This window comes from Crotalus tigris, unplaced genomic scaffold (assembly GCF_016545835.1).
Source record: "Crotalus tigris isolate CLP2741 ecotype Arizona unplaced genomic scaffold, ASM1654583v1 scf7180000018553.2237530, whole genome shotgun sequence".
Classification (NCBI taxonomy): Eukaryota; Metazoa; Chordata; class Lepidosauria; order Squamata; family Viperidae; genus Crotalus; species Crotalus tigris.
The window spans coordinates 1,767,912-1,897,345 of NW_024097074.1; the positions used below are offsets into that span (position 1 = coordinate 1,767,912).

The following is a 129,434-nucleotide window of genomic DNA, read 5'->3' on the forward strand; positions in this document are numbered from 1 at the left end:
CAGGTAAAAAGATTCCATACAGCAGATTTAGTAAAATATAGGAGTTTTCATATCAGATCATATTTCAAAACTTCTGCTTATGTTAAAAAAAAATTGGAATTAGTGTAAGGAACTTTCTTCTCCTGACCATTTAATGTAATATTTAGTAACTGTTATGAGATGTGGACATGTATGTGTGTTACAAACATACACATGCAGGAAGGTTCCAATTGTTATTTATATGAATGTATTTTATGTTGTTTATGATCATGATTTATTACTATTACTTGTATGTATATTGAGACTTTGGCACTGGAGACAAATTCCTTGTGTGACCAGCCACACCTGGCCAATAAAGAATTCTATTCTATATTCCAATATCTATTCTATTCTATTCTATTCTATTCTATTCTATTCTATTCTATTCTATTCTATTCTATTCTATTCCATATTCCAATATCTGTTCTATTCTATTCTTCATTCTTCACTTCCATTCCATTCCACATCTTCTATTCTATTCTATTCTATTCTATTCTATTCTATTCTATTCTATTCTATTCTATTCTATTCTATTCTATTCTATATTCCAATATCTATTCTATTCTATTCTATTCTACATTCCAATATCTATTCTATTCTATTCTATTCTATTCTATTCTATTCTATTCTATTCTATTCTATTCTATTCTATTCTATATTCCAATATCTATTCTATTCTATTCTATTCTATTCTATTCTATTCTATTCTATTCTATTCTATTCTATTCTATTCCATTCCACAAAAGCTTCTCAATCACAAAAAGGGAAGAACTGGCACGCAAGGCCCACCCACCAGCTTCACCAGCGCTCACCACGCATGCCCAGCCGCATGCTCCATAGAGAGACGAAAAACGAAGGGTTTTTCTTATTATTCCACCCCTAATACGATCCTTTATTATTCGCCGCCCTTCTCACCGGCTCAGCCCGCCTTCTCACCGGTCGAGAAAGAATGAAACCCACACTACCACAGCAACAACAGGCAACGCGGCAAGAAACAAAAACGCAGCCCGAGTACAACTGATCAGCTATCGAATTTTTTTTTTTCCCCCTTCCCAAACTGGCGGGGCAAAAGGGGGAGGAGACAAAAACCCCTCCCGATGTCGCCTCCCCCCCTCCGACTCCGCCTCCGTCCCTTCCGACCAATCACCATTGACGGCGTCTCTTTTTTTTTTTTTTCCCCCTCCTGCTCCACCCCGCGGGGCGTGAGAGGGCGGCGCCCGCGGCGGTGAACAGACGTGGGGACCGCGCCGCTCCTCGCCTCAGTCCGAGCGTGGCCGGAGCATGAGAGGTACCTCCGGTGCGTTGCAGGCAACCCACGCCGGAGGACAAGGAGGCCAGCCCGGCCGGAGGGCAGCAGCAGCAGCCGCCGCCGCTGCAGCGGCGGCCCCATGTCCCGCAAGGCCAATGTGGAATACACGCTGCGGAGCCTGAGCAACCTGATGGGGGAGAAGCGGCGCCGGCCGCCGCCGCCTCCTCCTGCTCCGCCGCCGCCCTCCAGGCGCAAAGGCTCGGCCAGCCTGGGCGAACGGAGCCTGATCGCCGCCGCCGAGTCTTGCTCCAGCCTGAACAGCCAGTCCTCGGCCGGCGGTGGCGGCGGAGGACGCGGCGGCGGCTGCGCTGAGCTGGAGCGGGCCGCCCGTCGGCAGTTCCAGCAGGACGAGACGGCCGGCTTCGTCTACGTGGTGTCGGCCTTCTCGGCGCTGGGCGGCTTCCTCTTCGGCTACGACACCGGCGTGGTGTCCGGGGCGCTGCTGCTGCTCAAGAAGGAGCTGCGCCTCGACGCCTTCTGGCAAGAGCTGCTGGTCTCCGGCACGGTGGGCGCCGCCGCCCTCTCGGCCCTGCTGGGCGGCTCGCTGAACGGCTGGGCCGGCCGCCGCGCCTGCATCCTGCTGGCCAGCTTGCTCTTCGCCGCCGGCGCCGTCCTGCTGGCCGCCGCGCCGGATAAAGAGACGCTGCTCGGCGGGCGCCTGGTGGTCGGGCTGGGCATAGGTAGGTGAGCGCTGGGAGCCCCTCCCTCGGGGAGGGGGGGGAGAGAGGGCGAGGCTCCGGGGAGGGGGTCTTGCCACACCCCGATCCCCCCCCGTGCCAGCTGCAGGGTGGAAAAGGGAGGGGGGGGGGTCCTTGGTGCTTTGCGAGTTTGGGGGGTGGGTTTCTTGCGGACGTTGCATTGCCCGGCTAGGGAACGTCATCAGGGTTAGGAGGGAGTGGGGTTTGTAGGGAGGAGGAGGACCAAGGGGTCTTTGGTGCTCTCTGAGCTGGGTTGCCTTTTTTTCCCCCAGACCTTTCCTTACCCAGCTAGGCAACATGATCAGTGCTAGGAGAGAGTGGGATTTGTGAAGAGGATCATCAAGGTGTTGTCTGAACTGGGTTGCTTTTTTTTTTTTTTGCAGAAGGTTCATTATCCAGTTAGGTAACATCAGTGCCGGGAGGATTTGTGGAGAGGAGGAGGAGGAGGAGGAGGAGGAGGACGACGACAGTGGGGTCCTTGGTGCTTTCTCAGCTTGGGGATGTTGCCTTACCCGGCTAGGGAACGTCATTAGGAGGGAAGGGGATTTGTAGGGAGGACCAAGTAGTCTTAGGTGCTCTCTGAGTTCCCCCCCCCAGACGTTTCATTACCTATCTAGGTAACATGATCAGTGCTGGGAGGGAGAGGGGTTTGTGAGGAGGAGGAGAAAGAGGAGGACGACGACCCAGGAGTCTTAGGTGCTCTCTGAGTTTTTTTCCCCCAGACGTTTCATTACCCATCTAGGTAACATGATCAGTGCTGGGAGGGAGAGGGGTTTGTGAAGAAGAAGAGGAGGAGGAGGAGGAGGACGACGACGACCAAGGAGTCTTAGGTGCTCTCTGAGTTTTTTTCCCCCAGACGTTTCATTTACCCATCTAGTTAACATGATCAGTGCTTAGAGGGAGAGGGGTTTGTGAAGAGGAGGAGGAGGGGGAGAACGATGTCTGGGTTGGTGATGTCTGGGGTGCTTTTTTGCAGACATTTCATTACCCAATTAGGTAACATCATCAGTGCTAGAAAAGAATGGGATTTCTGGAGAGGAGAAGGAGGAAGACAGTGGGGTCCTTGGTGCTCTCTGAGCTTGGTGGCTTTCTTGCAGACGTTTCATTACTCCGCTAAGTAGGGTTTGTGAAGTGGAAGAGAAGGGGAAGGAGGACTGTGGGGGTCCTTGGTGCTCTCTGAGCTTGGTGGTTTTCTGGAAGATTTCATTACTCAGCTAGGTAACATGGTGAGGAGGAGAGTTGTGGGGTCCTTGGTGCTCTCTGAACTTGGGAGATTTCCTGCAGACTTTTCATGACCCAACTAGGGAACATCGTCAGTGCTAGGAGGGAGAGGGGTTTGTGCAATGGAGGAGGAGGACTGTGGGGCCCATGGTGCTTTCTGAGCTCAGTGGCTTCCTTGCAGATGTTTCCTTACTCAACTGGGTAACATCGTCAGTGTTTGAAGGAGTTATATTGAATAGTAACCAAGAGCAAACCCCTCTCCCTTCTGTAATAATAATAATAAAGTTGGAAGGGACCTTGGAGGTCATCTAGTCCAACCCCCTGCTCAGGCAGGAAACCCTATATACCATTTCAGACATTTCTATCGCTGGTGACAGTACATAGTTTGAGTAATGAAACGTCTGCAAGAAAGCCACCCCCCTCCATCCCATCATCCTGCTTCACGCAGGAGGGCCACAATTCAGAGCAGCTTTGGTTTAACGCCGGGGTTCCGCAAACTCTTCACCTCCCTCCCCAAATTATTATTTGGAAATAATACAATAAGCACTACTTTTAACTCGTAGCATGACGGATATTAATGACAATTTGAGCACATTCTCACTGATGGATCAGCACTGCCATGCTGCTGGCCAGCTCTCCTTCAGGACTATGGGCTGCCCTAGAGCTTTTCAGAGACCCCCCCCCCGACATGAATTGGGTCCCATCGACCTTCCACCTGCCACCTGTTGAGCCCCAGACATTTACTAAACCCCCTTTTTAGCCCCAGACATTTCTTGATTCACGGGATAGTCCTAAGAACCCTTACAGCAGTGGTTCTCAACCTGTGGGTCGGGACCCCATTTGGGGTCAAACGACCATTTCACGCGGGTCGCCAAACAATGCAGTCTGCCATTTTTTCCCCCCTTTTCCTTAGCTGTGCTCCTCCCTTTTATTCTATTGGCTTTTGAAAGCCAATAGAATAGACTTTCTTGAATAGACTCTAATCCTATTGGCTTTCAAAAGCCAATAGGAATCATCCAGGCTGTCTCTGCCCTGCTGAGCCCGCCAAAAGTCCCATTCTGCAAACGGTGCTGCACCAGTTGAATAGTCCTCGACTTACGACCGGTGGAGTAGTCCTCGACTTACGACCGGTTGGGGGTCGCGGCATTAAAAAGGTTGAGAACCACTGCCTTACAGGGTCAGTATTGACCAATATGGAAGACCCCCTCAGTATGCAGTTGTGGGTTTTTTTTTCAGCTTTTCACGCACATAAAATTCCAATTTATTTTCTAGTCCCTTGGAGACATAGACAAAGAGGGCTGGAAGGGCTTCTAGTCCAGCCCCCTGTCCGAGGCAGAAGATTTTATTGCATCCCAAACAAACAGCTGTCTAATACTTTTGTGACTAGGGAAATCCAAATAAACTTCTCCTGAGATGGGTGGTGGAAGGGAAGACAGCCATCATCTCCGTTGTGAATATGTGGAATTAAAACAGGAGTCGGGTGTTATTTCCCAGGAACTGCTCAGATTTCCCATCCTTTTAATTGAGCTTCTAAAGCTAACCTGTTTTTCTTTTGGCTGTCTCTCGCATTTTCATCTGGTACAAGGACCAGAATGTAGTCTGAAATAAATCCCTTGGATTTGACCATCATTTTCAGTTCATTTGGAAGATTGTCTTATTCGTTTGGGTTATTCACGGTTTTTTTTATTTAGAATTTAAGCCTCTCGTGCTCTGTATAACATATCTAGTGCATATTTGAATGTGACTATACCTGTTTGGAAGGTTTTCTCATGAACTAATCCAGGGCACCACTTAAAATCCAGATCCTTCATTTGATAACTTGGGAAAATTTTTTAACCTCATCTAAACGGTTGGTTAACTTGTGATTTAATCTTCACAATCAACGTCGTAGGTAAAGAATATGTTTTATCATTGTTGAAACTTAAATAATCACAAAGAAGCATATTTCCACTGATCACAATATAATATATCACAGCATATCCAGCAGTAAGTACTGCTGAGGCATTGTGATTTCGTACTAAGTCAGAATTTAAATGGTATCTGAAAACGGATCTTTCATTTATTATGTAAAATATTCCTTAAATGCTGTTTCTGTTCAGTTAATATTTACTCCCTAAATACCTTTAAGAAGTTGGTCTCATCAGGTTAATTTATCAAGAGAGAATTGTTATGTGCCATTTTGGGGGGGGGGGACTTTTATTTGATCTTTGGGTGTTTGCTGTTTGTTGGTATATATACAGTATACAACAAATCTTTTGTTGTATACTGTATATATACTAAGATGGTAATAAATACCATTACATTCAGCAAGACCTAAATTATGCTATCGGAGACTGTAACTGTTCCTTCTGCTTTAGAGTCATTTAAAGAAGCTTAAATCGTTTTCTCTCTCTCTTTTATTCTCATAACAATTCAGTAAAATAGATTGGAATAAAAAAAAACAGACTGGATGAATGTATAATTTAATTTTTTTAAAAGAAAAATATTGGAACATAGTCTGCTGATAAATGGTAGACGAATATTCCTGTAGAGGTGGAATTGTCTACTGCAAAGCTTGTGCAGATAGTCCTCAACTTACAAACACAACTGAGCCGAAAATTTCGAGATATTTGTTAAGTGAATTTTGTCCCACTTTAAGGCCTGTCTTGCCACGGGTTTAAGTGAATCCCTTTAGCTGTTAAGTGACTGACATGATTGTTAAGTGAATCTGATTTTCCCATCGACTTCGCTTGTCAGAAGGTGGCAAAAAGAGGATCACGTGACCCAGAGGACACAGCAGCCGTCATAAGCACGAACCAGTTGCCAAGCATCCAAATTTTCATCCCCTGACGATGGGAATGCTGCAATGGTCATAAATCCTTTTTTTTCCCAGTGCCGTTGTAACTCTGAATGGTCACTAAATGAACCGTTGTAAAGGTGAGGACTTACCTGTATGCCTTTTCAGCTTGTTTCAAATCTTTGGGGAATTTGTTTTAATACAGGGGTCGTCAAACTTGGCCCATGGGTGACTTGCGGACTTCAACTCCCAGAATTCCTCAGCCAGGCACGCTGGCTGAGGAATTCTGGGAGTTGAAGTCCGCAAGTCATCCAAGGGCCAAGTTTGAAGACCCCTGTTTTAATAAGACTGGCCCCTTGCTTTAAACCGGGGGGTCTCCACACTTGGCCACTTTAAGACTTGTGGACTTCAGCTCCCAGAATTCCTCAGCCAGCCACGCTGGCTGAGGAATTCTGGGAGTTGAAGTCCACAAGTCTTAAAGTGGCCCAGTTTGAAGACCCCTGTTTAAACCCATGTTTTTCCAACTTGGTCATTCATAATACCTTCTCGTTGGTCTCCCTTGTGGCCGATGCTTCTTGTCGGTGTGTTTCTACTGTGTTGTCATCTGTCTCTTGTCTTTTTAATATATTTCTTTTGGCTGCTTCCTCTGAGAGAATTTCATTACCAATTCAGTTGGCTCCTTCATGGACTGTGCAGGACTAGACACTTCTTTCCAATTTCAGTGATTTGATTCCAGTCTCGATTTGTCGCCATCAGCTCCACTCATTTGTATTAGAATGGGAAGCTGAGGGAACTTTTAAGGGCCATTTTTACGTGATGCTTTCACTTCGAGTGACTGTCCACGATTAATGAGTACCTCAGTTGGTTCTACTCAGAAATTTAAATTTTGAAAAGCATTTGAACCATTTTTTTTTTTGCATTCATGATAAGCACTCTGGCAAGGTTTGCACAAAATGTCTTGGAAAGTGAAGGAATCAGTATGAGTAGTCCTCTCATTACAGCCAACTGTTTAGTGACGGTTTGAAGTTACAACGGCACTGGAAAAAAGGGACTTAACGACCATTTTTCCCACGACCGTTGCAGCATCCCCATGGTCATGTGATCAGAATTCAGATGCTGGGCGATTGGTTCATATTTACGACGGTTTTAATGTCCCGGAGGGTCATGTGATCCCCTTTTGTGACTTTCTGACATTCAAGGTCAATGGGAAAACAAGATTAACAACCACGTTACTGACTTAATAGTTGTTACTGACTTAACTATAGCAAGATAGCAGTGTTCCAATATCTCAGGGGCTGCCCCAAAGAAGAGGGAGTCAAGCTATTTTCCAAAGCGCCTGAAGGCAGGACAAGAAGCAGCGGGTGGAAACTAATCAAGGAGAGAAGCAGCCTAGAACTAAGGAGAAACTTCCTGACAGTGAAAACAATTAACTAGTGGAACAACCTGCCTCCAGAAGCGGTGAATGCTCCAACACTGGAAGTTTTTAAGAAGAGACTGGACAGCCATTTGTCCGAAATGGTATAGGGTTTCCTGCCTGAGCAGGGGGTTGGACTAGATGACCTCCAAGGTCCCTTTCAACTTTACTACTACTACTATTTTTTTTTAATTGAAAGTTTTTTAAATTTTACAAAACAAATGCCCTCCCCAAACCCCCCCCTCCCATACCCTCCCCCACCTCCCCAAACCTCCCAAACCCTCCCCCAACCTTCCCAGAGCTGAGTACAGGCTTAATTAAAATTTTTCAGAAAAAGAAAAGAAAAACTTAAAATACATATAAATCCTAAACAAATCTAAATACATTAAATTAAATAGGTTATCTTCTCTAAAAAATAATAATTGCAATCATTAAACACATTATAATATACTCTAAACATTTTCTAGTATCATACTTATATTATTATCCATCATTCTGTATAAACTCCCTCCAAAACACAAATTTAAACATTACTTTCTTTTAATATCTATACCTACAATATAAAATCTAATCTCTCCCTCTTTCTTTATCCTAGAACACAAAAATAAACATATAAACCTTCATTATACCATTAAAACTAAATACTCTTTGAATACTTAAACTAAATACTTAAACTTAAACTTCTTATCTAAGATTTTCATTCATATTATTATTATTATTATTATTAAGAAAGGCTGTAGAAAGGGACAAAACTCACTTAACAGCTGCCTTAGCAACGGAAATTTTGGGCTCCATTGTTGCAAGTCAAGGACTATATTGTCTCATAGCTACATTAATGTTAAGGACTCTTATTAAATTAGATAACTTTTGTTGTCATTTTTTCCTGTGGGCGCAATGGCACACATTAAAAATGAAATGGAGTTGCTTCCTCTCAAAGGGCACACATACACAACCCACATTTAAAACATACTGTATACAACATATGTATAGACCTACACCCTTACATATAAGTAACATATAAATATTAATCACTGTCCATCTTGAATACAGAACGGAAGGAGGAAGTGTTAGAGTTCACAAGATTAATACTGTACGGAACAAAGCAAAACAAAACAAAATGCTAAGTAAATTTCAAGTTGCCCATGAAGGCAGATATGTCTTTATTCAACAATTTCAGGAGCTTGTGGCTTGGTGAATATTCTTTCTGAATATTTATTTCTGAAAAATGTTAATTAAGTTGGCATAGGGCTAGGATGAATCATGGACAAGCTAGAAGAATTGGGAAACTGTAATTTAGTGCATCATTGGCAGTTTATTAATTAAAAATAGCAGTTTGTTTGCTCTAAGAATTAGCATTGAGATTTGATCTCCCCAAACTGTGTATGCAGCATCTGTCTACAATGAGCTGAAAGCACCCATACTTTTTAAAAAAAATTAAGGGAGAGAGTGATAGGAACATACTGTATATCTAAAATAGTATAGGGTTTCCTGCCTGAGCAAGGGTTGGACTACATGACCTCCAAAGTCCCTTCCAACTTTATTATTATTATTAAGAAGAAACCTCACATATACTCATTCCATACAGGTACTTCTCAACTTACGACCACAATTAAGCCCAAAATTTCTCTTACTAAGCAAGACGATTGTTAAGTGAGTTTTGTCCCGTTTTATGACCTTTTTTTTAACCACTGTTGCTTAAGTGAATCACTGCAGTTATGTTACATGCCAAGATTAGATAAAATAAATGAAACAAATCATGGAATGGAATGGAATGGAATGGAATGGAATAGAATAGAATAGAATAGAATAGAATAGAATAGAATAGAATAGAATAGAATAGAATAGAATAGAATAGGGGAATGAAGAACAGAACAGAATAGAATAGAATAGAATAGAGGAATGAAGAATAGAATACTGTAGAAAAGAATAGAATAGAATAGAGGAATGAATAGAATAGAATAGAGAAATGAAGAATAGAATAGAGGAATGAAGAATAGAATAGAATAGAATAGAATAGAATAGAATAGAATAGAGGAATGAAGAATAGAATAGAATAGAATAGAATAGAATAACAGTTGGAAGGGACCTTGGAGATCATCTAGTCTAACCCCCTGCTCTGGCAGGAAACCCTATACCTTTTCAGACAAATGGTTGTCCAGTCTCTTCTTGAAAACTTCCAGTGTTGGAGCATTCACAACTTCTGGAGAACCAAATTATGAGAAAGGATGGCTTCCGCCTAAGAACAAGTTCTTGAACAAAAGATATTGAGACCAAAAAAAACTGAATAAGCCGTCCTAATACTCATGAGGTTTAGACCCAGATGTTTGTTTGATGAACCAACCCTGATAGAAACAGTTCTGATTTGATTTGATCTTGTTTATATGATAATATAGAAGCTCAAGAAGGCTGGGTCGGGGGGGGAGGGGGGGGGTTGGGTAGGGGTGGGGGAAGGGGGGTTTTGTTGGGTAATGTTTGTTTTTTATTTTTATATGTTGTTTTTTGTTTTTGTATTGTCTTTTATTTTCTGTAAAATTTATAAAACTTTTTAATAAAAAAAAAAAAAAGAAGAAGGCTGGGTTAAATAGATTGCAATTATTAATAGGTCGGGTCTGTTCAATTGCTTAGTTCCCAAGTAGCCAAAGGGTAATTAATGTTATCCTTCAGTGGCAGTCAGAATATAAGTGCAGAAACAATATAAAACATTAATATATTTTTTTTGTCTTTTGGATTCTGAAAGACTGGTATTGCCTTATGGAATATTTTTTTTGCCGGTGAAAAAAATAGCCATACTAGTTAATCTTTTTAAAAGTTCAATATTAAATAGACATATTTAAGGTCCTCCATCAGAGGGAGCTAAGGAGCTTAGCTAGCAGTTATTAAGGCTTTCCTTGATAGTAATACTAAATTTTATATATAGTCTTTTTTTTCCAAAGGAAGATTAATATACTATATAATAAAACAAGTATATAAATATAAGCTATCTAATGTCTAGCAGAATAGCCTTGCAATTAAATTCATTAAGCTTCCTTGTCCATACAGTGGATTAAAAAAAAAAAAGGCAAAAAGAGAGAAAGGAATATTTCATTCACAAATAAAATGTTATCAGGCCTTGCCAGACCAAAGACAACCTCAATTAACATTTCGGGTCGGAGGTTTGCATAAATGGCTATCAATTTTAGACTCTGTTCTGAATGGAACAGACATCCGGTGATAGACAGGGGGTTATGTGAAAATAGTTCATAATCTACTTATCTATTCTAGGGACTTTAAAATAATCTCCTGACGGTGGACTGTTTACCTCAGGGGGTCTTCCAACTTGGCCCTTTTATGACTTGTGGACTTCAACTCCCAGAATTCCTCAGCCAGGCACCCTGGTTGAGGGATTCTGGGAGTTGAAGTCCACAAGTCACAGAAGGGCCAAGTTTGAAGACCCCCTGATTTAGAGTCTAACACAAATATTTATTCTAAAGCAGGGGTGCCCAATCTTATCAACTTTAAGACCTGTGGACTTCAACTCCCAGAATTCCTCAGCCACCTGCTCTAAAGAATGGTAATTTTTGTAACTCCTCCGATATTGTTATCATCCTGTAATTTGGGCAGATAAATCAATAGTCCACATTTTTGTTTACCTTTTTTTTATTAAAAAAAGTATAGGCTGAATTAAGAGATTTAATTATATAAATCTGGTTATTACAATCTACATTAATATGTTACCGGTAGCTTCAAGACATTATATACATTGCTCTTATTTTTTTAGTTAAATATACTCATGGAAATGTAATATTTTAGAGGCTTGAAGAGAATTGTACAAATTTTGACCTTGGAATACTTCCAGAAACTTAATGACTAATAATTGTAGCTGCTGCTCAAACCAGGTTTTTGAAAAATGCAATTGGTTATAGATGAAAATACTTTTAACGATATAGATTTTTGGCTTTGGCTAAACAACAGCCGGTAGATGTTTATGATCCATTCCAATTCAGATGTAGCTTCTTCTTAGCATACTGAATCTCCAGAAAATGTATTTTATGTGCAAACAATTCAGGGAGCAGGAGAAAAATAGAAAACTTTATGTAACTATTTTAAAAAGGGACGTTCTTCTACACTACAGGTTGTAACTTAGTGGTAGTCCTTTGATATCTCTGCTTCATAATGTTGTGCAATATAAATATATTGTCAATCTTCTTGGCAACTGAGTACAAAGTGACACCTGTCGTTCACGGGCTGTCTTGTAAAGTTGCATGTCATGATTGGTTACCATGACAACGGATAGTATGTCTGCTGTCCTCCTGAACGCATTTATGTTGATATGTGTGTTACATTTGTGCTTGTGTGTTTGTCCAAAGGTTGCAGCTAGGGCAGGTAATACAGCTATTTTGTTTTTTCACTATAGTCACTTATATTGCAAATAAGCTTTGAACATTGTTGTTTTGATTGCCGGTTCTTAGATCTTCTGCAGTGATAGGAACAAACATGGGTATTCTAGGGATTAAAGTTTATTTTCAGTGATGTGACTTACCTAGTGTGATAAAGTATATATGCAGATTTACACCAATAAAATATTTTATTGTTGGCAGCCTAGCAATAAAAATGTCAAAAGATTACGGAAATCTACTTTTTAAAACAAGATTAATATTAGTTTCAGTTTCACCTGGAAATCGTTTATTTATATCTAAGATTTGGGCACTCTTAAAAACAAGGGTTCTAAGCTCCTTAATTACTACGGCTTGTTTTTATTTGATGGACATCTTAGCTAAGCTAAAATTGATTTTCATAACATTAAATCTGACAGATTTGAAAGGGCTGAAGTGTGAAGGTCTCGTGACAATATTTCCACTCTCGTTCTAATTTAAGTTCATTTATTTGCCCAGTTGGTACAGCTGCCCTTCTTTTAGGTGTCTCTGGGCAGCTTGCAATAAATAAAAATGTAAAAAGCAAAATAAGAATAAAAACACATAGCAACTGGGCACAATCTAATCTATTTATTTCTTTTCATGGTGATCGTGTCCATGATCAGGTTGGGCTGAGAAAGAAGGACTAGCCCAGTGGTTCTCAACCTGTGGGTCGGGACCCCATTTGGGGTCGAATGACCATTTCACGGGGGTCGCCAAACAACGCAGTCCGCCATTTCCCCCCCCCCTAGCTGTGCTACTCCCTTTTATTCTATTGGCTTTTGAAAGCCAATAGAATCGACTCTCTTGAATAGAGTCTAATTCTATTGGCTTTCAAAAGCCAATAGCAATTGTCCAGGCTGTCTCTGCCCTGCTGAGCCCGCCAAAAGTCCCATTCTGCAAATGGTGCTGCACCAGTTGAGTAGTCCTCGAGTTACGACCGGTTGAGTAGTCCTCAACTTACGACCGGTTGGGGGTCGCGGCATTAAAAAGGTTGAGAACACTGGACTAGCCCAAAGTCATCCAACTGACTTTCATGGCTAAGGCGGGAGTAGAACTCTCTGCCTCCTGGTGATTGGCTCAGAGTCACCCAGCTGGCTTTGATGGCTTAGGCGGGAGTAGAACTCTCTGCCTCCTGGTGATTGGCTCAGAGTCACCCAGCTGGCTTTGATGGCTAAGGCAGGATTTGAACTCACAGTCTCCTGCTTTCTAGCCTGGTGCCTTAACTGCTAGACCAGACTGGCTCTGTTATAAATATTATAACACGTTTATCTACCTATTCTGGTGTTAGATGCATCCTGTGTACTTAATATAGCCTGACTAGCTAATTAGTCTAACCAGCTAATTAATTGAGGATGCTTGGACAGGTGTCAGTCACACATTTTTAGTTCTGTCCATTTAATTCAGAGCTGGCAGAGGAACTAAGAGCTGCTTCTCCTCCTCCTCCTCCTCCTCCTCCTCCTCCTCCTCCTCCTCCTCCTCCTCCTCCTTCATGGGTTTTTCATGATCAAAAAGAAGATTAAAATTGTATATGATTTAAAAACATGAAATGTTTGCCTTCTCAGGCAGAAATGAATATTTAGAGCCGTGCTCGCTAGGTTGAAAATAACACGAATTGATTTTTTTTAATGCTTTCCTAAAAATGAGGCATCATTTCAACATGCCTTCCTAACTTCCTAACGCCAAGGTTTTAGCCGACTTTACGTGCCTGTGATTTTAATTTTTTTAAACAGCTTCTCTCTAATGATTACTCTGTTTATCTCTTGTAGGTATTGCTTCTATGACAGTTCCTGTCTACATTGCAGAAGTGGCCCCACCTCATCTGAGAGGCAGATTAGTGACTATAAATACACTTTTCATCACAGGCGGGCAGTTCTTTGCCAGTGTTATAGATGGAGCCTTCAGCTACCTTCCCAGGGGTGGATGGAGGTGGGTATGGTTTTTTTTAAAACTTTAAAATGAAATCACACACCCCAGTTCTTTCATTTTATATAGAAGCAAGTCACAGACCCGAAATAAATTTTGTTTACATCCCCTGGGTGTTCAAAACAATGAGTATTTTCTGTCTTGTCTATTTATTTGGGGTTGAATTCCTTTGCTATGAATGAATCCCTAAACAAGAGTTCTCAGCTTACGACCGCAATGGAGCTCAAAATATCTGTTGCTAAGCGAGGCCTTTGTTAAGTGAGTTTTGTCCCCGTTTTACGAGCTTGCTTGCTACAGTTGTTAAGTGAAACACTGGAGTTTCAATTAACAGGGTTAAGTCACTTAGTAACACGGTTGTTAAGTGAATCTGGCTTCCCCCCCATTGACTTTGCTTGCCGGAAGGTCACAGAAGGGATTCACATGACAAACCCTCTCCCCCGGGACACTGAGACCGTCATAAATATTGCCAAGTTGCCAAGCGTCTGAAGTTTGATCACGTGACTGTGGGGATGGTGTGTGTGGAAAACGGTTGTAAGTCATATTTTTCCGTGCCATTGTAACTTCAAATGGTCACTGAATGAACTGTTGTAAGTTGAGGGCTCCCTGGATGACAAGGTGAGAGATGGATCATCAACCATAGGAAAGATCTGGTTGCAGTGATTGTAGAGGAAGGCACCGCCACCAATTAATGTCTCTTAAGGGGCTAATTTTTCACGACGTCCTGCCTCCATTTACCCATGTAACATCTTTGCTTTGCAAACTGGTTGTCAGTTTGCTTCCCGCTGCAACTGAGCTGAGCTGGAAGGGTGGAGTTAAATATGTCATCAGTTTGGAGTCATTGCGTAGCCACAAGAGACCCACGTCCAGAATTCCCCTGTGAATTCTGTTCACCCTTATCTAGAGCCTATTTAATTTTGAAAGTTGGTTGGCCAGATTCTTGGGCATAGGTAACAATAATAAACTCCGCTATGCTTTGAACTCAATGAATGCTCCTGGTTATTTGAGCCTGACAATGAGATAGATGGAGTATTAAGTGACCTCAAGTGAGTGTAATCTTTTTTTACCACTATTTTTAGGAAGAGTTTAATATTCCAGAGGATGTTTATATAGAAGAAAACAAATTTTCTTTCTTTCTTTCCTTCCTTTCTTTCTTTTCTTTTATTTCTTCCTTCCTTCCTTCCTCTCCCACCCTCCCTCCCTTCTTTTTTCTTCTTTCTTCTTTCCTTTTTATTCTGTCTTTCTTTCTCCTTCCTTGTTTCCTTTCTTTCTTTCTTTCTTTCTTTCTTTCTTTCTTTCTTTTTCCTTCCTTTCTTCCTTCCTTCCTTCCTTTTCTTTTTCCTCCCTTCTTTTCTTTCTTGCTTTCATTCTTTCATTCTTTCTTTCTCCTTCTTTCTCCTTTCTCCTTCCTTCCTTCCTTCCTCTCCCTCCTTCCTTCCTTCTCCCTCCTCCCTCCCTCCCTCCCTTCCTTCCTTCCTTCCTTCCTTCCTTCCTTCCTTCCTTCCTTCCTTCCTTCCTTCCTTCCTTCCTTCCTTCCGTCCTTCCTTCCTCTTTCCTGTTGACTCCAATATCTGGTACATGTGAAATGCTTTTATAGAAGAAGCTAATGGAATGTTTTCATACAACATGGATTTATTCTAGTGTAATGAAAACTTTAAAGCTTTTTAACAATGCAACAGGGAAACTGTGTTGATATCTTGGATACTGTCAAGGTTCCGATCAACAGAGACGAATAAAGCAGAACTCCCAGGCTTGCAAATTCCTCAGACAACATGTTTATTGATAACAGAGTATCGGCACTTCAGATGTGAAACCAAGTCTGAAGACATGCATAACAATTCCCCAATACCAAGGGAATATTCACTTAGTCTGTGTGAGTTATATCTTGTAAGAAAGTGCTAACAAGCACTTAAATTTTAGGAGAGCCAAGGAGCTTAGCTTAGTTCCAGTATTTTTATACGGTTGTAGTAAAACCACGCATGATTGGGTTAAAATTCAGAGAACAATAAACAGTACTTTTCATTAAACTTTCCCTCTTGCGTCTTTCCCATCATAATTCAGACTTTGTGTGTTGATGCTGAGGAAGCCGCTGCACGATATGTCTGAAATGTAGGATTTATCGGAATAGGCTGATGTGAAATATAGAATATAGACTGCTCTTTTACGGTCTTCTGCGTGCTTCGAATAATAGAGGTAGCCCCTTGACTTAAAACAGTTCAGTCAGTGTCCATTCAAAGTTACAACGGCGTTGAAAAAAGTGACTTGCGACTATTTCCCACACTTAATGTGGAAGCCAGATTCCCTTACTAACTTTACAACCACTATGATTTCCTTAATAACTGGGTCAAGAAAGGTGAATTGGGGCAAAAACCTCATTTAACAACTGCCTCACTTAACAACGAAAGTGTTGAGCCCAGCTGTGGTGGTCAGTCAAGATCTATCTGCAGGGAGTCCCCGAAGAAAATATCCAAAGCTTTAAACTCCTGTTCTTTTTCTAGGAAGAGAATGTTAACAAACCGAATATTAAAAAAAAAATTATTTCTTTCCCTGTAGGTATATGCTGGGTCTTTCCGCGATTCCAGCTGTCGTACAATTCGTTGGTTTCCTTTTTCTTCCGGAAAGCCCCCGCTGGCTGATTCAGAAAGGACAGATTCAAAAAGCACGAAGAATTCTTTCGCGGATGCGGGGAAATCAGACAATAGACGACGAATTCGAGAGCATCAAGAACAGCATTGAGGAGGAAGACAAGGAAGTGGGCACAGGTAGGCGGGAATTTTTCTTCTTCTTGGCATATGGTTTAATCCAGGGCTTTTTAACCAGTGGTACGGGTACCACCTGTGGTACATTGGCACCTGGCAGGTGGTACGTGACCATCCTAGAAAAGTGGTAGCAGGGGAGGGGAATGAGCTGAACCGGTGGCAGCACCGCACAAGCCGGAGCAAGAGACGGCTGGAGCTGCAGGGCTGTCAGGGCTCAGCGGAAGTGCCAGGATCAGCGCCAGGCTCCAGCTGGAGCTCGGCACTGATCCTGATGCTTCTGCTGAGCTCTGAAGAAGCACCAATCAGCTGGAAAGCAGCACTGATCCTGGTACTTCTGCTGAGCCCAGAAGAAGCGCTGATCAGCTGGAATGCTGCAGCATCTCCAGGATCTTGTGATTTACATTCAGACGCTTGGCCACTGATTCGTATTTATGACGGTCACAGTGTCCCAGGGTCATGTGAAGTGACCAAAACCTGCTGCAACCACCCAGCAAACGGGGGGAAAAAAAACCAATCACCCCCCCCCCTACTCCACCCCTGCTGCCAATCCTCAAGACAACAGTGAAAACCTTGGACAGGAGGAAGAACGGTGTAGGGCGGGCAGGCAGGTATCTTGCTCGTCTGTGGCTTGGGAGGCATTTTTTTCAGTGCCATTGTAACTTCGAACAGTCACTAAGCGAATTGTTGTAAGTCAAGGACTACCTGTACTTTATCCCTTTCTTTCTTTTCTTTTCTTTTCTTTTTGTTCATCAAGTTTTTGACACCATGCTAGGCGACTGGTGGTGCTCAGATGCTGCCATATCCTAAAAGTGGTACAAGGGGTGAAAAGGTTGAAAAGCCCTGGTTTAATCAACCGGCTGCAATTGTGTAGCGGCATTTTAATAAGTTTCTATGGAGATGCTCCGTCATCCAGGTCAAGGTTTGTCCCAAAGGTGCTTCTTCACGAGGCAACGTGACTTCCTTGTTTTTCCTTTGAAGGCCTTTCGCTTCTCATCCCAGAAGCTTCTTCCGCTCTGACTGGATGGTGGGGAAGGGAAGGATTTATACACCTTGCAGACAGCTGGTCATTTGCCTTCTTGTAGAGCAGTGGTTCTCAACCTTTTTAATGCCGCGACCCCCAACCGGTCGTAAGTCGAACTACTCAACCGGTCGTAAGTCAAGGACTACTCAACTGGTGCAGCACCGTTTGCAGAATGGGACTTTTGGCGGGCTCAGCAGGGCAGAGACAGCCTGGACAATTCCTATTGGCTTTTGAAAGCCAAAGAATTAGACTCTATTCAAGAGAGTCTATTCTATTGGCTTTCAAAAGCCAATAGAATAAAAAGGAGTAGCACAGCTAAGGACAAGGGGGAAAAAATGGCAGACTGCGTTGTTTGGCGACCCCCGTGAAATGGTCGTTCGACCCCAAATGGGGTCCCGACCCACAGGTTGAGAACCACTGTTGTAGAGAGTCGTTGAGGCCACTTGGAGGCTTACCTGTGTCCTGAAGGTCACCCGAGTGGTGCAGATGGGTGTGGAGCCTTCTTGGAACTGCTGAAAGGACCGTGTTGAAGACTGGAGATAGAGGGTGTCCTATCCCCCCCCCCTCTGTGGAGGGAGGGCTGTTCTGCTTTGACCTAGATGACCTCTTGGACCCCTCTTTCAAACCAGCGGTCCTCTCTGTCCAAAAAGTAGACTTTTTTGTCTTCAAAAGGGTGGCCTTTGTCTTTTAAATGTAGATGGACTGCTGAATCTTGTCCTGGGACCTTTCAGCCGTCATAACTATGAGTCAGTTGCCAAGCCTCTGAGTTTTGATCACATGACCGTGCTGCAGTGGTAGGTATTAAGGGTGAAAAAGGATCATAAGTCACTTTTCTCGGCGCTGCTGTACCTTCAAACTGTCATTAAGTGACCTACCTGTAGTAGATTTGAAACTGTTTCAGCTAGCAGAAGTTGTGGGTGCTCCAACACTGGAGGTTTTTAAGAAGAGACCGGACAACCATTTGTCTGAAATGATATAGGGTTTCCTGTTTGAGCAGGGGGTTGGACTAGATGACCCCCAAGGTCCCTTCCAACTCTCTTATTCTATGTTCTAAAGCTGGCACTCTCTACCAGCAAACCAATGGATATTTGACCATCAAATACTTTCCTTTTGTTTCTTTCCTGTCCTTCCCACAATACACAAATATGCACATTTGGAACCTCTTTCAATATGTTTTACATTGACATGGGCTGTCATAAAGAAGAAGGGAGTCAAGCTATTCTCCAAAGCGCCTGAAGGCAGGACAAGAAGCAACAGATGGAAACTAACCAAGGAGAGAAGCAACCTAGAACTAAGGAGAGATTTCCTGACAGTTAGAGCAATTAACCAGTGGAACAACCTGCCTCCAGAAGCGGTGAATGCTCCAACACTGGAAGTCTTTAAGAAGAGACTGGACAGCCATTTGTCTGAAATGGTATAGGGCAGGGGTAGGCAACCTTGGCTCTTTTATGACTCGTGGACTTCCAACTCCCAGAATTCCTGAGCCAGCCATGCTGAGGGGAAGGGGAGAGGTTTCCAAGCTGAGCCATGCTGGCTCAGGAATTCTGGGAATTGAAGTCCACGAGTCATGAAGGGCCTTAGTTTCCCTTATGCTGGCTCAGGAATTCTGGGAGTTGAAGTCCACGAGTCATAAAAGAGCCAAGGTTTCCTACCCTGCCCTATATCAGGGGTCCTCAACCTTGGCAACTTTAAGACTCGTGGACTTCAACTCCCAGAATTCCTGAGCCAGCCAGCTTGGAAACCTCTCCCTTTCCCCTCAGCGTGGCTGGCTCAGGAATTCTGGGAGTTGAAGTCCACGAGTCATAAAAGAGCCAAGGTTGCCTACCCCTGATATACGGTTCCCTGCTTGAGCCAGGGGGGTTGGACTAGAAGACCTCAAAGGTCCCTTCCAGCTCTATTCTGTTGTTTTGATTTGTAAGCTACGGCCAAGATTTTTTCCTTTTTTCAGGCACATGTTTAACCACCATAAGAATATGGCCGGATGTATATTAGCAAACCGGTTTAATAACTCTCTGAAACGTGCTTTTGAATTTTTACAGGGTTTGTTTTTAGCTATGGGGAATGTGGAGGATAATTCTCAGCACCCTGAGCTCATCACGGTCCACACTTTCGCAAAATCCCTTTCCAGTGTAGCTTAGCAACAAGAACAGCAATGTGCGCAAGGGCATTGGGGAGTTTAATATATATTATTTTTTTGAAAGCAATGAACTTAAAATCACGCAGTTCACGATAATTGAAAAGTCCAAAAAGCAAGGTTGTTTAAGGACGTCAAACGTTTCCAGTTTATTTTTTCAGAAAGAAACACCCCAGCCTGCAATAGCTAACCAACTGCGGGCCTTAATAGGTTATGCTTTGCTTTTGTTTTTTTATATAATTTGGGAGAGATACCATTTTCACACTAACATCTGGTAAATGGGTTGAGGTTGAATCCTCCGATGAATTAATCAACTCTGGAAGTGACAACAATTGCTCCGCTGATGAGGCTTCGAGATTTTTTTTTCCTCCGTTAGTTAATGATCATGTCTCTTATGCTTATCACTTAATTAACACCAGGAAAGTAACAGAATAACAGAGTTGGAAGGGACCTTGGAGGTCATCTAGTCCAACCCCTTCTCAAGCAGGAGATTAGTCTATACCATTTCGGATAAGTGGTTGTCCAATCTCTTCTTAAAAACCTCCAGTGTTGGAGCTCCCACAACTTCTGACGGCAAGCCATTCCACTGGTTAATTCTTCTGATTATTAGGAAGTTTCTCCTTAGTTCTAGGTTGCTTCTCTCCTTGATTAGTTTCCATCCATTGTTTCTTTTCTTGCTTTCTGGTGCTTTGGAGAATAGCTTGACCCCCCTCTTCTTTGTGGCAACCCGTCAACTACTGGCACTCTGCTGTCATGTCACCCTTAATCCTTCTTTTCTCTAGATTAGACATACCAATTCCTGCAACCATTCTTCATCTGTTTTAGCCTCCAGCCCCTAAAAATTCATGGTTCACCAGCTTCTGCTAGATCAGTGATTCTCAACCTTTCTAATGCCATGACCCCATAATACAGTTCCCCATGTTGTGGTGACCCCCAAGTGGGTGTGGCCACCAATAAGAGGGAGTAGGACAGCTAGGGAAAAGGGAAAAAAATGGTGGACAGCATGATTTGGCGACCCCCGTGAAATGGTCATTCGACCCCAAATGGGGTCCCGACCCACAGGTGGAGAACCACTGTGCTAGATAGTTCTGAATCATTCATAAGAGAGACAGTACAAGAATATGGGAACTCTTTACCATTCTCTTCCTCCAGTGTCTAAGCCGGCCGATCTACATAATGGAATGCATTAGAATCGTAAAAATGGACGGTACCTCATTGCTGGCTGTGGAATTCTGGGAGTTGAAGTCCACATGCCTTAAAATTGTCAAGGTTGAGAAACACTGCCTTAAACCATCTTGGTCAAATGGTGGTCCAGACTATTTTTGAAAACCTCCCATGACAAAGTGCCCATAGCCCGCCCTGCAAGGCAAGCTATTCCATTGATTGGTTGTTCTCACTGTCAGAAGATAAGACAAGATAAGATAAGATAAAATAAGATAAGATAACCTTTATTGGTATTTTTTTTTACCGTGGGCACAACGGCACACATCAAAAATGAAATTTAGTTGCCCACTCTCAAAGTGAAACACAAACATGACACACACCTAAACATATTATATGCAGCATATGTATAGACCCACACCCCTACGTATACGTAGCAAATAAATATTAAATACTGTCCATCTTGAATATATATTGGAAAGAGGAAGCTTGAGAGTTCACAAGGTTAATGCTGTATGGAATGAAACTATGGCTGAATCTGGATGTTCTGCTACGGATACCACGAAGCCCCCCCCCCCAGAAGGTAACAAGGAAAATAGGTCGTGGAGAGGGTGTGTAGTGTCCCAGATAATCTTGCGGACCCTGCTCAAGCAGCGCTTCTGTGCTATGTCCTGGACGGGAGGGAGGGAACTGCCAATAATCTTTTCAGCTGTCCTCACCACTCTCTGCACTGCCTTCCTGTCTGAAGCAGGGATGCCTCCAAGCCAGACTGTGATGCTGCACGACAGGATGCTCTCGATCGTCCCCCTGTAGAAAGTGGTCAGGACAGGGGAAGGAAGATGTGCTTTTCTCATGTGACGCAGAAAATGCAGGCGATGCTGTGCCCGCTTCACCAGTGTCTCGCTGTTGAGCGAACAAGTCAGCCTCCTCGTTAGCTGCACACCCAAGAATTTGATGCTGGTAACCATCTCCACAGGTGAATCATTAATGCAAGGCAGAAGGGAGAACAAGGCAGAACAAGAAGCAATGAATGGAAACTAATCAGTAAGAAAGCCAACCTAGAACTAAGGAGAAATTTCCTGACAGCGAGAACAATAAATGTGGAGAAAAGCAAGGAGAAACCAAAGGAACAAATACAGATTGGGCGAGATCTGGCTTGGAGGCAGTAACTGTGAGAGGGACCTTGGAGTCCTAGTGGACAATCACTTGGCCATGAGCCAGCTGTGTGCAGCAGCAACCAAAAAAGCTAACACAATCCTGGGTTGTATAAACAGAGGCATAGAATCAAGATCACACGAAGTGCTAGTACCACTTTATAAAGCCCTAGTAAGACCACACCTGGAATTTTGGTCACCGTATCACAAAAAAAGATGTTGAGAGTCTGGAAAAAATTCAGAGAAGAACAACTAAGAGGATCCAAGGCCTGAAGACCAAAACATACGAAGAACGGCTACGGGACTTGGGTTTGGCCAGTCTAAAGAAAAGAAGAAATAGGGGAGACATACACAGCTGCCTCAAAGTATTCTTAAATAAAATATTTTTTAAAAAATAAACATTTCATGTATGAAAGAATTGAAAAACAATTATATAACCCTTGTTTTAATTTGAGCATGGAACCTATCTTTTTTTAAAAAGTATTTTGTGAAATATCTGTTCCTTTGATTATGTTTAAATTGTAATTTTGTTTTTAATAAAGGCTTGTATCTGCTCACCGCTTACATAATGACCCACAGTGATTATTGTATACATATTCTAAATTTAAAACCATTGTTAGATTAGTAGTACAATAAACTGAAAATGCGTGGGGGGTAGTTGGAGATGTTTTGCCAGGAAGTAACATAAGGAGAACAGACAATAATTAACATTGAGTGACAGAACTGATCTCCTCCTTAGCAAAATTGAAATAAAAGCTGTTGTGCATTGCTAAATATTTGTAATAAAGTGAGCAATGTAGAGTATCACTGTACTTCTCTGAGCCCAAAATTTATGTAAGCGAGACTTTTACAAGCAATAAAGTATTATCCTAACACTGTAACTTGAAGAAAAAAAGAATAAAAATGAGTAAAAAGGGGCAAGGGGAAAAATGAGAAAAGAAAAAAGAGAGTTAGAATATAATAAAAGAAAAAGGGAAAAAACATGTAAATTCCAACCTTCATCAGAACAAATATATACCGTAATTTCCGGCGTATAAGACAACTTGGCGTATAAGATGACCCCCGACTTTGGTGCCGATTTCCATGCCTAGAAAGTCATCTTATACGCCAGAAACTACTGTAATTTCCAGCGTATAAGACGACTCGGCGTATAAGAGCCGAGGTGGCGCAGCAGTTAGAGTGCAGTACTGCAGGCCACTTTAGCTGACTTGTGTTCAGCAGGTCAGCGGTTCAAATCTCACCGGCTCAAGGTTGACTCAGCCTTCCATCCTTCTGAGGTAGGTAAAATGAGGATCCAGATTGTTGGGGGCAATGTAAATATATATATACATTGCTTACTGGTGTACACCGCTTAGAGAGTGCTTGCACTTAAAGTGGTATATAAGTCTCATAAATAAATAAATAAGTCTCATAAATAAGACGACCCCTGACTTTGGCGCCAATTTCCATGCTTTAGAAAGTCATCTTATACGCCGGAAAATACAGTATAACAAAATAGTGGCTCTTCACACACACACCTCCTTTAAGGTTATTAGCATTTATCTCTTTATTCATGAAACATATCTTTTCAGTCCTGGCGTCAACAAAAAGAAATTACATAAAAGGAAACCAAAAGTAACATCTTATTTTAACCTTAATCAGTTGCTCTATGAGGGAGATTGGTGGTTTTGAATAGGATATATAAATAAATACAGAAAATCAAGCACACCAACTTTACATTCCTTTTCTAACTCTGCTAATCTGTAGTTCATTCTAATTAGTGTGGTAGAATTTGTTTTCTTTCTTTCCTTGCCCTATCACCCCGCCTTAACCAGGTTTAAGAAGACTTTTTTGTACATCCAAAAAGAAGAAAGAAAAAAATTCTCTCAGTTGTACGGTCACTTGCATTTTTAAATTTTTAAATTCTCAGCTAGTTTCTTTTGTAGAGCCAGTGAAGCCTCTTTTTCTAAAACATCGTCTTCATCTCTCAGCTTTGTATCCACTTTTGATACCATCTCTGTCTTGTCAAATAGGATTTGTTTGCCCGCTCAGACTTCCCCAACATTTCCGGGGAAACATGTCAGAACGGGAAGGGACGGTTCTGCGCGAGCAGCGTGCGCTCGCCGGCCTCTTCCGCAGCCCGATTGCAAACCCCTCACGGCCCACTAGTGGGCCACGGACCACAGGTTGGGGACCTCTGTTCTAGCTCAGAGGTCCCCAACTTTTGGGGCACCAGGGACCGGTTCCGTGGAGAGAGGTTTTTCCGCGGACCGGAGGGGGTGTGGTTTTGTGTGCTGCCTGCATCCTGCGGATGGGGCTTTGCTTGTTTGTGCGGCCCGGTTGCTGGTATGCTGTGGCCCGGTACCGGTCCACGGACTGGAGGTTGAGGACCTCTGCTCTAGCTGACATTTTTTCAATAACATCTTTTGGACCTAGTAATCCATCAATAAAGGCAAACTTCATTATGGAGACGGATATGACAGAAGTGGTTATTATCCTGGCTACTATCTCCCGTCAGTGAAATTTCTACTCTTAGGACTTTTGGGGTCCTCTTTGTAGGGTCATCTAAATTCCCTTTCCACTTTCATTAAATCGCTTTCTTTATATGCGATCGAGGCTCTTGCATTATTTTTTTTTTAAACCCTCTGTTTTATTCCCGCAAACGGGGATAGATTAAGACCCTTAAAAACGGTAGCTTGCTTCACAAATCACCTGCGTGCCCAGCTTGCCGCAAGAGTTTTGTAATTTACCAGCCAGCCTTTTTAGCCACTTTGTTTATAACATTTCATTGGTCAGGGTTGAAACTTCTAATTAAACCAGTTTGTTAGGCTTTTTAGACACTTAACAGATAGATAGATAGATAGATAGATAGATAGATAGATAGATAGATAGATAGATAGATAGATAGATAGATAGATAACCTTTATTGGGGACTTTGTCGGGAACAAACGTTAAATCTTGGGAAAGTTGTGTATTGTTGCTCTTGTTTTATGCCCGAATGCCTTGATGACCAGACCGGCTGATCAGGTGGATTTGCTGAATGATGACCTTAGACTGCATTTTGACTTTTCTCTTTGCAAACGGTGCAGGCAGGCAAGCCGAGATTCAAGCGGGACTCATTAACTTGATGTTTGGTTTGGTTTGTTACCTTTATGGCCTTGAGGACATTCGTCTACTAATCAGGCTGTATTGAAACTGCTTTCAGCCAGAGTCGGCTGGAAGGTGTGTGTGTGGGTATTTGGGCTGGAGGCTTGCCAGCAAATGTGGGAGCATTTGGAGGAAATTTGCAACCATTAAAGAACTCTTTACCTTGCCAGCTGTCTGCATTGCCTTTGTGCTGTGCCTTGGGTCATCACAGTTCATTTTGCACCCTTCTGACAAGCAAAGTCAACTGGGAAGTCAGATTAATTTAACCAATAGGTTATTAACTGAACAGCTGCAATGATTCACTTAACAACTCTGGAAAGAGGTCATAAAATGGGGCAAAACTCACTTAACAACTATCTCACTGAACAATGGAAACTTTGAGCTCAGTTATGACCATAAGTCAAAGACTATCTATGCCAGGGCTAGGCAACCTTGGCTCTTTTATGACTCGTGGACTTCAACTCCCAGAATTCCTGAGCCAGCCATGCTGAGGGAAAAGGGAGAGGTTTCCAAGCTGAGCCAAGCTGGCTTAGGAATTCTGGGAGTTGAACTCCACGAGTCAGAAAGCGGCCTAGGCCTAGGCCAGAGGTAGGCAACCCTGGCTCTTTTATGACTTGTGGACTTCAACTCCCAGAATTCCTGAGCCAGCCATGCTGAGGGGAAAGGGAGAGGTTTCCAAGCTGAGCCAGGCTGGCTGAGGAATTCTGGGAGTTGAAGTCCACTAGTCATGAAGGGGGCCATAGTTCCCCCATGCTGGCTCAGGAATTCTGGGAGTTGAAGTCCACGAGTCATAAAAGAGCCAAGGTTGCCTACCCCTGACCTATACTAAGGATGTATGCTATAAAAAGAATTATATGCAGAAAATCCAGGGCGAAAACCCTAAATGAATTAAAACTTTTTTTCTTTTTTTCTTTCTTTCTTTTGAAGCTGGACCGGTGATCTACCGAATGCTGAGCTATGCACCCACTCGAAGACAATTGATCGTGGGTTGTAGTTTACAAATGTTCCAACAGCTGGCAGGTATTAATACAGTCATGTATGTATCATTCCACTTTTTAAAAAATTTATTGTCAGTTTGAGAGACGAGAAACATCGTTAAAACGGTTTAACAATGCAAAATAGCAAAACATAAAATTAGCCTTTCAGTATAATGCGTATATGACTCTTTGCATTTGCTCTGGGAACATTTCGGCTTCAACCTTTTCAATATTTGTTCCAAATCGGTTTTCAATATTTGTTCCAAATCATAGCAAGCAGGGAAGGAAGCTGTCTGAATGTGAATGAGTACTAATGTTTCTAAAATAATGCAGCATAATATAAAGCCCAAGGCCAGATGTGGCTTTTATTTTAACAAAAATGTTCTTTCCAGCTTTCTGCGGCAACATCTGTACCTCTTGCAAATGAGAATAACGGAATAACAGTTGGAAGGGACCTTGGAGGTCTTCTAGTCCAACCCCCTCCTCATGCAGGAAACTCTACACCATTCCCAGATGAATGGCTGTCCAGCTGGTGAATTGAATGCCAGTGTCGTGGTCTTTTTTTCCCCCTCTCCAGATTTAGGGAAATCTGTTCATAATTTCACCATTTCTTTAGTATGTTAATTTCTGTAATATTCCATACCCTTGAAGAAAACTATAAAGGTTCAGGGGAAATGGAAGAAGTGGAAGTAAAGTTAGGAGAAACAATTGGGTTTCTGAGAAGGGCCAGAATAAGAAAAAAAAAAAAAAAAAAGGCAAGGGATGCAGAACATCACTTAAAAAAGTGACTTTTGACTGTTTTTCCCACTTAACGACTGTTGCAGCATCCCCATGGTCACGTGACCTAAATTTGGATGCTTGGCAACTGGTTCACCTTCATGATGGTTGCAGTGTCCCTATTCTGTCCCAGCCTACGAGAGTCCTTGTTATGCTCACAAGGAGAAACCCGTCTTTCAACAAGCAAGCTGGAGCCGCAGGAAAAAACCAATCCCCTTTTATTATTCACAGACCTGAGTCAGTGTCCAAGGCAAACAAACGCAGTCCACAAAAACTAGATCCTCAACACGAATGGCTCCAGCACCTCCCACACCTTCCCTTTTATAATTCAGCCAAGGCGTGGCTTCCTAATGCCTTCTCCTTTGCCTTTGGAGCCGCCCCATTGCATTCCTCTGTCCTACTCGCTTCTCTTGCCTGCGCATTTGTGCATCCGGGATTTGTCCCAGCTGTTCTTCATCACTGTCCAACTCAGGCTCCCAGCACAGCTGGGTCCCAGCCTGAGCGCGAGTAGAGGGGCCAGGTTCCTCGTCCGACTGTAAGTCTCGGAGCTCCTCAGAGCCTTCCTCTAACTCTGATGTCACTCCAGGCCCCTCCTCCTCCTCCTCCTCTGATTCCTCAGACTCAGCTGCCGGGTCCACTGGCTGGCGAGGATTCACAACAGTCCCGAAATCACGTGATTCACTTAAGAACAGTGGCAAAAAAAAAAGGTGGTACAATTTACATCCTGCTCAGAAATTTGGGGCTCAGTTGTGGCCGTAAATCAAGGGCTACCTGTACAGGTGAGTCGTGTACAGATGTATCACCATCTAGCCATCAGGAATTTGGACATTTCTTACCTGACCACTGCTTTTGGGATCGTTTATTTTACCGTGTGAAATTTCTTTATACATCGACATCCTCAGCCTTCACCCAAAAGGATTCTTAGAAACAAAAAGTTGCAACAACGTCCACTCTTGAGCCCAGAATTTATGTTGCTAAGCGAGACAGTTGTTAAGTGAGTTTTGTCCCATGTTATGACTTTCCTTGCTGGAAGGGACCTTGGAGGTCTTCTAGTCCAGCCCCTTGCTCAAGCAGGAGAACCTATACCATCTCAGACAAGTGACTGTCCTGTCTCTTGTTAAAAACCTCCGGTGGTGGAGCGCCCACGACTTCCGAAGGCAAACGCTGTTCCACTGGTTAAAATTCACAGGATAAAATAACAGCCAGGTGATTCAACATCGATCTGAGATAGTCCTTTCCATTAAGGCTGTCTCTTTTTATCTTGGCTGGTGATTGATTCGTGTTGTGCTCTAATGGAGTTTGTCTCTCCAGATCTGCCGCTTTCTCACCCGTAAAAAAACCTGTTTTCACATTCTCAAAATAAAAGGCGAAGAAACCCACTAAGCAGGAGACCTGGTGGCCTTTGCTGAGAGAGACTCAGCAACTCATTAACGCACAAGGCTTGTGTTCCGTTCCGCAGGACAACTTCATTGGCTCTTTGATCGCCTACGACAAGCTTCCGACTTAACTTTTTTTAAAAAAAACGTAAACTACCCTCTCTGTCTTATCCTATCTGATCCTTCCCAAAGCTGCTTACAAGAATGAAGTAGTTCTCTCCCCCACGTAGCTTTTTCTCTCCCTTCTTACAGGAGTGGCCAAAATTGTGGAAACCTTTTGGGAAAAAGTGTATTTTTGACGTTTGATGGCTAATAACACCACTTTTTTGGGGGGGAGCACTACTATAAAATTATATATTAATGGAAAGATAATTTAATCAAGAATGTAATGCAACGTAGTTTGTTCAATTATCTGTACTGTATTCTATGAAAAGTTATAGCCCAATAACCAGAAAAAGGAAGCACAACTTGCTTAGGTTGATCTCAGGTAGCTTTCCTTCATCCGATTGTAGCCAATAATAATAATAAAGTTGGAAGGGACCGTGGAGGTCATCAAGTCCAACCCCCCTGCTCAGGCAGGTAACCCTATACCATTTTGGACAAATGGCTGTCCAGTCTCTTCTTAATAACTTCCAGTGTTGGAGCATTCATCACTTCTGGAGGCAGTGAACATGAGTGTTTAGAGAGCCAATCAGGTGTCATCTTGTTTTGGCAATGAGCCAATCGGATCACAGTAGGATTCAGTGATTGATGTCATGTATTGAAGCCGAGAGGAGGACATTTGTCACTGTGTTACGTGATGGCCATCACGTTGGTTGGGGGGTTTTTTGTGTTCTTTCATTTAGTGAGATTGTAAAACGTAATAAAATTAAAGTCATGGTGCGAAGAGTTGACTGGTCACCCAGAAAGCGATGTAAAATAGTATTATTAAGTGGACAAGGCTACAGTTATAAAGAAATTAGAAGAAAAATGGGTGGAAACTTAACCAAAGATGGCACTTCTACTGTACACTTTTCCCAAAAGGTTTCCACAATTTTGGCCACTACTGTATGGATTTTAAACTGGGCAGAGAAACTACCGTATTTTTCCGTCTATAAGACGTGCCTTGTATAAGACACTCTGGCGTGTGAGTTTCACCGCCCCAATCGCCTGCAAATCCGGAGGTTCGGCCGTCCGACGATCTTGCCCCCTCCCCTCTCCGGTTAGGGACAAACCCACAGGGGCTTGACACCCGCAGCAGGGGGCAAGGCAACCCACATAGGCGTGCCCTGGGCTGCAGAGGTTACCCTTATTTTTCCATGTATAAGACACTGCGCTTGTATAAGACGCACCTGATTTTTGAACAGGGGTGTTTGCAGGGAAAAAAACAGCGTCTTATACATGGAGAAATACGGTAATACTGGATTCATAATGTTAGTTATTACCAAGGCAACCGGATAAAATCAAAGGCTATCACCAGTTCCTGACAGATAGCAGGAGAAGAAGCTGAAATAACTGCATCCCCAGATATTTAACCTTTTTAACTATCTGCAATAAACAATTCTGTCTTTTCTGATATTTGTTCCTCTTTTTTTCTTGCTTATCTGTAAGGTTTTTAAACTATTACTTTGTTTTTTTTTCTCTATTTATTTTCAGTCCTGCCATTTCTCCATGCTGTTCTATCTTTCCCAATAGTTTAGGAATCCTCTCCAAAGGTTCTTTTAAAATAAAGCACCAAATCATCAGCAAATGCTTGTAATTTACCGTACTTTCTGGCATATAAGACGACTTTCGAAAGCGTTGAAATCGGTGCCGAAGTCGGGGGTCGTCTTATACACCGAGTCGTCTTATACGCCGGAAATAACGGTAGTTTCTGGCGTATAAGACGACTTTCTAGGCATGTGACTCGGCGCCGAAGTCGGGGGTCGTCTTATACGCCGGGTTGCCTTATATGCCGGAAAATACGGTATATATTTCACCTTTTATTTCTAGTCCTTTGATTTCTAGATCTTGCCTAATATTTCTGTTCAAAACTTCCAAAGTGAAAATGAATCGCAGCAGAGGGAGCAGACATCCTTGCCTTGTGCCTTTCCTTATGGCAAAGTTCTCCGTATAGTCCCCGTTCACAATCACTCTCGCTGGTTTGTTTATTGCGTATCGTTTTTATCGTATTGATAAAATTCTGTCCAGAGTTCACTATTTGTAATTGTTGAATCATAAATTGCCGGGAAACATCAAACCAGATGAACCAGGTGAAACGCTATTGTCTGTTCCTGACAGATAGCAGGAGAAGAAGCTGCAATTTGAATATATATATATATATATATATATATATATATATATATATATATATATATATATATGTTCTGAGGTTTTCGAGGGTGTTTGTGTAGTCTTGTTGTTGGGTTTTCGCCCACGTTAAAATTGGAAGTGTCTTGGCGACGTTGTTTCGACGAAGTCCCATTCGTCATCTTCAGGCAGCTGCTCAAAGCACGAAGCTGAAAACACCAGCCTGAAGATGACGAATGGGACTTCGTCGAAACGTCGCCAAGACACTTCCAATTTTACGTGGGAGAAAACCCGAACAACCAAAGACCTACATACATACATACATACATACATACATACATACATATATATATATATAAATGGGCTCTCACTGACATAATGCCGAATAATACAAAACCGGCCCTAGTTTCTCTTTGCCTTGTCTGGTATTAAAACAAGAGCAATACAGGTAGTCCTCGACTTATGACCACAACTGAGCTCAGAATTTCTGTTGCTAAGCGAGATATTTCTTAAGCGAATTTTGCCACATTTTACAACCTTTTTTGCCACTGTCGTTAAGCGGATCCTTGCAGTTAAGTTAATAACACAGTTGTTGAGTGATTCTGGCTTCCCCCGTTGACTTTGCTTGACGGAAGGTCGCAAAAGGGACCACGTGACCCCCCAGGACACCGTCATAAATATGAGTCTGTTGCCAAGCGTCTGACCTTTGATCGTGGGAATGGTGTGTGTGAAAAACGGTTGTAAGTTATATTGATGCTGCAACAGTCGCAAAGGTGAAAAGTGGTCATAAGTCACCTTTTTCAATGCTGTCGTCTAAACCGTCACTAAACAAATGGTTGTAAGTCAAGGAGTACCTGTACAGGGGTTTACAACAAATTGTCGTACGTCGAGGACTATCTGTGTAAACATCTAGCCATCTGGAATTTGTGCATTTCTTTCCTCATGACTCCTTTAGAATCGATTGTTTTCTTAACTGTTTTTGTGTGTTTGTCCTTAATTGTTTAATTTTTTTTTCTTTCAAGATTTTTTAGCAGGTTTCTCGCTTAATTTTTTTAAAAAGTACACATATGGAAGGAAGAATGCAATTTCAGTTATATGAGTAAGATACCTAGAAATAGATTGTGGTATACAATACAGTAGGGTGGGTTTTTTTTGTTCATTTGGCTGAGGAATTCTGGGAGTTGAAGTCCACAAGTCTTAAAAGTTGTCAAGGTTACAGACCTCTGGTTTAGATAATAGATTTCTGATAGTTTACTACTACTACTACTACTACTACTACTATTATTATTATTATAATTTCTCATCTGAGGTTAGCAAAGTCGTATCAAACACCGTTTGTTCTTTATAAAATCCATACAATTTAACATCTTTATCACATCTAGTTTACATTTGTAAATATGCCCACCAGGATAGATTGATGCCCTGATTTTAAATTTCTTGTTTAGATTTTAAATTCGCTTCAGAGTTTAGAATCTATATGTCCAGATTTTTTCGAAGTCTACCAAATTTGGGTGTACAAATTATTATTATTATTCTCAATCATCGCACAGTCAGCCAGATGTTCAGACTGGATTTGGCATTTTGTCTACCTATCGAGTCCTTACCCAGGACCTGGGATAGGCAGATGTGGATGTTTGATGGTATTACAGATATCGTCGCAGGATGGAAGCAGTTTCTAATAAGGCCGCCTTTTGCAATTGACTAATAGCGAATTTGTCAATGCCAATGGTGTTCAAGTGGTGATCCAGTTGTTTTGGGATTGCACCCAAGGAGCCTATGACTATTGGTACTACCCTTGCTTGCTTTTGCCACAGTCTTTCTATTTCTATTTGTAGGTCTTTGCATTTTGTTATCTTCTCCAGTTCTTTGTCATCTATTCTGCTGTCTCCAGGCACTGCCACGTCTACTATCCAGACTTTTTTGTCTTTCTTATCGACAATTGTTAAGTCTGGGGTGTTATGTTGCAGGTGCTTGTCTGTTTGAATTCTGAAGTCCCAGAGCAGTTTAATTTTATCATTTTCTATGACTTTCTCTATTTTATGATCCCACCAGTTTTTGTTTACAGGCAAATGATAATTTTTGCAGATCTTCCAATGCCCATTGTTGCTACTTTGTCATGCCGCTGCTTGTAATCAGTCTGTGCAATCTTCTTGCAACAGCTTACCAAGTGGTCCACTGTTTCTTCAGCTTATTTGCATAGGCGGCACTTACTGTCTTTTGCTGTCTTCTCAATTTTGACTTTGTATGCATTTGTCCTTAAGGCTTGGTCTTGTGCAGCCAGAATTATCCCTCGGTCTCTTTCTTCAATTTTCCTGCTCTTAGCCATGCCCAGGTTTTATTATTATCTGCTTTCCACTATTTTTTTAATGGATTGGCCTGTAGTGCTTTGTCCTTCCCATGCCTCTATTCTGTTCTTCATTTGGTCTTTCCTGTAGGCCAGTTTGGTCTCTCCAGTAGTTAGTAAGCCTTCCTGATATACTAATTTCAGTGCATCTTCATCATTGTTCTTCAGATATTCTTCCAAATCCATTTTTTCTTCTTCAACCATCTGATGTACTTGTAGCATTCCACGCCCACCTATTTGCCTGGGTAGATAAAGTCTATCAATGTCACTGCGTGGATGAAGGGCGTGATTCATTGTCATTATTTTTCTGTTCTGCCTATCCATTGCTTTTAGTTCTGCTTGAGTCCAGTCCACTATTCCAGCTGTGTACCTAATGACTGGGATTGCCCAGGTGTTGATTGCCCTTATGGTATTCCTCCATTGAGTTTGGACTTTAAGATCTTCTTCACTCTCTTGATGTATTCACCTCTAATCTTTTTCTTGACTTCAGTGTGCTTGATGTTGTCAGCTTGAAGGATACCCAGTATTTGTAGTAATCTTCCTCATCCAGACTCATAATGTTATTTTCGTGGGGCATCTTGATTCCTTCAGTTTTCACTACTTTTCCTTGTTTGATAGTAAGTGTGGCACATTTGTCCAAGCCAAACTCCATAACAATATTTTGGCTATATATACGGACAGTGTTGAGCAGCGATTCTATTTCAATGATGTTTTTCATACAGGGCTTCATCAGATCATCCATGTAAGGAGGTGGGATAGTCTAGCAGATTGTTTTTGATGTTTGAGAAACCATGTCCCTGAGTTATTCAGTATTTGTTGCAGAGGAAACAGTGCAATAACAAATAGTATGGTGATATTAATCTCCTTGAATATTCCTCTCTTGAATTAACCTCTCCCAGCTTTTCACCATTGATCTGCAACTGTGTCTTCCATTGTGCCATCGATTTTTTGCACAAATTTTCTCTGATGTTTCTACTTACTCCTTTATTTCTAGGCCCTTGATTATCCAGTCATGTGGCAGAAGAGTCAAATGCCTTTTTGGGGTAGTCAAAATCATTGTTGCTCACATTCAGATTGGTCTTCCTGTCCTTGCAGTTTTCCAAGATCATTTTGTCTATTTAGGAGTTGATCTTTTGTTCCTCTGCTATTGGGGCAGTTTCCTTTCTGCTCAGGTGGAGAGAGATTGTTTTCAACTAGATGCTGTTGTACTGCATCAGCTACCACACCAGTTAGTAATTGAAAGTTGTTGGTAAGCAGGTAATTGGCCTGTAGTTACCTGATGTTGCCCCTTTTGCTGGATTTTTCATTATTAGGTAGGTTTTCCCAGTTGTTAGCAACTTTTCAATTTCTCCTCCTTGTAGTATATTGTTGAACTGTTTGGCAATGAGTGGGTGGATAACAGTTAGATGTTTCAACCAAAACCCATGCAGTTCATCTTCACCTGGTGCTGACCAATTTTTGATTTTCTTTGCTCTTTTTTCTACCATTTTTGTTGTTATTACTAGTTCTTTCATTTCAACTTCTGTTTTATTTGCATCCACCTCTTTTAACCAAGCCGCATCCTTGTTGTATTTCTTTGGGTTATCCCATATCTGCTTCCAGAACTGCACTGTTTCTTCCTTGTCAGGTACTGACTGATTCCTTGCAGTTTCTCCATTGATGGATTGGTAGAAACGTTTCTGATTGGATTGAAATTGGAGGTTCTGCCTATAGTTTGCAATTCGAGCTTCATATCTACTGATTTTCCTGGCTATAGCTGTTATTTGTTGCTTTATTATTTCCAGTGCTTCCTTGATCTTCCTTGTTTCTAAGTGGTATTTCTTGATTAGGTATTCTTTGGTCTTCTTGTTCTTCAGCTTCTTTTCTTTCATCTGTTCTAGCTTGCTTGCATGTGATCTTAACTTGCTGATCTTATTTTCTAGTCTAACCTTCCATTTTTGTGGTGCACTGTTTGTTTGTTTTCTTTTTTGTTGATTTTACATCCCAGGTATTCTGTTATAACTGCAGCTGTGCTGTACATTAGTTGGTTTGTTTCTTGCAGTGAATTGGTGCTTATACTTGCTATTGCAGTATTTGCATCTTTTAATGCTTGTGCTAGCTGTTTCTTTGAAACAAGCTTCAATGCAGGCAGCCTTATTCTGTTGTTTTTGTGCTGTTCTAGATGCTCAGTTATTCTTTGTTTCAATTCTTTTATTTCTTTAGTTAGAGGGTTTTGTTCTTCCTGAGGAAGAGGTGCCTGGTTTCCAAATGAGAACAGTTGTATATCTCTGCTGGATTCCTTCACTGCCAACTCCCCCTGGTTTGCCTCTACATTCTGAATTACTTCTGGTAAGGCTTTGATTTCTTTGCCCTGGGTAAACCTTTGCAGTTCGTCCAATTCTGTTTCTGTGAATACTTTATTTCGTGTTATAAATCGGCGTTGATCTGCTAGTCTCTGTTCTGTTATTTCTGATTCTGGATGTTGTTCTTTCCAGAACTGGTGCATTCGTTTTAGATATCCTCTTCTTGTTGGACTTGATCTGTAGTAACAGATCATTATTTCTTTGTTTTCCATCACTGTGTATCTGCGACGGGTAAACACCTTTTCTTCCAGTAGTTCTGCAGCTGCTGGCCCTGGTTGCTCAGCCAACAGTCCTGAGTCCTGTAACCCATTTTTCACCAGATATCCAGGAACTCCAATATCTAGCGCGGACCTTGTTAACCCGGGCGACGTCCGAGCCGGTATGGCATTCTGAAATTTACGTCTCACCATATTTTTTATGGGAGAGACACTCTTTGTCTGACTCCTCTGATGAGACCTGTCCAGTATGGTTGAACCTCTGGCATAGCTCTCATCTTCCTCAGAGTACACAAGCCCCACAACCACGTCAAGGTAGTGCCTCACTGGGGGTCAAGGTAGTGCCTCACTGGGGGTTGTTGTTGTTGTTGTTGTTGTTGTTGTTATTATTATTATTATTATTATTATTATTATTATTATTATTATTGCTGTTGCACTCTTTTCCCGAAAGCAGTATGGGATTGGGGAGCTGCTGCTGTGTCATCTGGTTGTTGGGAAAACGTTTTGGAATCAGTGCCTGAACTCTGTTGCTTTTTTATCTCTTAATCTTACGAGTCTGCAGACAAGATAAGTCTTTTTTTTTCTTTTTCTTTTTTTGTAAATCTCTGTGGAACAACTTGGAAAACAAACCATGCTTTATAAAAGCAAGGAAGAAAAGAGTAATCAGAATCACCAACTAAGACATCGTATGTTCGGGTTATAAATCTCATTCCCCAAGCTGATTATGTCATTAAGCATTAATCAAAGGAGGCACTATGAAAAATGCATCTCTATGGTGCTTCCAACTGTTTATTCTATTCAGTCTCTCAACAGTTTGTTCGGTCTCTCCAGCACTCATCTTCTGCCTTCATTTAGCTGGGGTTTTTTTTCTCCTCCTGTGAGGATGAATCTAATTGTGTTCAATCCTGGCTGTTATTATTATGGATCTTTGTCATTGATTTTTTTTTTCTTCAGGCTTACTTAAAAACAAAGTTTTCTCGTACTCTTATCTATGAACCAGGAGAACATGACCTGTTTAGATAATGCATTTTCCATCTTGTTTGTCTTGAATTTTGTTTTCTAATTCTTCTTTATATTTAGTCACATTAAGTTGTCACAAGGTAACTTGCATTTATCCGTGAAATCTCTCCGTCCGTCCATCCATCCGTCCATCCATCCGTCCATCCATCTATCTACCATCTATCTACCCATCTGTCTATCCATCCATCATTTATCATCTATGTTAGAGAATTTTAATTTCTGTATTGGTGAAAAAATAAATCAGAAGCTCTCACCGTTGACTGCATTTAGCTGATTCAAAATAACTTTATATTTATATAAAAATATTTACAATACCGTTCTTCTTTACAGCAACATAGCTTAACGAAGACTTCTTGCAGAGACAGACCAGAGACAAAACCTTGAGACTGGAAATCCAGCTCCTAACTCAATACTCTTTTTGCACAGACTCAGTAGCACTTTCTTCCCATTGGCTGACTGAGTTATCACATGACTCTTCCTGTTCATGAATATTCCAACAATCTACCTATATTTATTATCTATCTATCTGTCTACCTACCTACCTTGTCTGTCTGTCTGTCTACCTACCTATATCTATCTATCTATCTATCTATCTATCTATCTATCTATCTATCTATCTATCTATCTATCCTTTCTATGTATTATCTACCTAGCCATCCATTATCATTTATTATTTAATTTATCTATATTATCTATTATCTCTATCATTTATTATCTGTCTATATTTATTATCATCTCTATGTATTTATCCTGTCCGTCCGTCCTTCCATCCATCCATCCATCATCTATCGTTTATCTGTATTTTTTATCTATCATTTCTATCTATCATGCTGACTGAGGAATTCTGGGAGTTGAAGTCCACAAATCTTGAAGTTGCCAAGGTTGGACACCCCCTGACCTGGGATACTTTTAAATGCAAGATGGGTTTTTTTTCTCGTGCTGGACCACTCTTCAAATGCCATGAGCATTGTCTTGATCACTTGGCTGACGTCATTCTGCATGCTGCTTGCTATTTTCAACCCCTATTTTTAAACTCTTCCTTCAGTTTACTGTAGTCCATTATTAAGGCGTGCCAACCAATCAACATGGTACGTAAACAGGGGAAAGAATTTGAAGTATCATCATAGGTTGATAATATCTGTTATTTTTAGTTTTGCATCCCAAAAGAGAAAACATCTTTAGTAGATAGGTTAACTGTTCAGGGACTGATAGTGGCTAATAATAACTCAAAACATATTATTAGGTTGGATAGAATTAGAGACAATGAAAGGTAGTGACTGTGTTTCCATATATAGAGACATTTATTTGTGTTTTGCATTTTGGAAATGCTATTGGCTGAAAGTTGGTTGCATGTTGGACTGTGCTGGGTAATTGGATAGCCAACAAACAAGCTATCTAATCAACTAGAAATACTAAATCTGTGAACGATAATCCCCCAGGCTCAATAATTTCTATTTTTCAGGGTAACTACTACAGTAGGCTTAAACCAGTCTTGTGAAAAAGGATATATTTGAGCAAATGGATGAAAAAACTGGATGGGTGGATATATTCAGGACTTCAGGAGAACTTTCATGGGTGATGCAAAATAATGAGAATTATTGGCAGGAGGATGGATGGGTGGGTGGATGGATGGAAACATGGATGGATGGATGGATGGTTGGATGGAAACATGGATGGATGGTTGGATGGAAACATGGAATGGCTGGATGGATGGTTGGAAACATGGATGGATGGATGGATGGATGGATGGATGGATGGATGGATGGATGGATGGATGGATGGATGGATGGATGGATGGAAACATGGATGGATGGTTGGATGGAAACATGGATGGATGGATGGATGGTTGGAAACATGGATGGATGGATGGATGGATGGAAACATGGATGGATGGAAAGATAGATCGCCATAAATTTGAAACAAACAAAAATTATAAATAAACAAATCAATCAACCAATCAATCTGCTACTTCAGTGGTTATTGCCACCTAAGTAAGAACTCATTCCATCGATCTATTAATATTTCAGGGCAGTTAATTTGGATGCTGGGTTTCAGAAATGTCTTTAAGTGTAGGGAAGGAAAGAAATCACATTTTGCACAACTACACTATGCCTTTTTCTCATGTTTCTCTGAAGATCTCTTTCCAGTGTTATGCTCACTAATTTCTTGAAATAATACAATACAACGGATGCCGAGAGATACACTTGAAGCATTCGGCCAGAATCTTCCAAGGAGCAAATTTATTGTGTCTTTCCAATCAAGGTATCTGATAGAGCGTAACATTCGGGTCACCGAAAAGAAAAGTTGCCGGAAAGGAACCGTTTTGTCTACCGCTCTCCATAACCAAAGACCAATCTGTCACCTCGCCCTTGTCCAAATCAGTGAATGTACTACACATTTAAGGTTCTTTGTCTTTCAGGTACTACAGTGCAACCATTATTCAGATGTCCGGAGTCCGAGACGACCGGCTCGCCATCTGGCTTGCTGCCGTGACAGCCTTCACTAACTTCATTTTCACCTCTGTGGGAGTCTGGCTGGTAGAAAAAGTGGGCCGGCGCAAACTTACCCTGGGAAGTTTAGCAGGTACGTCCGCGTCAACTAAAAATGGAAGGGAACAAACGGAAGCGCATTTGAAAATAGACCTGTAGCGATTTGGTCTAGTGGTTAAGGCCTCAGGTTAGAAAGCTTGGGCCAGTCACCGGGAGACGGGGAGTTCTAGTTCTGCCTGAGACATGAAAGCCAGCTGGGTGACCTTGGGCCAGTCACCAGGAGATGGAGAGTCCTAGTCCAGCCTTAGCTATGAAAACTGGGTGACTTTGGGCCAATCACCAGGAGACGGGGAGTTCTAGTTCTGCCTTAGCCATGAAAGCCAGCTGGGTGACTTTGGGCCAGTCACCGGGAGACGGGGAGTTCTAGTTATGTCTTAGCCATGAAAGCCAGCTGGGTGACTTTGGGCCAATCACCGGGAGACGGGGAGTTCTAGTTCTGTCTTAGCCATGAAAGCCAGCTGGGTGACTTTGGGCCAATCACCGGGAGACGGGGAGTTCTAGTTCTGTCTTAGCCATGAAAGCCAGCTGGGTGACTTTGGGCCAATCACCGGGAGACGGGGAGTTCTAGTTCTGCCTTAGCCATGAAAGCCAGCTGGGTGACTTTGGGCCAATCACCGGGAGACGGGGAGTTCTAGTTCTGCTTAGCCATGAAAGCCAGCTGGGTGACTTTGGGCCAGTCACCGGGAGACGGGGAGTTCTAGTTATGTCTTAGCCATGAAAGCCAGCTGGGTGACTTTGGGCCAGTCACCGGGAGACGGGGAGTTCTAGTTCTGCCTTAGCCATGAAAGCCAGCTGGGTGACTTTGGGCCAATCACCGGGAGACGGGGAGTTCTATTTCTGTCTTAGCCATGAAAGCCAGCTGGGTGACTTTGGGCCAATCACCGGAAGACGGGGAGTTCTATTTCTGTCTTAGCCATGAAAGCCAGCTGGGTGACTTTGGGCCAATCACCGGGAGACGGGGAGTTCTAGTTCCGCCTTAGCCATGAAAGCCAGCTGGGTGATCTTGGGCCAGCCACCAGGAGATGGAGAGTTCTAGTCCTGCCTTAGCCAGAGAAAGACAGCTGGGTGATGCGCTTAACAGCTGTGGCTAGGAAAGTCATAAAATGGGACAAAACTCACTTAACCCATGTTTCACTTAGCAACAAAAACGGCCTCAATCGTGGCCGTCAAGTCAAGGACTACCTGTATACCTCTTTGTGTGAATTCTGTATTCTGGAACGAAGCTGTTTATTTGCCTTTTTTAAATATAGGTACCACTGTGGCCCTGCTTGTGTTAGCTTTGGGTTTTCTGCTGTCAGCTCAAGCTTCACCACAAGTTACTCTTGGCCCTGAGAGCCCACTGGGCCAAAACTCCACTTGCACAAAATACAGGTAAGAAGTTTTGATTTGTTCATTAAACCTTCGGGGCTCGTGCAGCTGTTCTCAAATGAACCACAGTATAATGCGTGTTCGCATTAGTTAAGAATGTACAATTAGTCAAGTATTTCAGGCTTGCAATTCACGAAGGATGAATTGTTCTCTGGAAGTGAGTGCAGGAACACAGTACTGATATCTCTTTGAATATTAATTGGTGCTATTTAAATATTAGAAAAATAGGTCCTAATTATTTTCCTACAGTAAAGGTAACAACAACAGATGAACGTAAAACAAAGACTCCTTTTAACCTAATACTCAAAACTGGAATTTTTCAATTCAATCATTGACAAGGCTGTTTAACAGAGCTTTTTTTTGGGGGGGGGGGGGTAGGAGATTGCTAAATAGTTCCAGATTAATTTTTTTTAACCGTGTACATGTTTGCCTTAGTTTTGATTTCTCTTCTCATGTTATTGCTCTTCCATGAAGCTTAGTGTAATTCTCATTTTGTGCTTCTTGTATCCTGGTACATGATTGCTTCCATATTACTAAATTAAGCTTGAAAGCAGAATCAGCAGCCAGGTGATGTTGGTTGCACAATTTAGGAAAGCAGTTTAATGCATGTATTTTGTTCAGATGTAGGCTATTTTTAAGGGCAAATTGCAGGAATCTATTAGATGTGAACTCTTTAGTTATAAACACAGTCCCTGGATGATTAAATGTTATTTTAACTCCAGTTATGGAGTAAATCAACAGAGAAATTAAACTTGAAATCTTAATGGATCAGCAAGAATTGTAGATAGATAGATAGATAGATAGATAGATAGATAGATAGATAGATAGATAGATAGATAGAGAGAGAGAGAGACAGACAGACAGATAGATAGATAGATACAGACAGAGACAGATAGATAGACAGATAGATAGATGATAGATAGATAGATAGATAGATAGATAGATAGATAGATAGATAGATAGAGACAGAGAGAGAGAGAGACACACAGACAGACAGACAGAGTAATTACTCAAATATGCTAAAATTAGTTCCAGATAAGTAATTTTTTTTAATTGTCCATTTTTTTTCTGCTGGGTTGCTTTCTGCTGCTGTTTGACTGTTGCATTGTGAGATGGTCTTCGATTTGATATAATATCTCCGTGATACAAAATTTAATATTGCATGTTACCCTCCCAAAATGTCTTCCCACGTTTATCTCCGGCTGCTGCTGGGCATCTGATTTTGTTGTCAAAAGTGTGGTCCTAGTGTGATCTTGTCATTCAAATTATCTGAAGCTCAGTCCGTTAAGAACAATCACACGGATAACGCTTAAAAACATTGGCACTGATAGACTCTCTTCCCTAGCACGATAAGGAACTTGAGGATTTGTGTGTGATCGTGTTAGTTTACACCAATCTGTATGTTCCTCAACCCCAAACTGCAGCTTTCTGGACCAAAATGGTTGCCTATCTCATCTTAAATGATAACTTTTGTTAAATGTTTTGTAAGTTATCTTTTCCTTGGAGGTGCTTCCCTTAAGATAACTTTTATTCTAATATAAAATGACATGAGGGCAGTCTTCCAATATTTGAGGGGTTGCCACAAAGAAGAAGGGTTCAACCTGATCTCCAAAGCACCCGAAGGCAGGACAAGAAGCAACGGATGGAAATTCATCAAGGAGAGAAGCAACCTGGAATTAAGGAGAAATTTCCTGACAGTGAGAACAATTAATCAGTGGGACGGCTAAGAAGTTGTGGGTGCTCCATCACTGGAGGTTTTTAAGAAGAGATTGGACAACCCTTTGTCTGAAATGGTGTAGGGTCTCCTGCCTGACCAGGGGGTTGGACTAGAAGACCTCCAAGGTCCCTTCCAACTCTTCTCTTCCCTTCTCTTCCCTTCCCTTCCCTTCCATTCTACTCTTATTCTATTCCCTTCCATTCCGTTCCATTCCATTCTATTCTATTCTATTCTATTTCATTCCACTCCACTCCACTCTTATTCTATTCCCTTCCATTCTATTCCATTCCATTCCATTCTATTCTAGATCTGACCTAGAACTAAGGAGAAATTTCCTGACAGTGAGAGCAATTAACCAGTGGAACAACCTGGTTGTGAATGCTCCAACATTGGAAGTTTTTTAGAAGAGATTGGACAACCATTTGTCTGAAATGGTATAGAGTTTCCTGCCTGACCAGGGGGTTGGACTAGAAGACCTCTAAGGTCCCTTCCAACTCTGTTATTCTGAGTTCTAAAAATATAACAGTATTTTATAATGAATTTAAAAAAAAATGAAGGAATTGATCCAGAGATGATCAGAAGAGACCTTAAAATGCACGCTCAAGCTATTTTGCTTTGCCTTGCTCTAATCAACATGTAATTAAAATTTGATTGGGAAGTTCATGCTGTTGAGCTGAAGGACGACTTGTGAATAAATCCTGAAATTAGCTGAGCAGTAAAAGCAGTTTTGGGGTTGTAGCACTTAACCTAGCTTTTAGCATGTTTCTCTTTATTAAATCTCTAGTTTAATTTAAAATGCTGGAGGTTAGCAGGCTTTCAACGCAGAAGAGCGTTTATGCATCTGATGTTTTAGAAATAAATACGACACACCATTTTTAGGATTAAAAAGATGGCATTTTTTTTGGAATATCCTTCCGTTCAAAGAAATTCAGATCAGATAATCACAGCATGGATAAAATTCGTGTGCTTTAGACCAGTTCAGAAACCCTGCAAATGCTGCGTCATCCAGAAGGTCCCAAAAGATTTGAAATACCAACTGCACAAAGACAAAGACCGAAAGCTTTTTAAATTAAAGAAAGCTAAGAGACTGGATGGATTCCCATAACTTCCCATCCCATTCCCATATTACTGCCTTCTTGGTTTTCTCTGCTTCTGTTAAGCCCAGGGACGATAGCAGAAATATTTGCTAAAGCTGGATTTGTTATTAATGAAAGCAAGAAGTTTTTACCATCCAGAACTCCCACACCTCATTATATATACATATCGCTTGGAAGATTCATCTGGTGCAGACTTTCTGCTTGAAATACTAAATATTTTTTTACAAGTACTTACATTTGCAGGAGGCCAAAGGCTGGTGTCTTTTGATATTTGTTAAAAAACTTGGGAGTAAATCCTGATCAGGCACCATTGCTTCAATTAATTTTAATTGCATTCCACAGGACCAGTTCCTTCTTTCATTAATATTTATTTAGTACAAGTATCAGTTTCATAATTGAAATACTATTTTTCTTGTTTCTCCGCCCCCCATTTTTCCACAGCATGCTTTCTGAAAACTTTTTAAAATCTGTGTCTGTCATGGAAGGAGTTTCTCTCTGTAACTCAGTTGTAACTTCAAACGGTTACTAAACAGATGCTTGTAAAGGACTACTGCATACCGCATACCTGTTATAGATAGATAGATAGATAGATAGATAGATAGATAGATAGATAGATAGATAGATAGATAATAGAGATAAATGGACTAGAGAGATAGATAGATAGATGAGAGAGAAAGGTGATAGATAGATAGATAGATAGATAGATAGATAGATAGATAGATAGATAGATAGATAGATTATAGAGATAAATGGACTAGAGCAGCGGTTCTCAACGTTTGTGTGACGGCGACCCCCGTCACACAAACGTTATGCGCATGCGCGGCGCGGCGCACATGGGGGTGGGGCCCCCGCGCACGGCGCACATGCGCGGTGCCCCCCCGCGCGCGGCGGGCATGGGGGCGGCCCCCTGCACACGGCGCGCACGCGCGGCGCCGCCTGCACGCGCGGCGCCGCCCCCCGGAGGCACGGCGCCGCCCCCATGCGCGGCACGCATGCGCGGCGCCACCCCCCGGAGGCGCACCGCCACCTCCATGCGCGGCGCGCGTGCGCGGCACCGCCCCCCCCGGAGGCGCAGCGCGCCCCCGGAGGCAACAAAATGGCGGATCGCCGCGTTTGGCGACCCCACAAAAGAGGTCGATCGACCCCAAATGGGGTCGCGACCCATAGGTTGAGAACCGCTGGACTAGAGAGATAGATAGATGGATGAGAGAGAAAGGTGATAGATAGATAGATAGATAGATAGATAGATAGATAGATAGATAGATAGATAGATAGATAGATAGATAGATAGATAGATAGATAGATAGATAGATGGATGGATGGATGGATGGATGGATGGATAGATAGATAGATAGATAAGCTATAATAGACCCTTTTATGACTTATGGACTTCAACTCCCAGGATTCCACAAGTCAAAAAAGGGCCAAGTTTGAAGACCCCTGTTATAGGACATTTAGCAGGCAATGAAATAACAAGCTGTGTTACAATTAAAAAAAAAAAGTATGCAAATGGTTTCTGAATACTGTTTTTAAAATGTGCATGTGAATTGCCAGTGAAAAGAAAGATGATTGGAAAACCTTTAGAAACAACACACGTGTTTTTGTCATTTAAACGTTGACATTCACCCATTTCCCATCTATATTGTTGTGGGAATATAGTTACTTGCCCATCATATTTTTTTTAAGTAACGCTGAATAATTTCCAATTTCTACTACCGATCTCTCCCGCTGCAAGCATTCTTAATTGTCCCACTAATTCTGTGCAATTCGGAAACTATTATCTTTAATTGGATCTATGTCCGTTTTAATTTCAGTCTCATTGTTTTGTTTTGTTTTTCTTTTACTTTTCATAAATCACGGAAATATTCTCCCTCTGACTGAGTTAACAACTTTTGCCCAAGTTACATAAAGCTATTGATGAATCTAAGGTTTATTTATTTATTTATTTATGAGACTTATATACCGCTTTAAGTGCAAGCACTCTCTAAGCGGTGTACACCAGTAAGCAACGTATATATATATATATATATATTTACATTGCCCCCAACAATCTGGGTCCTCATTTTACCTACCCCGGAAGGATGGAAGACTGAGTCAACTTTGAGCCGGTGAGATTTGAACCGCTGACCTGCTGAACACAAGTCAGCTAAAGTGGCCTGCAGTACTGCACTCTAACTGCTACGCCACCTCGGCTCTGGTTTGTCCTTTGAGAAGCCAGCTAACTCCCATTCTTACTTAATTTGACCCTTCTCTCTTAAAAGGCTGGCTTATTCCCATGACTTTTCATTCTTTATTTCAGCAATTGTAACGGGTGCATGCTGGATCCAACGTGTGGGTTTTGCTACAAACTGAACAAGTCAAGCGTTGCCGCGTCTTCTTGTGCTCCGGTTAGTAAGAAATCAACAATGGAAGCCGCGTGGGGCAGGTACGTTCCTTTTGGGGTGGCTTAATTGTGTAAGAAATGCTTCTGGGTACTTTATAAAGAAATGCAGCTGTTCCACTAGTTTTCAGGATGGTCTTTTTTCATTATACGAACCGTGTTGCACTGTGGTTTCACCTTTGTCGTTAAAAAAAAAAAAGAATTCTCATAAAAGCACTGTAGGATACAATCAGTTGTGAGTGCCGATTTAAAGGTCACACATCACGCTTCCTTTTTTTTTTTTTTTTTTTTTTGAACATCGGCGACAAAATCTACTTGGAGGAAAGTACCAAACCTTTTTCAGTTGTGTTACGCCAAGATTTTACTTGTGATCTGAAAAAAAGCGGGCAAATAGCATTCAAGTAAGAGTAACATAAGACAGGTAGTCCACAAACCTACGAGCACAGTTGAGCCCAAATTTTCCATTGCTAAGCGAGACAGTTATTCAAGTGGCTTTTTTGCCCCATTTTACAACCATGCCTGCCACAGCTCTAAAGCAAATCTCGCAGGTTTTCAGGTTTTCAGTAACACGATTGGACTTTTTCAGAAGGTCACAAAAGGGGGTCGCATGACACACACCCAGACACACACACCCCAGGACACTGTAGCCGTCATAAATATGAGTCAGTTGCCAGGTGTTTGAATTTTGATCACGTGACCCTGGAGATGCTGCAGTGGTCGTAAAAACGTTCATAAGCCACTTTTTTCAGTCATTAAACAAACGGTCTTTAAATGAACTGTTAAAAATTGAGGACTACCTGTACGATTGGTGAGCTGTTGTTCGTCCATCGAATTCGATGAGGACCTTGACATCTTGTGGATTATGGGCCACCAACGATGTGTCTAATAAGGCCGATGTTAGCACGGAACGTTCTGCCACATACTGAACAAAGAAATGTAGACGCTGTTATTTCAGCATTTACAGCTCTGGCTTTGCAGAGTGCTCGCTTTTCTTGTGCCAAGATTGTCCTTCTGTGTTCATGTGTCTGGCAACCCTGGTACACCAAGGTGCGCCATGTCGGTCGATCATGCGCCAGAAGTTCCCAAGAGATGGTGTTAATATCCAGGGACTTAAGAGAGGCTTTCAACGTGTCTTTGTATCGGTTCTTTTGTCCCCCGTGCGATCGCTTTCCTTGAGACAGCTCACCATAGAAGAGCTGTTTAGGGATGCGATGATCTGGCATCCTTACGACATGGCCCGCCCAGCGCATCTGGGCTTTCATCAACAGAGTGTAAACTGATGATAGGTCTGCTCTGGAGAGGACATCTGTGTCTGGTATCTTATCCTGCCACCGGATCCTCAGAATTCTACGAAGGCAAGTCATGTGGAAGTAGTTCCGTTGCCTAACGTGCCTCCTGTACACTGTCCAGGTCTCACTAGCATACATCAGGGATGTATGGTGAGTATCAGGCTAATGGATAGCTTATATGTAGGGGTCACTTAAGGCTCCTAAATGTTCAGTTTGGTTGTGTAGGATGGTTGTGTGAGTGGCAGTTTGGTTCTGTAACTGTTTTGAGGTTTAATTTTTTTTAAATATTTATACGAATTAATCATATAGCTAAAGGGCTGGCATATGATTAATGCAGACAGGCTATACAGTACATGTTGCTGAAAGCAGCATTTGCACATGGCAATCTTGTGACTTGGCCATCTTGTTTGATGTCATGACTTTAATATATATTTTTTTCGTTACTGCTAATTACCCATCTTGGGGATATAGATGGACAGATAAATTTTTATATTACTTTGAAGCTGAAGCCAAATTCTCAGAGCAACTTCGTTTTCAATGGAAGATATATTTTATAAAGTTTAGTGCTGCTATTTAAAGATCATTTAACCAATTCAAAGTCTGATCGTTGCAGGTATAGGAAAACCCCGGCATTTTTATTCTATTAAAACCCCATTAATTGTTTTCATTATATTACTGAATTAATGTCTCTGGTGAATAAGATTCTGTATCAACTACAGAAAAAAATATATATTGACATTTCTTTTTTGTAAGACTGCAGCTTGACCTATCCTCCATGGTACTCTTAGTTTAAATTTTAAGCCAAGCTTTATTCAGATATCTTCTAAACCAGTGGTTCTCAACCTGTGGGTCGGGACCCCATTTGGGGTCGAATGACCATTTCACGGGGGTCGCCAAACAAGGCTGTCCGCCATTTTTTCCTCCTTTTCTTTGGCCACGCCCCTGGCACCCGGTGATGTATAAGTGGTTGGGGGTCACCACAACATGGGGAACTGTATTATGGGGTCGCGGCATTAGAAAGGTTGAGAACCACTGTTCTAAACTATTATTGGTTTGTCTCTTAACTTTCTATGCTGCCCATCTCAAAACCTTAAAACAACAAATAGAGACTAAATTTGAATTTAAATGGTCCTGTTAATTAGGGAACTTTCCTACTCCAAAATGTGTGACTTCTTCATCTTCTAATTCTATTCTCTTATAACAGTTCATTTAGTGACCGTTCAAACTTATGACCATTTTTTCACCCTTACGACCGTTGCGGCGTCCCCAGGGTCACGTGATCAAAATTGAGACGCTTGGCAACGGACTCACATTTATGACAGTTTTAATGTCCCGGGGTCACGTCATCCCCTTTTGCGACCTTCTGACAAGCAAAGTCAATGGGGAAGCCAGATTCAGTGTGACTAATTTAACAGCTGCAGTGATTCACTTAACAACTGTGGCAAGAAAGGTCGTAAAACGAGACAAAACTCACTTAGCCACAGAAAGTTTGGGTTCAGTTGAGGTCGTAAGTTGAGGACTTTCCTATACTCCTTTCTATTGCAGGAAGCTTTAATCGTTGGCTTTATTTCTTATTTTAATTGTTGTTTTTTTTCAATGAAAGTTTTTTATTTTTTCCGTATAAACATTATAAAAAAAAACAGTATACAATACAATTTTAAGATAAAATAAACATTATGACGACCTGCGCACTCCCCCCAGGCCGCGTCCACCCTCTCTTAAAACATTCCCTACTTCCCTCCTCTTTCTCACCTCCCATCCTACTCTCTTCCCCTCCCCCTCTCCTCTCCCTACCCTACTTCCTCTCTACACTTGCCCACCTCTCATCCCTATCAAACCCATGAACGCAGCATAAGGGGAGTGCCCAGGCCGCACCCCTATAAGCAACCATTATCTATATTACACTTACCCCCCCCCCCCACATTTCCTCCCTCCCATCCCCAACCCCCCTCCCTTCACTTCCCAGAGCAGAATACAGGGTTAATAATTAAAAGAATTTATAATAATAAGAAAAAAGAAAAGGAAAAAAAAAAGAAAAAAAGAAAAAATAATAAAAAAGGGGAAAAAAATTATCATACTTGACCTTTAACTCCAATAGCCTATAAGACAATTCTCTGTAATATTTACTATAATATTCATTCATAAAATAAGTGAAACTTTTTAGTTCCATACTTTTTCTGAATATAATCTATCCATCTTCTCCATACAGTTAATATATCTTTCTTGTGTATGATCCTTTAAATAGGCAGAAATTTTTGCCATCTCTGCAAACTTATTTTAATTGTTAAATAACCTTTGTGGTGAATTTTACCTCAGTCAGTCATTGTTAGGGCCACAACGAACAGGAATTACTATGGTAAGTCTGGTGTTGCCGTGCAGAAGCTTTAATTAGATGCACAGGAAACTTTTGCTGAATGCAGTATAATTTTGATTATATGTTATAGAAGACATTGCAATTTGTGATTGGGTTTTTTCACACAGTGCTTTTGAATTTCCATAACGTTTCCAGATGATTCTGACAGAAAAAACAAAACAAAACAGGGCCTTAGCACTGCCAAGGAGCTACAGTGGAAGCAATTAAAATTTCCCGTTTTTTAAAAAAGAGGGTATAATAAGAATTCACACCCGAAACCTTGTCATCAGTCCAACCACACGAAAATATTTTTTTTTTGATGGGCTAAGGATAGTATTTCATGTTTTTTTATGTAATACTAAGATCTTCATTTCTTAGTGTTGTGTCGGAAGGTGGTGAATAATTCATTTTGGAATTTAATAGCATTTTTCAAATTCCCGATGTCGGTTCTGGTAGAAAGAAATTTCATTCTGTAATAGCTAATGGATGAATGCTTCTTTGTAACCAAGAAAATACTAAAGCTCAAGCATAGAAGAAAATGGCGATAATATAGAATATCATTTAATTTTCCTTCTCTGGGCTGCATACAGTTTAATTTAAAAAAAAAAAAACAAAAACATCAGAGAAAATGTTTCCGGAGATTTTTAATCATCTAGGTCCGGGGTCCCCAACTTGTGGGCCGTGGCCCGGTAGTGGGCCTGGCCTGCTGGCCACCAGGGTGCGGGACAGGCCCACCCACTCGCGCTAGCGCCTGCAACCGCGGGGTGCAAAAACAGGACATCGCACCATGTGGTGCAAAGAGGGGCCACTGCTGTGCCTTGGGGCACAAAAACTGTCATGCATACATGCCAGTTGCCAAATGTTCTAAATTTTGACCACGGGGATGCCGTAGCAGGTGTGAGTGTGAAAAATGGTCGTAAGCCACCTTTTCCAGTACAGTAACTCTGAACAGACACTGAACGAATCGTTGTTAAGTCCAGGACTCTCTAGTTAACGTTATTGACTTGAGATTAAATTTACTCTCTTGGCTTCTTCGACAAAATGCTTCCCGGAGTCTGAATTAGTATTCTGAAAAATTTCACGCAAACATGACCTTTAAAAAAGAAATACTGTCGTTATCTTTTCCCAACTCTTGTTTTACCCATGAATGTGAACTGCTACTCCGTGCTTCATTAAAACCTCTGGCAATTGGAAGCAGCTCGCCTCCTTCCCTTCCTTAATAAACCACCGTGCTGTGTTATAATTTTCCTTATAGCGCGGAGTCGTTTTCTTTAAAGCTAATAGCAAGGAGGTGTGCGGAGAGAAAAGCTGCAAACCGCAACACAAAAGAGTTGTGTTCTCTAAGCCTGTGATTATGTGGCCTCCTCTTGCCGATCTCTTGCAAGGAAATGGACCCAGGAGAAAGTGAAGAAGCAAGGCCATCCTTAAAGTCCTTTGGCAATGTTTTGAAGCTCTGGGACCCACGGCCAGCACTTGTTTCTGGATCTCTGACCTAATGATCTACCTGATCAGCTTATTTCTATTTCTTCTAAGACAGCAATCCCCAACTTTTGCAGTTTGGCGGACCGGCGGGGTGGGGGGGAGAGAGAGGGGAACCGGGCCGCGCAAGTGGCGGACCGGCACGCACAGCTCGACTTGGGTAAGTTGACCTGCGCACGTTTGCACACGCATTGGCCTGCCACTCACACAAATTGAGTGTGTCCATGTGTGGACGCTGGCCCGCAACTTGCGCGGCCCGGTTCTCAATGGGCTGCAGTCCGGCAGTGGGGCCACATCCTGGGGATTGGGGACCCCTGTTCTAAGGAACTGCAATACTTTATATAGATATCCATATTCTTAATTTTAAGTCTCCGGCATTTAGTATTTTTGTACAAGTAGGAAACTACTGTAAACTAAAAGCTCTCAGAATAGCTAACTTAATTCCTCTCTTCCCCAAACATAGCTGATCACTACAAGTCAGATAAATTTGGTCACGGTTATCAAAAATAATAGGCTGCTGCTTAAGGAATGCCATTTTTTTTCCCCAGACACTTTCGCATAAATTAGTCACTTCCCTTCAACATACCCTCATCAATCCTTATTGAAGCAACGGTTGTGTAGTTCACAAAAATAGAATACACCTGTTTCATGTCTTTCCAAAGAGAACAAAAAAACTCAAAGGCTTTTCTGATAACTTCTAAATTCGGGGGGGGGGGAGAGGGAGAATCAACCTGGCTGTCTCAATTAGTAAAAATGAGAGAGTATTAAAGAAAAGACAGATTAGATTCATCAAAGGTGCTGAAAATGCTTCAGCTACGCAAAATACAGGTGGTCCTTGACTTAGGACACACAACCGAGTCCAAATTTTTTGTTGTTAAGCAAGACAGTGGTTAAGTGAGTTTTGTCCCATTTTACAACCTATCCTGCCATAGTTCTTAAGAGAATCACTGCAGTTGTTAGTAACCCGGTTATTAAGCGAATCTGATTAGGTAACCTTTATTGTCATTTTTTTTTCCTGTGGGCGCAATGGCACACATTAAAAAATAAAATTTACCATAGATGCCGGCGTATAAGGCGACTTCCGGAAGCGCTAAAATCGGCGCCAAAGACGGGGGTCGTCTTATACGCCGAGTTGTCTTGTATGCCGGAAATACTGGTAGTTGCCGGCGTATAAGACGACGTTCTAGGAAGGCAACTCGGCGACAAAGACGGGGGTCGTCTTATACGCCGGGTCGCCTTGTACGCCGGCATATACGGTAGTTGCTTCCTCTCAAAGTGTACACATACATAACACACATTTGACACATACGATTTACAACATATGTATAGACTCACACCCCTACATATACGTAACAAATAAATATTAAATACTGTCCATCTTGAATATATAACGGAAGGAGGAAGCTTGAGAGTTCACAAGGTGAATGCTGTATGGAATGAAACTAGGGCTGAATCTGGATGTTCTGCTTTGGATACCACGGAGCCCCCCCCCCAGAGGGTAACAAGGAAAACAGATTGTGAAGAGCACGTGTCGTGTCCCAGACAATCTTACAGACCCTGCTCAAGCAATGCTTTTGTGCTGTATCCTGGATGGAAGGGAGGGAACTGCCAATGATCTTTTCTGCCGTCCTCACCACTCTCTGCACCGCCTTCCTGTCTGAAGCAGGGATGCCTCCAAACCAGACTGTGATGCAATATGACAGGATGCTCTCAATCATCCCTCTGTAAAAAGTGGTCAGGACAGGGGAAGGAAGATGTGCTTTTCTCATGCGACGCAGAAAATGTAGGCGCTGCTGTGCCCGCTTCACCATTGGCTTTGCTGGCCAGAAGATCGCCAAAGGGGACCACGTGAAACCCCCCCCTCCCGAGGACAATGGCGCCGTCATACATATGAGTCAGTCGCCAAGCGTCTGAATTTTTTTTATCAATTTTTATTATTTTATTTTCATTACAACCATAAGAAAAAAAATTCGGATACATAAGAAATTAAAATGCAACACACAAATTCCGACATTGCTCACCCATTTCCCCCCAGACCGCATCCCCCTCTCATCTCTTCACTTCCCCCTTCCTTCTACCTCCTCCTCTCCTCCCCTCCCTCTCTCCTCCATCTTTCTACTTACTTATCCCTCTCCGGCTGAATTTTGATCATGTGACCCTGGCGATGCTGCAACGGTCATTAGTGCGAAAAAGGTCATAAGTCACTTGGGTTTTTTTTAGCGCCGTTGTAACTTCAACGGGTGCTAAATGGACTGTTGTAAGTCAAGGACTAAATGCCTGTTATGCCTTTTATACCACCGCACCAATGAACTGCTGTTTCTTTTTTAAAGAAAGAAAGAAAAAAAGACCATTCCATTGTGCTGATATTTCATTCCTGTGGGGATAAAACTTTATTCTATCATCTGGGAACCTCGTGTTCACCTTCCGAACACTTGAAATAATTCAAGGCAAAAAAAAACAAAACACGACAACAAAACCCACTCTATGCCATCATCAAGGATGATTAATATAAATCATTGTCCTTTTGACAAACATCTCTTTTCTATTTCGGTGGAGTTGATTGCAGCTATTATAATTGTGTTTAAAGATAGCGAAGGACGGAAATAACTTTTACAATAATGGAATGTTTAAAACAAGGAGATGTGCAATTTCCTTCAAGAGCGTTCCTGATGGCCCTTGAATAGAAGACCTACAGAATAAATCTTGCCTTTTTAAATTCAAAAGCAGAGCCGGAAGAAAAACAGTCAGGGGGTGGAAAGATTTGAAATAATGGAATACAATCCAGGAAAATCGAATTATAAACGGAACGAAATCCAGGATAAATAGAGGTAGTCCTTGCCTTACGACTACAATGTAGCTCCAGATTTCCGTTGCTAAGAAAGACAGTTAAGTGAGTTTTTGCCCGTTTTATGACCTTCCTTGCCACAGTTGTTAAGAGGATCACTGTGGGAACGATTCCTGTTGGCAGAAACAGCCAACACTCCAGAAGACAGGCTTAGGATACAGGAGGACCTGGACAGACTTCAACACTGGGCGCTATCTAACAAAATGAAATTCAAGGGTGAAAAAAGCAAGGTTCTGCATTTAGGCAAGAAAAACCAAATGTACAGGTATAGTATAGGGGCGTACCTTGCTCAATAGTAGTAACTGTGAGAGGGACCTCGGAGTCCTAGTGGACAATCCCTTAAATAGGAGCCAGCCGTGTGCTGCAGCTGCCCAAAAAGCCAACACAGTGCTAGGCTGCATTAACAGAGAGATGGAATCAAGGTCACGTAAAGTATTAATACCGCTTTAAAAGGCCTTGATAAGGCCACACTTGGAATATGGCATCCAGTTTTGGTTACCATGGTGTAAAAAAGATGTTGAGACTCTAGAAAGAGTGCAGAGAAGAGCAACAAAGATGATCAGGGGACTGGTGGCTAAAACATATAAGGAAAGGTTGCTGGAATTGGGTATGTCTAGTTTAACGAAGAGAAGGACGAGGGGGGACAGGATAGCAGTGTTCCAATATCTCAGGGGCTGCCCCAAAGAAGAGGGAGTCAAGCTATTTTCCAAAGCACGTGAAGGCAGGATTATATTACTATTATTATTTATTATTATTATTTATTACTGCAGTTCTTAAGTCAGTAACACGGTTCTTAAATGAATCTGGCTTCCCCATTGACTTTGCTTGTCAAAAGGTTGCAAAAGAAATAATAACAGAATAACAGGGTTGGGAGGGACCTTGGAGGTCATCTAGTCCAACCCCTTTCTCAAGCAAGAGACCCTAGACCAGGGGTCCCCCACCTTGGCCACTTTAAGACTGTGGACTTCAACTCCCAGAATTCCCTAGCCTGCCGGGCAAATTTCGGACGCATGGCAACTGGTTCATATTTATGACCATCACAGTGTTCCCTGGGGTCACGTGACCCCCCCCTTTTGCAACCATCCGACAGGCAAAGTCAACAGGGGAAGCCAGATTCACCTAAACAGCCGTGTCACTAACCGAACAATGGCAGTGATTCATTTAACAGCTGTGGCAAGAAGGGTCGTAAAGTGGGCCAAAACTCAGCTTAACAAATGTCTCACTTAGCAGTGTAAATTTTGGGCTCGGTTTCCTGCCTGAGCAGGGGGGTTGGACTAGATGACCTCCAAGATCCCTTCCAGCTTTATTATTATTATGACTTGTGGTTGTAAGAAGGGCTTCCTGTAATATCCTCTCCTAAGTGTCCACCCAACTTCTTGCGCCTCTGGTTGTGAGATGCTATTTTTGTTTTGTGTGTGTGTGTGTGTGTGTGTGTGTGTGTCTATCGACCCCTTCTGCATTGCTGTCAGATCAGTTTGAGACAAACAGTTGTGTGGTGTGTTAGCCCTGAGCAAACTTCCCAGCATGGATAACGGCGGCAATCATATGGATAAAGCAAAGCTAATGAAAACGACACCGTTGTGACCCCAGTCACACTCCAATTGCCTAGCCAGTTGCTTAGTGTCACAATAAATTGCACGCAAGCTGGAGACAAACTCTTTTTTTTTATTCCCCGCTGACTTTCTGTTCCTCTGGGTCGTGTCCATACAGGGAGTCCTCGACTTACAGCCACAATTTTATGTTGCTAAGTGGGAAATGTGTTAAGTGACTTTTGCCCTGTTCTACGACTTGTCTTGGCCCACTTGTTAAGTGAATCACTGCAGTTGTTTAATTAGTAACCCGGATGTGAGTCAGTTGTCAAGCGTCCAAAGGGAAATCTATATGCCGCAATGGTCGTAAGTGTGAAAAACGGTCATAGGTCACCTTTTTCGGTGCCGTTGCAATTTCGGTCACTAAGCGAACTGTTGTAAGTTGAGGACTTCCTCAACCTTGAGAAAAACCTAATAAAACCCCGTTGTATCAATGAAATCCCAGAAGGAACCCTTTCTGTGCAACATGAATAAAATTAAACACCAGAGACTCCTTATGCAGTTGGAAGAGGTGGCAGCCCGCTGAACCGCATCCTCCAAATACAATTTGAAGCGCACTACAAAATACACAAACGGGTTGCCTCGTGTAATGAATGTGTCATGTCTTGTTAAAGGACAAATGAAGCGTGCAGCATGCTGGATGAGTGCTTACACAATCTGGTAACCAATATTTATTCACCCAAAAAGCACGTCCTCGTTCACACAGCCGCCGGGAAAATACTGCTCTGCTTACATGATCGGGCTTTTCATCCATTGGTAATATTTTGGCCGGAGCAGCTGTTAACGTGTTTTCCCGAAATTAAGACCCAGTCTTATATTTATTTATTTATTTTGCTTCCAAAAGAGGCACTAGGTCTTAATTTCGGAGAATGTCTTACCTTAGGACCACCACAGCCAGGCCGCCCACACCCTGGCACCTGTTGCGCCGCTGTTTGACTTCTGCGGCCACTTGCTGCCACACGCCATGTGGAGTATTCCCCACGTCTGCTGCGTGGAGTTGCAGCAGGTTTTGGTCACTTCACATGACCCTGGGACACTGTGACCGTCATAAATATGAATCAGTGGCAAGCATCTGAATGTAAATCAAAAGACCCTGGAGATGCTGCAACATTCCAGCTGATTGGCGCTTCTTCTGGGCTCAGCGGAAGCGCCAGGATCAGCACTGAGCTCCAGCTGGAGCCTGGTGCCAATCCTGGTGCTTCTGCTGAGCCCTGACAGCCCCAAAGAAGCGCCGATCAGCTGGAAAGCGGCACTGATCCTGGCTCTTCTGCTGAGCCCTGACAGCCCTGCAGCTCCAGCCATCTCTCGCTCAGGCTTGTGTGGTGCTGTCACCGGTCCAGCTCATTCCCCTTATTCCCGCTACTACTTTTCTAGGATGGTCGCGTACCACCTGCCAGGTGCCAATGTACCACAGGTGGTACTCGTACCACTGGTTGAAAAGCCCTGTCTTTGAAGAATATGTGAGGCTGCCATATTCCTTTTTCTGCAAAAAAAAAACCCTTTTAATATCTGCTCCCTTTGAAAGATTTATAATTCATTATTCCAAAATAATTATTGTTAAAAAAAACGAGATTTGGGCCAGCTCATTCAACAGCAACTACACCGATTGAAAACTGAAACATCGTTGATATATCTCCAGAGGTGTTTTGTTGTTGTTGTTGTTGTTGTTTTTGTTTTTAAATATAAATTGGGAGGGAAATGCTAAATTCTGACATGTCACTTTTCTGTCAGCTCTGACAAATATGCTCAGAAACGTTGGGGGCAGATCGCAGCGGCTCTGGGAATTATGTTGGAGGGAGAAGCTAATTAAATGTGACAGTTTGGAAAACACCCGCCTGCCAGTTTGACTTTTTGATCCTGGGAGACGGGAAGCTGGGAATGGATCTTGGAAACGAGCTCAGCAGAGCAATTAAAAACTTAAGAAGGATCAAGGCACCAGTGTAAAGTTAGAGAACATTTGTTGACTGGTTATTTTGCTTTTCAAGGCATCTTATTTTAGGGGGCAATTTGAAAGGGGGGCAATTCCTTGGGGGAAATAAATTCAGAGAAAGAATTGCAACCCCCTTAGATCAACGTCCGCTCACTTACATGTTTTTGAGAAGGAATTAGAGTATTTTGTATATATATATATATGTATTTATTTAGGTTGATTGCTGTGGGGTAGATATGAATCCCGTTGAATGCCACCAACACTGCATAAACACGGGGGGGGGGCAAGCCCCACACTCACTAGCATTGTTGTTTTTTTATTTGTGCAACAAAATGTCTGCAAGACAACAGCCAAGATCAGAGAGCCCCACGGGCTCCATGTTTCATAAAATGTCTGCCCTTGCCGCCATCTTGTCCCTCAGACGAGAGAAGATATAGGTAATTTAATTCGTAACGGCCTTAAAGCGAGATGGCAATTTTGATTATACTTCTTGGATGCGTATACAGATAGTCCCGACGTAACAACGGTTCATTTAGTGTCCGTCCAAAGTTACAACGGTCCTGAAAAAAGTGACTTTTGGACCGTTTTTCACCCTTGGCAGCCACGTTGCATCCAAATTCAGAACACCCGGCAACTGACTCGTATTTATGACGGTCGCAATGTCCCGTGATCTCCTTTTGTGACCTCCTGACCAGCAGAGTTAATGGGGAAGCCAGATTCACTTAACGACTGTGGCAAGAAAGGTCGTAAAATGGGGCAAACCCCCCCCTCAGTAAGCAAATGTCTCACTTTGCAACAGATAAGATAAGATGATAAGATAATAAGATAACCTTTATTGTCATGCTTTTACTGTGGGCACAACGGCACACATCAAAAATGAAATTTAGTTGCCCGCTCTCAAAGTGAAACACATACATGACACACTCCTAAACATACTATGTACAACATATGCATAGACCCACGCCCCTGTGTATACATAGCAATAAATATTAAATACTGTCCATCTTCTATCTGCTTAGAAAGGCGATAGAAACAAATGCATCGTTTTGTTTCCTTCCGAGCTGCTGCCATCCACAATTTATATTAGTGACCTGAATAAAGTTTCAATTTAAATAAAAGTCTTGGGTACACCGAGGTCTGGGCTTCAGAGGAATATTAATGTGGGATTGTACAAACACTTTTCTGGCACGGCTGGTTTCTCTCCCCCCCCCTCCGGTTCCGTCCCTCCTGGCCTCGCATGCTCTCCTTTTCCCGGGCACGACCCACTGGATCGCCTCCTCAGCTGTCGGCCAGCCATCCAGCTCAGAGGCGGCTTCTTTGAACTGCTGGCAGCGGGCTGCAGAGCCCCAGAGAGCGCCAGTCGAGGGGCCGGCAGGCTGTGGCTGCTGACGGACACTTGTCGGCTCCCATGCGCTCGCTGGCCTCTGTGTGCGGGGGCCAGTGGTGTCAGGCAGCAGCCGCCCCGGCCCTTGCCTTGCCCCATGGCAATGGCACCCCCCACACTGCCTCACCACATCCCGCAGGACGGGCCTCCTGCCTATCGTCCCACCTGCCAGAGACCCCCTAGATCAGTGGTTCTCAACCTTTTTAATGCCGCGACCCCCAAGTACAGTCCTGCAGGCCACTTTAGCTGACTGTGTTCAGCAGGTCAGCGGTTCAAATCTCACCGGCTCACGGTTGACTCAGCCTTCCATCCTTCCGAGGTAGGTAAAATGAGGACCCAGATTGTTGGGGGCAATGTAAATATATATATATACATTGCTTACTGGTGTACACCGCTTAGAGAGTGCTTGCACTTAAAGCGGTATATACGTCTCATAAATAAATAAATAAACCGGTCGTAAGTACTCAACTGGTGCAGCACCGTTTGCAGAATGGGACTTTTGGCGGGCTCAGCAGGGCAGAGACAGCCTGGACGATGCCTATTGGCTTTTGAAAGCCAATAGAATTAGACTCTATTCAAGCTAAGGAAAAGGGGGAAAAAATGGCGGACTGCGTTGTTTGGCAACCCCCGTGAAGTGGTCGTTCGACTCCAAATGGGGTCCCGGCCCACAGGTTGAGAACCACTGCCCTAGATCTCTCCCAACCCTGCCCGCCCCACACAGGCATCCCTTCCCACGAACAACATTGAGGTGGCCACGCCCACCTTGGCCACACCCACCCAGTCTGCCATGACCACCACAGCCAGGCCAACCCAGTGGGCCACGTCCACCTGGCACCCGGCGATAAATAAGTGGGCTTTGGGTTGCCGTTTGGGCCCTCGGTCTCTAAAAGGTTCGCCATCACTGCCCTAGACTAGTGGTTCTTAACCTGGGTGATATCGTGATTTCGTTTTTCAGGGGGGCAATGGAACGAAAAGGCGATATGGGGGCGATGGAGCGAGAGGTTTGGGGGGCACTTTTGAGACTTTTTTTGTACAGTGAATCGCTGTATGTCGTACAAAAACATCAGATCGCTCGCTGTCAGCGGATTGAACTGTGCTTTCAAATGTTCCTCCAGCTAGCTTCAGTACAGAACGCCGTACATATGTGAAGACACATCGGTTACCTTCATGCGTGTTGCGCAGCAGCGTCCCCCCGTAACAGTGGCACGCCATTGGCCAGAATATGGGAGATATGGGGGGAAAGACTGGAAATAAATTATTTGCATCAATATGTCCTGGCGACAATTTTAAAGGAAGCAAAAAAAGGGTTTGCATAAATTGAAGAATTATTTCCTATGTTGGGATTGAGAGGTTATGTTGGGGGAGGGGGGGGATGACAACTTCCTCATTGGCTCAAGGGGGCGATTCGTTCAAAAAGGTTAAGAACCACTGTCCTAAACCAGTGTTTCCCAAACTTGACCATTTTAAGGCATGAGGACTTCAACTCCCAGAATTCCACAGCCAGCAACGCTGGCTGTGGAATTCTGGGAGTTGAAGTCCACATGCCTTAAAATGGTCAAGTTTGGGAAACACTGCCCTAAACCACTCCAGGCAAACGACCACCCAATCTCTTCTTAAATGCCACAATTTCTGAAGAAAAGCCATTTTTACTGCTTATTTTTTCCTCATTGTCGGAACGTTTCTCCTTCGTTCCAGGTTGCTTCTCTCCTAGATTAATTTCCATCCGTTGCTTCTTGTTCTGCCTTCAGGTGCTTTGGAGAATAGGTGGACTCCCTCTTTTTGTATGTGTGTGTCAGCCCGGCGTCGTCATGAGTTTTGACCTTCCTTGGTGATGGCCTTTTGCACCAGTTTTGGTCACCACGATGTAAACAAGATGTTGAGACTCTGGAAAGAGTGCAGAGAAGAGCAACAAAGATGATTAGGGGACTGGAGGCTAAAACATATAAGGAACGGTTGCTAGAATTGGGTATGTCTAGTTTAACGAAGAGAAGGACGAAGGGGGACATGATAGCTGTGTTCCAATATCTCAGGGGCTGCCATAAAGAAGAGGGAATTAAGCTATTTTCCAAAGCGCCTGAAGGCAGGACAAGAAGCAGCGGGTGGAAACTAACCAAGGGGAGAAGCAACCTAGAACTAAGGAGAAACTTCCTGACAGTGAGAACAATTAACCAGTGGAACAACCTGCCTCCAGAAGTGGTGAATGCTCCAACACTGGAAGTTTTTAAGAAGAGATTGGACAGCCATTTGTCCGAAATGGTGTAGGGTTTCCTGCCTGAGCAGGGGGTTGGACTAGATGACCTCCAAGGTCCCTTCCAACTTTACTACTATTAGTAATGTTCACCTTCTGTCCGTTTTAACGAGGGATATTTTCTTAGTGCAGAACGCGCATTGATCCCCCGCGGACGGCGAAATGATAAACCAAGTAGAATCTTTTCCCTGCTATATTGACAAGAAGACGTTAAATGAGTGAGCAGCTGCTGCCTCTTTTCTGAAATGTACTACCCCAATTATAGTATTGTTTGCTTCCTTCCAGACACTTGAGCAGGGATAATCAGCCTGTATTCATCACTGCACACCTGCAAAAAAAAAAAATCTTTTTTTTTTTTACTGAAATTAACTCATACGCCGCGAAGTTGCTGTCCTGTTGTCCGTGCTTTAAACTGATGTCAAGGCGAGGATTTGGCTAGCTAGCAACGATGAACTAGGAAAAAAAACTGGGCATTTTGAAAGGTGCTATTATTGGTGGCGGTTTACAGAAATGGCTATAAAATATAGCTATCAATGGCAGAAGAATAACAGAGTTGGAAGGGACCTTGGTCATCTAGTCCAACCCGCTGCTCAGGCAGGAAACCCTATACAATTTCAGACAAATGGCCATCCAGTCTTTTCTTAAAAACCTCCAGCGATGGAGTACCCACAACCTCTGAAGACAAGCTATATAAGATATAGCTATCAATGGCAGAAGAATAACAGAGTTGGAAGGGACCTTGGAGGTCATCTAGTCCAACCCGCTGCTCAGGCAGGAAACCCTATACAATTTCAGACAAATGGCCATCCAGTCTTTTCTTAAAAACCTCCAGCGATGGAGTACCCACAACCTCTGAAGACAAGCCATTCCGCTGGTTAATTGTTCTCACTGTTAGATTTTGGGCAGGGACATGCCACTGAAACTTCACCGGAATACAGAATTACATAGCTGGAAGGGACCTTGGAGGTCATCTAGTCCAACCCCCTGCTCAGGCAGGAAACCCTGTACCATTTCGGAAAAATGGTTGCCCAGTCTCTTCTTAAAAACTTCCAGTGTTGGAGCATTCACCACTTCTGGAGGCAGATTGTTCCACTGGTTAATTGTTCTCACCGTCAGGAAATTTCTCCTTCGTTCTAGGTTGTTTCTCTCCTTGGTTAGTTTCCATCCGTTGCTTCTTGTCCTGCCTTCAGGCGCTTTGGAGAACTGGTTGACTCCCTTCCTGCTTCTTTGTGGCAGTCACTTAGATATCGGGAGAGTTACTATCCCAAATTGTAGATCTCAGAAGAATTAACATTTGCCTTAGGTTCATCAATTTAAATAGGTTGCAGAAGTCAGGAATATCTCCTTACTATTGAGAAAGGAAATAAACATCACTTTAAAAACAACATAATTGCATTTGGAATCAAGCAGTGGGAATATTATTTTTAACTGCCTGAGTAATTTCACAATAAAGTATATTTCTGATATTGTTCCAAAGATTTTACACTAAACATGCCCAGTGATCCATTATCTACTTTTAAGCAGAAGCTATTCAATTTCTCTCAGGACAAGAATTAGGCTCTATTGATTATGAGTTAACATTGTGTTATAACATTGTGTTCTTGCAAATAAGCATTGTATTTATCTTCAAATGCCTTTCTTTCTTTCTTTCTTTCTTTCTTTCTTTCTTTCTCTTCTTTCTTTCTTTTTCCTTCCTTCCTTCCTTCCTTCCTTCCTTCCTTCCTTCCTTCCTTCCTTCCTTCCTTTCTTTCTTTCTTTCTTTCTTTCTTTCTTTCTTCCTTCTTGCAGATGCTCCAATGAAACCAAACTCAAAACTGAAGGCATATTTTGGGCTTATAACTTCTGTCCAACGCCGTATTCATGGACTGCACTGCTGGGACTCATATTGTACCTGGTTTTCTTTGCACCAGGTAAATACATTTGATGAACTTATATTACTTTTCTTTGACTAAAAGAAATTGGCTGTTATCAACCGGGAATACTCAAGTAACCCTGGTCAAAATCTTAGGCGTCTGCATTTTCCTTTTTTTGTGAAAATAAAATTGGAAGCACTGGTTGCCTTGCCTTTGTTTGAATACATTATCTCCTTGACCATTTAACTTTGTTATTTTATAGTAGGGGTCTTCAAACTTGGCCTTGTTATGACTTGTGGACTTCAACTCCCAGAATTCCTCAGCCAGGCACGCTGGCTGAGGAATTCTGGGAAGGGTCTTCAAACTTGGCCCTTTTATGACTTGTGGACTTCAACTCCCAGAATTCCTCAACCAGCGTGCCTGGCTGAGGAATTCTGGGAGTTGAAGTCCACAAGTCATCAAAGGGCCAAGTTTGAAAACCCCTGTTTTATAGGGTAAGGAAAGAAATTCTGCTCTCAAACTGTGGGTGTAATCAATTCCAGGGTGGATAAAAATGAACGGACGAAGAAAAAAGATCATGTACACTTTCCTATAGACCAGTGGTTCTCAACCTTTTTAATGCCGCGACCCCCAACCAGTCGTAAGTCAAGGACTAAACCAGTCGTAAGTTGAGGACTACCCAACCGGTCGTAAGTCGAGAACTTTCCCTGCCCGGGAGCGCCACACATGCGTGGTGCCGTCCCCTGTGCCGGCTGAGGCCTAGCTGGCAAGCGGCAGAGACAGAGTAGGCCGACACCAAGGGAGGTAAGGCACCCACCGGAAAAGGGGGAAAAAATGGCGGACAGCCTTGCTTGGCGACCCCCGTGAAATGGTCGATCGACCCCAAATGGGGTCACGACCCATAGGTTGAGAACCACTGCTATAGACTGAGAATCTTCCTTTGAACACAACAATAGACGTAATAGCTAGGGGGGAAGCTGGATTCTGTTAACAACTAGTGATTTGCCATGGCTTAACAACCATGCCAAAAACGGTCGTAAAATGGGTCATGACTTATTTAACAACTGCTTTGCTTAGCAATGAACATTTTGGACCCAGTTGCAGTTGCGAGTTAGGGATCACTTGTACTAGGATGAATGTTCTTCATGTCACGCATTCATATGGAAGGCAACTACTATTCAGCTTGTCTTTCACCATTGTTAATCATTTCTAACTTTTCCATCTCTGTTGATCGTAATTATTTAAGAATACTCAGTGAAAGTTATTGATTGGTTATTTTCAATTACATGTCACAAGGAATGGGACCGATGCCGTGGACAATCAATTCCGAAATTTACCCCCTTTGGGCGAGAAGTACAGGAAACGCCTGTTCTTCTGGCGTCAACTGGATTTTCAACGTTCTGGTGTCACTCACCTTCTTGCACACAGCTGAATATCTGACCTATTATGGTAAGGAATTTTTTTTTCCATCTTCAAACAAGACTCAGAACAATTTAATTTCGGATTGTTGGAGGTTTTAGTTTTTTCATTTTTTAATGATTTTGCTTGGCAACTTAAGTTCTCCCCTTGATAGGTGGACTTGATGGGAGCTATAATTAGAGGTATAGATTAAGACAGGAGTCTTCAAACTTGGCCCTTGTATGACTTGTGGACTTCAACTCCCAGAATTCCTCAGCCAGCGTGTCTGGCTGAGGAATTCTGGGAGTTGAAGTCCACAAGGCATGAAAGGGCCAAGTTTGAAGACCCCTGTCTTAAATCTAACAAACAAAATGGAGGCTGGCTGAGGCATTCTGGGAGTTGAAGTCCACAAGGCATGAAAGGGCCAAGTTTGAAGACTCCTGTCTTAAATCTAACAAACAAAATGGAGGCTGGCTAAGGAATTATGGGAGTTGAAGTCCACAAGGCATGAAAGGGCCAAGTTTGAAGACCCCTGGATTAAGATGTGTGTTGTGCACGGCTTCAGGCTTGGAAGGAGATGCACTGTTCACAGCATACGTTGTGGCCACTGACATTAAAGGTAGTCCTTGACTTACAACCTTTCATTTACTGACTGTTCAACGTTACAACGGCGCAAAAAAAGCGACTTGTGATCGTTTTTCACACTTATGACCGTTGCAGCATCCCCCTGGTCAAATGATCAAAATTCAGACACTTGGCAACTGACTCCTACTTATGATGGTTGCCGTGTCCCAGGGTCACGTGATCCCCTTTTGCAACCTCCTGACAATCAAAGTCAACAGGGAAGGCAGATTCACTTATTAGCCATGTTACTAACTTAACGGCTGCAGTGATTCTCTCAAGACCTGTGGCCAAAAGTTCATAAAATGAGGCAAGACTCAACTTAACTTATGTTTTGCTTAGCAATGGATCAATTGTGGTCATAAGTCAAGGACTACCTGTATATATTTTTTTTAATTGTAAGTGGCCTAGAATCATTGACTGAGTTGGGTGGCTGTAGAAATTTGAGGGAGGGAGGGAGGAAGGAAGGAAAGAAGGAAGGAAGGAAGATCGATATGATGGCCAACAGGAAGCAGGACAATTGGGGAGGGAGGGAGGGAGGGAGGGAGGAAGGAAGGAAGATTGATATGATGGCCAACAGGAAGCAGGACAATTGGTGAGGGAGGGAGGGAGGAAGGGAGGAAGGAAGGAAGGAAGGAAGGAAGATCAATATGATGGCCAACAGGAAGCAGGACAATTGGTGAGGGAGGGAGGGTAGGAAGGAAGAACAGTGAGGGGAAGGAGGGAAGGAAGGGAGGGAGAGAGAAGGAGGGAGGAAAGAAGGAAGGAGAGAGACGGAGGGAGGGAAGAACAGAGAGGGGAAGGAAGAAAGAAAAGGAAGGGAGCGAGGGAATATTAAGTTTGTAGACGTGTCCTTGACTTTATATAATGTTTTGAATGAAACCTTCTGTGTAATATTTTTGAAATACGGATTTTAAGAGAAGCCTTAGTTTAGTGGTTCTCCATCTTTTCTTCACGACGGGCCCCCTTTAAAAAACCTTTTGTGGCCACGGACCATGGCCAGGGGAACTCCCCCAAAAACTTAACTCAAGATTTAAATCATAACATTTTTTTCCAAGCTTTTGGAGATCCCCATGTGACAACATTGTTGTCCCCCCTCAAGGGGTCCACGGACCACAGGTTGAGAACCACTGCTGTAGAAACTTCTTTTTTTAAAAAAAACAACAACAACTATATATTAACCCTGTGTGGGGTGGCGTGTTTTTGTCTTTTTAATTGCAGGAGCGTTCTTTCTTTATGCCGGATTTGCGTTCGTGGGCCTCCTTTTTCTCTACGGCTGTCTTCCAGAGACCAAAGGCAAAAAACTAGAGGAAATCGAATGCTTGTTTGAGAGCTCGCTATGTACATGTGGCATTCCTGAATCGGAGGACGGGAGATATATTGAGTATATCCGGGTGAAGGGAAGCAATTACCATCTCTCTGACAATGACGCCTCTGACGTGGAATGAATTTCGGCCGCCGATCGGTTCGATCGTTCGAAAGCCTCGGTTGAGGGATCCTGAAGGAGCTGCTCTAAGTGACCATCGCTGGTCTGTCTCTGGTCCGCTTCTCCTTCCTACTTATCTGTGTGGGGAAAAAAACAAAACAAAACAACGGTTCCCTGTTTTAAACCATGTCATTTGGGGGGAGGGAAATAGAAATAAAAATCCCACATCCTCTTTTATCAGTTAGTCAAAAAGCGATCGCTGAGAAGAATTGGCCAGAAGGAAAGACCTTGCGGAGCGGAAGTTACTCTCTGAGGTGATGGAAGCATTTCTCTTCTGGACGCTGCTGAGGTCCTTGAAACTTCGAGCGATGAGACGCCGTCTTAGTTGACCAGCTTGGGGGAATATATATATATATATGTCTTTGATTATTCGGGTTTTCTCCCACGTAAAATTGGAAGTGTCTTGGCGACATTTTGACCAGCTTGGGGGAATATCTATCTATCTATCTATAATCTATCTATCTTTGATTATTCGGGTTTTCTCCCACGTAAAATTTGAAGTGTCTTGGCGACGTTTCGACGAAGTGTCATTCGTCATCTTCAGGCTGGTGCTTTAGGCTTCGTGCTTCTAGGAGCATATATATATGCTCGAAAAGAATAATAAGTCAGAAACCAGATGATTCATAAAAGCAGTTAGGTGGACCCCCAGATTTGGTACAAAGGTCACCTCCATCTCTTTCCCTCCTTCTGCGGAAAATTGTGACCTATTTTAATGCTAATACTCCTCCTAAAAAAACATAACTGGGATTGTGTGAGGAGAGAAAGCCACTTCCTCCGTGGCTCACTTCCTGTGGATGCGCCTACTTTATAAATCATTCTTTCCACCTCTGTTTGCTTTTCCACAAGGAGATCCTAGGATTGCAACCTTTTAAACAATTTGTGGTCTGTGGCATATCAAGGCTCTGGGGTTTCTACCAGGCCCGTGGAGAAGCTTTTGCTTCATCTTGGGTGTCTTCCTGGTCTGGGTGGTCAGAAATTTGTATTTATTTTTTTTCCAACCTTGTAAATCTCAAAATGCGAGAACCTCACCAGAGCTTAATTCTAAGCAAAGAGTTTGGCTTTGAATTAGCACAGGATTCAGTTGAGCGGGAAAGCCTAGCAAGAGAATAGAGGAAGATGAACTGGAATGTGATGGCTTCCGTTGTTCTTAAGAAGAAAGATAATATTCTTTCTTCTTCCAGATAATATTGTCATCGGATCCTTGCAGTTCAACTTGGCCATCAAGTCTTTTGAGTTTTCAGATTTTATTTGGGGTGACCTATTTTTGACAGAACGAAAGGCATTTGCTAAACCTATGGAAGCCTTGTAGGACCCTACTGTCTTTCGCTTAAGGCAGTGGTTCTCAACCTTTCTAATGCCGCGACCCCGTAATACAGTTCCCCATGTTGTGGTGACCCCCAACCACTTATACATCACCGGGTGCCAGGGGTGTGGCCAAAGAAAAGGGGGGAAAATGGCAGACAGCCTTGTTTGGCGACCCCCATGAAATGGTCGTTCGACCCCAAATGGGGTCCCGACCCACAGGTTGAGAACCACTGGCTTAAGGGCAGACGTTCTTCCAGGATTCAGAAAATGTGGGACTCATAACAACAGTAACATCATAAAAGGGGCTGATTTTTTTTTTTCAGGGAAGAGACCTGTTAAATCACTGACTTATGTCAAACCTAGAAGAAGAAGCCTTACTACTTTTTGAAACTAATCCATCACCAGTCTCCCTCCTAAAAAAACAAATCAGAACAATTCATTCGCAAAATTTATCAGGTTTTGGGCAGTTGCACAAGGAGGGTTAAGGATAGCTGTGAGTCAGTGTTAAGGATTTCATTTCACGACTTGTGATGAACAGTCTCTCACAATAAAAGCAGTGATTCTCTAGAGGTGGCCGAGAGCAAAGCGAAGGTGTTTCCGTCCATCGTAGACCGAGTGAAAAAAAATAAATTATTTCACTATTTTTTTTTAAAAAAAGGAAATAACGCTCCCCTAGATATATGGATTACAGAAAAAATGAGAAGATGGAGTAACTATCATATTATAACCGTCAGTTTTAAGCTCTCCCAAGTGGGGAAGAAATCATAAAACTTTCTTCACTAAAAGTGTTTTAAGAAGTAATTTGGGGGACATTAATTAGGAGAGGACTAATTAAAGATTAAAATAGTATCTTAAATTTTCTTCCATTTTGTGGATTAAAGTTCCGTCCAGTTACATCCAAGGATAAAAGAAAGACGTATCCATGTAAGATGTAAAGCGTGTCACCTGTATCATATAATTAAGAATTCAATAATAATCATACACTAGTTAAATGATATTCTCTATTAACTATGGGTAATCAAATAAGTCATAATAAGAGGTTTAAAAATAATCATAAATGTGCCATTAGCACGTCAAAATTTAAAGTAGGAATAGGGGCTTTTTTTTAAAGTAAATAGCAATCGTGATTTAACGGTTGATATTGCAATCCCACTTCTCAGTTCCTCCCCTTGATCCCACATATCAGAAGGAAGCTACTTAGGGCAGTTTTAAAACCTGGCTTCTGAAGCAGGCAACAAGGTTTAATCCTGGCTGGAGAGTTTGGTTTGGCAGCGGAGCAGAAAACCATCTGTTGGTGTTCAGATACGAAGGAGTGCATCCTAATTAAGTTTAGATAATCCCTAAACTTAAGATATTTGGGACAATGTGACACACAAGCCGTTCACCGGCTTATGATGATTAAACTAGAATTCTCTTAAATTCTGTCTTGCTGCTCTATTCCATGGCTGGTCTTAGAAACCGTCTCCTTGGTGATCCTTCAACTCATAGAAAAGGTACCCGTATCTCTATATCTAAGTAGCTGTAAGTTAGCTAAATGGAATCTGTGATATTAACATGGGGGATAAGTCATTTAGTTTGTCTTCATACATGAGATTACAATATTCCTAGATTGGGGGGCCCTAAGAGCTGTTCAATCTTAACTAGATTCTAGGTCAGGGGTAGGCAACCTTGGCTCTTTTATGACTCGTGGACTTCAACTCCCAGAATTCCTGAGCCAGCCGTGCTGAGGGGAAAGGGAGAGGTTTCCAAGCTGAGCCATGCTGGCTCAGGAATTCTGGGAGTTGAAGTCCACGAGTCTTAAAGTTACCAAGGTTGAGGACCCCTGATATAGGGCAGGGGTGGGGAGCCTTGGCTCTTTTATGACTGGTGGACTTCAACTCCCAGAATTCCTGAGCCAGCCTGGCTCAGCTTGGAAACCTCTCCCTTTCCCCTCAGCGTGGCTGGCTCAGGAATTCTGGGAGTTGAAGTCCACGAGTCATAAAAGAGCCAAGGTTGCCTACCCCTGGCCTAGGTGATAAAAATGATTTCCCTCGTGGCCTACAAAGGGATAGGGTTGAGTATGCCTAAGGGAGAACTATACAATGTGGGAATCATTACGATAATCAGGTTCTTAGCCAGAAGGGCTATCGTTGCTTTTCATTTCCACTAGTTGCCTCTTTGTCTGAAATGGAACAGGGTCTGGCTTGCATTCAGAAGTTGAGGGTGCTCCATCCCTGGAGGTTTTCAAGAAGAGATTGGACAACCATTCGTCAGGAATAGCGTAGGGTCTCCTTCTTGAGCAGGGGGTTGGACTAGAAGACCTCCAGGGTCCCTTCCAACTCTTATTCTGTTTCAGAACTATTTTTGGAGCCTTCTGGAACTTCAACCAAGGAGCTATTGGCTGAACTTAATTTCTTATTTTATGTTATTGAACATTAAAAAAAAACTACAAAAATCGAGGTTGTCCAGACACGCCTGCCTACGATTCACGGTTCTCCTTGTGTCAAAGCTAATTGGGATATTTCAGAAAGCTTTCCCATTAATTATTCCCACTCAAATAAATAAGAGTGTTGCGTTAAAGGAATTCATCTTCCCATCTTTTAGAAAGATTGGCCACCCCGGCCGCTATGGAACCGAAGGACGGAAGCCCAAGCTCCGCCCCTGCGGGCTGTAAAATAGAGGCGGGGCTTGCATCCCGATGCTGCCTTATGCCACTCGCTGGGCACCTTCCTACCTAAGCGACGCCATATTTGCTTTTAGGATGAAACTGGTTTCTGCCTTTGGGCCGATCTTGTTCTAGACTTTTCACAGCGTCGACGTGCGAGTTGCAAGCAGGGGGTTATAACTAACGAAGTCCAGTTGCAAAACGCTGCCCTTAAACACCGCCTTTTAATGGTTTTCCCTGCCTAAAGCCTTAAACTGGGCGGGGGGGGGGAGAGACAGACATCCATCATGTGTGAAAGGGACCCAAAAAAATCAGCCCCCTTGAAAGATTTTGATGTGAAGCCAAATGGGATAATCAGTGTTCTCTCTCTTCCTCTTCTGCTTCAGTTATTTTACTTTGGGGCCTAGTTATCGCTCTGATAAAACGTCAGCGGGTGGCGCTTTGCCAGTAAAGTTCCCGCTCATATTAAACTTCTTATTTTTTTTCAGACTGCGCCGAAGCTTCTGTCCGTCGAAAAGTATTAATAAGCATCGTTTTAATTTTCCTGGCCTTTGTTCCAGTCACGTTCAGCCGTGCATCCTTTGGAAGCTTATTGTCTTCTTGTGAGAGATATTTTTTTTAAAGTCAAGTCTGAAGTCCCCCTTATCCTCCATCTGTTAGAAGTTGAAAACAGTCCATTTCAACTCACTAACAAGAGCACAAGATCCATTGCCCCCTTTTTCTAACCAGGATTCCTGGTTTATGTCTTCCTTTGGATGTTGCTTTATCGTTTAGCCCTGCCTTAGTCCTTTATGGTAAGAATTATCATTTATGATAAAGAGTTATTTATAATAATGCTGAATTAAATGAATACTTGAAATAAGCCCTATATACAATTGGGTGTTTTATTTTTGGAATCGATGTTTTAACGAATGAATAAAGGTGAAATACTTCTATTTAGCAAGGGTTTTCTTTATATTTTGCATACGGTACTTTTAAGTTCAAAAAAGCTATGTTACAGACCTAAGATTCTAAATGCAGTATACTTAAAATATATTGAATTAATTTCGTAGACCAAAATGTCTATTTTTAATAAAGTTATGAACAACTAGCTGAAGCACAACACATTCTAATATTTAATTATTTGTAGAAGTCTGTTGGATTCAAGTCTGTTTTTAAAAGGCATGATAGCTTCAGGTAGTGCGCTAGTAAAGGATATTTAAATATTTCTGCTGCTGCTGCTTCTATTAATCATTTGTCTCAACCTAATAAAAACAATGTACTAATGGAAAAATTCCTGGTTAGATAGTTGAATTCTACTGTTCCATTTAATTTATCAAAATCGTTTGATTTGTTTCAAGGTTCCAAAAGCTTTTTGAATGGCCATGTGCATTATTTTCTTGAGTATTTTCGTCAGTCTGTATAATCTGTAAAAGTTCTTTTAGAGGCATTTATTACAAACATGTAAAGCTCACTTATTTTGAATGGAGATTTTTACCCACTACATTGTCCTATGAATTAGAAGGGGAAAAAAATGGAATTTCGAATTGTGCAAGGAAGAGTCGCCTTGTAGGGGAGCTGGGTGGCAAAGCAATTTAATAAAAAAATAATAATAAATTTACAAAAAAAGTGGAAATCAGTAAAACCAGTTAGATTCGTGTTTATAACTGACACCCTCCTATGAATGGTCCTTGGGAAGGTGTTCTGATCTATTTTAAAAACGAAGAGTACTAAATGTGGAAATCCATTCCGTAAACTCGGAGAAATAAAGCTATTTTGGATATATTTAATAACCATGTCAAGTGGAAGCTATTTTCTTAAGCAGAGAAATAATGTAAGATTTTTTTTTTTAGATGCATGTCTACATTAGGCATCGAGAATCTCTCCCATAGAGCAACGGGCAGTTGGGCTGGAAAGAATTGAGATGTTAGGTCCAGATATTTGCTAACTTTAAATGAGCAAAGTTTACCAAGCAATTCATGTCTGAAATAGCATAGAGCAGTTAGGATTTAAATCCCAGATTACTCCAGCGGTTGGTAGGGTTGACATCACTAGGCACGGCTACTAAAATTGATGGGCTTCAGCATAATTTGGTGAGGCAGTGTAGGACAGCGTTAATGAAGTTGATCAGACTTTTTGTAAAGCAGGGGTACGCAACCTTAGCAATTTTAAGACTTGTGGACTTCATTCCCAGAAGCCATGCTGGCTGGGGAATTCTGGGAGCTGGTTCACTAGTCTTAATATCGACAAGGTTGGACGCCCCGCCTTCAGGAGAAATTCTAGTTCAGTGGTTCTCAACCTTTTTAATGCCGCGACCCCCCCCCCCAAACCGGTCGTAAGTCGAGGACTACTCAACCGGTCTTAAGTCGAGGACTACTCAACCGGTCTTAAGTCGAGGACTACTTAACTGGTGCAGCACCGTTTGCAGAATGGGACTTTTGGCGGGCTCAGCAGGGCAGAGACAGCCTGGACAATTCCTATTGGCTTTTGAAAGCCAATAGAATTAGACTCTATTCAAGAGAGTCTATTCTATTGGCTTTCAAAAGCCAATAGAATAAAAGGGAGTAGCACAGCTAAGGAAAAGGGGGAAAAAATGGCGGACTGCATTGTTTGGCGACCCCCGTGAAATGGTCGTTCGACCCCAAATGGGGTCCCGACCCACAGGTTGAGAACCACTGTTCTAGTTGATACTACAACTAGCATCATGTTTTAGGATTGGAAAACTTTTGCACAATTGCACACCATTTGCAAAGGACGCTAAAGCAATTCCTGCCCTCTTTGATCTGATTTCTTATTCGCTTGATTTCATGCCTTTGATCTGATTTCTTATTTGCTTGTTTGGGCAGCCAGCTTTTATTTCCCCTTTCGAAGGTGTCCTTTTGGTGAAGACCCTGAAGCGTCAGGTAGGCCTATTTCAATCTTCTGAACTCAGTCGTAGAAAATTTCTGAACTTATTTTAGGGTTCACCTCCAGGAAGACTGGGAATCTGGCTCTGGAACTACAGTTCCCAGGATTCCTAGAGGCAGCGAAAAGCTGCCGAGCGTATTCCGATGCACCCAACCTCTACACTAGTGTTTCCCAAACTTGACAATTTTAAGGCATGAGGACTTCAACTCCCAGAATTCCACAGCCAGCAACGCTGGCTGTGGAATTCTGGGAGTTGAAGTCCTCATGCCTTAAAATTGTCAAGTTTGGGAAACACTGCTCTACACTAGTGTTTTCTCAACCTGAACATTTTTCAGATGTGTAGACTTCGACTCCCAGCTCCAGGCATGCAGGCTGATGAATCCTAAGAGTTGAAGTTGCCATGGCAAAGTTGCTGGAAAACGCTGGTCTAGAGACATTAATAACAGAGGGAAGAATTAGGAAGAGAAGCTGTCTTGTCGTTCTCCAGCCTTTCATTTTCCATCTTCTACCCTTTTCTTTCCAAAATAAGCTGGACCTCTAAGAAACAACTGATAGACTGGATTCAGTTCTTAATTCTGGGAAGTGGAGTGACAGTGATCAAATGCCACCCACGGCATCTTTGGATGTAAATGAAATCTGGCAGATTTGATAGATGCTTTTTCTATAGCTACTGTGGCTTTCAGTGGATCTGTTCTAAGTGCCAATTTTCTCATATTCCGGATCGTCATTCCATTTTATATCCTTGTCTTGAAAATCTGAAGCAGGGGTCCCCCCCCCCCTCCGTGTGGTGTTAACGTGGGTTGACCAGCAAATTCCAGGATCTAGAAGGCCCCAGACTTAGTCTAGGAAACTGAGAGAGATAATAAAATCAATGTTTTAAGAAATTGGAAAGAATGTATTAAAGCTTTATATTGATACCAAGATTATAAACCTGAGAAGCACTTTAACCATCACTTTGATCTGTGATTTTTTTTTTTTTCCTTTTTCTGGTCTCTTCTCTGGATGTGTCTCCAACTAGAAATAGGTAGACACAATACGTGCTTTATGTCCCAAAAGAGCTTTTTCAAAAGGCAACTGAAACATCTTCAAAAAAAAAAAAAAAACCAAAACAAAACAAAACTCAAAGTCTACTTGCCTTTTGAAAAAAAAAACTTTTGGGACAACCATGACCTGGATGATTGAGAATCTCCATAGACATATGTGCTTTATGAGGTTTTTTTTATTTTTAAAGTGTGGTATTGCGGGTAACTTTACAGCTTAAATGTAGCTACAGATTATATGAAGATAATATATTAATGAAGTCACATTTTACCGTTCAAAAATGTGATTTCCTAACACTCTTCACCGCCTTGTGTACAGTTTTCACGTGGCCTGGTCTACAGAATGGCTGGAATCCCAACATCGAAAATGGGGGGAACTGTAAGTTTGGGGCAAATAATTTGGTTTCTGTAAAATGGTGTAGATTTATCATAGGAATCTGTTGGGCAGTTATTCGTTTTGGTTTATTTTCACACCGACAAAAGATTTATTTATTTTTTCAGTGTGCCAATTAATCCTCACTGTGGTGTTTTTGTAACCAAGTGCTATTGTTCAAAAGTACTGTATATGAAACTATTTTAGCCACCGGATTTGTTAGCATATATTTCCTAATCTTAACTTCTTTCAAGGTGGTAAAAAAATCAGTGTAAGAAACTAGTTTATATCAACCTTTTTTGTATGTGCTAAATATCTTAATTATCAAGAACTGGGCATGTGTACTGAGTTTTGATTCCTTCCCTTCTAAAAATGAGTGTATATATACATTTTTGGGGTTAATTTCATGTAAGGTATCGGTTAGATGAAGGTTAGAAGCCTGCACATAGCTGTTCAAGATTGAAAGAAAAGAAAAGAAGAGTTCATTTTATGTAGAAGAATAGATACCAGGACACTACAGAGGTGGAACCACTTAAAGCAGTGGTTTTCAATATTTTCATCACCCCAGGTCTCCTTTAAATAACTTTTGTGGCCAAAAAAAAGTCTGAGCTCAAGATTTAAATCATAACATTTCTTCAAGTCTTCGCGGACCCCCTGTGACGAAGTGTTTTCCCCTCCTCCGGGGTCCGTGGACCACAGTTGAGAACAACTGACTTAAAAGTACATTTCCCTACACTCATTCTGAAATTACAGTGTTCAGGAGCCATTTTATCCCATCATAAAATCCTGTTTTCACACAGGGGTCCTTTTAGGCACGGACCTTGACAGATGAGACGGAGATGGTAAAAAGAACAAGTAACTCGTTTCTTGCCGTTTCAGAAAGACCTAAGATTCAGCCGTTTCCAGGGGTTTCCTTTTCGACATTTTAACACGTGCCATTTTATTTTTCCAGCAACCAAGCCTATAATGTATAAAAAGTGGTGTATTTTTTTTTATTTTTGGAAAATGTAGTGATCTGAAGTTGACTGTTTTTATGTTCAAACTGCTTTTCGGACCAATGGGTTCCCCCCCCCTCTCTCTATGTATGTATGTAAAGATAAATATCTTTTAAAAACCGGTCTGACAACAGTAAAATGAACAAAATAAAAGATAAATTGATTACGGAATCTGGTGTGGCATTTTGTGTCAGGGGCAAGTTTAATTTGCAAACTCCTAGTTCAACCGCAAAAGGTACCTACCGCTCGTAAATACTGACACAAGTAACCTTGACTTATGATCACAGTTGCGCCCAAAATTTCTGTGGCTAAGTCATATGTCACTTTTTTCAGTGCCACGGTCACTTTGAATGGTCACTAAATGAACTGTTGTAAGTCAAAGCACTACCTATACTGTAATAGTAATACAATGCAGAAAGGAGAAGCTCTTAGAAGTATTCCTGCACGATAAACTTTCTCGTTCTAGAATAATGCTGATGAGACTCATCAACCCATTAGATTCCCACAGCTGCTAGCGGTAGGAAACCAGCAATCTGATCCATAGTGGCCAGGGGAAAAAATATTTAAAATTAATGAGACAAATTACGGCATGCTGGTTTGGAAAGAAAAGAAAATAAGGTAAAGCATTCATTACACAGTTGCGGATTCTACTGTTCAACTACTTAAAAATTAGCCTGTAAAAACAACCACGTTAAGGTTCTGATGTGGCAGGAATATCCAATTTGCCTAAAAGAGATTTAAATTAAAACAGGTAATAATAAAAGAGAATATTTGTAGCTCAAGAGTTGAAATGAGGGGTGTAGCTTCTTTATTGCAGACATTTCATTACCCAACTAGGTAACATCATTGGTGCTAGTGATGACGTTACCTAGTTTGGGTAATGAAACTTCTGCAAGAAAACAACCATGCACAAGGAGCACCATGGACCCCTCCAAATAGGTAATCTCAAGCACCAACAGGAAATATTTTATTGTATAAAAGAACAGCCTTTTCTGGAAAATTCCTTTTTTAGTGGCGCTCCAAAACCAATCCGTATAAACAGCTTACACTTACCCAATTTTATTGATGTAAATGCATCCATGTTTAAAATGAGATCAGATGAATGTACAGTCAATATTCAACATTCAGTTGTTGAATCCGTACCAAAAGAAAAAAAAACTAAATATTTTGTGGTGCGACTCCATTTATTTTAAAACTATTACCTTAAACACGTCAGATAATTTGGAGCTTTAAAAACGTGTAGTATTGAAAGCTTGTTAAATCCATATTTTAAAAATAAGTCATTTTCAATCCTTTGTTACTTTTTATATATTTATATATAAATATATAAATATTTATATATATTTTATATTCTCATACAAAACCACAAACCTAATACGTCTCTCGCAAATTTCGTAATACTTATGCTGCTTGTCTGTTTATTGAGAATGAACTCAGAAAAGAAAGGTTTATTCTTTAAAAAAGAAAAAAAAATATTTACCTTTGCCGAGCAGCTTGGCAGCTAAGACATTTTAACTGGAAGTTGTTAGCAAACTTCCTTGAGGTGGAGACAAGGGTTTAAATTTTTAACCTTAAGGAGTAATTTTTGGTTTATGAAAAAATTAATTAATTAATTAATTAATTAATTAAAAAATTAATACAGGAATTATTCAGAGTCTGCATTTTTTTCCCCTTTTCCTCTTTAAGCTAGGTCTGCTTTCATATAACTTTCAGCTAGTCTCAGGATTGGGATGATAATGGAGCCCACCCATTATGGCCTCATGTTACAACGGCTGTTAAGTGAAGCATCTCATCTAATGTCCCCTGAATTTGGATCATGTGACCCTAGAGGATAGTCAACTCCCAGAATTCCTGAGCCAGCCACACTGAGGGGAAAGGGAGAGGTTTCCAAGCTGAGCCAGGCTGGCTCAGGAATTCTGGGAGTTGAAGTCCACGAGTCAGAAAGCGGCCTAGGCCAGAGGTAGGCAACCCTGGCTCTTTTATGACTCATGGACTTCAACTCCCAGAATTCCTGAGCCCGCCACGCTGAGGGGAAAGGGAGAGGTTTCCAAGCTGAGCCAGGCTGGCTCAGGAATTCTGGGAGTTGAAGTCCACCAGTCATAAAAGAGCCAAGGTTGCCTACCTCTGGATATCACAAAGCAGTGTTATTGGAAGAACTGAGAGGAAATGCAGAGAGTGCAGGCCCCAGCTGCACAATTGTTTGATTCCAATCCTGATCTCATTTCTTTTTTTTTTTTGAAAAAAAAAAAAGCACTATCTTGTGTGCCCCTCATCTGACCGCCATAGATTTGATATTTCCATTATTTCCTGAATGTTACAGAGGGCAAATAAATGGCTCAGTTCTTACGCCTGGAAGATAATGCAGATTACTCTCCTGTTGTCCCTCTCAGCAGGTCTGTGCCATTATCACTTAATGAATTTTCAGAGAAGAGAACAGCAAGGAGAAGCTAAAAGCCAAGTGACCTGCTGGTTTGTGTGCAAACGGAAAAGATTTCATAATTAAAGGTAACGTAACCATAACCACAGCAGCGCAAGCAATTTATCTAAGAGGTAAGACGCAGAAATCCCACGTGCTCCGGACTGCTGGTTTTCAAACTTCTCTCTATGTGGTGTCTCTGGGTAAAACTATGTTACTTTCTGCTAAGGTCCTTGCAAGAAAAGAGAAAAGCTGTTAACACATAAGGGATCCCTAATTATTCTGGCAACCCCTTTTGACTGAATCCATCTATAAAAGCAGCAAAGGTGTTCGTTTTTTTCCCCCATTTTCATATCTTTAATGGAAGCAGGCAAGTAATAATAATAATAATAATGATAAAGTTGGAGGTCATCTAGTCCAACCCCCTGCTCAGGCAGGAAACCCTATACCAGTGGTTCTCAACCTGTGGGTCGGGACCCCATTTGGGGTCGAGTGACCATTTCACGGGGGTCGCCAAACCATGCTGTCCGCCATTTTTTTCCCTTTTCCCTAGCTGTCCTACTCCCTCTTATTGGTGGCCACACCCACTTGGGGGTCACCACAACATGGGGAACTGTATTATGGGGTCACGGCATTAGAAAGGTTGAGAATCACTGCCCTATACCATTTTGGACAAATGGCTGTCCAGTTTTTTCTTAAAAACTTCTAGTGTTGGAGCATTCACCGCTTCTGGAGGCAGATTGTTCCACTGGTTAATTGTTCTGTCAGGAAGTTTCTCCTTAGTTCTGGGTTGCTTCTCTCCTTGCTCAGTTTCCACCCGTTGCTTCTTGTCCTGCCTTCGGGTGCTTTGGAAAATAATTTGACTCCCTCTTCTTTGTGGCAGCCCCTGAGATACTGGAAGACTGCTATCATGTCCCCCTCGTCCTTCTCTTCGTTAAACTAAACATACCCAATTCCAGCAACCGTTCCTTATATGTTTTAGCCTCCGGTCCCCTAATCATCTTTGTTGCTCTTCTATGTATTCTTTCTAGAGTCTCAGTATCTTTTTTACATCGTGGTGACCAAAACTGGATGTAGTATTCCAAGTGTGGCTTTACCAAGTCCTTGTAAAGTGGTATTAACGCTTCACGTGATCTTGATTCTATCCCTCTGTTAATGCAGCCTAGCACTGTGTTGGTTTTTTTGGCAGCTGCAGCACACGGCTAGCTCATATTTAGGTGATTGTCTACTAGGACTCCGAGGTCCCTCTCACAGTTACTACTATTGAGCAAGGTACCCCCTATACTATACCTGTACATTTGGTTTTTCTTGCCTAAATGTAGAACCTTACTTTTTTCACCATTGAATTTAATTTTGTTAGATAGAGCCCAATGTTCAAGTCTGTCCAGATCCTCCTGTATCCTAAGCCTGTCTTTTGGACTGTTGGCTATTCCTGTCAGCTTGGTGTCGTCTGCATCTTAAGTCCCTGTATCTTAAGAGGAAAGATGCTTCTTGCAAAAAAAAAAAAAAATGATTTAGTAACTAGAAAGCAGAGGTAGTAGGCCCACGTCTCCTAGGAAACAACCCCTGGATTTGCTGTTATCTTCAAATAGGCTTATAAAATTGGAGTCTCCTGGTGGTTCATAAAGGGAGAGAGAGAGAGAGAGAAAGAGAGAGAGGGAGGGAGGGAGGGAGGGAGAGGGAGAGAGAGAGAGGGAGGGAGGGAGAGAGAGGGAGAGAGAGAGGGAGGGAGGGAGGGAGAGAGAGAGAGAGGGGGAGGGAGGGAGAGGGAGAGAGAGAGAGGGAGGGAGAGAGAGGGAGAGAGAGGGAGGGAGGGAGGGAGAGGGAGAGGGAGAGAGGGGGAGGGAGGGAGGGAGAGAGGGGGAGGGAGATACTCCCAGAATTGCTATTAAGATACTAACAGTTGATAAATTGGTTCTTTTTTTTTTCTTCTTCCCTCCATTGAGGACACCTTCAAAGCCCCTGTGGTGGCGTTTGGTAGGTGGTTAGGAAAGGCACACAACTGCCTTCGCTTTTAGAAGATATTAACGTATTTTAGGAAGCATGAACGTTCTTTTTGAGATCACCAGCACAGCTGGCAAGAGCGTGTGTGAATGTGCCCTGCAAATCTAATCATCTTGGAAGCCAGTTGAATTTCAGAAAAGGATTATTTAGTTAGGTGGCTTCCTGGAGAAGGATTCTCTATATGAGCAACTCTCCTTGTATCACTGGATGCTAGTCAACTTTCTTGAGCTGAATCGCCTATCTGAAAGAACTAAAGGTATTCTTTTAAAGAGCTTTGCGTTGTGTGTTTCATTCTTTATGTATTAATATCTGTATATATGAGATACACCAGGGGTCCCTAAACCTCTGGTCTGTAGACCAGTACTGGGCCACGGCATGCCAGCAACCAGTCCGCACAAACAAGCGATGCCCCATCCGTGGGATGCAGGCAGCACACAAAACCACGCACCCTCCGGTCCGTGGAAAAACCTCTCTCCACGGAACTGGTCCCTGGTGCCCAAAAGGCTGGGGACCTCTGAGATAACACAAGCGAGCCCAAAATTTCTGTTGCTGAGTTAAGACCGTTGTTAGGTGAGTTTTGCCCCATTTTACCACCTTCCCTGGCCACGGTTGTTAAGTGAATCACTGCAGTTGTTAAGTTAGTAAGTGACTCTGTCTTCCCCACTGATTTTGCTTGTCAGAAGAGCGTGAAATGCGATCACGTGACCCTGGGACACTGCAACGCCAGTTGCCAAGCGGATGAATTTTGATCGTGTGACTTTAGGGGTGGTGTTGCAATGATCAACGCAATGTAAGTGTGAAAAATGGTGATGTCACTTTTTTCAGTGCGGTCGTAACTTCGAACAGTCATTAAACGAATGGTTGTAAGTCAAGGACTGTGTGTGTGTGTGTATCTCTATCTATCCATCTATCTATCTATCTATCTATCTATCTATCTATCTATCTATCTATCTATCTTTATCTATTTATATCAGTGTTTCTCAACCTTGACAATTTTAAGGCATGTGGACTTCAACTCCCAGAATTCCACAGCCAGCATTGCTGGCTGTGGAATTCTGGGAGTTGAAGTCCACATGCCTTAAAATTGTCAAGGTTGAGAAACACTGATCTATATCTATATATCTATAAAATCTATCTATCTATCTATCTATCTATCTATCTATCTATCTATCTATCTATCTATCTATCTACCTATCTATCTACCTATCTATAAAATCTATCTATCTATCTATCTATCTATCTATCTATCTATCTATCTATCTATCTATCTATCTATCTCTATCTATCTCTATCTCTATCTCTATCTATCTATCTATCTATATCTCTATCTAGCTATCTAGCTATCTATCTATATCTATATATCTATCTATCTATATCTATATAATCTATCTATCTCTATCTATCTATAAAATCTATCTATCTATAAAATCTATCTCTATATCTATCTATCTATCTATCTATATCTATATATCTATATCTATCTATCTATCTCTCTATTGCTTTCTTTCCCATCCATCTCTGCATATCCCTCTCTCTCCCAATCTTCAGAAAAGCAGTTCTTGATTATTTGTTTCTTCTAAATTCTGCATCTGCCCAAAAGCTGCTCAGACTTGTGAATTCTACAAGTGGGGATTGCAGTATGTTGGTTTTCTGTTAGAGAAACTCTTAAAAGAGCCTCGTGGTACAGCCAAGGTATGCTTTGTGTGTGGATTGAACTCTTCCTTTGGCAGACGAGCACAGCTAAATCTTTCCAGTAAGAAGCAATTCATTTAAAACCGATGTTTATTTTAGTGAAGTGGTGGCGCTTTAGAACACAATTTGAAAAACACATTTCTTTAAGGCTCAAGGTCTTCCAGATTGAGAACATCCATGGAGTCTGCTAAAATATCCAGTAACGTGCTTCAAAGAGGACAAAGGCATTACACAGCAACCTGCTCAGCCCTCTTTTTCTTCAACAACACTTAGTATCTCTCTCTTTGCCTAACCGATGAGATGATACTAGCAATACTTGTCCTTTAAATTAGCTTTTTTCAACCTCAGACTAACCCACAGGGATAGGGCAAAACTGAAGGCAGGAATGGGTAGGAAAGTACCTATCTTAGCACAGCAGTTTTGTTCAAACAGTAAAAATAAAACAAGCTATCATTCCTGAGTTGCAGGCAACATACTGTAGCTACAAAGAAAATGACAGCAAATTTCAAATCTCTTAAATCAGAAGATGTTCAATATAAAAGCAAGAATTGGTGAATTAAGTCCCTGTTTAAACGAGGGCTGAAATATAACTATTCAGAAGCATTCTTAAAACTCCCAATTTCCGATGCAGAAATTTATATTCTTCATTTCTAATATAGCTTCTGATAGTATTAGAGTTTACAATAAAATGGAAACCCATTGGTCCAATCCCTCAATCTCTGATCCAATTTATTTACAGTGGGAAAACTGCTTCTTGACCTATGAATAAATAACAGGATGAAGTGTGCCCGCTTCTCTGCCTTTTTGTATGCTCAATTATAGATTAACCAGGAAACTATGTTTAAAGATTGCTTAAAAGCAAAACAGCAAATGAACTCTGGGTGAGGCTTTTCAGCTATAATTTTATGGTGCAGAACATCATTTAAAAATGAGGATTGACTCCTTCCTTCCTTCTGTTCCCAGCTCAGCTGAAGAGGACAAATGCTTCAGCTTGTCAACCAATTTTGGCCTAGAGGACTCATTATGACAGAACTGGACCACTGTGCATTGGTTTTAGGAAGGAAAGGACAAAATACAAATGAATTAAGTATTGTTTTCACAGAGACATTTACATTAAACTACGTTAACAAAACTGAAAGATACAGGAAGATATATTTAGTCAAGGGAGGGAGAAAACAGCCAGAAGATAAAAGCTGCTAAACCGGACTGGCAATATTATATATGTTGTTTTAATCGTTGTTATTATAATTGCTTAATTCCCCACTGTTTTGTGACATATGTATTTAAGTATCCTTCAATCTGTGTAATGAAACAAGAGCTGGAAAATATGTATGCCGGAAGAAACAATTCATTTAAGCTCTGTTCTTGACTGCACTGCCAATGAATATGTATGTTCGGCTGCATTTTTTCCTCCCTTTTTTTATTTGTTAGACTGAGCTAGGCTGACCTCGCCACTGTGAAACAATCTGCTTCAGGAGACAAAATTCTTAATCAACAAAGCCTTTCTATTTGTTGGCTGGAGGACTGCACTTTCCGCTGGAGCGGTCTGCCCTCCAGTGGTCTCTACCTTGCTAGTCGAAGTCACAATTTCAGCACTGTGGGTGAAGCTCCTTTTTACAGCTGCAGCCCTGGATGATGTCACACTGCACAGCTGCATTGCATTTTTCTACAGGCTCAGCACATGCATCTGTTTGAGACGAAGCATCATGCTTCCCCTTATCATTCCTGTCGAACAACTGCAGTTTAGCTCTGTGCAACCTATTCTTTTTTGGAGCGATGGCAGGTTTTGCCTGGGGTTGAATATTAGCTGTATTCCGGGGCCTGCCATCAAATAGGCAAACATACTCTGATCTTTGACGTCCTGATCCCGAGTAGGGATCGTTGGAAGTCCTTGAAAAAGAGTCTTCAGAATCAGATGATGCTTCTTCATTCCACTCCTCTGCTTTAGACTGTTGAAATAAATCTGAGTCAGTGTAATTCTTTGACAGAGGCCCATAAATCACCGTGATTGTTAATGAGTCCTTTTTATTGTTCGTATGACCTTTTCAAAATATATATAAATGATAATATAATGGAAGAGAACCTCATAATGGAAGAGAAATGATAATATAATGGAAGAGAACCATTCCAGCTTCAAAGCACTGCCGATAGCTTTGCTTTCCATCAATCCATTAAATTAGCTAGAATTAAATATCCATGATGCTATCAGCTCTTCTACTTTCATGTGTATGATGGATTCTCGAGAGGGCTTCTATGCATTAAAATAATTTGCAGAAGGATTCAGAGCCCGCAGTGCCCAAGTACTTGAACCACTAACTTGTATACAGTAGTGGCCAAAATTGTGGAAACCTTTTGGGAAAAGTGTACAGTAGAAATGCCACCTTTGGTTAAGTTTCCACCCATTTTTCTTCTAATTTCTTTGTAACTGTAGCCTTGTTCACTTAATAATACTATTTTACATCGCTTTCTGGGCGACTAATTGACTCTTTGCACCATGACTTTAATTTTATTATGTTTTACAAGCCCACTAAATGAAAGGACACAAAAAAAACCAACCAACTTGATAGCGATCACATAACACACTGACAAATGTCCTCCTCTCAGCTTCAATACATGACATCAATCATTGAATCCTCCTGTGATCTGATTGGCTCATTGCCAAAACAAGATGACACCCGATTGACTCTCTAAACACTCGTGCTCATTGGCTACAATCGGATGAAGGAAAGCTACCTAAGATCAACCTAAGCAACCTTTTTCTGGTTATTTGGCTATAGCTTTTCGTAGAATAGAATACAGATAATTGAACAAACTTTGTTGCATGACACTCTTGATTAAATTATCTTTCCGTTGATACATAATTTTATGGTACTACTCCAAAAGAAAGTAGTGTTATTAGCCATCAAACCTCAAAAATATACTTTTCCCAAAAGCTTTCCACAATTTTGGCCACTACTGTAACTTGAAGGGTGCCTTGTCCTTACCTCATCAGATGAAGAACTGGTATGTCTATCTGCTTGCTTTGGAGAATAAGTGGGTGACTGGCTGGTCAACTGGGAATCGTCATCTGAAGGACAACAAAACTCTTCAGTTTGTATGGAGAAACTCTAAATTGTTCACTATACTTACAGCCGCAATCGAGCACAAAATGGCTAAGCAAGGCGGTTGTGAAGGGAGGCGTGCCCCATTTTGCAACCTTTTCACCATGGTTGTTAAGCGAATCACTGCAGGGAAATGTTAAATGAATCCAGCTCCCCCCACATTAACTCTGCTTGATCAAACTTTTGCCTTTGTTATTCAAAACTGCTGATCAGAAAGTTATTTTTGCCCAATATAGATCAGGGGTCTTCGAACTTGGCCCTTTTATGACTTGTGGACTTCAACTCCCAGAATTCCTCAGCCAAGCATGCTGGCTGAGGAATTCTGGGAGTTGAAGTCCACAAGTCATAAAAGGGCCAAGTTTGAAGATCCCCTGATATAGATAAAACCAACCATCCCTGTTGTGATTGGGTAATGGGTTCGGATGTTGTCATCCCAAGAAAAATCACTTTTACCCAATTTTGGATAATTTACTCAGTTTGGGAGGTATTCTTTAAGATGACTAAGAAATACGTTACAATTCATGTTAGACTTTTTCCATTCTCGACAAGGACATTAAGGCCAAAGAACAGAGGGCGTCTTTTTTTCTCCATCGTTAAGTGTGAAACCGTTCCAGACAACGAAGAGCCTAGATGAGAAGGCAGCTATTAATGAATGTCAAAGGAAAACTCACCATTTTGCCTGCTTTGCTTCCAATGCTGATCAAAGTCACTGTAAATGTCCTTATCCAGCTTTACAAAAAATTTTAAAAAATGACATTAGTATCCTTTTTTTTTTTTTTTTGCTGCAACTGTTTTTCTTTATCTGCTCTTTCAGGTCTTGGCATCGTGTTATTAGGAACTTGCTCAAGAAGGTTCTGTTGTTGACAACAAAACATGGAAAAAAAGGAGGTTAAAACATACAAGAAACGGTTGCTGGAATTGGGTATGTCTAGTTTAATGAAGAGAAGGATCAGGCGGTGACATGATAGCAGTATTCCAGTATGAGGGGCCGCCCCAAAAAAGAGGGAGCCAAGCTATTCTCCAAAGCGCCTGAAGGCAGGATAAGAAGCAACGGATGGAAACTAATCAAGGAGAGAAGCAACCTAGAACTAAGGAGGAATTTCCTGACCGTTAGAACAATTAACCAGTGGAACAACCTGCCTCCAGAAGCGGTGGATGCTCCAACATTGGAAGTTTTTAAGAAGAGACTAGACAGCCATTTGTCTGAAATGGTATAGGGTTTCCTGCCTGAGCAGGGGGCTGGACTAGATGACCTCCAAGGTCCCTTCCAACTTTACTATTATCATTATTAAATTATTTTCTTATACCAAGGAAAGAATGCTGTTTCTCAGCGAATTGGTTCCAGTGCCTCAACTTACGACTACAATTAAGCTCAAAGTTTCTCTTGCTAAGGGAGACAGTTGTTAAGGGAATTTTGCCCCATTGCATGACTTTGCTTGCCCCATTTGTTAAGTGGATCGCTGCAGTTGTTAAACTCCCGTTGTTAAGTGGATCTGGCTTCCGCCATTGACTTTGCTAGTCAGAAGATCGGAAAAGGTGATCACGTGATCCTGCAACGGTCATAAATACATACCAGTTGCCGAGGGTCTGAATTCTGATCACCTAATCACGGGGAGGCTGCAAGGGTAGTAAGTATGAAAAACGGTCATAAGCCACTTTTTTCAGTGCTGTTGTTAAGGTTGAATAGTCATTAAACGAATGGTTATAAGTCAAGGACTACCTGTATACCTCTTATAATAATAATAATAAAGTTGGAAGGGACCTTGGAGGTCATCTAGTCCAACCCCCACTCAAGCAGGAAACCCTATACCATTTCAGACAAATGGCTGACCAGTCTCTTCTTAAAAACTTCCAGTGTTGGAGCATTCACCGCTTCTGGAAGCAGATTGTTCCACTGGTTAATTGTTCTCACTGTCAGGAAGTTTCTCCTTAGTTCTAGGTTGCTTCTCTCCTTGATTAGTTTCCATCCATTGCTTCTTGTCCTGCCTTCAGGTGCTTTGGAGAATAGCTTGACTCCCTCTTCTTTGGGGCAGCCCCTGAGATACTAGAACACAGCTATCCTGTCCCCCCTCGTCCTTCTCTTCATTAAACAAGACATACCCAATTCCAGCAACCGCTCCTTATATGTTTTAGCCTCCCGTCCTCTAATCAAGAATACATTTGCAAGAATACATTTCCTGATGTCTTCACTAATGTAATTACACAATTGTTCCATTAAGGGAACTCACGTTTCTTTCCTACTGGCCCTAGGGTTAAAGCCTCACGGAAGAAAATGGGTACTTGCGATAGCCCCATCTGGTTAGAAAGGAACAGCAAATGTGTCTTTTATGCTCATTGTGCAAATGATCTTTCAGCATGCCAAGGGCAGATTGTCTGACATCTGCTATGTAGCTGCTGACTGCTGGTATACTCTGCACGCAAATCAACTTGAGAGGTCATTTGTTTTGTGCCACTCAGCCTTGTTTCCTCTGGCAAGCTAACCAAACGTAAAATGAAAACAAAAGGTAAAAAAGAACTTGAGAGAGTACAGAGAAGAGCAACAAAAATAATAAGGGTGGTTTTTTTTTAATAAAAAAAATATCCTTTAAAATAAGAACCATTATCTTGAAAACAATTACAAACAGCGACGAAAATCCGCCAGGCAACTTTGTTTGAACAGCTTATGTAAAAACTTTACCATTTTGTGCTCGAAAATCTTCAAATAATCCATACTGGGATCGGGCCGGCCTTTCTTCCTGCTGGAAAATACAGTGAGAAAGAATAAAGCAGAGTTATTCCCCAAGTTAAAATAATCAATATTATGGTACTCTCTAGTTTAGGAAGTACATTATGTAAGGCTAATTCAATCATTGTTCTTAGCAAGTTCATCTCGTAAGCATTCGCTAAATAGCTGACATCTTTTAGAACTAGGAAAAATCTAACGATGGGAGCTTATTCTAACATGTAGGCAGAATACTCTACAATACGAAATATAACACAACAAACATAACAGTAATTTTGAGATAAATATCTAGGCCCTGATCTAATACACAGAAAAGTATTTGCTTGCAACGGTCAAATCCCTTCTCATTTCTTAACGCTCAAAGCACTGCTGTCAGTTTTCATCCTGGATGAAAGAAGGGTGGAGAATTGTTACACCGGAAGACCCAGTGTTGTCCTTATTAATTAATATCATCCAAGCCCCTCCATGGGTTCTAACCTGTTAGGGCACATCTTCCACGCTAACTGCACAATGACGGTAAAGTTGCCTTAGACAACTAAATCACTCGGCACTGAAGTGTGCAGTTTTCTTGCATAGCAGGTGCCACCACAGATAGTCTCAGCTCGTGCCATTATTTGTTCGTTTGTTATTTCTTTGCATTCCGCCTTTCTTGTTTTTACAAATAATTCGAAGTGTGAACGCATCCAATACTCTTCCCTCTATTTTCCTCACAACAACCCTGTGATTGGCTTGAGAGCCAGTGACTGGCTCAAAGACTCACCATCCCTTGGTGATTGGCTCAAAATCACCCAGCTGGCTTTCCTGCCTAAGGCAGAACTAGAACTCAGAATCTCTAGGCCAGCCCCTTAACCGCACGACCAAGCTGGCTCTCTATATAATAAGCAAGTTGATAAGTGTCAATTGTGAAATGCTTGCTGATCACTTTGGCTGTAGCTAGTCAAAGCTAGTCGCTTAGTCTATGACAGTGGTTCTCAACCCCATAATACAGTTCCCCATGTTGTGGTGACCCCCAACCACTTATACATCACCGGGTGCCAGGGGCCTGGCCAAAGAAAAGGGGGAGAAAAATGGCGGACAGCCTTGTTTGGCGACCCCCGTGAAATGACCGTTCGACCCCAAATGGGGTCCCGACCCACAGGTTGAGAACCACTGGTCTATGAGAATAAAGACTAAGCTATAGTAGTTCAGCACTGGTTTAAAATTTATCCTCGGCTGGGAAAAAAGGAACAATAATATTGGAAGACAGAAAGTCTCTGTGTGGGGGAATCTTAGAGCTGCTTCCTGGTCATCTGTGATTGATCATGTTTCTCCTATATTCATCTTATAAGAATGCTTTCTCACAAACTATGCGAAAAATCCTACTATAATAGCATTCTATATGTGAACGAAACTCTTTTTTTTTTAAAAAAAGAGCTCACCTGTTCTTTAAGTCATTCTTTATGGTTTTTGGTGCTTTGGTGTATTTCTTTTGGTTTTTAAAACCTCCTGCAAAACAAAATAAAAAATATCTTAAAAATAAGCTCACACGACAACGTTAAGAAAGAGAGGATGGGTCATAAATCAGCGGTGTGTTTTTCCTCCTTCAGCAATGTCCTCATGAATTTCACTTACTCATAGGTTCAGTACCCTACTACTCAAACGAAAAGGGAGCCTTCCCTAATAACAGAAGCATTCGTTTTTATGATCAGTTGTAGATCAAAACGTATCTTAGTCATTGAATTGAATATGCAGTTAATTAATCAGATGGTCACTTCATAATAAGGCTAGGTTATGCTTAATTCTGCTTTCAAATCTGCCAAACACTATATGTACACCAATATTATTGGAGAGCAACTGTCCCAGTCAGGAGGAGGAATCAAATGGGGAATCAACATGGACTCATTATGTAAACACAAGAGGGCAAGGTCCCCTTTAAATGCCTTTGAGCTTTATCTGGTCTCTCCTCAGATGAATCTGCCAATCTGGGAAGATTTCTGTATTATAGGCTGAGAACAATAAAGTAGCTACTTTGAACTCTCAACTTGTGGGTCTGGTGGTTTGTGCCTGACAGATATAGTCAAAACATTTTAAAGGTCGGTTCCTCCAACACCACGTGGAGAAGAATGAGAACCAAGTCATAAAAGGGACGGTTTGGTTCTCGTTCTGTAAAGGTTTCATGGAACAAGCAGCCTGTTCTTTTGGGCTACAGAAAGAGATTCATTTCTTCAGGCCGAATCTTCCGGTCCAACCACAACTGCATTCTCTCTTTTCCCTGGTTAATCGTGGTTGTCATTTACACATTTGGGAAATCATCTGCAAGAGACAATATTGACCCTTTGTTTAGGGGTATTTTTTGAACGCAGTAATTGTACATGAGTGCAGTGATGCTCCATATAGCCCAGCAAGACATCCCTGCAATGTGTGTAACCTCTTTTCCCACCCACATCAAACGCCTGCCTTAATAAAATGTTTAAAAAATGTTAATCAAATTGTGCAACCCCTTAAAACAGGGGTGTCAAACTCAATTTCATTGAGGGCCGCATCAGCATTGCGGTTGCCCTCGGGGGGCCGAGTGGGTGTGACCAGGGTGGGTGCAGCCTACTGGGTGGGCGTGGATGGAGTGGGTGTGGCCTACTGGGTGGGCATGGCCAGCTCTAAATCGTCCGCGTCAAGGGTGCCTGTGGGGGCCCGGGCAGGAGTGGGACAGATCTGGGGGTCTCTGGCAGAAGGGCATGGGATCGGGGCAAGCGCCAAGGCATGATCCATTTCTTCATTCCTCACAAAGGGTGACACTTCCCAGCATGCACCCGGGGGGGCAGGGCTGACACAGCAGGGGCTAGTTCCCTCACTGTTTCCAGGATGGCTTCGCGGGCTACATGAAACCACTTCGCGGGCCGCATCCGGCCCCCCGGGGCCTTGTGTTTGACATGTCTGCCTTCAAACATAAAGCCTCCTCATTACATTTGCTACTTGCATTGCAGACGTTTACCTATATTATCGAAGAACATAGTAAGTTGTTGTTGATCAGAAAACTCCTCAGGGTCTCTTTTCTGGATACTGCAGTGATTGGACTGATTCCAAACTGGATTCTGGTTTATCGCATTTAAGCTTTGGTTATCAAGGGAGCAAATCATCGCTGGAGCTGTGAGGATGCTGGTGAGGTCCCGCTCAGCTGCATAGCGGGGACCCGTCCTCTGATGCATTTCTTCACCATCATACAGGCTGGGCCTACTGAATATTTCTTTTGCATCGCCAAGATCTGTGAATAGCGGCTCGATATGGCTTTGGTTAGCAAAAGAACAGTAAGATTGAGAGGGCGGAAGTGCCGGAAACTGACTGCCCTCTTCAAACAAACTTGCAATTGGCTGAAAGCTGGTATCTTGGCTAGTCTTTATCAGATCATTTACAGGACCAAACAATGATTCTTCTCCGTTAGCTTGACTGTTTCCAAAATCCTTATCAATGGAGTTACCGTATCCTGGACTTGGGGGGGGGGGGCGGGGAGGGAAGGTAAAATGTGAATTGCTGGTATGGTACAGACAGTATCAATGTGTAAGGTTTTAAAATGTATTTTTACTTAATACGAAAGATGGACTTCTTGCTCACAAAGTCCATCTTTCGTATGAAGTGAAAATTGTTTGACATTGTTCTGAGGTTTAGAATACTGCAATAATTATAATATAGGTTTTTATTCTTAAAACAAAACCCGGAAATCTGATTCTTCCGTATATCATTTGCAATATATTGTTCAATAACTGTGACTCACCAGTCTAACCACTGTATGTCACTGTGGCTCCATTATTGTCAAGAAAAGAGGGTTAGGAAATGTCACAGGAAATGATGTCAGAGCATAAAATACCCACGGCATCATCTAAGAATTTTGAAATGTTCTGATTTGGACCATCACACATGCTACACCTAATATTTTAAACAAATCAAATAGAACCCACAATACTGTATTTAATCAGTCATTCGTTTTTCTGAATGTGTACATTCAGATAAAAAGAACTACTGCACTCTTGTCACACTTGATAATATTCTCTTTAATTTGGCTATTCCTGAGGTAGTGCTTAAATATAGTTAGCTTTATGTATTTAAGCCCATTTGTAAACAGTGAAATTTACATGATAGCAGTATTCCAATATCTCAGGGGCTGCCCCAAAGAAGAGGGAGTCAAGCTATTCTCCAAAGCACCTGAAGGCAGGACAAGAAGCAACGGGTGGAAACTAATCAAGGAGAGAAGCAACCTAGAACTAAGGAGAAACTTCCTGACAGTGAGAACAATTAATCAGTGAAACAGCTTGCCTCCAGAAGCAGTAAATGCTCCAACACTGGAAGTTTTTAAGAAGAGACTGGATAGCCATTTGTCCGAAATGGTGTAGGGTTTCCTGCCTGAGCAGGGGGTTGGACTAGGTGACCTCCAAGGTCCCTTCCAACTTTACTACTATTATTATAAATGAGCAAGAAAGCATAAGATAAGCACAATTTTGATTACTACATTGTGCATCTGCTTCAGTTTTATTTTCAACAAAACAAGTCATTTTGGGGGGACTAAAGAGAATAAGAATAAATATAAGAGAATAAAATAAAATAAAATAAATATAATGAGAATAAATATAAGAGCCGAGGTGGCGCAGCAGTTAGGGTGCAGTACTGCAGGCCACTTTAGCTGACTGTGTTCAGCAGGTCAGCGGTTCAAATCTCACCGGCTCAAGGTTGACTCAGCCTTCCATCCTTCCGGGGTAGGTAAAATGAGGACCCAGATTGTTGGGGGGCAATGTAAATATATATATACATTGCTTACTGGTGTACACCGCTTAGAGAGTGCTTGCACTTAAAGCGGTATATAAGTCTCATAAATAAATAATAAAAACAACAGGAGAACTGAGGAGAACTACAGTGAGATAGGTATACTGTATAGGCATTGATCTGTTTCCTGCACGTAATCTCAAACAATAGCACAAGATTTCAAAGATATAATTTTATATATATACGGTACATACATAAAGAGCGTCCACAAAAGAGACCGACAAACAAGATGGATCGACAATATCAGCAAATATTGTGGGCCCAATTGACAAAAGAAAGCTCAGGACCATATTGGTTGGAAATATGAGGAAGATGCCTTTATCCCTCAGTGGACAGACCATAGCTAAGATGATAATTTATTTATTTATGAGGCTTATATACTGCTTTAAGTGCAAGCACTCTCTAAGCGGTGTACACCAGTAAGCAATGTATATATATATTTTACATTGCCCCCAACAATCTGGGTCCTCATTTTACCTGCCTCGGAAGGATGGAAGGCTGAGTCAACCTTGAGCCGGTGAGATTTGAACCGCTGACCTGCTGAACACAGTCAGCTAAAGTGGCCTGCAGTACTGCACTCGAACTGCTGCGCCACCTCGGCTCACGATGACGATATAATAAATGAAATAATAAATGATTAACCTCCAGTTCTCATAAGAAATTACCAGTTCATTAAAAATTCACATGGAAAAATCACTATTACAAAGAATTCCCCCCCCCCACACACACACAAAGATAATGACACATTTAAAAGCACTGTAATACAATCAACAAATAATCTATCTTTACCTATTCAGCTGCTGGAAATACAGACCCACTGGTGCCTCTGGATCTGGGGCACTGAATTCTTCTGGCCTGTAGGCTGTTGTAGAAAGCCAAAAGTCTTCCTCTTTGTTCTTTATTGTTCGAGTAGATCCCAAATCCTGTCAATACATTAGAAGAAGCCTTCAGGTTAGGCATCTTCTAGGAAATCTGTTCATTTTATCAACTTAACTTCAATGATAGGAATACATTTTTTTTTTCTTTAGAGAAGAACCGGCAAACTGAAACCGTTTGTTCTTTTACTTCGTGGAATTGTCTAGTAATGTGCATTTATTTGCTTCACGATGCCTGTATTTTATTGGTTTTTTTCCCCCTTTTGTTATGCTGATGGATTTATATATCATTTTAATATTGTTTTGGGAAGGGTGATTGACTAGAGCAGTGGTTCTCAACCTTTTTAATGCCGCGACCCCCAACCGGTCGTAAGTCGAGGACTATTCAACCGGTGCAGCACCATTTGCAGAATGGGACTTTTGGCGGGCTCAGCAGGGCAGAGACAGCCTGGATAATTCCTATTGGCTTTGGAAAGCCAACAGAATTAGACTCTATTCAAGAGAGTCTATTCTATTGGCTTTCAAAAGCCAATAGAATAAAAGGGAGTAGCACAGCTAAGGAAAAGGGGGAAAAAATGGCGGACTGCGTTGTTTGGCGACCCCCGTGAAATGGTCGTTCGACCCCAAATGGGGTCCCCACCCACAGGTGGAGAACCACTGCATTAGAAGAAGCCTTCACGACAGGTTAGGCATCTTCTAAGAAATTTGTTCATTTTATAAACTTAACTTCAATGATAGGAATACATTTTTTTTTCTTTAGAGAAGAACTGGCAAACTGAAACCGTTTGTTCTTTTACTTCGTGGAGTTGTCTAGTAATGTGCATTTATTTGCTTCACGATGCCTGTATTTTATTGGTTTTTTCCCCCTTTTGTTATGCTGATGGATTTATATATCATTTTAATATTGTTTTGGGAAGGATGATTGACTAGAGCTATACAATGAAGTCGAGGCTTATTGTTGGTCTTCTACTCTACAAGCCGACATTAGAATTGTTCTAAAATTCATTCCATAAATACAACCCACAGTGTTACATCTGACAGAGAGATAACAAGTGATAAATCTACTTTCCTGAAAAAAACCTTACTTCAGAATGAACACTGGCTTTTTCATAGTGGTATTTTCTTCTGCTGTCTAAGATTTCTTCTTGTATCCTATGAAGAAAACAATTTACAAAGCAAAGCAAGTCATTGGTATATTTAAAAAAAACAACATACGATTCGTGCATTTTCAGGTAGAAGCAAACTGGATTGGAAACAAAGTTAAAGAAATTCACTGCTATAGGATAATCCTATGCAGACCTACCTAGGTTTAGGTCCTGGTGCCTCCAATTTTAAATAAATGTGCATAAATTTCTGCTAATAGTTAACAAATCTAATTGCGCATTAAATCTCGTACAATAGGAAGAGTCTTGGGGTAACTTCAAGACTAACCACCAGGTTGTGGCGAGTGGGTCACCAAAATAAGATACTGCATACATTGCTTGAATATAGAAAGGAAACAGCATTTAATGCATGAAACAAAAATCTTATCAGTGTAAAGTGAGCAAGTTATCCTTTTATTTTTTTTATAAACAAGTTTTATTGGTTTTTCTAACTTTTACATCAAAGTGCTAGAGAAATACCGTGGTGATGGGGTAATCAATCATCCAAAGACAAAGTCATATGTGTATATATATATATATATATATATATATATATATATATATATATATATATATATAAAACTCAAATTAATTCATTAAATGTTCCCTCTCTGTTTCCCTCAAATAGTATAACATATTTAGGTTAATCCATTTCTACATGACATCTATATAGATCCAAATCCTGTTTTTAAGCTTTACTGATTTAGAATTACCATAATCCAATTTAATCTTGAATAAACATATTATTAGCACTTCGGGTACCCCTTCTAAAATACACATAATATTCCAACAATAACATTCTAATATTTCCAGATATATTCTATTTCTTAGTCTAATAAGTCGTTGATTAGTACCAATTTTTCTCTTATCACAAATCTCTCTTATTTCTTCTTCTACTACAAAATAGTTGTCCTAGTTAAGATAAAAAATATTACTCTATTCCAGTGGTGGCGAACCTATGGCACGGGTGCCAAACGTGGCACTCAGAGCCCTCTCTGTGGGCACGTGCATTGTCGCCCCAGTCCTAGGCCTTCAGCTGGGTTTTATAAAACCTTTTTGCTTTAGGCCTCCGCTGCCATGTGCAAAAAAAAAGAAAGAAAAAGGTTCGATCAGTCAGTTTCAACTTCTCGCGGGAAAAAAAAAGATCTCGCAAAGTTGGAATGGATGAATAGAGCCGAGGTGGCGCAGCAGTTAGAGTGCAGTACTGCAGGCCACTTTAGCTGACTGTGTTCAGCAGGTCAGCGGTTCAAATCTCACCGGCTCAAGGTTGACTCAGCCTTCCATCCTTCCGGGGTAGGTAAATTGAGGACCCAGATTGTTGGGGGCAATGTAAATATATATATATATATATATATATATATATATATATATATATATATATATATATATATATATAGTCTTTGGTTGTTCGGGTTTTCTCCCGCGTAAAATTGGAAGTGTCTTGGCGACGTTTCGACGAAGTCCCATTCGTCATCTTCAGGCTGGTGTTTTCAGCTTCGTGCTTCGAGCAGCAAAGCAAAGCACGAAGCTGAAAACACCAGCCTGAAGATGACGAATGGGACTTCGTCGAAACGTCGCCAAGACACTTCCAATTTTACGCGGGAGAAAACCCGAACAACCAAAGACCTACATACAAACACCCGCGAAAACCTCAGAAAACATATATATATATATATATATATATATATATATATATATATATGTAAATAAATAAACAAATAGATTGATTGAACTTTTTAGTCCCACCCAGTCTGCCGTTACCACCGCAGCCACGCCCACCCAATGGGCCACACCCACCCAGCACCCGACGATGCATAAGTGGGTTTTGGGTTGCAGTTTGGGCACTCGGTCTCTAAAAGTTTCGCCATCACTGCTCTATTCTATTTTGTATATATAATCTATCAGTTATCCTTTTATTATATTATGTAAATACAGGTCATCCTTGACTCACAACCTTTCATTCCGCGACCGTTCAAAGTTACCATGCCACTGAAAAAACTGAGTTATGATCGTTCTTCACACTTATGACTGTAGCAGCCTCCCCATGGTCACATGATCAAAATTTGGACACTTGGCAACTGGCTCATACTTACGACAGTCACTAGGTCCCAGGGTCATGTGATTCCCCCTTTGCAACCTTCTGACGTGCAAAGTCAATAAGGGAAGCCTACAACCGCCTGTTAACTGCAGTGATTCATTTCATAATTGTGGCCAGAAAGGTTGCAAATGGGGCAAACCTCACAATAACTGTTTCGCTTAGCAGTGGAAATTGCTACAGGATTACCTGTAACCTAAATCTGGGACGGTTGAGGACGATGTCAGCAAATTATATGCAAATATTTAATAATGTATTTAATTTTCCATAAGGAGAAATGAGGTTCTGAGCTGCAGTCGCAAGTTTTCATTTAACAGTCGACAGCAATTTGATGCCCTGTAATCTATATTCTCATGAGTTTAGGAACACGGAAATATCTTGAGAGTTTAACGAAGAGTACATCTTATGGATATTAACAGCCTAAGGTTTCATTATATTTTATCGCTTTTTATATGCTCACATCCATTTTAACGAGCCGAGGTGGCGCAGCAGTTAGAGTGCAGTACTGCAGGCCACTTTAGCTGACTGTGTTCAGCAGGTCAGCGGTTCAAATCTCACCAGCTCAAGGTTGACTCAGCCTTCCATCCTTCCGGGGTAGTAAAATGAGGACCCAGATTGTTGGGGGCAATGTAAATATATATATACATTGCTTACTGGTGTACACCGCTTAGAGAGTGCTTGCACTTAAAGCGGTATATAAGTCTCATAAATAAATAAATAAATAAATAAACGCAAGGCAATCCTTGCAAAAAGGAAACGATCTGGAAATCTTAGTACTTTAAGCATATGATTGGCAGTGACGGTTATCTGAAAAAAATTGCACTGGAAAAGGCAGCGCATGAAAGAAACGAAAGCATTTTGCTAAGATGTAAAAAGATAATTGACATTTTATATACCTATGCTGGATGTCATCAAGGGAGAGCTTAGTTGGTCTGCATTCTGGTGACTTGGGAAATTCTACATTTTGCTTTCTCAAAGGAATTTTAGTTTCTCTGTTAATATCTACATGAATGGGCTTTCGAATATTCTCTGTAATTAAAATAAAGATGATTAAAATAAAGATTACGGTGAATTAAACAGGAACACAATATATACCTATCTCTATCTCTATATTTATATCTCTATATTTCTTCCTCTATATTTATGTCTCTGTGTCTCTATATCTATAATCTCTATAGCTCTATATCTATAGTAAATCTATATATCTATGTATATATCTATATATCTATAAGGGGGCAGAACCTGGCCAGTTTTTCAGATTCAGATCCAAATAGGTATTAAGGCAGTGGTTCTCAACCTGTGGGTCGGGACCCCATTTGGGGTCGAATGACCATTTCACGGGGGTCGCCAAACCACGCTATCCGCCACTTTTTTCCCTTTTCCCTAGCTGTCCTACTCCCTCTTATTGGTGGCCACACCCACTTGGGGGTCACCACAACATGGGGAACTATATTATGGGGTCACGGCATTAGAAAGGTTGAGAACCACTGTATTAAGGGATGCCTAGAAATGCAAACAGCACCTGGCCCTAACCTTTAAAAGCAACTATTTCTTTTTCTGCTTGGTGGTAATTACCATTAGGTCTTAGGGGAAAAAAAGGCAGCTACTTTACACATGGCAGACAGGTGTTTTGTTCATGATCTTATGTTCCAAAGCACCTTATTCAAACAGAATTCAAACTATTGTACAGCTCTAATTCCCACTAACAATTGGCAAGCACGCTATTATGGGCTACAGCTTTTTGTGCAAATTCCTACTTCTAATTCCAGTAGCAAACTTGGAAAATACAATTGAAATTTGATGAAATGAATATGGAGGCCACCACCTGGCGACGTGTCTTGTTTTTGAAAGTTAAAACGGTGTCCGTGAAATGTGTTCTTAATCTTACCAGCATTTTCTTTCTTTGTAGAGATCTGATTAACAACATAGAGATTGAGAAGGTCCAAACTGACCGCTGAGCTTTTCAAAGGAGATACTCCCACTAGCTTCATCTTGGACTTAAGTTTTTCCTTCTCAAAAAAATCCTATTGAGAAGAGGTAGCACTTATCATATAGACATTTTGTGTAGCAATATTAATAGTAATAGTAGTAAAGTTGGAAGGGACCTTGGAGGTCATCTAGTCCAACCTCCTGCTCAGGCAGGAAACCCTATACCATTTCGGACAAATGGCTGTCCAGTCTCTTCTTAAAAACTTCCAGTGTTGGAGCATTCACCGCTTCTGGAAGCGGGTTGTTCCACTGGTTAATTGTTCTAATATATATAGCTTCTCTAGCAAATATATTGATATGATTGATTTTTTTTACTTTTCCTCTTGGAAATTAAGATGCACGTGAAGGTTACAACAGCAACTTTCATTGTGGCTGGACAGAGAAATGTGATGGGCCTGAAATCCTTCAAAATCTTAGAGTGGATTCCTGGGTCTTCCCAGATCTAGTTAAAAGTCTGCACAACAATGATTGTGAACAATTAATGATTTTTAAAACAGCATTCAATGTATCTGAAAACAGCTACCCTATAACTCCATTGTTATAGAATATGCAAACATTGACATAATAATAAAATTATTATGTCAATGACGATGATGGAAGATTTCTGGCTAGCTCAAGTATAATTTTAGGGGGTAATTGTTACTTACTTTCTGTTTTCTTCTCTCTTTGGTAAGCAGGATTCTTCGACTAGAAGATGGAAGAGAGAAAAGAAGAAGCATTTTTTAGAACAGTTTCTAAAATTAATGAATGCGTAATATTGAAGCCGGATTTATTTGGCTACTAAATCAGAAGGGATTAACGATGTGCTTTTTCCTTGATTAAATTTCTTGCCCACTTAATTCAAAATTCTGAAGACTTAAAATTTATTTATTTTATTTATAGAGCTGCCCATCTCAATCAATTTCTCTGGGCAGCTTATGATTCAGAAAAGACATACAATAATTAAAACAATAAAAACATTTTAAAAACAATAAAAGACCAAATAACAAATATTAAAGAAAAAAGCATTTATTTAAAATAAACCAGCCTATATATCCCAATTTATGGTTATTGATTGGCACGATTAGCATCAAAAACAGGCCTCGTGGTTATTGTTATTTTACATTTTAAATTTCTGAGGCAAAGTTTCCAATATTTTTGGGGGTGGAAAGGTAACATTTTTAAAAAACAAAGAAGAACTACTACTAAAGGCATGACTGCATCTTCTCTATCATTATAGTTTTCCATGTCTAATTTCCTTGTTATGATACCAAGAGATGCTTGGCTGTTTTTGGAAAAATCAGCAATTTATAAAAAATGAATGAAAACACCAGAGAGATTCAGAATTTGAATAATTCCCATAAAATAGATCATAAAGTAGACCGTGAGGTGTTAATCTGACTGGGTCATAACCTGTCAGTGGAAATTTTGTTGAATTTCCTTCCATTGCAAACCATTGCAATTGTCTCAGGTTGACAGCTACGATTTAATTATTGGTCCAGTTTATATTTTCCCCAAATTTGGAAAGGATTTTTTTTCCCAGCTGGGGTTAAAAATATCTGCTAGATTAATTACAGTAATTAATCAATAAATAAATACAGTTTGATCCACCCAGCTTTCAAATAACTGACTTCAAAATGGAGAAATCTGAGGGGTTTTCTGAAGGGTGCCAATATTTTTAAATATTTCTGGACTACATTTCTCTGGTGAATCTAATCTGCCCTGCAAAAAAGAATACAGTGAAAGGGAGGTCAATAAAACAGAGGACTTTAAACAACAAATAAATTCTGGAGAGCAGGCAGAAGTTCAGAAGGGAAAGCACTGCCATGGCTTTGAAAATCCAAAGGAAATTATTAATTTTTTCCCCTCCACCTGTCCCAGTACTTTGCGGGCCTTGCATGTAATAATTGGAATTTTTTAAAAAATCACTTTTTTATTTTGCATTGATGTTGCTGTGGGGGAAAATTGAAGGAAGGAGGATCACATTGGACACATTCACTGCCTTAGGTTGTTTGTAAACTCAACAAAGGCGGGATACAAAATAAAATAAAATATAAAATAAAATAACCCAGCCTGGAAGGAGAGTGTCAATCTTAAAGCAGGTAGTTTGTCCCCTCACAACCAAATCTTTCCTCAGGGGGACAGTGGTGTAATTGTGAGGCTTTTTTTTTGGGCTTCACTCACCGGGACCCCCCAACCCAATTCATGTTTCCTTTGTTCTGCCAACACCAGCCCTGACAGGCAGGCCACCCAGATGGCCACCAGCTGGAAAAGAAGGAAAGGAAAAAGGAAAGAAAGAAAAGAGGCAGCTCCGGAGGGCCCTGAGGGGAAATGTCAGCACCCACAAGTCCCAGTGGGGAATCACAAGATGGCTGAGGGAAAGGCTCTCCTGGGTGTGTCAGCCTCTTCTTGAACCCGAGGCTTCTCGGGAATGAAAAATTTAAAAAAAAATAGAGGCAATGAAATAAAGAGCAAAATGGGTGGTGGGAGGGAAGAGGGGAAATGAGGATTTGGGGAAGGGCTTGCAAAAAAACGAGATGGATGACCCAAATCTTCCAGATTCCCTTTTTTGGCATTTGCAAGCAAAGTCACTGCAAACAAAGTCCTTCCATGCATAGATGCATAAAATGCAACCTTGCAAGGGAAGAGTTTAATTTGAATCCCCATTAATACACTTCCTCTCCTTTGGGGTCCTATGGAAAGGCCAAGCCCCCCCCCAAAAAAAATCCAGGGTCCCTTAAAGCCCTTTTTTATGTAAAATATGGGTGGATTTCTCCCTGGGGGTTGCAAGAGGATGTGACTGATTCATCAGTCAGATTTCCTAAATGCCAATACAGCTGGGGCTAATCTCACCAGGAAATGATATTTTATTTTATTTATTTGTTTGTATCCCTTTACTATTTTTACAAATAACTCAAGCCATCAAACATAGCAACATACCTTCTTCCATATATATATATATATATATATATATATATATATATATATATGTTATATTATTGTATTAAATATATTACTATGTATTATATACTTACATTATTTATTATTATATCATGGTATTATATATTATTATATTGTTTTTATGTTATGTTGTTATGCTATGCTATGCTATATATTATATATTATATTATATTATTACATTACATTACATTATTATTATATTTATTATGCTATGCTATATTATGATCTTCTTGATCCTCTTCTTGACTTTCCCAAACCAATTACTCTTACTAGTTTTTAATTTTTTTTTCTTTAAAGGCTGCTTTTTTCCAGAGTTTAGTTTTTAAACAGGAGGAAGCCAAAGGTCACACTTAGTTCACATCAATCTTTTTTATTTCCAATGCCCATTAGTCGTAATTCGATTCCAAATACAGGAGGAGTTATTGATTATTCAGTAAAACAGGAGAGAGAACCTAAGGGATATGCTTACATGACTGATTTCATAAATAGATGGAATGAGGAGGGTTTTTATCTTTTGTATCATTTAAATCGAACAGACATGGAAATGCACGAAAATATGAGTCAGGATCATACAGTAAATAGGATCAGTGTTTATTTTTATGCACTTATTTTGTAAATTAATATATTGTTCCTCCCTGAATGGCTTTGTGTGTGTGTGTGTGTGTGTGTACACACAAACACACAAAGACATATTTATACAGGTAGTCCTTGATTTATGACAATTCATTTAATGACCATTCAAAGCTACAACATCACTGAAAAAGTGACATAACCACATTTCACACTTACAACCATTGAAGCATCTCCATGGTCATGTGACCAAAATTCAGACACTTGGCTCACATTTATGACGGTTGCATAAATTCCTGGATCCTGGGAACACCTTTTGCAACCTTTTGATAAGCAAAGTCACTGGGGAAGCCAGATTCACTTAACAACTGTGACAAGAAAAGTAAAATGGGGCAAAATTCATTTAACAAATGTCTCATTTAGCAACCTAAATTTTGGGCTCAATTTTGTAAGGTGAGTACTACCTGTATATATTTGATATATAAAATCCTCCTTTAGAAGTATTCCAAAACTAAATACCCTAAATTAAGAAAAGAGAAACATTTCTAAACTTTAAGGACACAGCCTACGTGTGAGGCCAGGTCATTATTCTGAAAAGGACCAGTATTTTATTCTTCAACCAATACGGTCGTGGCTATCCAAGCTGTTGAGCTTGTATATTTTATGTCTTTGTATAGGCGTGTGTTTGTATGTGCATATGTACAGCTTTGAGTCAGTCTTGAATCTTGATGATGGTTTGGAGTTTTCTTGCCAACATTTTTAGAAGTGGTTTGCCATTGCTTTCTTCCTAGGGTTCAGAGTGAGTGACTGGCCCAAAGCAACCCAACTGGCTTCATGCCTAAGGCAAGATTAAAACAGTCCCCAGACTTCTAATATGTTGCTTTTGACCACTACACAAAACTGACTCGCCTTGCATCTGTACTGCAGTATATTTTTATTTTTTCATACGGAGATAAAGTAACTTAATATGTGTCATACAGAGATAAAGTAGCTTAATATGTGCAATAGAATAATGCAAGGTAATATATCCAACCGATCATTCCGCTGTGTCAAAGATGCTATCTGATCTGATTTGATACTGATCTAGTTCGAGATTTCAGAATCTCGTTATAGAAGCACAAATTTGTAACTATAAATAAACAAACAGAACAGACAACTGCTCTCTATTGTTACCAGCCGAAAGCAAATCCATATTTAGAACATAGATCTTTCATTCCTTAATTGCTTAGAGGAAAAAAACAAACCCTCAGTCACAAATAAAAGCACCAAACGATCCACACTCAACCCAATTAAAATGAAAAACTCTCTGATTTTACTGTTGATAATCTGGTTTCTTAAGGGTTGTTGTTTTTTTTCCATATCAAATCTGAGTCAAAACGAGCAGGACTCAAAATTAAATGGAACCCTTATTGCAGTATATACATTATTACTCAGCATTTATATATATATATATTTACGGCAAAAATAAAAAGCACACTTCTCCTCCCTCAACGCTTCTCTTGTTTCTGAATCCTGATCTGGATAATCTCTTGTAGCTCCTAATCTCTGGCGGAAATAAGCAGCTCAGGGGTTCAGGAACCCATTTTATGATCAGCAAGATGGAAATTCTTATGAAAGAAAAAAAGAAAGAGAATGGTGGTCCTGCTGATTTATCAGCTTTAGAAGTGTCTCAGGGTCAAAAAAGTGAGGCGATGACCCCCTTCTGTTTAATAATACACATTTTATCATGTTTAGTCTTTCTGTAGGTCTGTATTTTCGTTTTATTGTACTCATAAGCCACTGAGCCACCAGGAGTCTATTGATTTGAGGAGATAAAAAAAAAATCTGATGAAAAATAAGTAATCGTGAACAAGTAATGCACCTAGCTAAATACAATTGCCTGTAACATAAACCAGAATAAAAATAATAGGACTATATTTTTTTGTTAAGAATAACCAGATCAGGGGTAGGCAACCTTGGCTCTTTTATGACTCCTGGACGTCAACTCCCAGAATTCCTGAGCCAGCATGCTTTCAGATGGTGGCCTTCAACTCCCAGAATTCCCCAGCCATCATACTTCCACTCGGTAGCCTTCAACTCCCAGAATTCCCCAGCCATCATACTTCCACTCGGTGGCCTTCAACTCCCAGAATTCCCCAGCCATCATACTTCCACTCGGTGGCCTTCAACTCCCAGAATTCCCCAGCCATCATACTTCCACTCGGTGGCCTTCAACTCCCAGAATTCCCCAGCCATCATACTTCCACTCGGTGGCCTTCAACCCCCAGAATTCCCCAGCCATCATACTTCCACTCGGTGGCCTTCAACTCCCAGTATTCCCCAGCCGTCATACTTCCACTCGGTGGCCTTCAACTCCCAGAATTCCCCAGCCACCCGTCTTCACGTAGCCAAGGCTGGGAAACTGCTGCAAAGCAAGCAGGCAGACCAGCGGGGTGCATTCCCACGCCCAGCCTTCCCCTGCACGGATCCATTTCCTCCCCCGGGTGTGTGTGTGTGTGGGGGGGGTCTTCGGGAAGGACCACCACCTTGGAAACGGCCATCCCGCAACTCCGTGCCCCCCTCCTCGGAGGAGCATCCCCGGCGCGCCAGCTCTTCCAGGCCCGACCCGCAGCTTCTGCTCGTGGGGAAGCGGCCACCTTGCCGGTGCGGGCGCGGCCAATGAACGGCGGAGGAGGTGGAGCCTGCGGCGACTGCACCCAAGCGGGATCGGGCAGCGGAGGTCCCGTTGCATCTGCCTTCTTCCTCCCCGCACGCATACACGCATACACGCTCACCCGACCCGCATCTGCGGGTCTCCGGACGGGACGATGACCTCCACCTTGCAAAGCGTCCCCGGGCGAGCGCCGCGCTGGAGCCGGGCGAGCGCGGCGAAGAGGGCAGCCGCCTTGCTGGCGGCGGCGTACGGGCTGAAAATCCTCTGGCCGCTGGTTTGCAAGCGGCTGCGGCGGGCAGGGGGGGCGCAGAGGGCTGAGCCCCGCCTGGCATGGGATGCAGCTGCGACAGAAGAAGAGGAGGAGGAGGAGAAGGAGGCGGCGGCGGGCTCGGGCTCGGGGTCATTGTCGTTGCATCGCTCCGGGCCGGCTGCCGGCCGAGCGTCGCCGGCAGCCAATGCGGAATTCCTCCGGCAGCTGCTGGCGCTGCGCAAGATCTTCTTCCCGCGGCTGGTGAGCCCCGAGAGCGGCTGGCTGTGCTTGCACTCGGTGGCGCTGGTCTCCCGCACCTTCCTCTCCATCTACGTGGCCGGCCTGGACGGGCAGATCGTGAAGAGCATCGTGGAGAAGCGACCGCGCAGCTTCGGCTGCAAGTTGCTCAAGTGGCTGCTGGTGGCCATCCCGGCCACTTTCGTCAACAGCGCCATCCGCTACCTGGAGTGCAAGCTGGCCTTGGCCTGCCGTACCCGCCTGGTGGATCACGCCTACCAGACCTACTTCGACCACCAGACCTACTACAAGGTGACCAACATGGACGGCAGGCTGGCCAACCCGGACCAGTCGCTCACCGAGGACATCATGATGTTCTCCCAGTCCGTGGCTCACCTCTACTCCAACTTGACCAAGCCCATCCTGGACGTAGCACTCACCTCCTACACGCTCATCCGGACGGCCCAGGCCAGGGGTGCCAGCCCTGTGGGACCCACGCTGCTGGCTGGCCTGGTGGTCTACTCCACGGCTAAAGTGCTGAGAGCCTGTTCACCCAAATTTGGCAAGCTGGTGGCCGAGGAGGCCCACCGGAAGGGCTACCTGCGCTATCTCCACTCGCGGATCATTGCCAACGGGGAAGAGATTGCCTTTTACAGAGGGCACAAGGTAAGAGGACGGAAGAGAGATGGATGGAGAGAAAGAGAGGGATCTAAGGTGGATTTGTTGCTGCTCCTGTAATTCTTGCTCAATCTTTCCCAGGAACATCTGCTCAGGGCAAAAAAAACCCCACTGAATTAATGGCGTAGCCAAGATCTAAAGCAGGGGTCTTCCAACTTGGCCCTTTGATGACTTGTGGACTTCAACTCCTAGAATTCCTCAGCCCACGTGCCTGGCTGAGGAATTCTGGGAGTTGAAGTCCACAAGTCATCAAAGGGCCAAGTTTGAAGACCCCTGATCTAAAGCAATGCTATCAAACCTGGCAACTTTTCAGAAGTGTGGACTTCAACTCCCAGAATTCCCCAGCCAGGCACGCTGGCTGAGGGATTCTGGGAGTTGAAGTCCACAAGTCATCAAAGGGCCAAGTTTGAAGACTCCCTGCTTGTGGACTTCAACTCCCAGAATTCCTCAGCCAGGCATGCTGGTTCAGGGGTTCTGGGAGTTGAAGTCCACACATCTGAAAAGTTGCCAAGTTAGTTTGAGAAACACTGCCAAATTGGGTCTTTTCTCTGTGCTTGATTAACAAGATTATTATTGTTTTTTATTCCTAGCAGAGCTCTCTGGAAGGGGGCAAGAGAAGGTAGCCGTAGGTTAGAATTCCTTAGGTAACTCTCTAATTTGTATTACAGTATTTTTTTCCTTGGCAGAAATTAAATTTACTCACAGGGTGAATTTCTGTTCTGTTAGCAGTGATGGCTATAAAGCAGGTCTGTGGACTTCGAAGAATGTCCAGTAATCTGCTATCCTTCTGTGGGAACCTGTGTTTATTCTTCCTCCACTTTTCTCTGTAATTTGCACATTAATCTTGCAATGTGGACATTTAGTTCACACAGAGGCTCTTTAAGTATTCTCCCATCCAATTGGATCAAGCTTGTTGCAATCCTGTATCTTTTTACTTCAGGATAACATTAGGTAGTCCTCGACTTACGACCTCAATTGAGCCCGAAGTTTTTGTTGCTAAGCGAGACGGTTGCTAAATGAATTTTGCCTCATTTTACGACCCTTTTTGCCACAGCTGTGAAGTGAATCACTGCCTTAGTGACACAGCTGTGAAGTGAATCTGGCTTCCTCATTGACTTTGCTTGTTGGAAGATTGGAAAAAGGGATTGTGTGATCTCGGGACACTGCAACCGTCATAAATCTGAGTCAGTTCCCAAGCGCCTGAATTTTTGATCCCATGACCACTGCAACGGTCCTAAGTGTGAAAAACAATCCTAAGTCCCTTTTTTTCAATGCCGTTGTAACTTTGAATGGTCCCTGTTGTAAGCTGAGAATTACCTGTAGGGGCGTGTCTGATCCATTTTTATGGGATATCCTTACAGATCACATTCTTGTAGCAACCGCATTTTTTCAAATAAATAAATAAATAAATAAATAAATAATAAAAATTCACAGGTTGAAATGCACCAAGTTCAGAAAAGTTACCAAGCTCTGGAAGAGCAGATGAACATCATTTTGTCCAAGCGTTTGTGGTACATCATGCTTGAGCAGTTCCTGATGAAATACGTCTGGAGTAGCAGTGGCTTGATTATGGTGGCGGTCCCTATTATCACCGCAAAAGGATTTGCTGATGGTGGTAAGATTGCTTTCCTCTGGATTTTGGTGAAAAGGCATAGAAGAGCGACATCTTCTGTGTGATAACAGTGTGATGATGCAGGGCATGGCACAGGGCCATTGCAGTCAGCTGGCATTTCAAACTGCCCTTTAATTGCTCCAAATTTTCCCCAAATGCTCCCACGTTTCTGGCAAGCCCCAGAACCGCACACACCTTCAGCCTTCTGGCTGCAAGTAATTTCATATATAGTTAGATTAGAAGAGTAATTTACTCAAGGCCATGTAGAGAGCAAGGAATGAAACCTACATCCCAAATCTAAGGAGTCTATGGAAACACAAGCTTGCCTGAGCAGTTTCAGAAGAGAAGCCAAAACACAACCCCAGGTCTTTGAACTCCCAAATCAAGTTTGTCAGCCAGTCCAATGGTCAGAGTTTCAGGGTTTCCAAGCAGAAACCACAAGATCAGCAACAGCACACAAAACTGCAAGGAATCAGCATTCCTGACAAATGCCTCTACCCGCTACGTCTCCTTAAGTCTCGGTCTCCAGGTGTGCCTCGTAGAGAGGGGCGGGACTCTCTCCTCCGGAGTAGTTGAGCCTGTCTGCGTTGTTCCCTACTAGGAATTTCTTGTAACTATAAAAAAAACCCCGAAGAGCTAGAGTCTACTCCCAACCATTCTTTTTTCTTCTAATCGTATTAGAATATTTCCAATAAAATGTTGAAAACATTGCTTCCATTGATTGTTTTTCTCATCGATAGATTTGGACAATGGCCAGAAACAAGCCATGGTGAGCGAACGAACGGAAACCTTTACTACCTCACGAAATTTGTTAGTTTCTGGAGCCGATGCCATTGAACGGATCATATCTTCCTACAAAGAGGTATTCCATTCGCTTAGCCTTGATAACAATGATCTATTGCGGTGTTTCCCAAACTTGACAATTTTAAGGCATGTGGACTTCAACCCCCAGATAGATAGATAGATAGATAGATAGATAGAGATAGATTTTATAGATATATAGATATAGATCAGTGTTTCTCAACCTTGACAATTTTAAGGCATGTGGACTTCAACCCCCAGATAGATAGATAGATCAGTGTTTCTCAACCTTGACAATTTTAAGGCATGTGGACTTCAACTCCCAGCAATGCTGGCTGTGGAATTCTGGGAGTTGAAGTCCACATGCCTTAAAATTGTCAAGTTTGGGAAACACTGCTCTATTGTAAACTTCTGAGGTCAGTTTGCAAAAGGAGAATGTTCACTCTTCATTTGGGATGATCTACCAAAGAAATGGGGCTGTTTTCTGCAGAAACCCAGGGCTGGGCACTCAAGCCAGATAACAAGGTTCACTAATCCCTTACGGTGAGCTTCGTTCAATTGAATTGGGGGGCCACGGAATCAGCATGAAGTGAAGACGGGCGAGCCGGATTGTTCAGATGGAAAAATTTCCATGTTTTTCATTTACGCGGTACATATGGTGTAGTATAGGCAAAATAATAAGAGGCCTGGCAGCGTTTCTCAAACTTTGGGGGAAACTGTGGCGCACCCAGTGACATATTAGGAGAATATAATGACCGCTCAATTAAACCATCTTTTCTTAATTTTCTTTAGCAGCATGAAAATTTACATTTTTACCATTCTCTCTCTCTCTCTCTCTCTCTCTCTCTCTCTCTCTCTCTCTCTCTCTCTCTCTGTGTGTGTGTGTGTGTGTGTGTGTGGTTTTAAAAAACAGATGCTTAAAACTTCCATTTGCCTTGTAAAACTGCTGAATCTCCCACCTGAAAAAAAGACCCTGGCCCTGCCTTATTTAGGAGTTTGGTCCTTGATATGCCATGCTAAGCCAGTTAGGCAGGTCCTGTTCTGCTCTGCTCCACTCTACTCCACTCCACTTACTCTACTCTACTCTACTCTACTCTACTCTACTCTACTCTACTCCACTCCACTCCACTCCACTCCACTCCACTCCACTCTGTTTTCTATTCCATTCCCTATTCCATTCCGTTCCATGGAAGCTCACTAGATGACCTTTGGCCAATCACTGTCTATCAACTCAACCTACCTCACAGGGTTATTGTGGTGAGAGATGGGAGCAATATGCATGCCATCTTGTGCTTCTGAACAACAGTCAGGATGTAGAATGAATGAATGAATTTATTAATTAATTTCATCAGGTCCTCTGGCTCAGAAATTCATTTGTTGCCACCATTTCAAGGAATCATACGATTGAAGTGCTGAAGATTATTCATTTGCAAGCAGAATTTGTTACCATCTGAGACACGCAATCAGTTCTGATAGACGGGGAGTTTTTAGGATACAATTAGATCCAAAAATGTTCTTCTACATTTCCAATCATTTCTTGCTCTCCCTATAGCCAATTAAACTCCACATTTCTTAGTAAAGTCAGATTTTAACTGCTCCATTTCTGCAGCAGAAGAAAGTATAATTTCAAATTAATATTCTGCCCCAGAACCTGTCAGAATTTTAAAAAGGCTTACTGATTCAGCCATCAAACCACTGGAAACTTCATACCTTACTTTAGTTTAAATCTTGAGTTTTGTGGATCTTCTATTGTGAAGAGAAAAATGTCTGATGATGAATTCATAGATTTTGTTCTTCATCAAAAGCCAGATTACAAAATGCAAATTCACCCCTTTGCAATAATAAACAAAGCATTTATTTTGGTACTTAGTCCATATAACTTATCATTATGGCTTTAACTTGTGATTGTGTGTTGTTTTGTAGATTGCAGAATTAGCCGGCTACACTGCCCGTGTTTACAATATGTTTTCAGTTTTCGATGAAGTAAAAAGGGGCATTTACAAAATGTCAAACCTTACTCCAGAACGGGAAAACAGCAACAAGAAAAGGAATAAAGCCAAACAATGCATTAATGGCCCTTTAGAAATCAAAGGTAATCCATACATTTCTGTTTCTTGATTTATTTATTTTTAATATTTCACATCTGGGTACAATTTAACATGGAAACGGTGAGACGGTTTATATCTGTTCTTAAGTATCTGTGTTTCTCACTAGCTTTGTGCTGCTTTTATAACCAGGCATTTATTAAAGGATAATCTATACGTTCTCTGTCACTGGCAGTGGATCCAACAGAGAACAGTTAATCACTTCTAGCCAGTAAAATTGGCAAAATTAACAGGCAAAGTTCTTTAGCCCAAAATAGGATCTGAGCCAAAAAAGTAGATTAGTATTTCTTTATTTATACATTAACAAGGGGAGGCCCACCCAGATACAAGTGAGGACCCCTTAAAAGGGTAAAGAATATACAGTTATACACAATTCCAACATACTTTGTATGTTGGAATGTGTCCTTTCATTGGTTGGCATCATTTGCTGACATGGATATTATGTGAAAATTCATGAACATGACATGCAATGTAATATTCTTAGCGTGATCTTGTTAATACCTAATTGCACATTCATTGGGCATGGTTTTACATTATAAGGAGGCATAATGAGTAAAGAGCCACTGAATGGACTTTAATGCCGCATTAAAGTTCTGAACACAGATAATGTGGCTCATTTCAGCGTGTGTGTGTGAGAGAGAGAGCAACTGCTGATATTGTACAACATCAAACAATATCATTAGAATAAATGAATGAAGTAACGAATGAATAAATGCATGAATAAATGAAAGGTTAAAACATATGAAGAATGGTTGCAGGAATTGGGTGTGTCTAGTTCAGGGGTAGGCAACCATGAGTCAGCATGGCTTAGCTTGGAAACCTCTCCCTTTTCCCTCAGCATGGTTGGCTGAGGAATTCTGGGAGTTGAAGTCCACGAGTCATAAAAGAGCCAAGGTTGCCTACCCCTGCCCTAGGCCGCTTTATGACTCGTGGACTTCAACTCCCAGAATTCCTCAGCCAGTGTGTCTGGCTGAGGAATTCTGGGAGGAGTCTTCAAACTTGGCCCTTTTATGACTCGTGGACTTCAACTCTCAGAATTCCTCAGCCAGCCACGCTGAGGGGAAAGGGAGAGGTTTCTAAGCTGAGCCATGCTGGCTCAGGAATTCTGGGAATTGAAGTCCACGAGTCATGAAAGGGCCAAGTTTGAAGACCCCTGCTCTAATACAATCCTTGACCTTTGGTGGTATGAAGATGAAGTCAAGAAACTCTTTCAAATGAAAAGTCAAAAGGCTGTTTGGGTGATTCAAATAAACGTCCGTGCAGACTTTCCCTTATCCAGTGGCTATATTGAAGTACAGCTACCCTCCATTTTAATGCACGCTGACCTCTTAAAAGCATAACGATCGATGGCAAAGAGCAATCTGCAGGATTGCTTAGTGCAGAGGTATTTTCAGGACAGGAAGGAGGGAAGAGGAGGCAGAATGATATGACAAAATAAAAATAAAACCATTGTGCCCTTGTGATGCAGATTCAACCCCCTTTTTACATGCCTTGTTATATATCACATGCACAACCCAACATTTCTATCCTTAAGCAAGGAGGCAGTTGTTTAGCAAGGAGTTGGGCCCCATGTGCATGGGAGTAAGCTATGCATGCCTGGCTGGGGAATTGTGGGAGTTGAAATCCACATGTCTTAAGTTGGCCAAGATTGGAAACACTGCCCTCCTTGGGCTTGGAAATCATTCCATATCTATATCTATATCTATATATCTATATCTATATATGTATATCTATATATGTATATCTATATATGTAGGTCTTTGGTTATTTGGGTTTTCTCCCGCGTAAAATTGGAAGTGTCTTGGCGACGTTTTGACAAAGTCCCATTTGTCATCTTCAGGCTGGTGTTTTCAGCTTCGTGCTTCGAGGAGCAATGTGTGGTCTTAGCTCCTCAAAGCACGAAGCTGAAAACACCAGCCTGAAGATGACGAATGGGACTTCGTCGAAACGTCGCCAAGACACTTCCAATTTTACGTGGGAGAAAACCCGAATAACCAAAGACCTACATACAAATACCCGCGAAAACCTCAGAAAACAAATATCTATATATATCTATATATCTGTATCTATGTATCTATATCTATATATCTATATCTATATCTATCTATATCTATATATCTATATATCTCTATCTTTATATCTATATATAAAGATTATATCTATATATAATTTGTATATTTATATATATCTATTTATCTATCTATATCATCTATCTATCTATCTATCTATCTATCTATCTATCTATCTATCTATCTATCTATCTATCTATCTATCTCTCTACCTTTATCATTTATCTGTCTGCCTATCTATGTCTATTATCGTCTGTCTGTCTATCTATCTATCTATCTATCTATCTATCTATCTATCTATACATATCTACACACACACATGCACACACACACACACACTCATTCCATATATATATATATATAATACAGCCTAATCTCTGACGTTTTAAAGAAGCTTGTCTTTTCCCAGCTTTATACCACTGGCTTCTGAAGTCCTGCATGATGCTAGGAAAAGATTTGACTGCTTGAAGAAGTTATAGAAGGGGCTGTGTTTGGACTTGTGTCTAACCTGAAGCAAATTCTTCAAATCAGACTGGGAGTATTGTGTAGACTTACCTAGAACCATTTCCTAAAGCAGTGGTTCTCAACCTTTTTAATGCCGCGACCCCCAACCGGTCGTAAGTCGAGGACTACTCAACCAGTTGTAAGTCAAGGACTACTCAACTGGTGCAGCACCGTTTGCAGAATGGGACTTTTGGCAGGCTCAGCCGGGCAGAGACAGCCTGGACAATTCCTACTGTTTTGAAAGCCAATAGAATTAGACTCTATTCAAGAGAGTCTATTCTATTGGCTTTCAAAAGCCAATAGAATAAAAGGGAGGAGCACAGCTAAGGAAAAGGGGGGGAAAAATGGCGGACTGCGTTGATTGGCGACCCCCGTGAAATGGTCGTTCGACCCCAAATGGGGTCCCTACCCACAGGTTGAGAACCACTGTCCTAAAGTGTTAAATAAATGTTAACACCATATAACAAATTTGTAGTGATTAAGCTTCCTCTGTGATGGACATTGGTGCAAATTCTTAACATAACCGAAGAATTGAGAAACAAAAGTCATCCCATCTAGAATTTTAGGAAGGCCTTTTTGTGAGAAACTCACCCGGTGACGAAAGTCTGTCTGCAAAACAGCCTTTCCCGGAACGATAACTTTCTGTCTGCGCTTGTGTGTCTTCTGCTTGCTCTATTAACGTACTTTGTGCTTTTTGTCTTTCTTTCTTTCTTTTTTTTTTTACTTATAGGAAAAGTAATAGATATTGATCATGGGATTATCTGTGAAAATGTCCCTATAATTACCCCAAATGGAGATGTGGTGGTTTCCAAGCTAAACTTCAAAGTAAGAGGCTATGCGGGAATCTTCTGATTGTTGTCATCCCAATTAGCACAAAACGAGCACAGAGTTCATGTACCTTATGTTAAATACTTGGACAAGCATATGGAAAAATGGGGAGATCAAGCAAGGTAGGCATAGCAGCTCGACGACCAGAGGCAGAAATGTTGAGTTTATCCCATGACAGGTAGTCCTCGACCTCAACTGAGCCCATCATTTCCGTCGCTAAGCGAGGTGGTGGTTAAACAAGCTTTGACCCAAATTTACAACCTTTTTGGGGGGGGCGGGGACAGAGCTTTGATGGAATCGCTTCAGTTGTGAAGTGAATCATGGGGTTGTTAAGTGAATCTGGCTTCCCCCATTTGACTTTGCTTGTTGGACTTTGCCAGCCGGGAAAGTTACAGAAGATAATCACGTGACCCCAGGACACTGCAACCGTCTTAAGTACACGCCAGTTGCCAAGCATCCGAATTTTGATCACCTGACCGTGGGGATGCCGCAACGATCTGAAAATTGGTCCTAAGTCCCATTTTTTTTGGGTGCCGTTGTAACTTTGAACGGTAAGTCTAGGATTGCCTGTATAAGTCTTCCAGGACCTATATACAGTAGTGGCCAAAATTGTGGAAACCTTTTGGGAAAAGTGTATTTTTGAGGTTGGATGGCTAATAACACCACTTGTTTTTGGAGTAGTACCATAAATTTAAGGTATATTCCGGCATATGAGGCGACCCGGCGTATAAGACGACCCCCGACTTTGGCGCCGAGTCGCATGCCTAGAAAGTCATCTTATACGCCGGAAACTACCGTTATTTCCGGCATATAAGACGACTCGGCATATAAGACGACCCCCGACTTTGGCGCCGATTTTAACGCTTGTGAAAGTCGTCTTATACGCCGAAAAGTACGGTATATATCAATGGAAAGATAATTTAATCAAGAATGAAATGCAACAAAGTTTGTTCGATTATCTCTACCGTATTCTATGAAAAGTTATAGCCAAATAAACCAGAAAAAGGAAGCACAACTTGCTCAGGTTGATATCAGATAGCTTTCCTTCATCTGATTGTAGCCAATGAGCGTGAGTGTTTAGAGAGCCAATCGTGCGTCATCTTGCTTTGGCCATGAGCCAATCAGATCACAGGAGGATCCAGTGATCGATGTCGCGTATTGAAGCCGAGAGGAGGACATTTGTCAGTGTGTTATGTGATCACTATCAAGTTGGTTGGGGTTTTTTGGTGCTCTTTCCTTTAGGGAGCTTGTAAAACGTAATAAAATTAAAGGAATAGTGCAAAGAGTTGACTGGTCGCCCAGAAAGCGATGTAAAATAGTATTATGAAGTGAACAAGGCTACAACTATAAAGAAATTAGAAGAAAAATGGGTGGAAACTTAAGCAAAGGTGGCATTTCTACTGTACACTTTTCCCAAAAGGTTTCCACAATTTTGGCCACTACTGTATCTCGTAGTCTCTGTGCTCTGCAAGAACACAAGAAGTAACTATAGTGACAGAACGTGTTTGCAGTCAGTCATTATGAAAACTCCCGTTTGTGTCTATGGGTCTTATTGTATAAATTGAGCTCTCTCCGTCATTCAGCTGGCAATCACCAGATGCAAGCTGGGACACGGGCCCACATCTTATCTCCCTCAGTGTCCCAAAGTATATATAATATTAAAATAATGCCTGCAGCAATACATAGACTTGCTTAACGTCAACCTCCTTTCCTTAGTTGTAAAATCGGCTCTCGTCAGATGGGTGTCTCGACTTACGACCGCCATGACTTACATTGGAAATTCTGTGCTCCGTTACAGTTGTAAATCAAGGACTACCTACATTGTGGAATATAACAATTCTGAATTCATTTTTTTAAAACTGTGCCGTTGAAGCTAGGAACTGCTGCTACAATCGTTAAGAAGTATCCAGAACTGAGATTTGTCATCAATCATGGCCTGTGAATATGTCGGGATGTATTTTTCCCTGCCTTCAGAGAGAGACCGATGCTCCTGTTTTTAAAAATAAATTGGCTTGATGGTGACTAAAATAGGAAGCAATAATAAGATGCAAATTGTAATGCACAGTACTGCCTTTCAGTTTATGTTTCAATGGGCAAGAATAGCAATTTTAGGTCGATATTTATATATCAGTTGATAACCGTAACTGATGTGTAAGTAGAATTGGGTACCATTAGGGATGAAGATAAATTCACTGTTAACATATCTTGTGAAAGATACTTTTGGAAATAATTTGTTGCTTTGGTACACTTCAGTTGTGCTTGAATTTCTTATGCGAGCTAAGGATCCAGGCTGGGAACAGGGACACAAAGCTAACCAAATCTTAGGGTGAATCTTAAAGTCATTGAATCAGCATGTTCGGGGGTGAGGGGGGGGGACCTTTGGATGGTGCCAGTCATCTTGATAAAAAAAAGAATCCTGGTTATGCAGTGGTTAGGATGCAGTATTGAGGGCTAACTCTGCATTCCTACAGCCAGGAGTTCGATTCTGACCAGCTCAAGGTTGACTTGGCCTTCCCTCCTTCCGAGGTTGGTAAAATGAGGACCCAGATTGTTGGGGGCCATATGCTGACTCTGTAAACCGCTTAGAGTGGGCTGTAAAGCACGGTGAAGTGGTACATAAGTCTAAGTGCGATTGCTATTGCTATCTCTGCCACGGTGGCACAGTGGTTAGAATGCAGTATTGCAGGCTGACTCTGCATTCCTACAGCCAGGAGTTCTATCCTGACCAGCTCAAGGTTGACTCGGTCTTCCAGCCTTGCGAGGTCGATAAAATGAGGACCCAGATTGTTGAGGGCAACACGCTGACACTGTAAACCGCTTAGAGAGGGCTGTAAAGCACTGTGAAGCGGTATATCGGTGCTATTGTTATCTCTGCAGTAGTGGCGCAGTGGTTAGAATGCAGTATTGCAGGCGGACTCTGCCCACTGCCAGGAGTTCGATCCTGACCGGCTCTACGTTGACTTGGCCTTCCATCTTTCCAAGATTGGTAAAATGAGGACCCAGATTGTTGGGGGCACTGTAAACCGCCCAAAGAGCGGTCTGTAAAAGCCCTAATGGAACGGTACATAAATCTAAGTGCTATTGCTATAAAAAGCCAGGTGAAAAATAAGCACTCTTCCCAAAGTGACTGTGCCTCTCACTCCACTTTGCAGGTTGAGGAAGGCATGCATCTCCTAATTGCCGGTCCCAATGGTTGTGGGAAGAGCTCGCTTTTCAGGATTCTAAGTGGCTTGTGGCCCGTCTACGAAGGGGTTCTTTACAAACCACCTCCTCAGCATATGTTCTACATTCCACAAAGGTTTGGAATTTTCGTTTCTTACCAAATTGGTTCATAATAAAGGGGGGGTCTACGGGCGCTAAACTGTATGATGAACAGTTGAGGGATGGGGATGGGTATGTCTAGCCTACCAAAGAGAAGGACTAGGAGTGATAGGATAGCAGTCTTCCAGTACTTAAGGCAGTGGTTCTCCACCTGTGGGTCGGGACCCCATTTGGGGTCGAACGACCATTTCACGGGGGTCGCCAAACAACGTAGTCCGCCATTTTTTCCCCCTTTTCCTTAGCTGTGCTACTCCCTTTTATTCTATTGGCTTTTGAAAGCCAATAGAATAGACTCTCTTGAATAGAGTCTAATTCTATTGGCTTTCAAAAGCCAATAGGAATTGTCCAGGCTGTCTCTGCCCTTCTGAGCCCGCCAAAAGTCCCATTCTGCAAACGGTGCTGGACCAGTTGAGTAGTCCTCGACTTATGACCGGTTGAGTAGTCCTCGGCTTACGACCGGTTGGGGGGTCGCGGCATTAAAAAGGTTGAGAACCACTGACTTAAGGGAAAGAGAAAAGAGGGTTGAGCTATTCTCCAAAGCACTTGAGGACAGGACAAGAAGTAACGGGTGGAGTATCACCCAAGAAAGATCCAACCTAGAATTAAGAGAAATTTCCTGATGGTGAGAACAATTAATCAGCGGTGTGGCTTCAGAAGTTATAGGTACTCCATCACTGGAGGTTTTCAAGAAGAGACTGGACAGTCATTTGTCCAGAATGGTGTAGGGTCTCCTGCTTCAGCAGGGGGTTGGACTAGACTAGAAGACCTGCAAGACCAAGCCAATGAATATATCTTCTATGTCTTGCTCAGAGTAGCCCCCAAAAGTAACACCTCAAAGGGAAGAATACGTCCTACACGGAAAGTTTATGAAGATCACCTTGGATTCTTAGATCGGTTGAAAAGTCTCTGCATTTTCCCCAGTGTAAGGAATCCTACAATGTGCAGTGTGGGGGGTCGGGAGGAGAGGGGGTTGGATTTGATGACCTCTGGGATCCCTTCCTATGATTTTGTGAATAACTGCATGTCCTCAATGTACTGAATTTTGGGATGGCAGAGTCATTGATTGAGATGGGTGGCTATAGAAATGGAATGGATGAATGAATGAATGAACGAACAAACAAACAAAGGAATGAATGAATGTTGGTGATACCTCACCTTGTGCCAGCAAATGACCTCACCCATGAAATCTCTTCAACATTCAAGAGGAGGGGAGAGGACCTTAAGGCCTGAGGCACCCCACCAGAGGGCCTAGCTCAGGGGTAGGCAACCTTGGCTCTTTTATGACTCATGGACTTCAACTCCCAGAATTCCTGAGCCAGCCTGGCTCAGCTTGGAAACCTCTCCCTTTCCCCTCAGCGTGGCTGGCTGAGGAATTCTGGGAGTTGAAGTCCACGAATCATAAAAGAACCAAGGTTCCCCACCCCTGCCCTATATCAGGGGTCCTCAACCTTGTCAGCTTTCTGACTCGTGGACTTCAACGCCCAGAATTCCTGAGCCTGCATGGCTCAGCTTGGAAACCTCTCCCTTTCCCCTCAGCGTGGCTGGCTCAGGAATTCTGGGAGTTGAAGTCCACAAGTCATAAAAGAGGCAAGGTTGCCTACCCATGGCCTAGCTAGACCTCTCCAGCCCCCCCCCCCCCCCAAACACCACTTGGACTGGCCACGGTACCTTCCCACACCGAAGACTTTTACACTTTTTGCACTTCTGTAATGGAACAATAGCTGGTCACTTTTTTCCCTTTCCTGTGTCAGCAGGATGACTTCTAATTATCACCTGCTATGTATGAAAAAAATACGCTAAGCTCTGTGCTGGATGAGCTGTGCTAAGGAGTATAAGCTAATTAAACTCAGTTATAGTAACTGAGCTCTTTGAAATATTTAACAGACCCTGTTGGATGCTGGACAGAGAGGCTGACTGACAGTTATTTGAGGCACAGATCAATTACTCCTCCCTTAAAGAATTGTGCAAGAAATAGCAACTGGCCTGGCATACTCGTGAGCTAATTTCAGTGGAGAAAGTCGCACATTACTGAAAAATCAAGAACCCTTAGTAGTGGTTGAGCAGGTTTTGTGGGCGTGTAATATGATTTATGGATCTGAGGATTAAAAATATATGGACTACTAGGGTTTGAAAGGATTTATATACCTCTAAAAGAGAGACAGAGGATTATAAGATGGTGGAGAAAGCAGGAAGACGTGTATTTTACAACTCCTTTTTTTTTTGCTTGCTTATTTCTTAATTTTTTCCCCTCCTTTTCTTTAGATTTGACTCTCGCTGCATGTAAAATTCTAAATAAACATTAATAATAATAATAATAATAATAATAATAATAATAATAATAATAATAGTAGTGATAGGCTCCTTGGGTGCAATCCCAAAACAACTGGAGCACCACTTGAACACCATTGGCATTGACAAATTTGCTATTAGTCAATTGCAAAAGGCGGCCTTATTAGGAACTGCTTCCATCCTGTAATACCATCAAACATCCACATCTGCCTATCCCAGGTCCTGGGTAAGGACTCGATAGGTAGACAAAATGCCAAATCCAGTCTGAACATCTGGCTGACTGTGTGATGATCCATAATAATAATAATAATGGTGGGAAATAGAACTTGGATAGTAGATTATACCAAAGATGTGTTCCACCTCTATGGAATAATGGCTATAAATCATTTTGATACATATAAATTAGTAATTCCCATTTTTTTCGGCTGCCCGTATTTGCGTTTATCAGAATGTAGGTCAGGATTGAGGCTTTAATCCTCCCTGTAAGAACATTAACAGTGAATTCCAGTGTTTTTATGCCAGCCGGCTTTTGCCATAAATGTGACGTTGAAGTCCACGAGTCATAAAAGAGCCAAAGTTGCCCACCCCTGGCCTACTGTTAATCTGGGTGTGAATCTCTGCTCATCCGGATATTGATTGCTGGCAAGGAGATGTATGTAAACCTCAACTTACAACAAGTTCATTTAGTGATGTTTCAAAGTTACAACGGCACTGCCAAAGTGACTCAGGACCCTTTTCCACACTTGCGACCGTTGCAGCATCTCCATGGTCATGTGACCAAAATTCAGACGCTTGGCAACTGACTTGTACTTTTGACAGTTGCAGTGTCCCTGGGGTCACGTGATCACATTTTGCGACCTTCTGACAAGCAAAGTCGACGAAGTCAGAGTCACTGTTACCGACTCAACAACTGCCGTGACTCATTTAGCAACTGTGGCAAGCCAGGTTGTGAAATGGGGAAAAAAAAAATCCACTCAGCAACTGTCTCGCTTAGCAACAGAAATCTTGGGCTCAGTTGCGGTCGTAAGCCGAGGACTTACCTGTATTCTCTTCCCTGGTGGATGATTTTTCTCCATTTTTCAAGGAGACAGTTTTTCAACGATTTAACAAAGAGTGTTACTGCAAAGATGCAGTTGAAGCCCGGTAGTTTTTCATGTGCACAGTAAAACAAGAAGCAAAATTTAAATTGTGGCTGGAAGTTTTTTATTCCGCCCACCCTTCTTTCCCACAGATACCCCCTGATTGTCAGAATGGAATCAGGAATGTAAAACATTACTGTTGATTAGGCCAATGAGAGGCAACATTTTAGAATTCTTGTTATCCAGTTAGATTGATCGACCAGTTTAACGTATTGCTAATAAAGCAAACCAACTAACCAGCCAACGAAACACATCCAAAACACATCCCCATTTCTACATTCAGCTCATAATTCCAGGCAAAAAAGGTATCCAGATGATCAGACTTGGGAATAACTAGGAATGTTTATTAAAAAAAAAAAAAAGAGGCTGTCTGAATTTGGAAAAAGAACCGCTTTCAAATAGTCCACGAAAATTCCCGCATTTGTATCAGCTTGGTATGGAAGACAATAAAAATACATACTTATTTTTACTCAGTGTTCAGACTTCTTTGCTGCCCCATCTTGCGTAGGTATAGTGCCAACTTGATACTGGATTTTCTGTTTTGTGTGAATTTTCCTTCCAAGGAATTAGATAAATTCTTCTTTATGGAAAGCATTCTTCTTAAGCCAGATTTATTCCCGCTAATAAACTCTAATCATTTCTTCTGTAAACAATGCATTGTTTTTTTCCAGCAAGTTGAGGAAACAATCATCCTCAGATAATTACAGTCTTTAGAAACGTGGCATTTAAAGCATTATGTGCTGCTCGGAGAACAGCAGCCTTGAAATAGCAGGGTTGAGATGCGATCTCCCAGGCAAGGAGAGGGCAAAATCCAATTCTCTTTTTATTTCTTTCAGGCCTTACATGTCCCTGGGAACGCTACGGGATCAAGTCATCTATCCTGATTCAGTGGATGACATGCATGAGAAAGGATACCAAGACCTGGACCTAGAATTTATCCTACAGATAGTTCATCTGAATCATATTATTCAGAGAGAGGGAGGTATGCATTCCCCCCCCCCCGGGAAAATATGGCGTATCGTTAGGAAGTTGGGATTGCCAAGGCCAACAAAACCAGTTTCAGCAAAGATCTCCCCATAGCCTGAGCCACTTTTACAGTGTTCGCGGAACTCTTCTTTTGAGCTGATGAAGGTTGCCTTACAAAGGATGAAAAGAGTTTGTAAAATACACAGGAAGCCCCTTTGTGACTTTTATGTGTCTTCCCGAAGGTTGGAACACTGTGATCGATTGGAAAGACGTCCTGTCTGGAGGAGAGAAGCAGAGAATGGGGATGGCTCGGATGTTTTATCACAGGTAAGTCTTGCTGTTATTCCTCACTAGCTGGTGGACCTGGCAGCTGAGTCTGAGGAATCAGAGGAGGAGGAGGAAGGGCCTGGAGTGACATCAGAGTCAGAGGAAGGCTCTGAGGAGCTCCAAGACTTACAGTCGGACGAGGAGCCTGGCCCCTCTACTCGCACTCAGGCTGAGACACAGCTGTGCTGGGAGCCTGAGTTGGACAGTGATGAAGAACAGCTGGGACAAATCCCAGATGCACAAATGCGCAGGCAAGAGAAGCAAGCAGGACGGGAATGCAATGGGGTAGTTCCAAAGGCAAAGGAGAAGGCATTAGGAAGCCACGCCTTGGCTGAATTATAAAAGGGAAGGTATGGGGGATGCTGGAGCTGTTCGTGTTGAGGATCTAGTTTCTGTGGACTGCGTTTGTTTGCCTTGAACATTGACTCAGGTCTGTGAGAATAAAAGGGGTTGTTTTTTTCTTGCGGTTCCTGCTGTTTCTTGGAAGAGGGGTTTCTCCTTGAGAGCATAACAAGGACTCACGTAGGCTGGGACAGAACAAATCTTAATATTTTTGATTTCAGTGGGGATAGAACAGTTATGAGTTAGTATATCGCAGTGATGGCGAACCTTTTAGAGACTGAGTGCCCAAACTGCAACCCAAAACCCACTTGTGCATCTTTGAGTGCCGGGTGGGTGTGGCTCACTGGGTGGGCGTGGCCCATTGGGTGGGCATGGCTGCGGTGGTAACGGCAGACTGGGTGGGACTAAAAAGTTCAATCAATTCCAACTTTGCAAGATCTTTTTTTTCCCACGAGAAGTTGCAATTGACTGATTGAACCTTTTTTTTTTTTGCACACGGCGGCGGAGGCCTAAAGCGAAAAGGTTTTATAAAACCCAGCTGAAGGTCTAGGACTGGGGCGATGGCGCGCGTGCCCACAGAGAGGGCTCTGAGTGCCGCCTCTGGCACCCATGCCATGGGTTCGCCACCACTGGTATATCGCCACTGATTGGCTGGACTTCAACTCCCAGAATCCTCCGGGTGGCTATGCTGCCCGGAGGATTCTGGGAGTTGAAGTCCAGCCATCTTCAAGTTGCCAAGGTTGAGAAACCCTGATTTATAAGCACCTGATACTATAAATGCAAGCAAAGAGTTAGCAACAGCGGGATCCAGCAAAGCAAAAAGAACGAGACCTATTGAGTCACCTCTTCGTGTGGTTTTCGGTCAGAGAGATTCTGAAAAAGGAAAAAAAAAAACCGCACGGGCGGCAACTGGGTGTCCTCCAGAAGCTACGGATTCTATCCAATGTGTCTGGCATGACACAATTTATCCTGTGCAACTTTCCAAGGACAGTAGGAGGCTTCCAGCGGTCTCTGTGAAAAGCCCTCAGTCAGCTGAAAGGAGGTGAGATGAAAAGAGGAGATTTCAGCTGTATCTTCCTACGGAGATCTGCAAGAAATGGAAAAAATAATCATTTTTAATGAGAAACGGGTGGGTTGGAAATGGTGTGAGTGAAAAACGAGCAGTGGTGTCGATAAACAGCAAACATAAATATTAGTGGCCTTTCTTTGAGTGGAGATGAAACAGGGACACCCATCTGGTTGCTTTGAAGTGGAGAAATTGTCCATCTTGGCATCAGGAGAAATGTTGTTAAGTGAGACATTTGTTAAGTGACTTTTTCCCCGTTTTACGACCTTTCTTGACACTGTTGTTAAGTGAATCTGACTTCCGCATTGATCTGGCTGGTCCGACGGTCACAAAAGGGGATCACACAGCCCCGGGACGCTGCGACCATCATAACTATGAGCTAATTGCCAAGCGTCTGAATTTAGATCACGTGGCCACAGTGAGGCGGCAACAGTCATAAGCGTGAAAAACAATCATAAATCACTCTTTGAATGGCGGTTGTAACTTCAGACGGTCACTAAAAGAATGATCGTAAGCCCAGAAGTACCTGTACAGTATTCAGGGGAACAGCAGAAAGAAAAAGAATAATCGTGTTTGTCTTCTTTGCAAGGCCGAAATACGCGTTGCTAGATGAATGTACCAGCGCCGTCAGCGTTGACGTGGAAGGAAAAATTTTCCAGGCTGCAAAAAGTGCCGGCATATCCCTGCTTTCAATAACTCACAGGCTGTCTCTTTGGTGAGTCACTATAAGAGGAATATACACTTCCCTCTTCCCCGTCTTTCTGTGGGGCATCACATAATGTGACTTGAAGCCTCTACTGCAGACATGTCAAACACAAGGCCCCGGGGCCGGATGCGGCCCACAAAGTGGTTTCATGCGGCCCGCGAAGCCATCCTGGAAACAGTGAGGGAACGGCCCCCACTGGTCCAGGCCGGCCGGGGGAGCCAATGTACAATTTTGTGGTGGCCCTCTATGCTGAAACGCATTCAGTCTTAGCTCCACAAGGCCGTCTGGAAACAGCGAGGAACCAGCCCCTGCCACGTCGGCCCCATCCCCTGGGTGCGTGCTGGGGAGGTGTCCCCCTTTGTGAGGAATGAAGAAATGCACCATCGCCTGGAAGTGGCCAGCAAATCGCCCTCGTCTACTTCACATATCCGGCTTGATGGGCTCCGGGGGAGGGGTTTCGGCAGGCAGTGGGGCGCTCTCCTCACAGCGCCGAGAGGCTGAGCCGGGTGTCACGAATCCCAAAAGAAACGTGAGGCCGCCCAGCTCCCAGCCTGCCCAGTTTCAGCAGGCAGCGGGGCGCTCTCCTCGCAGCACCAAGAGCTGAGCCGGGTGGCGCGAATCTGATGAGAAGTGCAATGCTGCCTAGCCCCCAGCCTGCCCCGTTTCAGCAGGCAGCAAGGTGCAAAGTTGGCTAGCTTCGTACCGCCCGGTTCAACCTCTCGGTGCTGTGAGGAGAGCGCCCTGCTGTCTGCCAAAACCACGCCCACCCAGTAGGCCACACCCACTCCACCCACACCCACCCAGTAGGCCACACCCACCCTGGCCACACACCCCCAGCCCCCCCCAAGGGCAAACGCAATGCTGATGCGGCCTTCAATGAAATTGAGTTTGATACCCCTGCTCTACTGCTTAAATAAATAGTAAGTACAGAGTTCTTACACCTTGTCATTTGGAAAGGGTTTCCCGGTCAAGACCTCCAGCTTTAATCAGCGGGAACGACTTGTTTCCAGAAGTTGAGGGGGCTTCTTCTTCTTCTCTCCATTTAAGAAGAGACTGGACAGCCCACTTCTCTGGAATGGGCTAGGCTAGGGGTCTCCTGCTTGAGCAGGGGGTTGGACTAGAAGACCTCCAAGGTCCCTTCCAGCTCCGTTCCGACTGATTGACCGATCGATTGAATTTCAGTGGAGATTTTTAAGAAGAAATTGGACAGTCACTTGTCTGAAATGGTATAGGGCAGGGGTGGGGAACCTTGGCTCTTTTATGACTTGTCGACTTCAGTTCCCAGAATTCCTGAGCCATGATATAGGGTCTCCTTCGTGTGTGTGTGTGTGTGTGTGTGTGTGTGTGTGTGGTTTGTCTAGAAGACCTCCAAGGTCCCTTCCAGGTCTATTCTGATTGATTGATTGAATTTCAGTGGAGATTTTTAAGAAGAAACTGTCTGAAATGGTATAGGGCAGAGGTAGGCAACCTTGGCTCTTTTATGACTCGTGGACTTCAACTCCCAAAATTCCTGAGCCAGCCATGCTGTCTCAGGAATTCTGGGAGTTGAAGTCCACGAGTCATAAAAGAGCCAAGGTTGCCTACCCCTGGTATAGGGTCTCCTGCTTGAGCAGGGGGCTGGACTAGAAGACCTCCAAGGTCCCTTCCAACTCTTGTTATTCTGTATTCTGTATCTTCCCCCCCCCCGCGAAAGTTGGAGGAAGAGAGTAGAAAACTGGCTATAAAGAACTATACGGCCCAGTTGTGAGTATATATTAACGCGGGGGTCCCGTCGCTCGATTTTATAGTGAGTTTTTTTCCCCACCCCCTTTTTATTTTGCAGGAAGTACCACACGCACTTGCTCCAGTTTGACGGAGAAGGAGGCTGGCGTTTCGAACAGTTGGACGCCGCTATCCGCTTAACTCTGAGTGAGGAGAAGCAGAGACTTGAATCGCAACTGGCGGGGATGCCAAAAATGCAGCAAAGACTGAATGAACTTTGCAAAACCCTAGGGGAAGATTCTGTGTTTAAAACAGTGGATCAAGGAGAATAAACCCTTTAGGATTCTCCCCCTGCCCACAATTTTTTTTAAAGTATATATATGTATATGTTTTCTGAGGTTTTTGCGGGTGTTTGTATGTAGGTTTTTGGTTATTCGGGTTTTCTCCCGCGTAAAATTGGAAGTGTCTTGGCGACGTTTTGACGAAGTCCCATTCGTCATCTTCAGGCTGGTGTTTTCGGCTTCGTGCTTCTAGATGACGAATGGGACTTCGTTGAAATGTTGCCAAGACACTTCCAATTTTACGCGGGAGAAAACCCGAATAACCAAAGACCTACATACAAACACCCGCGAAAACCTCAGAAAACAAATATATATACACACACAACCTGCACTTTGTATTCTAAGATGCTATGAGTTACCTACAGGACTAATTTACATTTACAAGGTGGATTGCCCGGGTTTTAATGGCCTTTGAATGTGTTGGGCTTCACCTCTCGTAATCTGGTGCTATTGGGGGGATTCTGGGAGTTGAAATCCAACAGAATTGGCTAGAACAGTGATAGCGAACCTTTTAGAGATTGAGTGCCGAAAAACTTGCTCCGCCCCCACTCCACCCCCTGCCATGCCTCTGCTCCGCCCCCACCCCATCCCCCACCCTGCCTGCCTGTAAGGCCACTCACCGCCTCCAGGGCCCGCCGCAGATCGCCCAGGCAGCCCAGTAGCGCCATGGCGGCCACGCCCTCTGCCCGCACCCCATAGCATCAGCTGTGCGGGATGGGGCGTGAGGGCAGAGTCTTGTCTACGCTGCCTGGCTGCCATGTCTTTGGCTGCTCTGCTCCGTGTGGGCCACGCTTGGGGCCGACTCTCCTCCAGGAGGGCTGCTGTTGAGGGGGTCGTGGGGGGAGGCGAAGCTGGGGCAACGGTATGTGTGCCCACAGAAAGGGCTCCGAGTGCCGCCTCCGGCACGTGTGCCACAGATTCGCCACCACTGGGCTAGAAACTAGATGCTTCAGAAAAGGTGTCGTGTTGGGAAAGGAAGTACTACTGTAATGAATCTCAGTTTGTTGGTTTGCTGGGTGTGAAAACTGGGGTCTGGAAGCAGTGTGAAAAGCCCAATTTCGTAAAGGTGTTTTTTTGGACTTTTTTTTTTTTTTGTATTTCCTCGAAGACGTTCCTTTGAGATTTCATGGCAAAACGAAGAAAGTCCGCTTGCCTTTTTGAAAAGAAAGAAAAAAAGACTCCTTTGAGACAAGCTGGATGACTGGGAATTTCCACAGATGAAAATCCCAATGAAAAATCATACGTCCTTAACTTACGACAGTTTGTTTAGTGATCGAAGGTACGATGTCATTGAAAGAAGCGACTTAGGACTGTTTTTCACGTTTAACGACCGTTGCAGCATCCATGGTCGCGTGATCAAAATTCAGAAGCTAATACCTATCCTTATTTTACCCTAATTCCTTATTTCCTTCCCCTCCCTTTTACCTTTCTCTTTACCATACCTGTATTCTTCCTGTTTTTCCTTACCTATATAAATTTAATAAAATTTTGTTAAAAAAAAAATTCAGAAGCTTAGCAACTGACATGTACTTATGACGGTTGCTGTGTCCCAGGGTCATGTGATCCCCTTTTGCGACCTTTTGACATGTAAAGTCAATGGGGAAGCCGGATTCGCTTAACAGCCCTGTCACTAACTTAACAAATGCAGTGATTCATTTAACAACGGTGGCAAGGAAGAGCGGGGCAATAACTGTCTTGCTTGGTAATGGCAATTTTGGACTTTGATACTTTAAATTGGCACTGTATTATCGTATCTTGTTTTATTCCATGTCTGTAGAGGTTGATCTATGAGTCTGTTCCTTGCACTAAAGCTTTGTGGTGTTTGAAACATTGTTAATCCAAACAAAAACATCCTTGCCTGATCAAGCCAGGATTTAGAAAACAGTTAAGCCAGCTTGCAAATTTCATCTAAATAATCATAGATCCTATTGTAAGTTGAGCTTAAGGAGAACAGAATTTTGCCAATTTTGACAAGCTGAAAGACAGAACATTCATTAGTTGCAAACTTATTGTTTTTTTTTAATTAAACATATTTTCCTCCTGATCATCTGATGTTATTCAGGTTGTTACATGTACATGTTCTGAGACTTTTGAAAGTTGCTTTAAAGTATCATTCTATGTTACCGTTTAACATTGTCATTAAAATTAGTAAGAAATATATCTCATCCTAATCAAGCGATCAAATGGATTCAACAGGAGATGTAAGAGTTATCCCTAATTTGATGAAATGTGTGGAAGAATTGGAGTGCACGCCTTGATTAGCTTTACAAAATTAAATCAACCAATGTGACTTCACAATTAATAATTATATTTGTCTATAAAGGTTTAATTGTATCCACAAACTTGATTTAATATGCTCTTGACAAAGTGGCATGTTTGGAAGCAATAAATTTTGCATGCTATATTAAGGTTATAATTCTGCATTAAATAAATTAAATTATTTTACTTTGTCAAAGTTTCTTAGTTATTGGAAAAAACACAACATTAAAACATTTTGACAATGCTTGCTGGCATGACAATTGAAAGTTGTTGGCATATAAACTTGAAGCACATTGGATGCTTTCACTATTTGTTAAAATGAAGATAAGTAGCAGTGATACAAGTTATGGCCAGAGACAATCTTTAGTCAAAGAAAAACAATATATTTTTCTGAATAGTTCTTTTAGGTAACATCATCAGTGTTAGAGTTGCCTGTTGTTGCTTTCACATTGGCTCCCAACTATTCTAATTTATTCCATTCCACTATTCTATTCTATTCTAGTCTATTCTAGTCTAGTCTAGTCTAGGTCTAGTCCATTCCATTCCAATATTCTATTCTTTTCTGTTCTGTTCTATTCTACTCTACTCTACTCTGCATTCCATTCCATTCTATTCCATATTTTCTATTGTATTCTATTCTATTCCAAGGGTTTTCAAACTCGGCCCTTTTATGACTTGTGGACTTCAGTTGGCTGAGGAATTCTGGGAGTTGAAGTCCACTAGTCATAAAAGGGCCACTTTGAAGTATTCTATTCTATTCTATTCTATTCTATTCTATTCTATTCTATTCTATTCTATTCTATATTCCAATATCTATTCTATTCTATATTCCAATATCTATTCTATTCTATATTCCAATATCCTATTCTATTCTATTCTATTCTATTCTATTCTATTCTATTCTATTCTATTCTATTCTATTCTATTCTATTCTATTCTATTCTATTCTATTCGCAATGCCAGCCTGAGCCACTAGAGGGCTCTCACTGGCTCTCAAACGCTCGCAATAACAACCACAACAACAGGCTGCAACAGGGAGCAGTCGAGTTGCCAGGAAGAAGCAGGCAGCCATGATAGGGGCTGGGAGCGAATGCGGGGCACTGGCGGGCAAGGGGGAGAGGTGCTGATTCCCGACGAGCAATAACCAGCTTGTGTCTTCTCCACGCTTCCAGCGCTGTTTCTGAAGCTGTCGCTATTGTCGCGTGGCCGGCAGGCGCCATCAAGAGCAGAAACGGGAGACTTAAAAAAAAAAAACGGACCGGATGCGGGCTCGGCCGTGCTAGGAAGCTGCAATAGATCGGAAGAGCCAGGCAGCCATGTTAGGGGCTCTCGAGTGGAAACAGGCGGAGCGAAGCGAAGAGGCTCTCGCCTCGATCTCGTTTCTGTTCTGATCAGCCTTCGCCGCCAACATCACGAGGGAGCAGCCATGCCGGGAGGATAGTACAAAGCAGAAGTGTGGAGGACTGCAATAGAAGTAGAACAGGAAGGAGCGGATAGCTATGTTAGGGGGAGCCGAGTGGGAACCGGAAGAGTAGTGCGCGCAATCGTCCCACCACTCTCCTTTGGCTACGCTTAAGCGTATTAGCGCAGAGAACGGGTCGCTTTTGCATCCATGCCGCACTTCAGGGGTTATTTCTGGAGATTCTCCTCTGG

At 42.2% G+C, this 129,434-nt stretch overlaps 3 protein-coding genes across 3 annotated transcripts; 2 read left to right on the forward strand and 1 right to left on the reverse strand.

The window, feature by feature from the left end:
• The first annotated feature begins 843 nt into the window (after positions 1 to 843).
• Positions 844 to 69,047, forward strand: SLC2A13 (solute carrier family 2 member 13). Its single transcript, XM_039354500.1, has 10 exons — positions 844 to 2,007; positions 13,597 to 13,756; positions 16,304 to 16,512; positions 26,033 to 26,141; positions 38,844 to 39,007; positions 40,224 to 40,344; positions 45,455 to 45,580; positions 62,441 to 62,562; positions 63,802 to 63,954; positions 65,746 to 69,047. The coding sequence occupies exons 1-10, from the start codon at positions 1,407 to 1,409 to the stop codon at positions 65,970 to 65,972; spliced, it is 1,992 nt and encodes a 663-aa protein (XP_039210434.1). The 5' UTR covers positions 844 to 1,406; the 3' UTR covers positions 65,973 to 69,047.
• A 12,403-nt stretch (positions 69,048 to 81,450) lies between these two features.
• On the reverse strand, positions 81,451 to 100,263 carry CUNH12orf40 (chromosome unknown C12orf40 homolog). Its single transcript, XM_039354502.1, is given in 13 exon segments — positions 81,451 to 82,969; positions 82,971 to 83,314; positions 84,350 to 84,432; positions 85,138 to 85,195; positions 87,144 to 87,204; positions 88,607 to 88,673; positions 90,157 to 90,650; positions 92,766 to 92,899; positions 93,937 to 94,003; positions 96,985 to 97,117; positions 97,977 to 98,112; positions 98,725 to 98,764; positions 100,241 to 100,263. Coding segments are annotated over 13 exon segments (1,773 nt in total). The 3' UTR covers positions 81,451 to 82,836.
• A 3,999-nt stretch (positions 100,264 to 104,262) lies between these two features.
• On the forward strand, positions 104,263 to 125,646 carry ABCD2 (ATP binding cassette subfamily D member 2). Its single transcript, XM_039354501.1, has 10 exons — positions 104,263 to 105,393; positions 106,840 to 107,020; positions 107,758 to 107,879; positions 109,742 to 109,910; positions 113,227 to 113,321; positions 116,477 to 116,622; positions 120,910 to 121,055; positions 121,282 to 121,366; positions 123,364 to 123,489; positions 125,303 to 125,646. The coding sequence occupies exons 1-10, from the start codon at positions 104,395 to 104,397 to the stop codon at positions 125,511 to 125,513; spliced, it is 2,280 nt and encodes a 759-aa protein (XP_039210435.1). The 5' UTR covers positions 104,263 to 104,394; the 3' UTR covers positions 125,514 to 125,646.
• Positions 125,647 to 129,434: the final 3,788 nt, after the last annotated feature.

Bases quoted from the DNA above. Each gene is read 5' to 3' on its own strand.
- ABCD2 (XM_039354501.1), top strand. From the start codon at position 104,395: ATGACCTCCACCTTGCAAAGCGTCCCCGGGCGAGCGCCGCGCTGGAGC. The intron at 113,322-116,476 runs GTAAGAGGCTAT...TCCACTTTGCAG, and splicing joins TTTCCAAGCTAAACTTCAAA to GTTGAGGAAGGCATGCATCT. The intron at 123,490-125,302 runs GTGAGTCACTAT...TTTATTTTGCAG, and splicing joins ACTCACAGGCTGTCTCTTTG to GAAGTACCACACGCACTTGC.
- SLC2A13 (XM_039354500.1), top strand. From the start codon at position 1,407: ATGTCCCGCAAGGCCAATGTGGAATACACGCTGCGGAGCCTGAGCAAC. The intron at 2,008-13,596 runs GTAGGTGAGCGC...TATCTCTTGTAG, and splicing joins GGTGGTCGGGCTGGGCATAG to GTATTGCTTCTATGACAGTT. The intron at 45,581-62,440 runs GTACGTTCCTTT...TCCTTCTTGCAG, and splicing joins ATGGAAGCCGCGTGGGGCAG to ATGCTCCAATGAAACCAAAC.